Consider the following 125,441-nt stretch of genomic DNA (forward strand, 5'->3'; position numbering starts at 1 on the left):
ACAATAACTTCTAAAAGCAATCAATTGATGGTTTCAGACTTCTTTTTTTTTTTTTTTTTTATTCAACAACAACTAATTGCACTTTCTGCTGTTAACAATGTACTTCACTAGTCCAGCATTCCAGTAAAGAGTCCCTGTTTGTTAATACCAGAAATCCAGGGTTGTTTCTGGTAAGCATCATTATATTAAATTAACATTAGTTTTAATTGAACAGTTAAATTATAAAATTATCAGCAATGAAATTAACAAGTATATATCAATGGTACTTATTTGTTTAACAATTTACTATATATATCATCTAGCAATAATTGATTTTTGGGTATTGTTTCCGGAAATTTTTCATATTTTCTCCGTAAACGTACGGGTGAATTGTTTTTCTATCAAACATCTTCCTGGTTTTGAAACAAATATTGTCACACCGGCCATGACTTAAAAAATAAAAAAATAAACAGATGTGATATAGCATATTCACAGGTATGTCTGAATTAAAAAATTTCTGTAGTATAAAGAAGATTAAGATTAAATAAATATTTCATTTTTTAATCTTCTTTTTGTAACGGTAAATAGTCTCGTTATCAATCATTTCAATCATCACATGTACATGTACAGTAGCGGTGAAAGGTAAAATTTATATTACTTGATCAGTTCCAGATGTGTAATTCGTAAAATTTATCTCTTTTATTAATTTATTCATCCATTTATTTTTGCTAGATCATATACTTCTCAAACAAAGAAATTATTTTAACAATTTGGCAGTTTTATCTAGAATACATTTATATTTTGTATTCTTACATTTTGCCTGCAGTTTGTAACTATACATAAATTCTGCTTTAAATACAGCATACACATTTATAGATTCTGTTTTCTGTTCAGACATGTAATTAGCTTTATATATACAAAACATTATTAATGTAATCAAATAATTGATTTCATAATATTGTTCATCATTAATTTTATAACCGAATACTAAATTCTTCAATGTTAGAATATTATTATCAATATTCAGTTTTTCAAGAAGATTTTTTATTTTACTTAAGAAGTCATCAAGAAAGTGACATTTCAAAAACATATGATCATAATCCTCAGTGGTATTGCAATAATGACAATTTGAAGTATTGCAGATATTCCACTGTTTTAATAAAGTTTTACAAGGTAGAATAAAGTGTAACAGTTTCCAACGAAACACTTTATACTTATTTTCTTTCAAATAATGATGAACAAATTTTAATATATTACATGTTGAACTATGAATATACTCAATTTTTAACACTGTTTTCCATCGGTTAAAACCAACAGGCATTTCAATCTCATTCTGAATAAATATATTATAAATTTTTTTAGTGTCTAAATTTTCTAATTTTTCTATATAATTACAATTATTCTTAATGTATAAAACATTATTTGTTTTTACTTTAGTTTTCTTTGAATTTTCTTGTTGTAAAATATTAAGCCATTCTTTTGGAAAGGCTTTCTTCAATTGAGAAAATTCTGACATCCAATTATATTTAATCCTGAGCTTTTGCAAAATATGTTTCTCCAATATGTTACCATTTTCATCTATAATGTCGTTTACATAGATGATATTGCTATTTATCCAGTTTTGAAATAAAAGACTTTTTTTTTTATCTTAATGAATTGATTTCCCCAAATTACTTGTTGACGAATAGATACAAAGTTTTTAGGCTGCTCTATTTTTTTGTTTTTTACCCATGCTTTTACTACATTCAAATAAAATTCTGGCAACTTATTTAAACCTGGAATTGAGTTAATACCATCAATGTTCATATGAAAGATAAGGAAGTTCTTGCCAAATTTATTAAAATAAAATAATGGTATAACTTTCCAGTTGGCTAAATCTCCATATATTAATCTTTTAATCCATCCAATTTTGATGGATTCTATGTATTTATCTATGTTAATCATTTTTAGACCACCATCTAGCAATTCATAGCTTAATACTTTACGTTTAACTTTATCTATTTTGCTTTTCCATAAAAATTGATAAATAATTTTTTTAAATTTATCAATATATTCTTTTTCTATGTGTGAAACAGATGCTAAAAAAGTAATATTGGGTAGAATCAGTGATTTGATAACTGTTATTTTTCCCAATAATGTTAGATTTCTTTTCTCCCAGTTTTTAATTATTTTCTCAGATTTTTCTAATTGTTTTTCAGCATTGAGTTTTTGACACACATTTTTATTACAACCAAAAAAAACTCCTAAACATTTCACTGGTTTGTCTGTAAAGTTGATGTTTTCGTATTTTTCTTTACAGTGTTTATGTTTTCCCAACCAAATGCCTTATGTTTTTAATCTGTTTAATTTAAGCCCTGATAATGTGCCAAAGATTTCAATCATATTTAAAACTTTTGAAATGTCTTTTTGTGTTTTTAGAAAAAGTGTCGTGTCATCTGCAAGTTGGCTGATTTTTAATGAATGTGTTTTCCCATCTATCTTAATTTCAAAGCCTTTAATATTATGGTCTTGCCTTATCTTACAGGCTAATATCTCTACTGCTATAACAAAAATTATCGCACTGCACGGACATCCTTGTCGGATTCCACGTTGAATGTTAATGGGTTCAGATATCCATCCATTATTTATTACTGCGCTTTTAATATCTGTGTATAAAGTCTTAATCCATTTAAGCATAGAATTTTGAAATCCAAATTTTTTAGAGCTGAAATCATAAAATCCCATTCTAAAGAGTCAAATGCTTTTGAGAAATCTAAAAATAGTAGTGCCCCCTCTATATTAAATCTTTCTGCATAATCAATTATATCCTGGATTTGTCTAATATTATAACCTATATATCTATTTTTAACATAGCCATTTTGATCTTTGTGAATAATTTTTGGTAGGATATTTTTAATGCGCTGAGCCAATGAATATGCAATTAATTTTGTATCAATATTTAATAAAGTTATGGGTCTATAATTATTTAAACAAAGCGGATCATTCTTTTTATGTATAAGAAAAATAACTCCTAATTTTTGAGAACTCGTTAACTCCCCTTTTTTATATGAATAATTAAATGTAGATACAGCAAATTCTTTTAATTCATCCCAAAAGGTTCTATAGAACTCAACACTTATTCCATCAATTCCTGGTGATTTGTTCAATTTCATCTTGAATAATGAATTCGTGCATTCTTCAATGGTTAAAGTACCTTCCATTATCTCACTTTCTTGTGTATTTAATTTATGATCAATATTTGTATCATTAATATAATTATCTATGGATTTCACATCTGGATTTGTACTATTATAAATATTTTGATAGAATTCTTTTTCTATTTGTAAAATTTTAGAAGATTCTGTCTGTACAACTCCTTTGTCATCTTTCAAGGCAGTTATAGTCTTTCTAGTTTGTCTAGCTTTTTCTAACCCCAAAAAAAATTTAGTATTTTTCTCTCCTTCTTCTACCCATTGTATCCTTGACCTTATTTGAGCTCCTTTACTTTTTATTTCATAAAGTTTTCTTAGTTTACATTCATTATAAATTAATTCTTCTTGAAAATGTTTAATAACATCATCTTTACAATTTTTGTTTATACTTTCATTTAATTTTTTAATCTTATTTTCCAATATGTGTATTTCACTTATATTTTGATTTGCTTTTCTTTTACAGTATGCAACAGTTTGTTCTCGAACTTCAATTTTGAACAGATCCCATTGTAGTCCTATATTATCAGTAAGTTTTGTTTTATTTGTATATTTCACAATAAGACCTTTTATTATTTTTTTGTATTCTATATTATCCAAGATACTATTATTAATTTTAAAATATCCTTTCCCTTTTGATTGTGATCTCCCTTTTACCTTTAGCGATATAGCTTGGTGATCTGTATGCGAAATAAGTGCAGGTCTTATATCTGCTGAATATATATGTGACCTTATTTCTGAACAAACAAGAAAGTAATCTATGCGTGAAGCTTCATTTATCTTATTTTTCCGTCTCCATGTAAATTGTATATTAGTACTATGTATATCTCTCCAAATGTCTATCAACTTATGTGTTTTGATTAACCCTTTTAAACTGTTGACTGGTTTTTGTTTTTTTTTATTTCTGCTATTTTTTTTGCTGTCAATATTAGATAGTGTATCATTCATATCTCCCCCAACTATGACCATCCCTAAACTGTTTTTCTGTATCATGTCATTTACTTTTTTGAAAAAGGCATTTCTATTTTTGGGAAGATTTGGTGCATAAATATTAACTAAAGTATATATACTTTCTGAAATTTCTATGTTGATCAAAATTATTCGCCCCTCCTCATCCTGAAATTTATCAATTAATTGATAATCCGTGTGATTGCTAATATAAATTGATACTCCTCTTGATTGTGAATTTCCATAACTGTGATATATATCACCTTTGAATTCATTTTTAAATTGTTTCTCTAAAGTAGAAGTGAAATGACTTTCTTGTACAAATAAAATATTACAGTGTTGATACTTCATCCACATATGAAGCCTTTGTCTTTTATCTTTTGAACCTAGACCTTGACAATTTAATGAACATATATGTATGTTTTCACTCATTGTTTGTCATAAATATCAAATTAAAAATGTAAAAGTTTTCTCATACATAATATAAACAGCATTTGTGTTTACAGCATGCACATACAGTTTGTATTAATATTAATATACACATTGTACATAACTTTGTCAATATTTTTACAATATTGTTGTAAGTAATCATTTTAACATGTTTAATATGAAAACTACACATTGTTTTGATATTATTTCATTATCTATTTTCAGACCGCATTTGGCCTTGACTTCCGTCAGACAATGACCCAGATTCGGATTAGCAAGTTGAAGTGATATGTCCGAACACCAGACGTTATCTAAAGAAAACAATTTCAATGATGGCTTTGTGATATACCGTATTCCAAGTATTAACCGAGAATGAAAAGTACTATTATTGGATTTACATACGGATATTAAGAAAACACGGATTGCTATAAATTGTGGTTCGTGTTCTAAAAATAGAATTGGGTTTTCCTTTTCTATACATTGCGAAGAAGTTTGAAATATATTACCACTCTGGATTATAAACGTGGCATATGTGACTGATGGATTTCTTTTCACATGGAATAATAATTGTTGGATATAGAAATTTCTTACAATATTAATATCAATGATGTTGTTTTTACCAAATATACATTCACAAATTGTAATGTTCTATTTATAGCGTACCATACTAACAGGTGATTGTTTGGAACATAAATCTTTTTTATGACATACATATGTTTGACATTCAAATAGTCATTATCTTTTGAATGTATGCAATCTGGCATTGCATCACATTCATTTTTTTTTGTTTTTTTTAATTAATAAAATAAAAATAATAAATGCTATGTACATATATTTATATTTGAACATTGTACTGTTTTAACTATTTAACACTTGTTTTGTAATAGATTTACATATGGTACTGGTCCTACGTTTTACTTGTCTTTTGTGCAGGACCTGTACGTTCTTGATACTCTTCTGTTGGGGTTGTTGCATTTCTCTTATCAGTTTTATTTCTTGGAGTTTGGTTCGTTCCTTGGAAATATTGGCTTATATCTCCTTGTGCCTTTTTTTGGTTATTAGTCAGTTTTTTTTTCTTTTTTTTTTTCTGTGAGCCATCGGTGGAAGTGTTAATATTTATATCTTCCAATACTGGGTCATGATTGTACGTATCATCTTTGTCTGTATTTGTATTGGTAGAAGTGGCAGTTTGATCTTTATTAAGTGGAGCGATAGTAGGTGATCTTGGTTTAGTTCCTTTTGGGGTTGGTTGCAGTATTGATTGTGATATCTGCACCGGATTTTCTGTTTCCGATTTATCCTCATCTGAATTATCGTCTTCTGTGTCGTCACTTTCACTTAGGTGCGAATCACACTCTGCTTGTCTGTGTCCTTGTTTGTTACAATGAAGACAAACCCAGTCATTTGGACACTGCGAAAATTTATGACCTTTCTGTAGACATTTATTGCATGAGATTTCAGCATGATTATGATTTTCTTGTCCTTGGTGAATAACTGTTGCTCTGTATTTACCAATAATTACAGATCTTGGTAAAGCTTTACTTAGAGGAGCTACCATTGCGATTCGGTCACCGGTTTGGCAATTTGATAACAGACCATCTACCCTCAACCGTTCTCTATACATATTAAAAACCTCACATCCGTGAAATTCTAAGCTTCGCTCAATCTGTCCATCCTCGGCGGAACAAGGAACATTTTTAACCCGTATTTTCAGGTAAGTTGGTCTTTCATTAACAATTATCCTTGGGTTTCTAGTGTAAACCTGGATATATTTGTTTCGAATTGTTATGCCTGATGTAATGAGGGATTCTCTATCGATCTCAGAATCAAAATAGATTCTCCATAAACCTCGAACACGCTGTAACCCTTTTAGATGGCTGGCTGGGCAGATTGTAGCATCGATGGTTTTGTATAGTTACCAAACAGGTCGCTTTCTAATATGAAAACTGGTTTTACATCTTCAACATCATAATTGTTTTTGGTGTTTTGTATTTGTAAGATAGAAGAATAGGTCTCACCCTTTTCAATGGTGTCCGCCATATTGTTTTTGTCTTGGTTTACCTCTGAGTTTTCACTTGATTTATTTGCAGTATTTGCAGAATTTGACATCTTACGATTGTAAAAAGTTTCCAACTTCTTAAACAAATTCGTCTGAACAAAAATCAATTATCTAATGACATCTGATACACATTAAATCGTACTTTTTGTGGGAGCCGTGACATAAACCGCCTTAGCAATTAAGCCCCTTACGACCTCATTATAATTATATCTAATCAATATTCTAAATTACAATCAACAGTAAATAATAAAAATAAACAAATGTAACAATGAAACCATTCATTGCTTGAACACAAGAAATTAATTTTGAATTATTTCCAAGATTTTTCATGAATTTTAAGATAGTTATATGTATTTTCTTTAAAATTAACCAAATAGATATCTGGATAGGTATAATCTTGATACCATAAATTTTTTTTAGGGCAATCAGACTCTATGGGCAAACGAACCTAGGGCGAACATGTAATTAGGGCGAACGGATCTGATTCCGTAAAATCCTAATTTACCGGAGTAACCAATGAAACCACCTCTTGAGTTTCTCTTGGATAAGGAAGACCTTCATAACCAGGTATTATCCCCCTTGTATTATCTCCATTTATGGGTATTATACGTCAAAACAGGTATCAATTTACAGTGAAATAAACAGGATTTCAGGTTCCTGTTTTGGCACAAACATTCATGTAAAAGGCAATAATTTGATCCAAGACACTATGATTGAAATGTCATCTGGTTTATTAAAACGTTGTCCTCCCCAATATAAAATTTATTGTAGGCCATTAACTTTTATTCAGTACTCATGTGAACAATGGTTTCAACATGGAAAATGTTGCCATTTACCTGCATGAATGTGTGCACCTTTAAAATGAAATGCAAAATTCTATTTTTTATTACTGTAAATTGGTCCCTTCTTTGGGTTTAATACTCATAAATTAGGATAATGACCGTTTATGAGGATCTTCCCCAACCTGTTGAATTATTTCAAATGTTGTCATCATGGGACCTTTTATAGTCTACTCTACAGTATTGGCTTTTGCTCATTGTTGAAGGCTGTAAGGTGACCTGTAAGTAAATGTTAATATCTTCATGGATTTGTAATGTCATCTCATTCTTGGTATTTCCAGACAATGCATATTTTTTTGAAGTTCAGTTCTTTTTTTATATGTGTCATTATTGGGTCCAGTTTTTACAAAATTGACATTTTTTGACAGTTGTAAATGCTGACTGAGGATACTTTTTAAAATTTCTATGTTCTACTGTTTATTTTGATTAATTTAGTTATATTTACTACAATTGAAACAAGTTTTGCAAATCTCTTAAAAAATGTTAAAGTGGTAAATCTTCACCTTTAACCAATTAATCCCATAACACTGTACTTTATTGGGCAGACTGTGATTTTAGTTGCCTGGTTGTTAACATTCATCTTCAGAGAAATACCAACAGTTCAGACGTGCTTAGCACTATATTGAACTTATTAATAGCACATTTGCAAATGAAGGATAAGATATTTTTTGTGTTTTTAGGAAAGACTGAAGATGTATAGTCTAGTCGTTGTAATGGTTTTAACAGGTGAGTTAATGATTAAGTTAATAACATTAACAGTACTATTTTTTCTGTAAGTAACCTGTTGTTGGGTTGCTGTCACTAAATTGGTAATTTTAAGAAAATTTTGCAGTTTTTGGTTATTATTTTGAATATTATTATAGATAGAGATAAACTGTAAACAGCAATAATGTTCAGCAAAGTAAGATCTACAATCAAGTCAACTTGACCAAAATGGTCAGTTGACCCCTTAAGGAGTTATTGCCGTTTATAGTTAATTTTTAACCATTTTTCGTAAATTTATGTAATTTTTTACAAAAATCTTCTCCTCTGAAACTACTAAGACAAATTTAACCAAACTTGTCCACAATCATCATTAGGGTATCTAGTTTAAAAAATGTGTCCGATGACCCCGCCCACGAACCAAGATGGCCGACATGGCTAAAAAATAGTACATAGAGTAGAATGCAGTTTTTGGCTCATATCTCTGAAACCAAAGCATTTAGAGCAGTGACAAGTAGAAAATTGTTCATTAGGTCAAGATCTATCTGCCCTGAAATTTTCAGACCAATCAGGCAACACGTTGTTGGGTTGTGCCCCTGAATTGGTAATTTTAAGAAAATTTTGCAGCTTTTGGTTATTATCTTGAATATTATTATAGATAGAGATAAACTGTAAACAGCAATAATGTTCAGCAAAGTAAGATCTACAATCAAGTCAACTTGACCAAAATTGTCAATTGACCCCTTAAGGAGTTATTGCCCTTTATAGTCAATTTTTTACAATTTTCATAATTTTTGTAAATTTTTGTAAATTTTTACAAAATATTTTCCACTGTATCTACTGGGCCAAGTTCATTATAGATAGAGATATTTGTAAGCAGCAAGAATGTTTAGTAAAGTAAGATCTACAAACACATCACCATCACCAAAACACAATTTTGTCATGAATCCATCTGTGTCCTTTGTTTAATATGCACATAGACCAAGGTGAGCGACACAGGCTCTTTAGAGCCTCTAGTTATGTAGTTAGCCACAAAATCTACATGGTAGCTTATCTTGGCTGTGTGCGTTATAGTGGAGAATAATTGAGGACACTCACCATGTATGTAGAAAAATACATGAGAATATTATAAATAGTAGAAATAGTATTTCTAATTGATGATAAAGCCATCTTGAAATATGTATATATATATTTCATAGATAAATAGTTCAAATAAGCTCTTTCTTGTTTGTCTTATGCACATAGCATGCACTCAAGACTGGCCAGTAAAATCCAAATGAAATTTGCCCATTGGATATTGGGCAATTTAATGTTTTAGCTGAGTTATGAGTTAGTGTAAATTAGCTTATAATGAAATAAAGATTGAATGTAATTGTGTCTGCATGTAATAAACAAAACATTTTCATTTAGCCAAACTTGGTTGCATAATGTCCCATGAGGTGAAGAAAACTTGACTGATCTTGTGGTGATTTGGTTAAAAGTCAAGATAGACTTCATCTGAAAATAGAGTGGGAATTGCCAAAAATACCACAGACCACTTCAACCATCAATCCCTGACTCCTACAAAAAAAAACAGACAAACAAACAAAAACAAATTTTCAGTAAACACTAGAACCAGTACCAAGTCTTAATAATTTATTTTATTGTAGCACCTGTGTTTGATGCAAACAATGATGGTGACTTAAGGAGCCGTCTGAGTCAGGGGATCGTTGAGGGAACAACAGTTGGTATGTAATAATATTATACTGGATTAAATATCCCTGTAAATCCTGCAATTCAATTGGTTACCTGTGAAGGAATACAAAGATAAAAATGATAATTAGTGATGAAATCAGGACATTCCAGTATAATATAATTGTTATTGGGGCTTCACAGAGATTATGGGCTCATATTCCCTGTGAAGTTTCCAAACAACATATAGTATTCCAATAGTACTACGGCAATTCTCACTCAGAGCATTGTTAAACAGACAACAGTTGTTAGTTACAATAGTCAGAATCATGTCATAACGTATGAGTGAAGATATTGTTTCAGTATAAAATTTATAATAATTCAGTCATTAATGTAAAAACAAGAGTCAGTATGTAACAATAGTCCAATTATAATAATTATATGTCATGGTTGAAGGAATATCAATAGGTATATTATATTAATGAAATAAAAATGATTCTGAGTCAAGACATGATGGCAGAAACACTTAAGTGAGTGTGTTATAATAATTAATTTATTTTGATTGATTGTTGGTTGCTTAACATAGTGGCAAATATTTCATGCATGTTCAGGACGAGAACAAATTAGCAATAAATGCAATAGGTAGGTTCGGTAATACAGGCTGTCAAGGATGAAGGTTGGGAAATATGGACTGCTACTGGAAATGAGGGTATATTGGATAGGAACAGAAATTTTGCTTTACAACAGGCCACCTATGGATCCCTCAAAGGGTTATTGCAAGGGTTCTTTAACATGCAGAGTGCATGGCACCCTCTTAACCCAAGGCATCAGATTTAACGTCCCCATTCTAACTGGACATTGCTGCCTATTTGTACATCCTGCACAGCCAAACGGACACCCCACTTTGGCAAAGGTTTAACTACCATTCAGAAGAAGACCAAATATCCATATTTCTGTTCCCCAGTAACCCTTGGAGATGATTTTTTTTGTGTCGCCTTGACGGAGTCCAAAAAGCGATACATAGGTATGCTGTTTCCGGCGTCGGTGACGGCGGCGGCGGCATCAACAATGTATAAGTTTGTGATTAGGTCCAGTTCATGGTGAACCACTAGTGGTAGGTCAATGATATTTGGTATGCAGTTGTATTAGCATTGGCACATCTCATTACCATGGAGATTATTTGGCCTCACCCCCTCAGTCAAGGTCTATTGACTTTGAAACTTTTCATAGTTTACATGTATTAGTTTGTGATTAGGTCAATTTATGGGGAACCACTAGTGGTAGGTCAATGATATTTGGTATGCAGTTGTATAAGCATTGGCATATCTCATTTCCATGGAGTTTATTTGGCTCCACCTCCTTAGTCATGGTCTATAGACTTTGAAAATTTTGCTAAGTTAACATGTATTAGTTTGTGATTTGGTCAGTTCAAGGGGAACCATTAGTGGTAGGCCAATGTTAATTGGTGTTCAGTTGTATAAGCATTAGCACATCTCATTTCCATGGAGAATATTTGGCCCTGCCCCCTCAGTCATGGTCTATTTACTTTGAAACGTTTGCTTAGTTTACATGTATTAGTTTGTGATTAGATCAGTTAAGATGAACTGCTAATGTTAAGTCAATGATATTTGGTATGCAAATTTATTGGCATTTGCAAGTATCGTTCCCATGGAGATCATATAGCCCCACCCCTGATCATGGTTCATTGACTTTGAAACTTTTACATAGTTTACAAGTTAATGTTTGTGTTTAGGTTTGTTTAAAGGAAACGACTTATAATAAGTCAATGGTATTTGGTATGCAGTTGTATTAGTATTGGCCCATCTCATTCCATGGAGATTGTTTAGCCATGTACCTTCAGTCATGGTTCATCGACTTTGAATATTTGCATAACTTACATGTTAAAGTATTGCTATTTTAATTTCAACATTTGCATTATCAAAATTACAAAAAGGCGAGACATATCTCTGTGATAACAGTTTATTTGTGTTGTGGCATTGGTAATGATACCATAAGTATGTCATATTTGTTTCTTCAATGTTATAGTTATGCCTTACTTGAAACAGGTTACAATAAATACATGAAATAAGGATGAAATTCATCATTTATCTTTATTATTTCAGGGACATACATAGGTCGCCTGAAGGCTTTTGTTCCTGGCAGTCCTAATACAGTGGTACAGTTTAGAGGTATCAGTACAACTTTAGCTGTCACATTGGATGGCAATGTCACTCTCAGTAGAGAACTGGACAGAGAGGTACATTATTGTCCAGAATTAAAAATGATTCCAGAATCAAATAATTCCTTGTTTATACATGATAATGTGATTTTTCACCAATCCACGAACATTGATACCCACGAAAAAATAAATGAATCCACACAAATTAGAAATGATTGGAGTGGCTGCTCATTTGATTTAAGTACTGGTGATAAAGAAATTGATACACAAGTTGTCATAGATTTAATGAATTATGCCTCTTAAACAACATTGAAAGTAGAAAAATGAATGTTGAAACATATATCTTATCTTCAGTTACATGCTATATAGTTCAGTGTTCCTCTTTGTTAAATCATTTTAGAGTTCAGTTGATATTTTCCGGTAGGTTTAATGGCTGCATCATATTGATGCCAAGTTTATATATTTACCTACTAGATGGAGTTTTGTTATGTTTTATTCATGTCAAGTTTGTATTTTCCAGGAAACCTCCCAGGGAGGTAATGATTTACAAGCAAAATGGTCGGCATATTATACAAACAATAATGTAAGTGATTTATTGTAAATAGATTTATATTTACCTGTATTTTATAAATATAACAGCCTTAAACTGTTTAAATAGAACATTTCATTGTAAAATTTGGATAAATTTAGATAAATTTACAAATAATTGATTTAGACATAACTCATTTCGCACAAAACGTTCTAGAGAAAAAAAACCACTTAAATCATGAACATTTCATTATAACTTTCGATCAATTTTTTTCTCGCCTTGACGGAGTCAAAAAGCGAGACATAGGTATGCTGTAACCGGCGGCGGCATCGGTGTCAACAATGTATTAGTTTGTGATTAGGTCTAGTTCATGGTGAACCACTAGTGGTAGGTCAATGATATTTGGTATGCAGTTGTATTAGCATTCGCACATCTCATTACCATAGAGATTATTTGGCCCCACCCCCTCAGTCAAGGTCTATTGACTTTGAAACTTTTCATAGTTTACATGCATTAGTTTGTGATTAGGTCAATTTATGGGGAACCACTAGTGGTAGGTCAATGATATTTGGTTTGCAGTTGTATAAGCATTGGCATATCTCATTTCCATGGAGATTATTTGGCTCCGCTCCCTTAATCATGGTCTATAGACTTTGAAAATTTTGCTAAGTTAACATGTATTAGTTTGTGATTTGGTCAGTTCAAGGGGAACCATTAGTGGTAGGCCAATGTTAATTGGTGTTCAGTTGTATAAGCATTAGCACATCTCATTTCCATGGAGAATATTTGGCCCTGCCCGCTCAGTCATGGTCTATTTACTTTGAAACTTTTGCTTAGTTTACATGTATTAGTTTGTGATTAGATCAGTTTAAGATGAACTGCTAATGTTAAGTCAGTGATATTTGGTATGCAAATTTATTGGCATTTGCAAGTATCGTTTCCATGGAGATCATATAGCCCCACCCCTGATCATGGTTCATTGACTTTGAAACTTTTACATATATTTTACAAGTTAATGTTTGTGTTTAGATTTATTTAAAGGGAACAACTTGTATTAGCATTAGCACATCTCATTCCATGGAGATTGTTTAGCCATGTACCTTCAGTTATGGTTCATCGACTTTGAATATTTGAATAACTTACATGTTTAAGTATTACAATTTTAATTTCAACATTTGCATTATCAAAATTACAAAAAGGCGAGACATATCTCTGTGTTAACAGTTTATTATCCTAATTTTTTTGTGAAAATAGCACCAGAATTGCAATTACTTTGTTATATCTCAGTCATTTTTGTCGAGCCTTCGACTTTTGTCGAAAAAGCGAGACATAGTGATCCTACATTCCGTCGGCGGCGGCGGCGTCCACAAATATTCACTCTGTGGTTAAAGTTTTTGAAATTTTAATAACTTTCTTAAACTATCCTGAATTTCTACCAAACTTGGACAGAAGCTTGTTTAAGGTCATAAGATAGTATCCAGAAGTAAATTTTGTAAAAAAAAAATCCTTTTTTTCCGTATTTTACTTATAAATGGACTTAGTTTTTCTGCCAGGAAACATTACATTCACTCTGTGGTTGAAGTTTTTGAAATTTTAATAACTTTCTTAAACTATCCCGGATTTCTACCAAACTTGGAAAGAAGCTTGTTTATGATCATAAGATAGTATCCAGAAGTAAATTTTGTAAAAAAAAAATCCATTTTTTCTGTATTTTACTTATAAATGGACTTAGTTTTTCTGCCAGTTAACATTACATTCACTCTGTGGTTAAAGTTTTCAAAATTTTAACAACTTTCTTAAACTATCCTGGATTTGTACCAAACTTGGACAGAAGCTTGTTTATGATCATAAGATGGTATCCAGAAGTAAAATTTGTAAAAAAAATCCAGTTTATCTGTATTTAACTTATAAATGGACTTAGTTTTTCTGCCAATTTACATTACATTCACTCTGTGGTTAAAGTTTTTTTTAAATTTTAACAACTTTCTTAAACTATCCTGGATTTGTACCAAACTTGGACAGAAGCTTGTTTATGATTAAAAGCTAGTATCTAGAAGGAAATGTTGTTAAAATTTTGTTCCATTTTTTCCGTTTTTTACTTATAAATGGACTTTGTTTTTCTTCCAGTTAACATTACATACAGTCTGCAGTTTAAGTTTTTAAAACATTTATTAGATTCATAAACTATCCTGGATTTTTACCAAACTTGGACAGAAGCTACTTACAATCAAAAGATAGTATAGAGAGGAATATTTTTATTAAGTTTTTTCCTTATTTTTGTTGAGCCTGCGATTAACAGCAAAAGTAGGCGAGACACTGGGTTCCGCGGAACCCTTACGAATTTTTCTAAGAACTAAGTCAGGGTAAATTAGTTAAAACAGTCAAATTCATACAGGGTAAATTAGTTAAAACAGTCAAATTCATACAAGCAGTACGGACAGAAAGGGAACATATATCAAGTTTTGCATAGCATGAGCTACATGAAATTTCTTTCCCTTTTAAGTTAAAGCTTTAGAGAACTATTAAGGTAATGTAATGATTTGAAATAGAATTGATTTTAATGACATACTATTTCAAATTCCCAAGGAATCATTTATGCTTTTGTTAATTCTGAGAAAAGAACTGTGAACCCAGAAGTAGCATGTTCATTATTAATTATGAATGAAACTGGATTTACAATTATTATTTTTTGGGGCTGATATCAAATGACAGTTAATCATTGTATTTGTAAAAGTTATGATTATAACTGATAACTGTCCAGCTCTTGTATTTGCATGTTATTGTGTTTTCTCATACAATATGGAGTGGCACTTTAATGTCATGAAAATCATTGCAATCAAGATTATTTAAGGAATGACTGTAATATTTTTTCTGTCTATGAAGAAATAACATCAAAAATGTGGTGCACACTGAATAACCCGCGTAGCGGGTTATTTTAAAGTGTGCACCACATTTTTTATGTTACTTCGAATAGACAGAAAAAATATTACAGTCATTTCTTATAATTTAATTCTAAATTCTATTTTAAACCGGAGTAAACCATGAAAAAACGTTGATGACGTCACGGTCACATGACAAAATTATGTCTAAGAGCTGATAAACAAAACAACGTCAGCCAATCAGAAGACGCGTTACATCCAAAATTAAATTATAAAGAGATAAAAACATAAAAATGCAATTTTATGACAAAAAGTCTTTAAAAATCTCTAGCTTATCTTCATGTTGTTTGTAAACTTAAATTATTCAGATTTTCTATCTGTAAGTTAGTCACATATAAATGTTTTCTAAACCCTTGATGAGAGTTAAAAAACAGAAAATGTATAATTTGTCATCCATTCATATAAAACCCAATCTGATAACATTAATATGGGTACTTTGAAAGAAATCTAAAGTTCTGACATATATGTAAGGAGATATGGGTTAAACCTCAATAAGACCATCAGCGGTTATGTATCATATTAATTGATTGATTGTCCTTTGCTTTATGACATGTCTTGTGGGAAATGTGGTTGAATATTTGTTCCACTAGTATCATATATGTACATTATCAGCAAGTACATAATCTGCCCTAAATATTATTATTTTTGGAAAAGTATAATAGATAAAAACTTTTGATATTGAAATATGATAAGCAATAAAAAATCATGCAATAATGACCAAGGACAGACATGCCCATCATATATTCCATCTTCATCCTGCGGGTTCATTCATTAAACAATGCTGGTGAAGTATTCACAAGTATATAAACAAATGTACACCACTTCAGACAATATTTACAAAGCCTGCTAAGGTTTTCTTTATCAACTTAAAACATAAGTTCTAAAAAATCTTAACATATTTCAAGACTTCAAAAATTAACATGCAATGCACATCCTGACAGTATCATAATCTTTTGACCTTTAATGGAAAGGTGTAACTTCCTTCACTGCATAACAAGAAAGCATCACTGAAATTATTACGTACTCTCAAAGACATTGATTGATTTTTGGTGTTAGACGCTACTTTCAGCACTATCCTCTATTTCTTGGCGGCCTGTTTTTATTGGAGGAATCCGGAGTACCATGAGAAAACCAAAACCTTTGTCAGGAAAACTAACAGTCCTAGTGTATTAAGATTTGGGTCAAATACACCTGCCATGTGGAGGTTTTAACTCACAACCTCAGTGTAGACAGGCTAATGATACAGTAGTTGAACTTAACTTACGCCACTCAGCCACTCGGTCACCAATGCCCTTCAAATACATCAATATGTATGTAACATTTAACTGTTCAATTTTAAAAAATGTCAATTGGTTCCATTTTGCAGTCATTAACTATTTATACATAACACACAAACTTATAGTCATATCAATTTATGACCTCTTTTTTTTGGACAATTTATATAACGGGGAAAAACAAAAGATAGAATAAGGCACATCCTTTCATTCCCTAAACCAAAACTTACAAGGTGTTGACCTTTCTAGAATTTCAAACAATAAGCTATAAAAACTTTATGTATTGGTTATATTTAATGACAAGTAAGTGTCTATTTCATTTATCCTGTATCTACTCTTTAAATCAAAGCACCAAGGGCACTATAGGCAGTTAATTTAAAAACCAAAGGCAAACTTGGCAGAAGTTCAGATGAATATTGTGGAAGAATTAGTGGAAATATTTATCTCAGGCATTATTCTCAGCTATTTCTGATGTATCAAATAATGTTTGTACAGAAATGTGTACGCTATCCAATCCTACCACTTTCAAAAGTTATTTCCAATTTACATTTTTAAAGATTCAGTCTGAGATAATGTACATACACTTTCCCATGTTAGGGGAGAGTTTTGTGCCAGCTTACATGTTTAAGCCGCCACATTCTGCATGTACCTGTCCATAGTGAGGACCCACTAATTTGGTGATTGTTGCTGTATATCATATTTATTTTTCATAATTGTTTTGTACATAAATCAGGATGCTTCAGTTTTATTTTTTTACATTTGTCAATTCATGGTCGTTTATAGCTTACTATGCAGTATAGGTTTAGCTAATTGTTGCAGGCTGCATGGAGGAATATTCTTATCAGAATAATAATTTCAATAATGGTGTCCAACAGTGGTGTATATATGGTTTAATTCCACTATGTACTAGAGTTTGAATATGCCATATTAGCAGTTTTAGTTGGATCAGCTGGTGCCACTAGTACTATGCACAATTATCAAATCATACCTGAAACTATCTGAAGTGGTGTAATTTTCTTGTATATTATATTACAATACATGCTTATGTTGTTAAAATGGCCTAGCAATGATGCAACATATGTTTTGGAAGGCTGTACGGTTGCCTATAATTGCTTACATCCACTTCATTTGAATTTTTGTGGATGGTTGTCTCATTGGCAATCATTCCACATCTTCTTATTTTTATAATAATTGTTCATGTCTAATCTATAATAAGCTGTTCACAGAGAGACATGTTTTGCCTATTTGTTATTTTGATAATGCAAATGTTACAATTAAAAAAGGAATACTTTAACATGTAAAATATATTCAAAGACAATGAACCATTACTGATGGTATAGGGCTGAACAATCTCCATGGAAATGAGATGTGCCAATGCTTATACAACTGCTTACCAAATACCGTTGACTTTTCATAAGTCGTTCCCTTTAAACAAACCTTAACACAAATTCAATTTCTAAGTCAATGAACCATAATGAGGAGGTATGGATTAAATAATATCCATGGAAATGAACCTTTTAAATACCAATACGTTTGCATACCAAATAGCTTTGACTTAAGATTACTGGTTATATTAAACTGACATCATCATGATAATCACAAACTAATTCATGTAAACTAAGTAAAAGTTTCAAAGTCAATAGATCATGCATATGACTGAGGGGTAAGGACCAAATATCCGCTATGGAAATGAGACATACTAATGCTTCTACACCTGCATGCCAATTATTATTGACCTACCACTATTGGTTTCCCTAATACTAACCTAATCAAAAGCTAATAAATGAATTTTCAAAGTAACATAAGGTTCCAAGTAAAAATTGCATGATTGAGGGGGCGGGCCAAATAATCTCAATGGAAATTAGAAATGACAAAGTTTATACAACTGCACACCAAATAGCATTGACCTAATACTATTGGTTCCCCCTAAAATGACCTAATCACAAACTTATACATATGTAAACTATGCAAAGTTTCAAAGTCAATAGACCATGACTAAGGGGGTGGGGCCAAATATTCTCCATGGTAATGAAATGTGCCTATGCTTACACAACTGCTTACCAAATATCATTGACCTACCATAACCTAGACCTTATCACAAAATCACAAACTAATACATTGTTGTTGGTGCCAAAACAGCATGCCTATATATATATAGATGTCTCTCTTTTCGACTCTGTCAAGGCAAGACAAAAATTGCAACAAAATTAATACAAGTATTTGGCCATCTTTTTTTAATAATTTTATATTCCTCATTTCTTTGATATAATAATGCTGTGTTCACACCCTTAATTCGAATTCGATTCGCATTAACTGATTTGAATTTATAGTTTAATACCCATTCGAAAAGTTTAACATGTTTAATGTCCAAATGTACATGTAAATTCTACTTCAAATTGCAATACGCGTCAAAATCGCTTTATTGTCAAAATGACGTTAACTTTTAATTCAATTTATCAATTAATCTATCATAGTTTAATTTGAATTACAATTTAGAAAGTGTTCACACCAAAGTTTAATCGAATTAACCCAAAAAGGTATTGCATTCAATTCAAATTAAACTTACGTTTGAACAAGACATTAAACAAGTGACAAATATGCATTCAGTAAATAATAAAATTGAAAAGAATCCACAATCAAAATACTGCTGCGTAATTATTGTAATAAGTAATTCTCCTTGGTACAATTTAACCTTACTCTTGGATTGTTAAGAATACAAACTAAAATATTTCATGTTTCTGCACAATGCATCAATATCATGAATTCCAACTATCTTTATATAACTTCATGCAAAAAGTTTTGGATTACTAGGCATACTTCTTAGTGCACAATAATAAAAATTGCAAGACCGATAGGCGCACTTAATAATAACTAATATTCATCTGTTGTTACTGCTGGCAAGTTTATAATTATTCCTGTCAGAAAGCTTGTTGACAACGTTAACGTTACCTTCTTTTCGTATCATGCGATTTCTTTTTGCAGTATTTTCATGGAAAAGTCGTTTACCAGCACCAAGTTGCTGAAGGAAACGCATAGAAATGATTCTAGAACACTTCACGAGTGTTTAAATATGAAAAATTCATAAAAAGAAATATCGAAAAAATAGTATTTTTCAATACGGAAATTGAAAAGTCCTTGTAAATCAAAAACAATTACGGTGTGAGACGCGTCACAAATTCGGACTTAATATTTTACAAAAATATGCGATTTTGGAAGTTAAATAATGCCGTCCTTTAGAAAATAATTTTTAAAGTTTTAATCTCAATATTATTTGAAGCACATTGAGCTAAATCAAAGCACATGTAGCAGTCTGTAACACCAAACAAAGCCTGAACTAAAAACACAAAGGAAACCATCTTGAAATGACCTTGACATCGACCAATCAGATCTCTAGTTTTATTTCATTCAATAACAACAACTTGATTTGACAAGCATGAAGCTCATTTACGAGATAAACGGAATAGTGTTAACAAGAAAACAAATGAGCATACATTTAATTAAGATGATTTAAATAATCACAAGCATATCAGACAAAAACGAATAAAATGATTAATAATAATTACCTTTGTATTATCAGAATCCACCAAATTTAGAACGTCCTTGATTTACGTTTTGTCGACGAAGTTAAAATTACCGCTAACTGAGACTTAACACCGTGTCATATTAGCCACAGCCGTTATACAATATTCCTGCGCTTTTTTCCACTTAGCAAATGTAAACGACTTGAAATTAGAGATTTTCGGCGATTAAATATTTCATACAATTGTTCTTTGACATCTTAGTCAAAAGCACAGGGGATAATAATCTACATAAGGATTTCAAGCGAGCACTACTTTCTATGTGCAACTTCAAAACTTTTGGGTGGTTCGACGATCATTTAAGGTTTTTCTGGTCATATTTTTTGTATTCCAGAATAAAAAGTATGAAAAAAGTGTTCAATTAGTTATAAATAACATAATAGCCAGTCAGATAATAACAATGGCACATATTTCAGCATTTATTGGGTAGAACACAAATCTAGGGTGCTCGCATAAAGCAGCTTAACTGCTTAAAAATAGAATTGATAATTCCTGGTTTGATTTGATGTCTCATATGCACAAACCCAAACTTCAATTCTTAAACACAGATGACAGCAGTTATCTATCATGTCTATAAACTAAGGGAGACAAGAATCCTACTGAAATAATACAAAAACAAAGTACTAAACTATTATTTATTAAAAGAATATAAACATATAAATTTATGTACAATATGGCAACTGGCTACTTATACAACTGCACAGTAAAAACTAATAATATATTATGTACCAAAATTGACATCAGTAGAATAGCTAAATTTATCTTAAGGTCCAATTTGCCTGAGGGAGTTGGAACCTTAGTTTCTCAATAATTTCTACGTTTATCATCTGAGAAGTTAATGAAAGTATCTTATAAATTATGTCAGGACCAAATCACCGACTACTCAGCTGACTATAGTAACCAGAGGTTATATATTTACAAAACATAGAATTATTACATTAAAGCTGTGAAATTTGTTTTTTTTTCGACTAACAAACTTCTCCACCTTGTCAGACAGAACCTTTTAGCTGATAGAAAACAAAAATTGAACATTTTTAGAATAATTGTAAACCTGGTACTAGAACACGTAATTGAAGTCTTAACTAATTATATAGTACTACAGTATCATTTATTAATTATTATAATTAAGGTAATAAAAAAAAACTGGATACCAAGTGAATTCTTAAAAAAAACTGTAACGATAAGGTCAAGAAATGCTTGACACCATCAACAAATAAAATGACTGGCATGTTTTACTGTATCGCAGCAGTTTGACAGTGATGATTTTAAATGTGTATGCGCTTTTTAAAACTTTTTGACATCTACTTTTTCAATTTTCTATACTGTTTGGGGGTGTCAACATTTTTTTTATTTTGCCTGGTTTTGTACCATTCAATATCGTGCTACACCATCTTTTACCCAACTTTGGGCACATCTATTTTGAATTTGTGATCATATATATTTAACACATCGCCTCAAAGTAGAATTTAGCTTTTTATTGTCTGAAAGAAAATTGCATTTTCGTGGATGAATGCACCTATGATGCTTCAACATCAATATCTTTAATGGTTTGTACTTAAACTAATGGTTTTCATTTTAATGATATAATAGATGATGAACAAGTTTACAAAATCTATGTATGTTGAAGACCGTTTGGTGACCTATATTTGTTAATTAATACTGTGTCTTTTGGTCTCTTGAAGAGAGTTGTCTCATTGGCAATCATACCACATCTGCTTATTTTTATACGGCCGCAAAAAAATTTTGCGATCGTATATTGGTATTAGTACTGCAACTGACCTCGAAAAAGACGCTTAGTTAACGAGTTTTATGTTCCGGAATAACACACGGCTAAAAAATGTTTTAAATGATAGAATTATATCTATATTATAATTTCTGTCTGGTCGTAAAAAGTTTCTTTGGTCACATTTTTGTATTTTAGCCCTTTAATGGGGCACCACTCAATTTACGGTTTTGGGTAGTCACCTTAAAATCCAAAAACAAAACGTTTTTGGTAAATTTCTGGCTCTTTTCGTAAATATTTTCGATGCACATATCATCAAGGATCATCGGAATGATAGAGACATAAATATAATACCATCCCCGAGTAAAACTTTAAAACTTAAAGTTAGCAGTTTTATAGATGGAAATTTAACGCATTTTTCTTTGAAAACTAGAAAACATATGATTCAAAAACAGTACTTGACATTTGAGAGGACAAAATATATTATTGCGATACTGCATGCAAATTTTGTTGGGCAAATTCCAATTAATTTTGTCAAAAACTCAAAAATAAAAACATCATTTATACCTTTTTTTATTACGGAAATTTCATATCCGTCAATCAGCTCCATCATTTATTTTTTTCTTCACAATGAATTTGATAGTTTCGATGTGATGATGTACATTTTCTTGGATAAGTTAATTAATTTGGAGATTTTGAAGTGTGATTTGATTATATATAGTAGTTCTTTCGTGTATTTTCTGTAAATAAGTTATATTTTTGTTAATAGAATTTTGACTTTTTATAAAAGTTAACCAAATCCTTCGGATAAGATGCTTTTCCGGATAATGACTAGTTGTGGAAGTCCTAAAATGTTTACTCATACAAGTCCCAAAAGGAGAAGGCTTGATAGTGTGTGGAAAAAATGCATTGTCAAAGTTCAACCTCAGAGCAACTAATATGCATGCAAGCGGTCTAGAACAAAAGTACTATTGAAGTTTCGCAGAGATTTGGTGTGTGACAAGGTGATGTTACAACTAACTTCTCTTGATCGTCTGCTTTCTTTGGACGAAAGAGTTGTGAATCATTAGTGATGTTATAAGACTTACACCAGAAGGCAAAATTGTAGCGTCTTCAAATTATAACAACAGAAAGCCAAATATGTGATCAATCTGATCCACATGTATCCTCACAACCTGACACTTTTATACGATCTCGCGCTCAGTTTCCTCCTTGTAGTTTGGATATGAAAACATGGTTTTTTTGTGTAAAAGCGAAACTTTTAAAAAGTACAGAAAACAACACAAAATTGAGTCGCCTGAACGTTTTGACAGTCTTTTGAGGTGTGCTTATGTGAGTAATCATATATCCATGGTAAAGATAATCGCGAGTACAGATTTATTTTCGAATGCAGTCTACCTTTCAGCATGCATTACCAAGTACTTATTGAAGTCAACACCTGTGCAATCAGGTATAACAGTTACTGAAGAATTAGAATATGAACTTGCTTTCAATTCATTGATAACGATTGTTAATGATGATATTATGTTCATCCAGAAAAAAGGCCTTTCTCCTGTAGCACATCCTCGACATATACCGATTACTTTTACCCAAGAATGTCTCTGATGCTTACCCAACTGCCAAACTCAAGAAAAACTAATAAGTAACTAGTTATTATGACACCTTACAATTCAGACACAGCGGGGACAAGGAATTTCAAATATATAGTTTAGCTCTGAGCTCACTATAGGGGATGCCATATCTGCTGCAGAAAAAAATGAAGTTTATCTTAAGACTTCAAGAATTACACCAAGATGTGTCTGTAGATATCAAAGATACATTAAAAGAGGAACAATTACTTCACTCTGCCGCTAGCTCTCTAAGGAGCTCTGTCCTAGTCGGGTCCTTCCATGGAAAAGATGCCCGCATGTATGGATATTACAAAATCAATCGTTTTTGTAGCAAAATCAACATTCGCCTCATTACATTTGGGATTGACCGTGCAGTTATATAATGAATATGGGAATATGGGTCACAAACATTGATAGAAACTTTGTCCTTTTGTGTTTCCTATGCAGAGGTAAGACTATACCTGACAAGCATTGCCATGCATGAGTTTGACCGAATCAAGACGGTATTTACGCTCTAAATGGCATTGTTTCAAAACACCAAGGGGAGTGTTTGATACCAATGGATGCTGACAATATAGGCCTCAACACGGAGTCAATTGATAGTAAGGAACGTTTCATTCCATGGCACGAGCAAACTTTCAGGTTTGTCATTCCACAATTGATTCCAGTTTGCGTCAGAAAGTGAAGAGAGGTCAAGATAACACTTTTCAACTGACTGACAGTGCATCATCGTTGGCGACTGTTTCATTATACCAAAGGTAAGAGAGGTCCTGTTCGCGTTCCGAATGCTTTCAAAAACATTTCAAATTGTGCTGAAAAAATTGAAAACACATCAGAGATTCCATTGGAAATTTTGTGGTCCATGTCAAAATATATCGGAAATTTTCATGTTTAGTCGGAAACGTTTGACCAGCAATTTATTCCATTTTAGACCGGATATAGCAACTCTTTCTGAACTCAGGGTTAGATTTTTGGCCTGGAAGACAAAACAGGATAAACCCCAACATTTTTCAAGGGATACATGACATCAGATTACTTACAAGATTATCTTTGTACTTGCAAAGGTAAATCTTTGTGCTCAAAAGCTGTGTTTGCTTTGAACAAACTCTGTCCTGCACCGAACATGTTTGTGTCAAGAAAGGGAAGTATGTTATAATGCTAATACGCGTACTGAATCCGCATACGATGACGAAGATATTGATTCATATCCCTATTTAATGAAGACTAGAGCTATTGCATGTAGCTTTAAAAAGACAAGTTATATAAGGGTCTTGACAGATTTTAAATTACAACATTAGCAAATTGGCATTACATTGTATTTTCCATTACTTCCATAAAAAATTGATGAGTCTACATGTTTTTACCAGGATAATCCCACTAAGATGTTCATGCACCAAACCGAGTTTGTTTAACCAACCGCTAAATTAATGCAAGTCACACTTATGATTTTTTTAAAACCTCGCATTTGCCTCGGTTGACTATGATATTTTTGGTGTTATAACTGATATGTCCGGACTTTGCAAATACACAATAATTATTTATGTATAAATAGATACTAATTTTCCCAAATTTACACAACCTTTTAGATGCAAAATTAAAAACACTGTTTCATCGCTTGAATTTTGTTTTTTTCAAAGATAGAAAAAATATTGAAATAATTTGATAAACTGTTGTTTTATAGTTCAGAAAATAATTCTTTAATATACTGTAGTGAAAAATTATAAGCAGTATGAAAGTTAATGGATGTGAAAAGGTCAAGGCCACTTCTACTTTTGCTATGTCAGAAATGGAAAAAAATCAGAAGGATCCAGATCAACGCCATTTTGTAATGGCAGCTCTTCAAATAAATAGTCAAATTTGTCGTTTTAACATACTTCGCAGCATATGCTTATGATTGAACCGTTTTTGTAGCATTCTAATGAATAAGTATAAGAAAATTTCTCATTTTTGTCCTTGTGGTTGAAATATTGATATTTTTAGGCCTGACCTTTGACCCAAATTTCACAAAAATGTGACCACTCTGGATTTTTACGACCAAACTTTTCTTATTGTACACTTTTTCCTCTTTCCATCGATATATAATTTAGGTGTGTGTTCTTCCGGAACATAAAAGTTTTTAAAAATGAACTCTGGTTGCAGTACTATATGATGTTGGCGTCGTCGTCGTCGCCGTCTTTGTAGTCTGAAGACACATTGGTTTTCGCACTCTAACTTTAGTTTAAGTGAATGGATCTCTATGAAATTTTACCATAAGGTTCAATACCACAAAAGGAAGGTTGGGATTGATTTTGGGGGTTATGGTACCAACAGTTAAGGAATTAGGGGCCAAAAATTAGCATTTTTGTAACTTCCAGACATAACGTGTGTGTTAGTGTATGGATCTCTCTGACATTGTACCACAGGGTTCCATATCACAAAGGGAATGCTGGGATTGAATTTGGGGGTAATTGCCTCAAAATTTTAGGAATTAGGTGCCAAAAAAGGCAAAAAACAAGCATTTTTCTAGTTTCATGACAATAACTTGTGTATAAGTGTATGGATCTTTCTGAAATTGTACTACAAGGTTCCATATCACAAAGGGAAAGCTGGAATTGAGTTTGGGGGTAATTGCCCAAAACGTTTAGGAATTAGGGGCCAAAAATTAGCATTTTTCTAGTTTCCAGACAATAACTTGTGTTCAAGTGTATGGATCTCTCTGAAATTGTACTGCAAGGTACCATACCACAAAGGGAAGGCTGGGATTGATTTTGGGGGTAATTGCTTCAAACTTTTAGGAATTAGGGGCCAAAAAGGGGCAAAAAACAAGCATTTTTCTAGTTTCAGGACAATAACTTGTGTGTAAGTGTATGGATCTTTATGAAATTGTACTACAAGGTTCCATATTACAAAGGGAAAGCTGGGTTTGAGTTTGGGGGTAATTGCCCAAAATGTTTAGGAATTTGGGGCCAAAATAAAAGAAATTTTTCTAGTTTCCAGACAATAACTTGTGTTCAAGTGTATGGATCTCTCTGAAATTGTACTGCAAGGTACCATACCACAAAGGGAAGGCTGGGATTGAGTTAGGGGGTGATGAATCATAAGGAGGTTCAAAAAATTTGGGGGGGGGATTTTTTTTCCCCTTTTTTCCCTTTTTATTTCTTTAAAATTTTCCATTTTAAATTGGTTATTTCTGATTTATATATAAAAGCAAATAATAATGATATGGTTTGAATAGGTAAATTAAAAAAAATTAAGTTCTTAGACCACAGTCATTCTGTGTCAGAAACCTATGCTGTGTCAAATATTTAATCACTGTATCAAGCTTGAATGTTGTGTCCATACATGCCCCAACTGTTCAGGGTTCGACCTCTGCGGTCGTATCAAGCTGCGCCCAGCGGAGCATTTTATTATATTAGTGATCAAGGATGACTCAAGTGGGTATATTGATTGGTAATCTGATTTTCTGATTCCTGTTTGTCAACTTTGCAAATACCATTTCAACTAACTTGTTTTTGAATTGTCTTAGAAACAAGATACAATGAACTGTTGACACTGAAATCGGACAGATGTAAGATATAGGGAATGGGAATAAGCCTATTGTTATGGGGTCATGGTCAATTCATAAAAAAAATGTTTAATAAAAGTTGGTTTAAGAATGGTATCACACAATGATTTACAACACGTTTAAACATAAACTAGACATTAAACTAACAACACAGTTAAAATGTACATCTATATACTTGTCTACATTACCTCTCACATTCAAACTTCACACAGAATATCATACTTAGCAATGCTTAGCAATATAAGGATATGTGATGTGGACATTAATTAAGCAGTAACCCAACAACACTATTAAAATCATACATCTACACACATGTTTACATTACCTCTCACATTAAAACTTCACACCAAATATCACCACTTAGGAATATTAGGATATGTGATGTGGACATTAATTAGACAGTAAACCAACAACACAATACAAACATACATTTGTCTACAGTATCTCTCACATTCACAACTTCATACTAAATATTTCCACTTGTTATATGTATATTATCTTCACAGTGTCATAGGAAAGCATTTAATTTGTCATGGTTTATGTTATCCACAAGATAAATTGAATTTTACTAAGAAGCTACTCTGGAAATCACAAATAAAACCTGAAGACTCATTATTTTTAAAACAAACACACCTCGGTAATATCAATCCATTCTCTCGACTCATCAGTACTTTACTATTCTGTCCATCTTTTGATATTACTATTATTCTGTTAGATTTACAGTCTGCTACAATAATGTTACCATGCCTATCTGTACAAAGTCCTGTCGGTCCTTGTAAATCCTGTTTATATTGCCAGATCTGTTTACCTGATCCATCCACACAGTATACTGCTTTACCATGATAGTCACTATAGATAACTCTGTCATTACAGTAAACAAGGTACTCCAGGTCTGATTTACTCTCAACTTTTATTGACTTCAGTGTATTTCCTTCCAAGTCTAAAATACGGATTTCATCTTCATTCAAACCTACAGCCAGAGAATTATTGTAGAATGATAAACCCCAGCATGGTTTGTTTAACGTGATAACTTTGGTAACTGTTTCATTCTCCATATTGAAGATCTTAATGGCTCTCTCACCAGGATAAGTTATGGCTATAGTGTTCTGATTGATCTGTGTAACACTGTAGGCTATACCAGGTATAGGTAGTTGTTTCTGTAGTTTGCCATCAGAAGTAAGTAGGTTAACTTTACCCCAGTGTTCCATAACTATAACTCTTCCATCCACCAGACAAATCATGTCTCTTATCACCTCCTTTATGTTGATCTCTATCTTTGTCTCAATATTCATGGTCATGTTGTTTATGTTTGTTTGTTCTCGTGATTTTACTTGTGCTTCCCTCTTCACACTTGTTTCTCTATTCATGACTACATCTGTCTTAACAACCATTACTTCTCCTAGTGATTCTAATGATTCTAATTTGCTTAGTATCTTTTCTATTTCATCATTTTGTTCCATTTTGATGTCAACTTCTTTGAAGCTCTCATCAATTTCCAGATCGTCAACATATCTTTGACATTGGTGTATTTTTTGTTCAATCTGATGTACACCAAGAAATGATTGTAGTTTAGAACTATGTGTTGTGACTGTTTGTAAATGTTCTTTCATTTTCTTCAAGCTTTTAGTTTTCCTGTCAATTTCAGAAATGAAATCAGTTGCATTTGATTTTTCCTGATTCCAAATACTATCTATTTCTTTGCATAACTTCTTCTCCAGGTGGTCTAAATGTTTATTTATTTCCTTTCTAATTTCTGTTATTGATTTCTTTATGCTTACACATTGATTTTCTCCCGTTTTGATGTTTTCTGATTTGTTGCTTATTAATTTGTTCAAAACATTTATGAGAGAACTTATGTCTGTCTCTACAGTTTCCTTTGATTTTGCAATTTTGGTTTTCTCTACGACACCTGCCAAACTTTTTATTCCCGTACATTTTGAATGACTGGTTGAAATACATTCATCACAGCAAGGCATTAAATGACTGGGACAGTACAAGTTGAGTCGTTGACTATGTTTGTTACATTCTGTTTTAATGGCTTGGATGGATGGTTTATAACTTTTAATATCAATTGTCTTATGATCACATGTTGCTTTGAATCTTTTGTGATGACTTAAACATGTTGAGCATAATCCTTCATCACAGTTGTAACACCAGACGTCAGCTTTCGTGTTTACTTCTCCTTTATGGCAAGGTCCACATAGTAAAGGTTTATTGGATGACATGACCTAAACATGTACAAATAAAAATGTTATTTAACTTAGCTTCATGAAATCTTGAAGTGTTGATACATCAAAAGTATAACCAAATCTGAAGAAGGAATAGGAGCTTTGCATCAGGTAAATAGATGTACATTCCTTTATTGAAAAATGATTCCTTTTTTTTCCCAATATTTTTTAAACACGAAATTGTATTAAAATGAGTAGGTTCGACAAGGACCTAAAATGGCCCCTTTTTTAGATTAAATTTCAAATCGGGATTTATTGACAATATCACAATGAATCATAGCTAATACAGTTACTAGATCTATAGGAAAAAAGCCTTCTGTTGAAAATTCACGTACCTGCGTTTTATTCATGACGTCACAAGTAGTACTCATTTTGTTTATATTTCCACAATGAAAATCAATGAAAATGGGTAAAATTCCATTGATTATTGGACAGGAATCATAGAGAGCATACGTCAACAAAAAAGATCTTTTAAAGTAATGTTTGTAAAGACCTTTCACATGTCTAACTTGAATATTTAGTTTGTCGACACCTGCACTCTATGTTTCCTGGTCCTAAATTTGGTTGAAATTTGGCCTATTTTGTCAAAATTCGCCAAAATCTCTTATCTTGACCTATTTTGGATGTACAAATCAATACTTTCGAAATAAATCTTGGACACAAAAAGTTCTATTTAACTTTCTCACATGTCTTTAAACAACTGAAAACATTTTTCATCTTGTAACATTGAACTTTATAATTGGGGCCAATTATGGCCCTTACTGAACTTACTCCTTTAAGGTCAATTTCCTCTGTATTTGTTTCACTAACAGGTTTAAAATATAAAAATTATAAAACTTGAGATTGTTCAAAAGTTTTTGAGGGAATGCTCACGAAAACATCATGGTCGGCACTCAAAATAGGGTTGTTCAGGCAAAGCTTAAAACATATCATGATCTTTTTTTCTTTTTTTGGCTTTACTGTATTTGATCAACAGAATCAATAAAGATAAGTATTTAACAATTTAAAAAAAAAAGTTGATATTCAGGGCCTTAAGTTTTTTGACACAGTTCAACCAGGTCTATATTTTAGCCTATGAACTCTTATTTGTCGATATTTATGTCTTTAATGTGATAACATATAAAAGTGATTACACATGTCTGTTGTTATTGTCCTCTTGAAGTCCAGATTGTATTTGAAGTTAGGTTTGCCATCTTCTTATACTCATATTCAAATATATATAAAAAATAAACTAAAAGATACATAAAACCAAATACAATCCATGTTTTACATTGTCAAAAAAGATATTGTTTTTTCAACCATATAGTTTACCTCTTTGATTTAGGGAATTGTCACATCATCTGTATTTTGTGTCTATCCCTTTTTTTTTTCTAAAATGTCAGTTACAAGGAAGTAAATTAGAACAGGTTTATACACGTCTCCATAATCAGTATGCATATTTAAAGGTCACACCTATATATAGATCGATCATACCTGTTCTACTTAACAGATAACATTTAAATGACACAAACATGAATATGATATAATAATAATTAATTTTCCTCTAAAGATAAATCTAAAACTTTTTTGTATAGAAATTTTTTCAAATATTTTTTTATTAAAGTGAAATATTTTTATTTTTTTGCTTTTATACTATAACAGATATGTCAAATTGTGCACTGCTAAAAGATCAACAATACAAGATCAACACAAATAACATAAGTGGTTGCATTACAGGTAAACAAAAATATCAAAATGTCATTTCTTCACCAGGTGAGTGATTCAGGCTCTTTGGAGCCGCTTGTTATTTTTTTTTATAATAAAACAAACTACATATTTATGTTGAGATAATTTTACAGCTGTTTTAATTTCTTGCATTTGTTGAAGAAAATTATTATTTCACTAAACTTATTTATTTTTTTATTTTTTTGAAAATAGGAAATCATAGAAACCCAATCCACGGTAACAGTCACAGTAATAGATACAAATGACAACAACCCAGAATTCCAGAATGTACCTTATTCAGCACAAATTCCTGAGGTAAGGTTTGAATTATATTGTATTGGCCAAACAATGTTTAAGAATGGAGTTATTTATAGCTGCAGTCCTGAATTGACAGCTAGAAGACAGCTAGAGTAAATCTTTTCCTGATTAAGACTGACATTATATGGTGGAAAAGAAAACAAATTCTTTGGAGCAAGATAATGAATATCCTACATTTCTATGTCTTTATATCATTTAACAACCATTAGGAATATATAAAGATGTGGGGAACATTTCAAAGAGAACAAAACCAGACAACACAAGTTAACTAAAATAGACATCCAAAGGGTTTTTGATAGGAATTAACTATTTACATAGCCTAAAAATTTGTTACCTCAACTGAATTTGAATTTTCAAGCAAACATTTAGATTTTCTATTCCTTTAAATTCAAAAGTTGGTCGATTAAATAATCAACTAAACAGTGAACAATCTCAAGTTTTTATATGAAAAAAAGAGATATGGGGTATATGTCAATGAGACAGCAAACTATTGAAAGTACTGTCTAGTTAAAGCCTTGGCAATTAAAATATCACTGCTACCTTGTGATGTTAAACAAAGAAGCTTTGGTATAATTCCAATGAAACAACTACCCACCATAGTCCAAATGACTGAGAAGGTTAGTAACTATAGGTCACCATACGGCCTTCAATAATGAGCAAAACCCATATAGCATAGCAAGCTATAAAAGGATGACATGATTAAATATGAGAAAACATGAAATTCAAATGAGTAATTAATACTAGAATAATAAAAGAGAAATAAATGTGATAGACAGCAATCAACAACAACCACTGACATGGGACAGACACATAGAAAATGTGGAAGAGTTAAACACTGTTTGTGAACAACAATACCATAAAGATTAGAATGTGATATTCCTTTGTAATAAGACTTCTACAAGTACGGCCAAATTTCCAAACCAAATCCTTGTATCTATGAAAGTTTGTTTTTTTCTATGCCTCGGTATACTTATTTGAGGAAAAATATTAAATGGACAAAATGGCGTATAGTTTAATGGCTGAGTAGGACAGCCATTCTGATCAAGACTAAGTTTAGTAGATACACAGTTCTATATAATCCATTTGTCACTTTATTTTTGCACTTGCTCATCTTGATCATATTTTTTTACCATGCAAGATATCTTTCAGAATTCCAGTTGCTGTCTATTTTAACAAATACCCAATCCCTCCTTTTTTGCTTGTCATCATTTCAACTGATTGATTAAAGTACAATGCTGTAAGAAACATTGTGGTGTATAATAGATTAGATATGCAGGAAATTTATTTGATACAATATATTAAGGGCACAACTAATGGGAACACACACTAAACATTCTGCAAAAAATATGCAGTTACCTTATTTGATCCAATCTATTTAGGTCACAGGTGTTGCAAATATTGTGTTGTACTAAAGATATGCAGTAACCTAATTTGATCAAATTTATTTAGGATACAGCTGTTGGGAACACAGTGTTCAGTGGAATTAGGATATTAGATAGTGATATCGGTATCCATGCTGAGGTTGAATTAACATGTTTTGTTGATCCTACCGATAGTCAGGTATGTATATGTTCCACATGGAAATTATTTTGTTCAAAGGTAAAAGATTCATGAATTGTATACCAAATATGATAAGTAGAACTACCATTAAAATTTTATCAGTTTTTGAGCTCGTCTTGTTACAACTATTGGTTTGTATAAAACATGCAGACTGACCGGGTAATCACTGTCAAATAGAAAGGCTGTCATTTTCTCTGATTTTCTCCAGAGACACTTAGGGTGTTGGGTTTCAAAATTATATTTTATGCATCTACAGATTAACTTACAAAACCAACATGGCTGTTGTTGTTAAAAATAAATAGTACATAGGGGTAAAAACCCTAAAAATTGATTTAAAAGTCTTACATGGTATTGATATATCACTTGTGATTCCTCTCAAGAAAAGTGATTAACAATTCAATCATTCCCAGACAAGGCTGTCAACATTACTTAAACGGATATAACAGAAATTCAATGAAATTTTTATCCTGGTGGTCCTTGAAGAAAATCTGTTGGTCCCCACTATTATTTCTATTACAAAATACCAAAACTTGTCAGACAAAACCTTGGACTACCACTTTTCGAGAACTCTGAAGATATCTCAATGATTTTCTTCAAAAAAAAAGGATTAAGGACTGAAACTGTCATTAAATACTTTGCATTCATTATTTAATAGTAAAATTTAATGTAGTTATTTATTAAAGCATTCTGAATAACCAAAGGATATAGGATTAGGAAGGTAACTTAAATAGAAAACCAAAGGCTATTGGATAAGGTAAATTAAATAATACAAAAACAAAGGATATGGGATATCTATCCATAACACAAAACCAGTACATGCACAGCAAAAAAACACAAAAAGTCTATAAACTTTGCCTATAAACTTTGAATGTCTGCTTTTTGTTTTAATTTGCCTATAAATATGAATGTCTGTCTGTTATTTAGATCTCATTATATTTCAGACTGTGGAAGCTTGTGAGTACTTTAATTTGACAACCCAGCAGCTTGGACAAGGTTTATATAGTGGAGCAGTCATTTTGAAGAAACCATTGGATTATGAATTCAGAAAGGGGTTCACAATGACTATACAAGCTAAAGTAAGTGGTCAAGACAAGGTTATCTTTAAAAAAAAAATTCTGTAAAATAACAAATATTTTGCACAGTTCTCTGGCTTCCATCATATTTAATCATTCAATTAACATTTTAAAAGGTTCATACACATTTCACAAACTTATAGATCTTGAATTCTTGTCTTAGCGAACTAATTGACTTTTATTTTGTTGATTCTTGTTATCAACTTTTCTGGTATAATATACATTAAATGGTATTACAGATAATGTTTCTTTTACCTTAATTATTGTCCACACAGCTACATCCAATCTAAACATCTGAATCTTTTTATTTTTTTACAGGACAATTATAAACAGATAGGAGGGGCTCCATCTTTGATGACAACTGTCAATGTTTTGTTGGAGATAGAAGATCAACAGGACACGCCCCCTCTCTTTATGGAAACACCCATTACAATATTTGTAATAGAAAATCTAAGTGTTGTAAGTATATTTTGCTTAAAAATTGAGTTTTTTAAATGCTCTGTTGAAGATATTCCATTTACTCCCAAGATTTAGAACTGCAATAAAACTATTTTTCTGAGTAAAACATGGGATCATGTTTATTTTCATCCTTTCATATTCCTCTGTTTTTTAATGTACATCTTTCTTTGAAATGATTTTCATGTATATTTTTTCAGTATCCTGACTTTAAATTTTTTACTCTAATTAGGAAAGCTATATGAAGGATTCTACTGAGGAACAACTAGATATTTCAAAATAAGATTATTCTCCAAAGGGATATGATTCTAAACTTTTTATCCTGAGGTAGAAATGTGAAAAAATGAAACTAAAAAGGGTGTAAGAATTACATGACATGTCTGTTTTTCAGGGTACACCTGTTGCAACTGTGACTGCTAAAGATGGAGATGAAGGATCTCCTAGACCAATCAAAATCGTTAACAAAGGTAAACTTATGAATGTTCATAATAATAGATAGATATATTTGAAATATTTTGATAAACAGTTCATTTTAGAAATTCAATTTCAAGTTCAATTACTGGACTTAAAAAAAAACAACGTATAATTAAACACTTAGACCGTGTGATTTTTATGTGTGTTTTAGTGAGAAGTGTTAGTGTGTAATAATCATGTAATGACTTAGATTTATTTGTTTGTTTCAACCTGATTTTTTTATCGGCATATATGCATTATAATAGAAGTCAAAAATGGAAAAAAAATATCAAGGACAATTAGTAAATGTCAGTTACGACATACCATCTGTTCCAGACCATCTAAAAATTAATTACATGGGTATGAGTGACCTATGACAACTGATCATATCTCTTTCATTAACACATTTATTTTAATTTAAATGGTTAAAATTATATTAATTAGGGAATTAGTTTTCAAGGAATATTTACCAACATTCATTGAAGTTAAGACGGTTTAATTAAATGTTCTATTCATCACCCATCCAGTTGTTTATCTTTTCACACTTTGCATCCCATTTATTTCATTCGTACTTTCAGAATGTAAAATAACTAATGAAATTCCTGTTTAATTTTCATGATAATTAGTGTAAATTCAGAAATTATTGCAATGTTTTTATCATTGCGTAAAATGTGTCAGTATCAGGATCACAATATTAAAAACTTAAGCATTCATTATTTCACTGTAGTGATTTTCCTTCCTGCATTGGTATTAATTAGATTTCAAAATTTTGTCAGAGGTCAAGGATTTGCAATAATAAATGCAGCTTTAATTTCTGAATTTACAGTATATTATTTTGACAAGTTCAAATAACTGGTGTGTGATGACTAGCAAATGACATGCAGGTAATAAATGCATGAGATTTAGTAATAAACTTGGATAGTTGTTCTATATTTCCATACATGCATGGCTTTTATTGATTCAAGAAAATACAGATGAATTTTATGTAAAAAAAATTTTTTTTTAGTAAGTTATGACAGTTGTTGGTCAAACAATTGAATTTCAACCAGGTATTTCCAACAGCAATTTATTATCTGTTCACCATAACTACCTGTTGATGATAAAGAATTGTTTTTACTTTTTGTTATGTCAGGGCTTTTTATAGCTTGCTCTAGTTGTATTGGTTTTGAAGATCCAAAGGGACTTATACATGTAGTTGCTTACATCTAAGTTATTTGGTCTCTGGTGGATAGTTGTCTCATTTGCAATCATACCACATCTCCTTATATTATACTGTGAGAGCATCCATGATTATGGTATTATGATTGAGGTTGAGATCACACCAAAATGAGCTGTTGATCTTTCACAGAGAACATATGGGTTATGTCACACAATAAAATGTTCTTTAGGTTTACATACTTTTATGACACAATTAAGCAGTTTGACTGCTGTGTCCCTGCTTTCTATAAAAATGAAGGAAGCCAAGGCTTTATTTATACAGAAGAGACCCTAACCATTCCATAGGCAGTTACCTTCATATGTCCATTTATTGACCATGCCAAAAACTTGTTTATTAAAAGTTTGATTTTGACAACAAAGATTTCAGAGTGACTGTAGTTTGAGGTTTTGAATTATAACCAAGTTTTAGATATAAAAAGGACTTGTAACGAATTGACTTTAAGTGAGTTCTGCAATGAATTTGGGACAGTAAATTAGAGTTTTACTGTATATAAAATTCAACTAAACAAGGAAAGAATTTAAAACTTTTACAGAATAATACAATTTTTACACCTTCTATTTTATTTTGGGAGTTTCTTCAACAAAAATTTAGACTTTGATATTGGTGGAAGTGAGAACAGACATCCAGTACTTAAAATTTTTAAATGATTGAATGGATTATAGTGAAAGTTTAACAGAAGATGCATAGCTTGACTTGTTTGATATTCAATCAAAGTGACTTTTGGACATTATCATGTTGTTAGAAACTTGTCTATTGTTTAAGGATGTATATTAATCTAGATGTCTTTTGGTTATTATTGTCACTGGATTAACTAAGTCTCATTAAGGTATATACCCAATATCTACTTTTATTCATTTCATAACAAAACATCAGACTTTAGAGTTAAATTGGCAAAAAGATTTTAACAAAAAAAATGTCAAACGATCATAATACAGTAATAAAAAAATAAAAAAATATCAAATAGTTCTCCAAATGAAAATGTTAGTACAGAATTTACCTTCAAAGTTCATTTAAGGTTTCTGTACCATAAGATATTTTATTGTAATATTATAGGGTCTGTAATACTGGACATTACTGTTATACAACCACAGATACACATCTAGAAATTATACAGTCGTGTACTAATCATTGATTATGTGTCTCTTACTAATCATTTGATTCTGTATTTCTCAAGAAAGAAATTAAGTATTTGAAAAACATCTCGAAATATTATTTTATTGTTTTGATTGATTTGTATTATTGTTTGATATTAATTGAATAACTGTTGTGTTTTAAGCGTACGGTAAGTGTAATTGTTGCTAACCAACTCTATAATGTTATGGTACACCCAGAGTGGCAAAACAATCTTCTAAGGTCAAATGTACTTTAAAACATGATTCAAGATTTCCAGACATTTTTATAATATTCTGATTTGATGAAGGATGTATTTCTTATGTTTAAAGTATCTGAAAAATTTGACAAGAAAATAATATAAAAGAAGAAATTGTAGAGTACATGTGACCTTACTCTCAGCTACTGACAAAGTGTGCTTTATACTCATTTTGTAAGAACTTTACAAGGATTATGTAGGGGGACAGATCCTTTCATAACTTTGGATGATGGTTATATATTAGTTGCCATGACAACTGTTTTGTTGTTGACACTTTATATTGGCATGATATAGAATGATAGATGTGAGTACAGTTGTTATGGCAACCTATTTTTCTTGACTCTAAATCACTGGAAACTTTTTGGTTTAAACCCTTTGATCCTTAGACCACACCTGTTTTTGAAAATCCTTAATTTACCCCCAAAATCAGTTTGAAATGGTATATTTAATCATCCCGTCTTTATGAATTAATGTTTTGTTTGTATTAAATAAGATACTTCAACTTATGATGGTAATCAGCTATAGGTTTGAAATTCAATTTACTCATAGCATTAGATAAATTTATGGCCATGATACCCTATGGTACTTATGGCTTTTATTTAGCTTACAGATTTTACTTTTATACCATAATTTCATCACATTGTCAATGAGTCTTTTAAAGATAATATATTAATGAGAGACATTGATATTAAGGGTGCTGCAGATTATTTTTTTTTATCTCAGTGCCAATCTTTAAAATAATTTACGTACATTCTTCAAACTTGTTGTGGTTCAGTGAAGTTTTTACATAATTCAGATGGGAAGTTTTTATTTATATTTCATTTATTAATGTATACAAACTCAATTAATTTAAGCTAGTTGCAAAATGCTGTTAGATTTTGTTTAAGGACATTTCTTTCATAGTATTTTAATTCCACAGTTTAAGATGTCAATCTAATAATATTTGGCTTACATTTTAAATTCTTCTGACATTTATCAACTTCACCATACGTAGCTTTGTGTTTTTTCGTTTGGTTAAGGTCATAAGATTAACCATCTGTACTTGATCACCCCCGTAGGGTAAAGGTTACGGGATATAGCACATTGTTGGGTAAGGTAACATTCCTTGGGTGGTGTTCTTTTGCTTTTAACAAACTTTTTTTATATTTTATTTATGTCAAATTTATATTTCAGTTGTTTGTATATGAACAACTAAAAATAAAAACATTACATAAGTCAGGCTTTAGAAATAAAATTACTATAAAATGCTAAATGATAATGCTTTTATAAAACTGTTAATGAAGTTATGCGCTGCGTAAAGAAAGTCTAATGCATGTTATAATTCTTATCTTGTAAATGCTTTTTATAAAGTATTTTATATTTCAGCATGGTGTGTTTGCATGTCACATGTCAAGCATTATTCAGATCTACTTTTGAGTGATTTTATTATGCATGCATTTTGTAAATTATAACTATAGTACAATATCTGTTTGATCATATGACATCATAGGACTTTCATTTTTCTTTATTGGTTATAAATATTCCCAAAAGCTAAGTTTATTGAAATTTTCTTGACAAAAGTTACACAATGTCGTACATTTTAGCTTTGGATGTTTAAATATATGAACTAGTCTGTATGCTTGTCAAATTTTTTCAGTGAAACTAGCAAAATGAAATTTTTCTGTTTCCGTCTGATGTTCATTGTCCTTGACCTCATTTTCTTGGTTCAGTTACTACTTAAAGAAACTGAATGTTTTTTTTATCTTTTTTTTGTTATGTGAATTTCTCACTTATCATTATGAGTAATAAGATAACTATATTTGGTATATGGGTTTCTTACAAGGTCTACATGTCAGACAGGGTTCCCCCCTTCATTTTATGAATCTGTGATCAAGGGTAACTTTTCGTGGTCAAGTCTGTAACTCAGATACTTTAAGCTGAAGGTCAACCATATTTGGTATATGGAATGATTGTAAGATGTAAATGACAATTCTGGCAGGTTTCATCTGACCTTGATCTCATTTTTATGGTTAATTGGACAATGTTAATTTTTTTTTGTATTTGAGTCTGTTTCTCAGATTCTCTAAGAAATAGGTCAACTATATGTAGTGTATGGTTTTAAGATGGACATGTCTGTCTGGCATTTTTCATCTGACCATGACCTTATTTTCATGGTTCATTGGTCAGTGTTAAGTTTTCATTTTAAAAATTGGTTGAAAAGATACTGAAAGCAATAGGTCCACTATATTTGTGTATGGAATTTTTGTATGGTATACATGTCTTTCTGACAAGTTCATCTGTCCTGGACCTCATGGGTCAAAGATCAGAGTTTTGCTTTTGTGGTTAGGTCTGTTTCTCAGAAACTTAATAAGCAATAGGTTGACTATATTTGGTGTACAAATGTATTAAATGATTTTTAGACTTACATGTTGGAATTACAGGGTTCATCTGACTTTGACTTCCATTAACATAGATCATTGATAATGTTAATTTAATTTAATATTTGTAGCATAATTGTTTTCTTTAAAGCCTGTTAGACATTTCAGTGTGTGGACTCTTGTTATTCAAAGTAAACATTCAGATTCATTGCATTTCAATTGAGAAATTCTATTTACAATTCAAAAGACAACAAACCTTAAAAACTTTTATACAGCAGCATGTACAGTACATGTATGGTGACTTTAAATATTTCAATAATGAAAACATGCTGAGATTGAAAAATCAAATTTCAGAATGTGTAGCGACAGTTAAAGGTATTATAGTGGAAACATACTTGTAGACAATTAAAGATACAGTACAACTGTCTACTCCTGATTGTTGTTAGTACAGAAATTGTTATGAAAAGCCACATTTCAAATCATTGAGAAACATAAATTAGTGTTTCATATTATGTGTTTTAAAAAACAGATTTGATGAAATTATTGTAAATTATCAAATTTCAGATCCAAATCAGTTGTTTAAAGTAGGTGATGCTGTGAAAAAAGCTGAAAACACCTGGGTGTCTCAAGTATTAATAAACAATCCTATCGACAGAGAAGTTCTACAGGCTCGGTACCAGTTTGATATTCAGGTAAGATAACCTAGATAATTCCTGTATTAATAAACAATCATATTGCTATTTTCATATATTTTGCTTTGATCTTTTTATACGACCGCAACAACCGCAAAAAAATTTTGCGGTCGTATATTTGGTATGACGTTGGCGTCGTCGTCGTCATCGTCCGAAGACACAATGGTTTTCGCACTCTAACTTTAGTTTAGGTGAATGGATCTCTATGAAATTTTACCATAAGGTTCCATACCACAAAAGGAAGGTGGGGATTGATTTTGGGGGTTATGGTACCAACAGTTAAGGAATTAGGGGCCAAAAAGTGGAAAAAAATAAGCATTTTTGTAACTTCCAGACATGGATCTCTGTGACATTGTACCACAAGGTTCCATATCACAAAGGGAATGCTGGGATTGATTTTGGGGGTAATTGCCTCCAAATTTTAGGAATTAGGGGCCAAAAAGGGGCAAAAAACAATCATTTTTCTAGTTTCATGACAATAACTTGTGTGTAAGTGTATGGATCTTTATGAAATTGTACTACAAGGTTCCATATTACAAAGGGAAAGCTGGAATTGAGTTTGGGGGTAATTGCCTAAACCGTTTAGGAATAAGGGTCCAAAAAGGGGCCAAAAATAAGCATTTTTCTAGTTTCCAGACAATTACTTGTGTTCAAGTGTATGGATCTCTCTGAAATTGTACTGCAAGGTACCATACCACAAAGGGAAGGCTGGGATTGATTTTGGGGGTAATTGCCTTCAAATTTTAGGAATTAGGGGCCAAAAAGGGGCAAAAAACAATCATTTTTCTAGTTTCAGGACAATAACTTGTGTGTAAGTGTATGGATCTCTCTGACATTGTACCACAAGGTTCCATATCACAAAGGGAATGCTGGGATTGATTTTGGGGGTAATTGCCTCCAAATTTTGGGAATTAGGCATTTTTCTAGTTTCATGACAATAACTTGTGTGTAAGTGTATGGATCTTTATGAAATTGTACTACAAGGTTCCATATTACAAAGGGAAAGCTGGAATTGAGTTTGGGGGTAATTGCCTCAAAATTTTAGGAATTAGGGGCCATAAAGGGGCAAAAAAAACAAGCATTTTTCTAGTTTCAGGACAATAACTTGTGTGTAAGTGTATTGATCTTTATGAAATTGTACTACAAGGTTCAATATCACAAAGGGAAAGCTGGGTTTAAGTTTGGGGGTAATTGCCCTAAACGTTTAGGAATTTGGGGCCAAAAAGGGGCCAAAAAACAAGCATTTTTCTAGTTTCCAGACAATAACTTGTGTTAAAGTGTATGGATCTCTCTGAAATTGTACTGCAAGGTACCATACTACAAAGGGAAGGCTGGGATTGAGTTTGGGGGTGATGAATCATAAGGGGGTTCAAAAAATTGGGGGGGGGGGATTTTTTTTTCTTTAAAATTTTCCATTTTAAATTGGTTATTTCTGATTTATATATAAAAGCAAATAATAATGATATGGTTTGAATAGGTAAATTAAAAATTTTTTTAGTTCTTAGACCACATTCATTCTGTGTCAGAAACCTATGCTGTGTCAGATATTTAATTACAATCCAAATTCAGTGCTGTATCAAGCTTGAATTTTGTGTCCATACTTGCCCCAACTGTTCAGGGTTCGAACTCTGCGGTCGTATCAAGCTGCGCCCCAGCATGACAATTTATTGTGTGATGATTTTCAATATCAAGCTAGTCTTGACTGAGAATAGTTTTTCTCCATTCAAGTAGAGTATGTGAGAACGTGATGATGTCATAAGCCTTTACTATTGACATTGCCTAGGAACAGACTGTCTATGGTCTTTCAACTCTAGTTTCCAGGCTACATCTCATCTCAGGGCTATCCCCCTTCGATGAGTTTGTTACTATATAGCCTAGAAACTCTTGTTTTCAAAACCATAAATAATCTATAAATATCGACAAAGTTCTACAGCTTGATATTAGTTTGATGTAATGTAAATGTAAAGCAAAAAAATCACCCTGTTCTCTCCTGTATTGATGAACAATCCCCATCAACGAAGAATTTCTACAGGCTCGGTATCAGTTTAATGTTCAGGTAGTGTGAAGCATAAAATCACCCTGTTATCTTCTGTATTGATGAACAAGTCCTAACAACAGACAAGTGTTACAAGCTTGATATTAGGTTGATTTTCTGGTAATTTTAGATAAGATAAGAACTGCATCAGTAACATACAAAACTGTATCTGAGGAGCATACAATTTCCTACAAAATTGTATATCTGATTACCAAAAATAATGATGGTAATTATTAAAAACAAACATGCACTAACTTTTTGGAGCTCACTTACAGGGTTACACATACTCATAATGTCTGTTTTATGGCAGCTATGATTAAAATAAATAGATTCTAATAAATGATATGTCATTGTTTGGCATGGTTTGATTTTTGTATCTATCTGTTTATAGGCAATAGAAATAGAATTAAACGGTACAGAAACCAATCAGCGAACAGATACCACCATCACTGTCAATATACAAGATATGGACGACAACCAACCAGAGTTTGAATTCTCCAGTTATACTGTTAATGTCACTGAAATGGGTTCACAGACATCAGGGGCATCAACTCTTCCTGGACTGACAATGAAAGTTACTGACCCTGATGATGTAAGTACAGGTTTTAATGAGTGTAAGTCAACATATATTTGTTTCTGCCTCACAAAAGTTCCACTGGAATCATGTTATAAACAATGCCATAATATCTGTTCCTATTGGAACAAATATTCTATACTCTTTATTCCATAAGGAACGAATTCTGTAATATTTTTTCCACTGGAACAAATACTACAGAATATTTCTTCCAATTAGAACTTCTATTTCATGACATTGTGATTCCATTTTAACACCACAAGATTTTGTCTATTTCCCCTTGAAATCTCACATTTTCAACTTTGTCATTTTAAAATACATAACTTCTAGTGTAAATATTTATTAGTTTTTATGTTCTTTTTTAAGTTACTGTTGCCTGAAAATTATCTGATTTACCAATAATTTGATTAACAGCAGATTAAAGCTGTAGGTATTGTACAAAGTAACCCCAAAGGTTGCTATTCAGGTGAGATAAAGGTGTATACAATATAAATAGGGGTACAGAAATATTAATCTGTCCAGCAGTCAGACAGTGACTATTGCAAACAGGTCCTATTACTTTTCAATCGAGATTCCCTACCGTTTTTTGTCGACCCTGCGACTTCTTTCACAGAAAGCTCGACATAGGGATAGTGATGTGGCGGCAGTGTCTGCAGCAGTGTTAACTAACTTCTTAAAAGCTTAATATTTCAGAAGGTAGAAGACCTGGATGCTTCATACTTTGTATATAGATGCCTTATGATATGCAGTTTCCTTCTGTCTTGTGTCCATTGTCCTTGACCTCTTTTTCAGGGTTCAGTGATTACTTGAAAAAAAAGTTCAGATTTTTTGTAATGTAAATTTCTCTCTTGTTATGAGTAATAGGATAACTATATTTGGTATGTGCGTACCTTGCAAGATTCTCATGCCGGTCAGAAAGTTTTCACTTGACCTCGACCTCATTTCATGGATAAGTGAACAAGGTTAAGTTTTCGTGGTCAAGTCCATATCTCAGATACTGTAAGCAATAGGTCTACTATAGGTGTACATGTCCAACTGGCAGGTGTCATCTGACCTTGACCTCATTTTCATGGTTCAGTGGTCAAAGTTAAGTTTTTGTGTTTTGGTCTGTTTTTCTAATACTGAATGCAATAGGTCAACTATATTTGGTGTATGGAAATATTTAACGATGTACATGTCAGTCTGGCAAGTTTTATTGAACCTTGACCCCATTTTCACGGTTCATTGCTCTATGTTGATTTTTTTGTGTTTTGGTCTGTTTTTTTAATACTGTATACAATAGGTCAACTATATTTGGTGTATGCAAATTTTTTAGGATGTACATGTCAGTCTGGCAAGTTTTATTTGGCCTTGACCTCATTTTCACAGTTCATTGCTCGATGTTAGATTTTTGTGTTTTGGTCTGTTTTTCTAATACTGTATGCAATAGGTCAACTTTATTTGGTGTATGGAAATATTTTCTGTATGAGGTCATGTAACATAAAAAAAACCCATCTACGTGAGGTATATAATAAAGTGTTTATGATATGGCTTTTTCAATATCACACACCGTATCAACCCTCAACCAATATAATCCCTTGAGCAGAGTTCTTGGGATTATATTGGTGTCTTGGGTTGATAAGGATGTGATTATTGTGATATTGAAAAAGCCATATGATATTCTCTATTTATTCTCATCCTGTATACATGTATGGAATATTTGCCTCTGGAATTAAAGCAAACAACAGTTAATCTTTAGTCTTTCAGAAGGACATGCTTCACATCAGTGTTACTATATATATTGAAATGAGACCTAAATTTGACATCTAACCTTTTTAACCTTTTTCTTTTTCAGGCAAGCTTTGCAGGATTTAATATCACGATTACAAACGCTTTTCCGTTTAAAAACAACTTTTTGGTATCACCTGACAATGGAGTAGGGTCAGCCTTGATAAGTTTGACGATAGTAAATCCTTCTTTACTAGATTATGAGGTAGTAGACAACCGTATACAGACAGTTACGGTAAGACTAGGTTATTGAATAAACTTGGAAATCTTATATGTCTCTTTTGTTGTTCTGCTGATTGAAATAAAAATAGGATTGAGTTACTGGAATAACTAGTGTTACCCTCTTCACATATTTATATGCCTGTCTTGGGTCAGAAACCACACTAATTTTGTTTTTATTTTTCTCTTATTATTTTTCTATATCTTTAAAGAATTAGTTGGTGGTGGCAGCTTTAGTAGTCTATCTAATGTATTCACATCTTATTTAGACTTAGACACTTGTCTATATTTTAGTTCCAAGAATTAGTAGTCTGTTTTTTCGTTTTCCTATTTCAATTTTGAACACAGCAGTCAAATGATAATGTTAATAATCATTGTCTGCATGAAAATGTCAACTTATTTGTATTGTCACCAAGGATTCGGAAATTTTTTCCCACAATTTCGATAATTTCGAGATGACTTAAAAGTGGGTGCCCTTTTTTCAAATTGTCGATATCAGACTGTCACTACTAGTAGTGTCACTATATTCATAGAATCAACGAACTTGTATTGACTGTTTCATCGCATTTACTTCGTGATTTTTCTTACCAATTTTCTAAAAACTTTCAAGAACAGTTTAGGGAAGGCAACAATTTAAAATTGAATTGATGTTAATGACTCAAAATGGTAAATTTCTCAGACATTGCTAACGTTTCTATCGATTTTGGAGACCAAATTAAAACTGGAAGTTTTGCGAATACTAAAGTACGAGACATTCCGGATTCATTTCCGGGATTCGTTTTGTTTATCAAATTGACAGGAAATTACCGGCCTTTTAATTTTATTACCTTTAGAAATGTTTGAGTATAACAGATAATAGTTGTACTTGTTTGATTTAGCATGAAATCGTTTTGCATTTTACGATTAAATGTCCAATCTGCTGAAGACAATTTCATGCATGCGTATTACATAGTAAAGAAAGCATGTGTTACTCGTGAAAAAATACTTACTTCTACTCTTCTACGTAAATTAAATTAAGTTTAAATTTTTAAATCAGAATTGAAGATTGGCTTTGCTGAAAAGTAATAAAAAAAAAGAATACAGTTGTCATGGAAAATTTTACTTCTTTATGTCAGGTGTTAATTAAAACACAGATAAAAAGTGATTAGCGATCATTGGTCAATATTTCCCGGAGGCATTAATCTAGTTATTAGGAGGGCCCTCGTGATTATCAAACTATACTGGAGTGCCAGTTTTATTACAGGAAAGGGAATAAGTGCAAAATGGCGATTAAGAAACCAGATCTCAAAGAATTGACCTACATTATTTCTGTAAAAAAATAAAATTTGTCCTAAATCCCAATTTTTCGTTTAGGGCAAATAGCTTCCAGCTTAGGACATGACTATCAAATATGACCGTTTCCGGACCCTTGATTGTCACCTTATCATAGGTTGCAATCAGGGTGAGATGTCAAAATTTATAACCTTTAGGAATTTTGGGTCAATGCTCTTCAACCTTGTACTTTAGTGAGTCTTTTTTAGACGAAACAGATGTTTGGCTTACATAATTTTAATCCATATTGATTTTATGTAAGTGTTGTAAACAAATTTAAAGTGGATATTTATTTAGTAAGATAACAAAAATACCGAACTCCAAGGAAAATTCAAAGAATGGTACAGGCATTTCCTTATGTAGAAAATAGTGGATTAAACATGGTTTTATAGCTAGCTAAACCTCTCACTTGTATAACAGTTGCATAGAGTTCCATTATATTGACAACAATGTGTGAGCAAAACAAACAGTCATAATAGGTAAAAATGTCAAAAATTGGGGTACAGAAGTCGACATTGTGTTATAATCTTAATCACTAAAAAAACAACTATGTCAACAAAGAAAAACAAAATAGCATATAGACACTCTATAGACAAAGCACATAAGCAAAAATGAAAGACAAGAATACAAAAAATGTCCATAGCACAATAACACAATGGCGGGATATATAAATTCAGAGCCACAACAAAGAATATAACCAAAAATGAACTAAACAGTAAAGGTTACAAAGACAAATAAATTTATATTATTGTTTAATTATCTAACTTTTGTATTAAGGTTGTTGCCATGGATAAAAACAATGCCACAAGATTTAGCATAACCGTGGTAACCATTAATATACTTGATGCCAATGATAACTATCCAGAGTTCTCACAAGCAGGTTACTTTTTCTCGGCCAGAGAAGATTTGGCAGTTGGCCAGCCTATAGGTAGTGTAACAGTAAGTATATTTACCTGCTAAGGTAATTTTAACAAATACCGAGAGGCCTTTTATATTCTCTGCAAAATTTGGCATTTTCTATTGTAATCATATCTTGATAGGCTTATGTATTGTTTAACTTTACCTCATAGGCTTATTTATTGTTTAACTTTACCTCATATCCATAGGAGTGGGCTATACTGTTTTACACTTTTCTGTCCTCATGTAACTTCCATTGCTCTTTCCTTAGGAACTACAAATCACAGCTGCCTGAAATTTGTTTTCAGGCTATATGTTTGCAAGTCAAACTGTGGGATGAGTTTTCACATTTATTGCTCATCAACTTTTTGTTTACCAAATACTTGTATATATTCTAACACATATGTGTCCATGACTGAAATTTTCGTCCCATTTTTCTCAGGAACTAGGAATCAGAACAATTGGAAATTTGGTATCAGGTTTTAAGTGAGCATGCTCTACTGCGTCATGTATTTTCACATCCAGTGCTCATCAATTTTCTATTGACAGAATACTTAAAACAGCCTAGAAGGGTATCATTATTGAGTCAGATCTCACAGTTCATCTTATTCTCCAATAATTTATAAATATTGACAAGGATAGCAATACAGTCCTGATAGCCTATAGCTTGTATAGACCAATCTTGAGTTTGTCCACCATTGAAGGAAATGAAATGTTTACCCATAACAGAAATTGATTTATGTCATAGACCAAAAGTGATTGTTTTGCAAACATCATCACCTAATGAGGCATATACATGAGGGCGGTCAGAGAAAAATAATGGATCTCTACAATTGGTATCTCACTAGCATCAAAATTCTCAGAATCATATTTTTAGGTAATTTGTACATTTTCCCTTTAATCCTTCTGCCTAATATTTTTTAAGAACAAGGACTGGATGTGAAAATTTGAAATATTAAGCAATGTCTTACTTTCATGTCAATCAATGTTAATTAATCAATGAAATGCACACGTCACTCATACAACCAAACAACTATTACGATGCTTTGTATGCATACAAATAGTTTTTGTAACTTCTTCATGTAATTTCCTGTTCTAAACACTAAAAAACAAATAGTTACGGTGAATTGCTGATAAAAAGAATAATGGCATTCTTTTTTTTTTTTTTTTGGCAATGGCTATTTTGCTGGCTCCAGCAAAATATCAAAATATATAGAGTCGTGCTATTTTGCCGGTCTTATTTCAGTTTTTATTAGACTATATGAAATTAAATTGTTATTGAAACTAAAGTCAGCAGTTGATGACTGTCTGGTGATAGAGGAGGAACACGTAGAAACCCGCCCTGAAATGGTTTCAAATTCATGTCCAGACAAACTAGTGATTATAATGTCACAGTACCCAAATTGCACCTATTCAACAATAATAGCTGCGGAAATCCTGAGGGGAAAACAATTTGTAATTTTATGATTTGACATTTTAAACGTCTTTCAACATAAGTAAATATATTTAAATATACACAAAACGTTCACAGTATATATCAACAGATGAAGCATTCACTGGAAAAAGTCAAATCTACAAAAAGTCATATTTTAAAAATGAGCAAATAAAATATGTAACAAGCATCCATTTCTTAAAAAAATGAAAAGTCAGCATGGAATAATGTCAAATTGTTCTAAATATTTGAAGAAAAAGAAAAAATCATCTGTTATTTGATTTTTAAGGATGTGATTTTTAGCATGGGTGCAATTTGGGTACTCCTCATTACATAATCATGGATTGTTTGAAGGTCAGTTGAAGCCCATTTTTCTATGATTTAATATGGATTCAAAATTAAATTGGTGTAACTATATAGTAAATAAGGATACGTCTACAAAATAAACACAGAATGGAAAATTTTGTCTGGATAAAAAAACTGTCAAAATAGGTGCAATTTGGGTACCCTCACGTTAAAATTAATAAAGAAATACCGGTATTGTACAGACGATGCATGGAAATCTATTTACAGCATTTATTCTATGAAAGTTGAATTTAATGTGCAATATAATGTGAAATCTGCAATTTCTGCAAAAGTGATGCAGACACAAAAAAAAACCATACCTCATCTCTGTATTTTTATGTGTTATGTGCAGTTCATGTCTGCATTGGCAGCATCTTCCTTGTGCAAGACCAAAGAATGCACCAAAAGAAAGGCACTGGTTATTTAACACTTTTAAAGCATTTTGAGGTTGTTGAATGTTACTTTTGATTTAAGGATATTTTCATTGAATTGTAGTTATAATATCGATTTTAATATGCATGCTTTGCTTAATGTGTATTAAATTCTTAAAAAAGACATATTGTTTTTAGAGACTTCTTGTAAAAGTAAAGAATATCAATTTTAATATTCATGCTTTACTTATGTATAAAATAAGAAAAGAAGGCATATTTTTAGAGATTTTTTATAAAACTGTATGTTTCTATATTTTTTCTTTTCTTAATTAATATACTGAAAATCTGAATTAAGACCGGCAATATAGCAAAACTCTATATAAATCGCTATTTTGCCGTCTCCTGCAAAATAGCGCTAAGGAGGCTATTTTGCAGGAGCCGGTAAAATAGCACCTTTTTTTTATACTGACGTTAAGAAATACTTGGTCTGTAGAATCATTGTGAGGTATACTTGTCACTTTTAAATGATTCTCTTGACCTTGATATGAATGTAAACATACTTTAAGAAAATGAGATATTTTAGCATGTCAACTGTATATTTAGGGAACAGATCGAGACAGTGGTTTGAATGCAGCATTGAGATACAGTTTATCAGGCACTGGAGCTGATGTGTAAGTTTATTAGATTGTTAGAATATAGATTATATGACAACAGAGCGGATGAATAGGTAGTGGTTGTTTAGATACAGTTTATCTGGTTCCACAACTGTTAAGGAAATAGATACAAGAAATAGTTTACAGAAACTCTAGATCAGGTACCAGAAGTAATGTGTAAATGAAAGGTAGAATTGGAATAAAGTTTATTTGTATCAAAAGTGATGTGTAAAAAGAGTGGATAATTCGTACAGAGCTTATTTTGGTATCAAAAGTGATTAAAAATAATAATAATGGAAAATTGTAATATATATTGGTATAGAGTTTATTGGTACTAGAAGTGATGTTAAAGGAGAACAAAGAGGTGGTTTTCCAATTGTATTTGACAGTTTCAATTATTGCTGTCGATTTGGTTTTAAAATTCATATTTCTATATGTGGCAAAAAAAGGATAGTGCTAATTTAACTAATATATATCATAAATATTAATATTACTGTTTTATCATTTTAGCTTTAATGTAAATGCTACCACTGGAAGCATTACTTTGGCCAAACCACTAGATTTTGAAGTGACACCTCGATATGAACTACTATATATAGCAGTCGATCAAGGAGCCTCACCACGACAGAAAAGTGTACCATTATCTATACAGATCATTAACTATAATGACTTTGGACCCGTGTTTAATCCGCCCACTTACACAACATCTATCAGAGAAACAGACTTATCACTTTTAATACCGGTCACTGTCCAGGTAAGAAACAGACTTGTCACTTCTAATACTGGTCACTGTCCAGGTAAGAAACAGACTTGTCACTTCTAATACTGGTCACTGTCCAGTTAAGTAACAGATTTGTCACTTCTAATACCTGTCACTGTCCAGGTCAGTTTATTTATCGTTATTCTTCCAAGACCTGTTTGTTTACCTATGTATATGAAGGAAAGTAGACTTCTTATTCCTGTGGATTCATTATTATACATCAGATACCTATTTCCATGGATATTTACAGATATAGGTAAACCAAGAATAAACATTTTTGATGAATTCCAAATTTTCTATAATAGTCTTGTATGTAGACTATGGCAAAATCATGAATTCAAATTATATCCTAGAAGATTGGTATCCACGAAAAATAAAGGAATCCAAAGTACATGTAATTATCCAAACTCAGTTTATGTAATGCTATGGGCCTAGTTAACTTTCTTCAAAAGTTTATTACTTACAGTAAATGCTAATAATACAAGTACAGGAAATACTTAATTCTTCAATGCTTATATAGGCTGTAAAGATAATAAATTCAGTGAATATTCACACTAATATTGAGCACTGGATGCTAAATTATTCAGTCTTGTAATATGTCAATTTCTGCATGCAAACCATACTGTAACGGATTTATTTGAAAAGAAAACGCACAATGTTTTATTTTGTCATGCTCTCTGTCAAGTGTACATTCATTGGAAACTGTGTAACCATTACTGTATATTTTATTTAGGCCACGGACAAAGAATCATTAAACAATATAACATACAGAATCATAGCTGGGAACACGCCACCACCGGCAGCCTTTATACTGGGACTGAACTCGGGTGTTTTGTCTGTCACTAGAACTATCAACTATAATGAAACTCCTAACAACCAAGGATTGTAAGTTTATGTTAAGTCTCATTGGTTCTACTGTAAATTAATGCATGTATTTATTATTGCAAATCCTTAACCTCTGGCAAAAATGTGTTTGCAAATATTTGATGAAAGAAAATCACTGCTGAAATAATGAATGCTAGTTTTTATTATTGTGAACTGATACCGTCGCTTTTTTCGCATTTATAAAGACATCGCAATAATTTCTAATTTTACTGTAATTAGAAAAAAGTAAAAGGGTAGTTTGTATAAAAGTTACTCTCCTACATTTAAAGTGTGACATTACAACAGAAGAACAATTTTACAAATAAGACATCATTTATCAATTTTGTAATATAGTGCTCTTAACAGAGAATTGAAATATCCTAGTTTTTGATATTTTAGCTAAACATTTGTTAAAATAAGAAAATAAATGATTAATCAGAATGCCATCTTGAATGAATGATATGTGAATAATCATGATAATAGTCCATATGATTTTGTTCAATAAAAGTTTCCAGTTTCTGAGTACTTGTGTCTGTTTCAGCTTTGTACTAACAGTAGAAGCCACTGATGCTGATCAACCTCCACAGAAGACTAATACAACAATTACAGTATCAATTATAGTAAGTTGTTTGTTAAGTACTGTACCCAAGAGCAATCTGGTCCGAGTACACAGTTATCGTCCTTTGATTTTCGTTGTCCACAAATATAGTCCCTAGTGTGGACAGTGTGTTACTTGCCATTTTTTTTTATACCCCTTCGAAATTTATTTCTTCATGTTTTATGCCTCAAATAGCAAGTAGGGGGATGAAATTACACTGTAAAAAAAATTGGGTCATGAATTTTAAAGTAAAGTAGTGATTTGGTCCAGCTGAAAAAGGTTAAAAATAAGCACTTCGGAAGCTGTCAAAAGATTTCAAGACCCCCTTAACATAAAATTGTCCATATTTTGAGTTAGAGCCGATGACGTTTTCTATAATTTTGATATAATTTGTCCCAAAAGTAGTACAACACACTGTAAAAATATTATTGAGAAAGCGCAGGTGGGATTTTTTTAATTTTCATTTATTGTCTAAAAGAAATGCACTACGAAATAACTGTGTACTCGGACCATCTATACACATTATTTTCCCTCTAGGTTGTTATAATCGATTTTTTTTTAAATGGTTTTAATTGATTTCTGATCCATTTTATATTTTCCATTATCTTAAAATATAAAATTTTCTAAATTAACTAATTGCATAATTAATAATTAAAGTGTTACAGGAACTGTTCAAATGAAAAACAGCAATTAGAGTGCCGTCCCTTTGGAATGGTACTTATTTTCTAGATTGCATGTCGCTTGTTGGTCTTGTGTCCACATCATACTTATCCTTTCTTCTCCAATTCTCCATTGAAAATCACTTTAGTCGGTAAATTAAAAGTAATATAGTTAAATTGTATATAAAAATTATATTAAAAAAGATATCATGTGATGGAAATGTATTTCAGATTTTACACTTATGCAGATTTTCTTTGCTTGTTTTATAATAGATGAATACTTTTATTTGATAAAAATTTCTTCATGAATAATTTTATTCATAAGTATACACAAAATTATATGTCATACAAGATACAGTTGTTTAGATTGGAGTAAGAGATAATGCCTCTCCGTAATATATCCTTAAAAACAACCTTTCCTGAAATCTATGCTTGATAAATATGTATACTAAATACTTTTTTGATAGGATGAAAACAACCATGATCCTATATTTGCACCAACAGTCTACAGCGGTTCTATAAGTGAAATAGCTCCCAGAGGTAAGAATATCAATAGTCTACAGTGGTTCTATAAGTAAAATAGCTCCCAGAGATAAGAATATCAGTAGTCTACAGGGGTTCTATAAGGGTAAAAGGTCCCAGAGGTAAGAATATCAATAGTCTACAGTGGTTCTATAAGTGAAATAGCTCCCAGAGGTAAGAATATCAACAGCCTACAGTGGTTCTATAAGTGAAATAGCTGCCAGAGGTAAGAATATCAACAGTCTACAGTGGTTCTATAAGTGAAATAGCTCCCAGAGGTAAGGATATTAACAGTCTACAGTGGTTCTATAAGTGAAATAGCTCCCAGAGGTAAGAATATCAAAAGTCTACAGAAGTTCTATAAGTGAAATAGCTCCCAGAGGTAGGAATATCAATAGTCTAAAGTGGTTCTATAAGTGAAATAGCTCCCAGAGGTAAGAATATCAATAGTCTAAAGTGGTTTTATAAGGGTAAAAGGTCCCAGAGGTAAGAATATCAATAGTCTACAGTGGTTCTATTAGTGAAATAGCTCCCAGAGGTAAGAATATCAACAGCCTACAGTGGTTCTATAAGTGAAATAGCTCCCAGAGGTAAGGATATCAACAGTCTACATTGGTTCTATAAGTGAAATGGCTCCCTCTGATAAAGGTTACTAAAAGTCCAGAGTGGTAATATAAATGAAATAGCTCCCTCTTGAAAGTATCACCAACAAACCTCTCTTTAGTATTTTGTTTAAAAATGTTGTGGTATTGCTGTGTCAGAACATCTTTGATCATCTCTGTTTTAATGATATAAAAATTATTTGGATAGCTGCCCTTTAATTTGGTTAACTGTATCCTTGTGTTTTTCTGAGAACTACTAAATGATTTAAGATATTATATTTAATTTGTTAACCTTTCTTACATGTCGGAGAAACTTACACAATTTTATTGTCTGTCAGAAATAAAAATGAGTTTTTGTTTTGTATATTTTTAGACACACCCATCACGACTGTGTCGGCAACTGATGCTGATTTTGGATCTAATGGTAATATTAAGTATTACATCTGGAGTGGAGGACAAGATAACTTTGCTATTAATACAGATAATGGTGCTATCACTGTCAGCGGCAGGAAAAATCTGGATTACGACAATATTAAATTATACAATGTTACTGTAAGTTGGCACGAAGACTCTTGGCTATTATTATGATAAAAGTAACTTATATATCTTATATGATATGTTGAATTCATTTTGTAAGCAGATATATTCTCAGTATCATACAAGAGATGTTTACTCCATATTGTCAAACTGCCGGTACTGTTATTAAAGTTTGGAGATGTTATGCAAGTCATTTTAACATGTTATTGTCTTCAAAAATGACCACTATTTATTTTTACTGAGGTAAAGGTATTCCATTTTATTACTATAAGGTGGATATGAATAGAGGAAGGAGACTAAATTTCAATACTTTTTAGGCTTGTATAAAAAGTGAAGTTTTATATATTCCTTCATACAATTTTGTTATTAGTATTAGGTGTCTTTCAGATGCATATATTACAGTGCATAAGATCTTAATATGTACCAGAATGGATAAAACTTGAAACAAACATATTAATGTATGTTTTTTGGATCGTCACAAGTTATGACTTAAGTCACGTCTACTTCTTGTCAGATGAATTTGTCATAACTAACGAAGGAATTTAAGTATGATGGTTGAATCACAAAAAGTCGTAATAACGACTCTCAATAAAAATGCCAAAAGTTATCCAACCTATTGTATTTGTTTGGTGACAGGGAGGATGAAAGTCATATTGCAAATGAACCTTTGAGGGTGGGGGGGGGGGGATGATAGTAGAATAAAGTTTTTATTGTCAAATAATATTTTATAGATCCATGCAAGAGATGAAGGTGGTCCTCCCAGGACAGGGACAGCATCAGTTTTGGTCACAATAACAGATGCTAACAACAAATTACCAGTATTTCCAAAACAGGTCTACACAACTAACATTCAAGAAAGTATGTGGTCTGATATTTCAAAGCTAGTCATGTATAAATCATGTTGATTTCAACAATAGACTTACAGGTTTACTGTTACTATTACAATTTAAATTGATAACAAAAAGTAAACGTAGGTTGATGTAAGCATATCAGATTTAATTATTGTAGTGGTTATAATCAATACATTGTACTTAGGGCTGTTCCATAAAAGCATACATGGGACCCAGGGAAGGCACTTCCAAATCTCAACTATGGTTGGGTGTAATCTATGTTTTTGCATAGTGGAAATGTAAGTAAAATTCTAATTTGCCTCTATAGGTGGTTACTCCATTTTTTTGGTACCCTGGGTACCATGTATGTTTTAATGGAACAGCCCTTATATAGCTTAATCTAAATCAATCTTCATAGACTAAACAATAAATAAGGAAAACTTGTTCAGTCTTACAGTCAATTTTCTGAAGTATGTACTGTAAAAAATTCACGTTGCTTGCAATCAGTGGAGATATATTCAATCTATTTTCAGATATATCCTCTGGGATAAATTCAGTACGGTTTGGACACATTGCCTGCAATCAGTTGACATATGTTCAGTCTTTTTTTAGACATGTCCACTTCAATAAATTCAGAACTATTTATACTTGTGGTTTGCCATCATTTGAGATCATTTGAGATCTATTCGGGTTATTTTTAGACTATGCAGTAGCTGTTATTAATTTGTGCAAAACAATGAATACTTAATTATTTGAAAAACAACTAAACAGCAAGGAAAATGTCTGAGCTGTACTTGATATACCACCGGGAAAATATCTTAAATATATATCCTTAACAGGACAAAACATCAAAATTGTTGTTTAAGTGTCTTCCACCATCTTGGATTGTAAAAAAGCAGAAAACAATTAGTCTAGATCTTTAATGAACTGTGCTAATTTTGAGAGAAGATTATAATTAATTTGCAAGACTTTTCATTAATTTAAGGAAATAGTTTGTTTTATGTTATCAATATTACTGATTTTTACAAATTCAGAATTTTTGTTTTTTTATTCAATTTTTTTTAACTTTGCCAAATAAGGGTAGATAACTGTGATAATGTAAATTTGATATAGGAATGTTTAAGGAATTTACCTATTTTATTTTGTAGCAAGCAAATGAGTCTCTTGCCCCCATTTTTACTTTTTACTTTCAGAAATCACTTTATAAGAGCTATCTTCACATATTTTATCTTAAAATTCTATCATTGAGTTTTCTTTTTATCATACAAATTTGGGTTTTCATGTCCAATTGCAATCTATACAAAATCTGACAATTTTGCACAACCTATAACTTGAAAAAAAGCCCTGTGACCCATACATTTTATTATATTTTTGAAAAGAGCATGATATACACTACACTTTGAAAAATTAAAAAAAAATCTATCAATTTTGATCTAGACCCCCATCTACCTTAAGACTAAAACTTGTATACAATTGCAACAACTATAGCATACTCTGATCACTATGTAAAATATATTGAATGCATGTGCATTATAATAATTTATTTCGGAAATTTTCCTCTGTATCAGACTTATGTTTTGATTGGTTTACATTTAAATAAAACCCTTTTACATTACTAGGTGTTAGTATTGGAGCTATAGTTGACACAGTGATAGCCACGGATCCAGATTCTACTAGTAGTCTTGTGTACTCTATCCTCAGAAGTTCTATAGTAGCCAGAGACAGTAATGGTGCTGTCATTAATTCTGTCTTCCCATTTGATTACAGGGTGAGTAGAAGCATATTCATAAAAACCTACAAGGGGCCTCAGTGGCCGAGTGGTCTAAGTAGTTGAACTACTGTATCACTAGCCTGTCAACACTGAAGTTGTGAGTTCGAATAGATTTCGAATAACTTTACTCAGGAAAAGACAACAAAAAAGACAAAGCATCAACATAGACACTGAAACAGTTACTTGTATAATGTGCTTATGCAAGAGGCTTTACCCTTTCATAATACCTAGGGGCCAACAAAATTTGAAGTGGCAGTTTGGAATCTTCTCTTCAAGCTGATAACGGGTGAAATTTTAGTCTGTTTTTTGTGAAAGGATGTTAGTATGAAGCAAGTGCAGTGTAACAAAAATATTCTCATTATCTAATTCTGGTGATTGACTTTCTGATCATAAGATATTTGGAATAATCAAAACATCTAATATTCAGGCACACTTGTATAAAAAAGTTGATGGCTGTTAGAACTGTCACAATGACATTTTATAAATAATTAGAAAAATTCTAAATTTGGTTTTCTTGAGCAATGCATTATTTCTTACTTTTCTAACAAAAAATTCATTGCATACCTGCAATTTAAATTCCTACAATAGTTACTTAATTACGTATACTGATATGGAAGGGCAGTAACTTTCAAGCAAAATCAAAGATATTATATGGTGTACCAACATTAATTTGGGCCTGATCAGGAAGAACATACTAGAAAGTAGTACATATTTTTGTAATTTTGGTATCAAATGAAGCTGAATGACTGTTGATCATTGTAGAATATTTTTGACTGCTAATTTTGAATAATAAAAATTTTACATGAAGTTTTAAAAAAGGAGGGTATATTTTGCCTGTTTCTCAGATCTGAAATACCTATTTTGGTACTTCCTAAATTCTGGGAACCAGTACGTTCTTATATGCAATAACAGGAATGTTGATTTTTCAGCTCAAGACAAGTTAAGATAGTGCTCTGACATGAAACGGCTGTCACTTTATTTGATGTTAAGACAAAAGCACTATAAAGGCTTGAAATTGAAGAATTTAACATAGGAAGCAATTGGGCCAAAAATTAGTGGTGTCCCTCCTTATCATGATTTTAAGTAATAAACACAGTTATCTCCCTTTCTTGTTATGTATTCAACACTTTTCACAAAACTACACACATTTACAAATATATGTTCAGCTTTTTTTTTCAGAGTATCAAACATTACAATATATGCAGAGTACTTTATTTACTGTATAATGAACTTTTTGTGTTTGTATTTAAAATAGTGATATTCCTTTAGAAGTTGCTAAGACCCTCTAGGAAAATAGATGTGTGAGTTGATAAAGATTGTTATAACAAAAGGTCATTTTTTTTTTAAAAACAGGATGCTTTTACCATTAATAATATAACTGGATTGATCACAACTGCTTTGAAGTTAAGTCGTGATGCAGCAGCTACTATTGACTTCAATGTGCAGGCACAGGATATAAATGCACAGGAGCCTTCACCTCAAACAACCACAGGTAATGAATATATTGAATGGTTAGTTCAGAATCGGACAGAAAAGTGTGGTTAACACAAGAAATTAAGACATGCCATGTTCCATTGATTACCAGTTTTGTGTCCCTGGTTTGAGGTATTTAGTCAAATCTTACCACTACGAGAGGGTAAATCTTTAACTAGGCTGAAATTTCTTTTAACAAGGTCTTGCTAGGTAATTTACTTCAACTTTACACACACTAAAGTACAAAATCATTTTTGGTTCAGAACATTTTAATATCTTGTGGAATATAAAATATATTTGATAGTTATCAGTCACCTATGTGCCTGTTTCACCTCAGCTCAGCTCTTCATAAAATTTGCATATGATGGCTTTGTGATGTCAAATATACTTGAAATTGCTGTAATAAATTTGACCAAGACTTATCACCAACATCATGTATAAGAACTGATGTTTAAAGGTTTGACCTCAACTTATCAAGTCTTCTTCCAGTTTGCTGATAAATCAAAGAAAAATGAAGCCATAAATCTACATCCTAGGAAAATAACTATTAGGTTCAGTTTAGCTGTTTCAAATCTTGTATTTACCTCTCTTGATTTTCCCGCTGTGACTATAATGATTTATCAAGGAAGATTACCTTTGCTTTAAGCCAATGAGAAAAGAGAAATTATATAGTCATATAATAATGTAAAATATCAGCTGCTGGTCACAATACCATCTTGAAGCCTTTTTGAACTTATTTGCTCACTTGACTTCATATTAGGATTCACAACTGATATTTTACTGAATCGGTATGCAGAAAACCTGATTATTATACCCCCATTTTAGGTGTTGGGTTTTGTAACATTTGTGGGGCTAAGTTACAATCCCCTAGTCTGTCTGTCTGTTTGTATATCTATTCGTATGTCTGTCTGTTTGTGCAACAAATAATTTTGGTCAAACTTTTCTCAGAAAAACTACTTCACAGAATGACTTCATATTTGTTTAACAGCTTGACAGTGATGAGTTGTAATCAGTGAGCACTTATACCTACTTCATGTTTGCCAATACTTTGAATTTTTCAATATGTTGAATAAACTCGAAATTTTAATCACAAATTTTTCCAATACTACTGCACAGAATATAAGGTCAGCAGCTCAACAGTGATGAGTTGTAATGAATGAGCAGTTTTTGGATGTGTCAGATACCTACTTCTTTTTTTCTGATATTTTGAATCATGAGTGGAGGTATATATGTCTTTTGTCGCATATCAATGTCTCATTCAGAGTTGTTGAATTCCTTGGTTGTTATTAATGCTGCTTTGTGTTGTTGTTGTCTGCTTGCTTGAAAAGTCCTAGGTAAGGTTGGAATGTTGTCTGCTTACTTGAAAAGTCCTAGGTAAGGTTGGAATGTTGTCTGCTTACTTGAAAAGTCCTAGGTAAGGTTGGAATAGTTTTTGTGACATCATTTAGGTCACAAACAACATGTTTATTTTCTAGATTTATGTTAAGATAATTACATGAGAATCTCTGTTTGAGTTTTGCCTGCTATATCCGTGTGCTGGATTTTCTCACTGTAATAATAATAATAATAATAATAATAAATTCTTTATTTAACGAAGGTAACTCATTTACCATACAATTGTTAATCTCACACGAGGCCTTCACACATTAAAATGAACAATTAATACATAATTAATACTGTGTCAAAGACCCATTGTATTCTGCTCTTTGGTTGGGTAGTTGTTTCTTTGACACATTCCATGTTTCCATTCTCAATTTCATTATTAAGTAACTTTTTATTTCAGCTGATGTTTTGATCACAATACTTGCTGATGCTTCTGTTGATCCATACTTTGCTCCACCATGGACAGTAAGCAATCCTAACTACAACTTCAGGATATCTGAGGAAACCAATGTACAGACGATGTTAACAACATTGATTGCTACAGATCCTGCCATTACTGAAAATGTTCAGAACTTTGAGGAAGTACCAGGATCAGATATAGGAGATTATTTCAGTGTTGACAGAACTACAGGTAAGAATAGGTTGAAAAGCTTTTAAAGATTTTGAAGTATTTGTCTATTCTTTCCAGAGTAACTGATGGGTAGAAATATAGAAATTGGACTGAATATTGGTTTGTTTCTTTGAAATTGTTATGAATTGACACTTATCAGATTCTTTGTTACTTGCACTGATATTGATTTATTTCTAGTTTCAATCATTACATTAATTATACCCCACGCAACGAGTTGCGGAGGGTATTTTTTTTTTACCCGTCCGTCCGTCCATCTGTCCGTCTGTCCGTCCGTCAGTCCGTCAGTCCGTCAGTCCGTCAGTCCGTCAGTCCTGTTTCTTGTCATCGCAACTCCTCTCAAACCACACAACAGAATTTCACGAAATCTTTTTAGATAATAAGGACATACTATGTAGTTGTGCATATCGACAGGAAATTGCTATTTAATTTTTTTTCTAGGAGTTACGCCCTTTTGAACTTATTTACTTTAATGTACTACTGCAACAGTTTGTCATCGCAACTCCTCTGATACCACACAACAGAATTTCATGAAACCTTTTTAGATAATAAGGACATACTATGTAGATGTGCATATCGACAGGAAATTACGGTTCAATTTTTTTCTAGGAGTTACGCCCCTTTGAACTTATTTGCTTCAATGTACTATGCAACAGTTTGTCATCACAACTCCTCTGATACCACATAACAGAATTTCATGAAACCTTTTTAGATAATAAGGACATACTATGTAGATGTGCATATCGACAGGAAATTACGGTTCAATTTTTTTCTAGGAGTTAAGCCCCTTTGAACTTATTTGCTTCAATGTACTATGCAACAGTTTGTCATCACAACTCCTCTGATACCACATAACAGAATTTCATGAAACCTTTTTAGATAATAAGGACATACTATGTAGATGTGCATATCGACAGGAAATTACGGTTCAATTTTTTTTCTAGGAGTTACGCCCCTTTGAACTTATTTACTTTAATGTACTACTGCAACAGTTTGTCATCGCAACTCCTCTGATACCACACAACAGAATTTTATGAAACCTTTTTAGATAATAAGGACATACTATGTAGATGTGCATATCGACAGGAAATTACGGTTCAATTTTTTTTCTAGGAGTTACACCCCTTTGAACTTATTTGCTTCAATGTACTACTGCAACAGTTTGTCATCACAACTCCTCTGAAACCACACAACAGAATTTCATGAAACTTTGTAGATAATAAGGTCATACTATGTAGATGTGCATATCGACAGGAAATTATGATTCAATATTTTTTCTAGGAGTTACGCCCCTTTGAACTTATTTGCTTCAATGTCTTCTGCAACAGTTTTTCAACGCAACTCCTCTGAAACCACACAACATAATTGCATGAAACTTTGTAGATAATAAGGTCATACTAAGTAGATGTGCATATCGACAGGAAATTATGATTCAATATTTTTTCTAGGAGTTACGCCCCTTTGAACTTATTTGCTTCAATGTCTTCTGCAACAGTTTTTCATCGCAACTCCTCTGAAACCACACAACATAATTTCATGAAACTTTGTAGATAATAAGGACATACTATGTAGATGTGTATATTGACAGGAAATTATGTTCAATTTTTTTTTCTTACACATATTTTATTTCTCCAATGACAATGTGAGGACGTGGGGTATGTGAGCGAGCTCACTAAGGTTCTTTAATTATTATTATATTAACACTACATACATTTCAGGTGAGAGCCAGTATTATCTTCTGTCCCCATGATGGTAGCAACTCTACTATATATCTAATTATATCTTCCTTATATAAAAACACACATAATACTCAGTATGTAATTTACTTAAAAACTTACTTTATATTTACAATTCATTTTAATTGTAGGTCAGATTCGGATAAAGAAAAGATTAGATTACGAAAGCTTGAATAACAAATTTCTAGAATTAGGAGTGATTGCCATTGGTACCCAAGCTCAAGCTACAGCCTCAGTAACAATACAAGTTACAGATATCAATGATAATGCACCACAGTTTCTGACCAGTGTAAGTAACTTATCAATACTCATCCTCAGACTGATACCTCTGTGACTATACAAGTTACTGATATCAATGATAATGTTCCACAGTTTCTGGCTAGTGTAAGTAACTTATCAAAACTCAACCTCAGACTGAAACCTCAGTGACTATACAAGTTACAGATATCAAAGATAATGCTCCACAGTTTCTGGCTTGTGTAAGTAACTTATCAATACTCATCCTCAGACTGAAACCTCAGTGACTATACACGCTACAGATAGACAACTGTCTATATCATATGTCAATTTCTATATTGTTGAATACAAAAATAACAACGCTAGCAACCTTGTATCTCTCTTGTCTACCCTAGAAGGCAAGATAATTTTTGTTTTTATTGTGTTGTTGGAATACTGTCTCCACATCATTTATCCCACATCTACTTTTATTCACCTTTTTTTTACATGTAGGTGGTTTGTGTGCTTCAGACCAGGATGTCAATTGCTCTTTAACAAATGTTCCTTTGTTAACAAGGACTGATATGAATAGAAGGAGATGTGTGGTAAACATGTGTGGTTTTCAAAAAATGACAGGTTTCTATCCAATTTGTCAAGCTTGGAATCATCTTGAGTCCTTCAGTTTGTCTGTTCCAGATGAATAGGAATATATGCTTCCAAAAAGGGTACTAACTGTTAATTTGAAAAAATGTTTTATTTCAGTAGACATTCTTGATACAAAAATTAAATGAAAGCTTCAACTTTTTATTTTTCTGAATTCAACAGGAGTATTCTTTCTCAGTGGATGAAGATAGAGTATATCCCACCCAGGTTGGTAACATTTATGCTTCAGACTTGGACAGTGGAAGTTATGCCAGTGTTCAGTACTCACTAACAGGTCAGGGAGCTGGTGATTTCTTGATGTTTACCAGTAGTAAACAAGAGGTTAGTATACAATGTAATTATTTGTAATCATTGTAATTCTTTGTAATCAGTGTAATTCTTTGTAATCATTGTAATTCTTTGTTATCATTGTAATTCTTTGTAATCATTGTGATGCCACATGTTTAAAAAAAGAACTTTTCACAGTCAAATAAAGCTAATATTGTATAAAACAAAAACAAATGTTATAGCATTTAGCTTTTTAATAACTTTCAAAAGCAGCTGTAACTTAACAAAATTGCTGCAGGTAAATACATATCAATATTGAAAGTATACTAAACTTTTTAGTCATAATAAAACCAATACAGAATTATTTTAAATAGGATTGATATCCCCATCGTTGTCAAATAAATACATACCATGACAGAATTATATAGTTTCTCCTTATTCAGGAACAGTCATAGTTACAGGTCAAATATATCAATAAGTGCATTCTATATGTAGGGCTTAGTCTTCATCAGACAAGGTACAAAACTGGACCATGAAACAATCCCAGTCTATAATCTACAAGTTGTTGCTACTGATAATTACCAAGCTGACTCTACAGCAGAGGTCAAACAGACCAACACAGCTGAGGTAAGCAATATGGAACTCATTCAGATAGAGGTTGAATATAAAACAACACAACTGAGGTAAGAGACGGGGGATTTACATACAGAAGAGGTCACTGACCAAAACAGACAAGGTAAGGGAGTGGGATTTATCATAGCAAACAAAGATTATTTTGAAATGTATTAGAGAATACATGACAGCAAAGGTCAAATACCCTCTCAGCCAAGATCATTAAGAAGAGGTTTCTGGGATTAATGATAGCAGGTCAGAGGTTGAACAGACTAAAACAGATATGATATGATGCAGCATCTGAAACCAGTTAAAATTATGATGAAAATAAAGCAGTAGAGTTAATTAAAGATACATGACAGTATAATTTTCTAATGGCCTAATACCAAATAACATTGAAAATTAAAATGTTGTGATCTTTTTTGTTTTATTTCCAGTTGACAATAACTGTACGAGATGTAAATGATAACACTCCAGTTTTCAGTGGTAACTACTCGTTCTTCACAGTAGAGAGTTACGAGGTGGGACGAGTCATTGGTATGGTGACAGCTACTGATGGAGACCGTGGTCTCTTTGGAGAAATTCTATACACTTTAGAAGCAATGGATGAACCAGATGGTAATAAAGAAATTATGTTTTTCTTTTTGTAAACTTTGAGATCAAATTTCAAGAATTTCATATCGGGATTGTGTCACTATCCATTTCAAAGCATTGGGCCCAAATCATTCATTAATAGTATTTCTCTTATTGTGATATGGAATGTTTATCTTGTTTTGAACAGGCTTTTCTTTATGTTTCTATTGATATTTCATTTATTTTGGATTATAAAAGTCTTGTGACTTTCCTAACCATTTTCACTATAAATGGTTGTCAACACTGGTCAAAATCCCAGAATTTATAGTATATATTGACATTTGATTATAAAAGATTATATTTTTATGCCTTTCCTGTGTTTTTAATTTAGCAGAGGCGTATGTTAATTGTTATGGAATGATTTGGTATTTGGCCTGAAACTTTATAATGATGAGATGTACTATGAGAGCACTTTTTAAATTTGCCAGGCAGTCACTTCCTTTTTGATTATACTTTGAATTATTATTGGAATTTTTCGTTACATATTATTCATCTTCTGTATCAAGGAATAATTTTATAGATGGTCTTGAATTTTTATAATGATGAGTTGTACAATGTAAGTGACTTTCATACCTGATGGGCACCAGTCTTATTTTGTTCAACAATACTTTAAACCCTCTGAGCATGGAATTGTTTGTTAATCTTTAATAGGGAGTGGGGTATACTTTGCACTATAGACGACTTTCGAATTTGTGCATTTTCCTGTAAATTTCATATGTCAAAATGCTAATATTACTACGTCACAATATGAACCTATTATTCGATGACGTTGTTTACGCCGATTGACCTGAGGTCAACTGGTGTAACTCATTCTTAAAACACAACTAGAGATTGGTGTATAAAGCAAGCAACTCCTACTTTTCATTGGTTTACATAATGTGTTTATAAAATGCTGTACCTGACATACTCATAAAGTTGAAGAATAGCAACTGATACATTGCTTAATGCAAAATTACTTTCATAAAAAATGTAATGATTAAAAAAATATTTTTAATTTAGATTTACAGAGATTTAGTGTACATCCTGACAATGGAGCCTTCAGCAGTAAAGCATCTTTAGAAGGTTTGTCCAGGAGAAGTCCTATACATTTCAAAATAGCAGCTCAAGACCAGGGTTCACCTCCTAGAATTGGGGTCACCTATGTTGAAGTAAACATCACCAGTGGACAGTTGGATGATGGATTACCCCACTGGACTCGTCCAGCACCAGGCACAATACTCCAAATACAGGAGGCACGTTTATTTATATGTTTAGATTACTATTACCTTATCAACTTTACCTGATTAAGAATTAATAAGACATGATATCTATATCTGTGGCCATATTAGCACCTGCATGCATGTCCACGGCAATTTCTTACAATATGACATATAGCCATTTAACTTGGTGTGCTGGTACATCTTTTTTTTTCTTTTTCTTTTTTTTAGTCCCCTACTAGTCCCCTACCGATGAAGTCGAAGGGGACTTTAGGTTTGCACTCCGTCTGTCTGTCTGTCTGTCCATCCATCAGTCTGGCAAATCAGTTTTCCACACTTTTTTTCTTCATGCTTGAAGATATTGATTTGATATTTGGTGTATTGTTTTATCATGACAAGTTACAGATCAATTTCGAATTTTGTTCCGGTCTGATGATTATGTGGAGAGTTATGGTCCTTGGACTTAAAAAATTCACTCAAATAATCAGTTTTCAACACTTTTTTTCGTCATGCATGAAAATATTGATTTGAAAATTGGTATATAGATTTATCATGACAAGTAACCCGAATAATTCAGTCCCTCCCCGTGATCGACTCTCCTACTCTCGAGGGCCTGAATTCTTTATACAATAAAAACACATCACCAATCCAGGATTTTGATTGGTGCTCTCTGTGAGAGAGAGCCAATCAGCTAATAGTTCAATGTTATCGAGATAGGTAAATACCGAGCTAATTCTGATTGATTATTTGACAATTTTTTATTGACAAGGCCTTCAGGCGTTAATGTAGCCATCGTAGAGCAGTGGAATATAACGGCTGAATTATTCAGGTTACATGACAAGTTACAGATCAAGTTCGAATTTTGTTCCGGTCTGGTGATTTTGTGCAGAGTTATGGTCCTTGGAATTACAAAATTCCCTTAAATAATCAGTTTTCAACACTTTTTTTTGTCATGCTTGAAGATATTGACTTGATATTTGTTATATAGTTTACACCATGACAAGTTATAGATCAAGTTAGAAATTTGTTCCAATACAATGAATTTTTAGCCGGATGGGGACTATGTATTGCCATGCAATACTCACAGAATGCTTGTCTTATATCAAAATATCATTTATTGCACTTACTTTGCTGTTTTGGCAAATCACTTGACCTACAGCAGTTGACTCTGTGAATAAGTCACTGAATTTCCTGGCACATCTTGAAGAGTCTGTGAACATGTGTTGTAAGAGGATGATTGATTGATCCAAACTCTTTATTATATTAACTTATAGAGCAAAATGTTTGAACAAGACGGACCTGGTAATAACAAAGTTTTTTTAAGTTTGATTTATCTCACTAATGAAACCCTTGGAAAGCACATTCTTCAAAATTTCTTTTATATTGCTCGAAGTTCTAACAAGGGCACACAATTATCAAAGAACCTCCCCTGGATACTGTTTGTTTTTCAATGAAACAACTTGAAGTAATTTCTATTATACCGTATCACTATGAAAGGCATTTTAAGCATAATGTATATGGTTAAAACAAAATTAAAATGTATGAGTTTACTTAAAGTCTGTAAATTGTAATATACTAATTATTACATGATATTATTACAGGGTCAAGACAATGGAACAGTTATTTACACATGTAAAGCTACTGCGGTCACTAATGGAGCATCCATTGATTACAGTTTTGTGTCCAGTTCTGACCCAGCCATAGCTTCATTGTTCTCCATGAACAGACAAATTTGTGAAATCAAACTGGAAAAAATTCCTGATCGAGAATTCAGAGAGATCTATGATGTGAGTTTTGTAAAGGTTCCAAATCAAGAAATCCCAAAAATATTTGATATACTGGTACATGAAACTTATCAGATTTTTTGGGGGTAAATCCAGCTTGCTTTCTACCTTTCCATTTGTATGAATACACCCCTGCCCTCTTAAATAATGGATATTCAGTTTGACCACCGTTATTTATTGGACTAAGGTAGAAGGGGATGGGTCACAGGGCTTTTTTTCAAGCTACAGGTTGTGCAAAATTTTCAGATTTTTTATAGATTATTCATGGAAAACACAATTGCGTGTGATAAAAAAAAACTAAACAATAGAATTTTATGATAAAATATGAGATGATAGCTGTTATAATGTTTATCTTTCAAAATATAAAAAGAAAAAATAGGGTCAAGAGATCATTTTCTTGCTTCAAAACAAAATAGGTAAATTTATAACACATCCAGTATAAAAGTTACATTATCTGAGTTATTTCCCTTATATGGCAAAGTTGAAAAAATTGAATGAAACAAAAAATATTCTGTTTTTGTAAAACACAGTTGCAAAAATATGATAAAACACATAATTTTCTTCATTCAGATGAAATATATATCAAATGAATGACATTCTTCTCTCAAAATTTGCACATTTCATAAAAGATATAGACCAATTTTTTTCTGCTATTTTACAATCTGAATCTTTTGACAGTTGATTATTGTGGCTGAAGATACACTGAATTCTACATTGAGGAGTTCACGTAAACTGACCATAAGATTAACAGATGTGGATGACGAGAGTCCATCCTTTAAAAATTGTCCTGATAGACAGGTAAGATAAAAAAAAAAAAAACATTTACAACATTATCCTGGTTTAAAATTTTCTATCTTTTATCAGAAAACCTTCAGCAGAAAATCATGTTTATTTCCTAGCATGTAGCCACATATTTTTGGATCACCATTGACATATACGTGTTGTATTTAAAATTGCTGAATTTTCAGTAAGCTTAGATAGTATTGAATGATATCTATTATGACCCAGCCACTATGATTAAAAAAAGATAAAAATATGAATTATTTTCATTTCAGACAAATTTGAATACAAAAACAATATGAGTTATCTGTATTTATCATTTAAGGCTTGAATATTTAATTATTTCAGTATGCTGATCCCCCACCAGAACCGGCCACAGTTGTGGAACAGTCACCGCCAGGGACATTGGTGTTTACAGCTAAGGCCTGTGACAAGGACAGTAACCCACTATTCAATGCCTTTAGATACAAGTTTGATGTAAATCCACCTAACTTCACCCACTGTAAGTTTGATAGAGATTTGTAAAGGAGGCTATGTAAACCCGCCTTACAATGCCTTTAGATACAAGGTTGATGTTAATCCACCTAACTTCACCCACTGTTAAGTTTGATAGAGATTTGTAAAGGGGGCTATGTAAATTCACTATTCAATGCCTTTAGATACAAGGTTGATGTTAATCCACCTAACTTCACCCACTGTAAGTTTGATAGAGATTTGTAAAGGAGGCTATGTAAACCCGCCATACAATGCCTTTAGATACAAGGTTGATGTTAATCCACCTAACTTCACCCACTGTAAGTTTGATAGAGATTTGTAAAGGGGGCTATGTAAACCCACTATTAAATGCCTTCAGATACAAGTTTGATGTAAATCCATCTAACTTCACCCTCTGTAAGTAAGATAGAATAGAAAAAGGGTATGGGGTATCCATCCATGACAAAACTTCAGAACATGCACAGTGCTTTTATTGCTGTTTTTTGTTTCAAAATCACAGGGAGGCCTTCAAAATGCAGCAAAAACCCTCACTTCATTGCAAGTTTATATGTTAAATAACTTGACAGGAAATAGCGTATGTATAAGGCAAATAATTTGGGTAGCCTTTGTAAGATGTATTGCAGTTTCATTGGTAAATGAGGCTTTGTCAATGTATTAAAGGAGTAATCAATTCATGATGAATGTTAATTAATTTTAAGGCTTGAACAGTGCATTTTTGTCTATATTCTTGAAGGATGCATATGTGAGTAAAGACTCTCTGGCATAAAAACACATAAAAGAAAATTTAGAAAACATGTTACACAAAATTAACCTTTCACCGTATATTTTATGATTAGACCTGTTCCCACATTCTTATATTCTTCCTACGACTGTTACTCACTGTACAGTTCCTTCATATATAAATAAGATGCAAATACTCTCAACTTTACCTCTTGTTTAAAAGAAAACAATAAAAGCTTGGGAATGATAAGGACCTGTTTTCACCCATTTCTTATCTATGGAAAAAGAGGATTTTATTTTACAATACTTTAAATCTAAAAATTAATATATATATTTATTATTGTGATTGTTGATCAAAGGACACAAATATGAGCTTGTTCTTGTACCACAGACCTTGGTCTTAATCTAGTGCAGCCGCAACATGTAAAAGTGTGACATAGGTATTGTGCCTACAGACAGGGGCAATAAACCACCCTACAAATTCTTCAGATACAAATTTAATATAACTTCATACATAATGATTTACTATGTATATGATGTAGGTCCTCTGCTTTCACCTTTGATGTACATTATTACTTAAAATCAGGGCCTGAAAAGGTCATCAGTTCAACTTTTAAAAAGAGAGTCGAAAGATACCAAAGGGATATTCAAACTCATAAGTTGAAAATAAGCTGACAATGCCATGGCAAAAAAAGAAAAAGACAAACAGACAAACAAAAGTACACAAAACACAACATAGAAAACTAAAGACTGAGCAACACACAACCCACCAAAAACTGGGGATGATCTCAGGTGGTCCGGTATGGTAAGCAGATCCTGCTCCACATGTATTAAAGTATTGTATTTAATCATTCATCTTACTTGGAAGGAAATGTATATATAGATTATATTTGATGTGTAAATTTCAGGTTATCGAGATCCATCTTTGTATTTCCATGTTGATGAGCTATCAGGTCAGGTGACCACATACAACAACACAATTGACCGGGAGAGGAATTGGCCAACGATAATTGATCATTTCATTCTCTGTATCAAAGCTGAGCCATATTACAATGGTCGTAGGAAGAGACAGATAGAGAATGTGAACTGGAACTATGTAAATACAGACCAGTATCTTTACTTGAGGGTCACAGTACTGGATATCAATGACCAGGCACCTTATTTCACCAATACAGATACCATAACAACAGGTAGGTCATATGACAGCCATAGAGGTTATTTGAGGGTCACAGTACTGGATATCAATTACCAGGCTCCTTACTTTGCCAATACATAAAAAAGAAAACTTATAAAACATGGTCTGAACTTAAGGAGAAAACTCTTTTGAAACATAGTTGGAGCTTAAAAAAATAAAACTCCTTTGAAATATGGTCTAAGCTTAAAAAAATAAAACTCCTTTCAAACATGGTCTGAGCATAAAAAAATTAAACTCCTTTGAAATATGGTCTGAGCTTAAAAAAGAAAACTATAATAATGATGAACTTATAAAAAAATATATTTCATACATGATTTTCAACACTGAGTTCCAATCTTAATTGACTAGGATTGCCAGTTTACCTTCCAAAGGTCTGTGATTATCTCCTGGCACTCCAGCCTCCTCCACCAATAAAAACTAGCCACCACGATATAACCAATAGTATTGAAAGTAACAATCAATTATAAGTATTTCAATCATTGAACATTGATTCAAATTTTACATTTCAGCTGTTTTGAAGTTTCCTACACAAGATGATGTAATACATTTAGAAGCCAAAGATCGTGATTCTGACCTGTACAACAAAATACGCTTCACAGTCACTTCAACAATATTCCCCAGCTTGGGACGAATGTTACCAATAGATGGAGCTTTCAGTGTTAATCCAGAGACAGGCATGATCAGAGTTGGAATGCCAGCTTATATTGCTTTCACTGATGGTCATTTCTTGTTGAATGTCAAAGCTGAGGATCAGTTAGATTCTACAAAAATGAATTCTACTCAAATTAAGGTATTTAGTGTGCCATTATTGTTTGGAATTATTTCAAAATATTTGAATACAAAAAAGATGTGGAATGATTGTCAATGAGATTATTATCCACCAAAGACAAAGGATAAGGATGTAAAACAACTACACCTAAACTACAGGTTTTATAATAGAAAACATCAGTATAGTAGGCTACAGAAGTATTTTTTGTATTAGGATGATCTTATTTTATATGAAACAGTTTGTAAATACTAATAAGGGGTCGAAGTTCCCTATTACTGTAGAAAATTCAAAAAAAAAAAAATCCAAAAAATCAAGATTTTCGTTCTTCTAATGAACTCAAAATCGTTAACTTTTTTATTTTCAGACTTTTTTATTTTCCCGCATTTGCGCAGACATCTCTTTATTTCTTCCGGTCTCGTTTGTCACGAGACTTGTAAAATACTGAAAGGAACATCATATTGTTTCCTGTAAATTTGTTGTTTTTGATGATTCTTTGATATAAAAATTGTTACAGGATAAACTGGAATCCGCTTGTATTACGCTACACGTCTATGAACAAAGTGTAGTAGTCAGCCGAGAAGCAGCTTAGTTACAGGATAGCGTTTCTTTGTTTACATTCAGAAATGACGTCACAACTAAAATCCCTAACAACAGGACCAACGTTGGAAACATTTCCGTATTTCCGTTTCTTTTTTAACAGATTTTAAATCATATTAATTAAACCTTCTCTAGAGTAAAAATCTAAACTGAACTCTATATAATGCAAAAATTGTGGGATGTGAATTCTTAAATCAGGACTTTCTAAAAAGTTTGGCTTTTATAAGTTGTACACATCTTGTTAAGACTATCAACTTTATATATATTACATGAAACCATTTTTTAAATTTTTTATAGATTGTATGATTTTTAACTCACCTGACCTGAAAGGTCAAGTGAGCTTTTCTCATCACTTTGCGTCCGTCGTCCGTCGTCCGTCGTCCGTAAACTTTTACAAAAATCTTCTCCTCTGAAACTACTGGGCCAAATTTGACCAAACTTGGCCACAATCATCATTGGGGTATCTAGTTTTAAAAATGTGTCCGGTGACCCGGCCAACCAACCAAGATGGCCGCCATGGCTAAAAATAGAACATAGGGGTAAAATGTAGATTTTGGCATATATCTCTGAAACCAAAGCATTTAGAGCAAATCTGACATGGGGTAAAATTGTTTATCAGGTCAAGATCTATCTGCCCTAAAATTTTCAGATGAATTGGACAACCCGTTGTTGGGTTGCTGCCCCTGAATTGGTAATTTTAAGGAAATTTTGCCTTTTTGGTTATTATCTTGAATATTATTATAGATAGAGATAAACTGTAAACAGCAATAATGTTCAGCAAAGTAAGATCTACAAATAAGTCAACATGACCAAAATGGTCAGTTGACCCCTTAAGGAGTTATTGCCCTTTATAGTCAATTTTTAACCATTTTTCGTAAATTTTTGTAATCTTTTACAAAAATCTTCTCCTCTGAAACTACTAAGACAAATTTAACCAAACTTGTCCACAATCATCATTAGGGTATCTAGTTTAAAAAATGTGTCCGATGACCCTGCTCGCGAACCAAGATGGCTGACATGGCTAAAAAATAGTACATAGGGTAAAATGCATTTTTTGGCTCATATCTCTGAAACCAAAGCATTAAGGGCAAATCTGATGAGAATAAAATTGTTCATTAGGTCAAGATCTATCTGCCCTGAAATTTTCAGACCAATCAGGCAACACGTTGTTGGGTTGCTGCCCCTGAATTGGTAATTTTAAGAAAATTTTGCAGCTTTTGGTTATTATCTTGAATATTATTATAGATAGAGATAAACTGTAAACAGCAATAATGTACAGCAAAGTTAGATCTACAATTAAGGCAACATGACCAAAATTGTCAATTGACCCCTTAAGGAGTTATTGCCCTTTATAGTCAATTTTTTACAATTTTCATAAATTTTGTAATTTTTTGTAAATTTTTACAAAGTATTTTCCACTGTAATTACCGGGCCAAGTTCATTATAGATAGAGATAGTAGTAAGGAGTAAGAATGTTCAGTAAAGTAAGATCTACAAACACATGACCATCACCAAAACACAATTTTGTCATGAATCCATCTGTGTCCTTTGTTTAATATGCACATAGACCAAGGTGAGCGACACAGGCTCTTTAGAGCCTCTAGTTTTTGTGTAAGCAAAGCGTGATCAAAGAAAACATAAATACATATGGAAACAAGGTGTATTGACTTTTTAGGTTTGCCAACATTTTATAGTTATATTTGGAATCATATTTCAATGATTGGTTTTTGATTGACAAACTGATTCTTATTATTTACAGATATTTGTTGCTAATGAAGCCAGCCAAGTAAGATTGGTAGGACGAACCAATGATCTGTCAGACCCTAGTGCTACTGCTACAAGTCTTCTTGAGTATGTACACTAATATTTTTCTTAACATTTCATACATAAATCATAAACTGTTTTTATTTTCGTAGAAAATAATTTTCAATGTTAAAAAATTGTAGAAAAATGAAAATCCCATTTTTAAGCCACACTGAAGCAGAGGGGACTTTAAGTGTTACCCTTGTCAGTCCTTCTGTCCCGCCCGTTAGTTGCATACGTCCCCAAAATTTGTTTCCATTCGTTACTTTTAGTTTGCCTCAACCAAATGTTATGAAACTTATACACAATGCTTATTGTCTCAACTACATGAACCTGCTTCTGTATGCGGAAGTTGACTCATGCATATTTACAAGTGAGGGCATCTGTGGCTCATAAACACATTTTCCATTTATTTCTGTTAGATTTTACATGAAACAATTTGTACATTTTGAAAAAAGGTAGGAATGCATGGCTGTGATCATTTCATAATTAGATTAGAATTTTTTTCATTTTTAGGTATCATTTGAATTGTGTACCTAGTGTGCTCAGATATAAACCAGAAAGTTTCAGTGATAATTGTTAATATAATTTTTCATGAATATTGTCTTTTATGTTAAGAGTGATGACAGATTGCTAGATTGAAATAAACTTATTCATATATATTTTTCAGGGATTTAAGTGCAAGGGGTGGTAGTTCATTACATATTCAGAGAACTAAGATCCAGTATCACACCACATTATCTGGTGAGACAGTTCATGCACAGTAAGTACTCAACAGACTTTATATTGGAGTCTCATTCAATTAAATAAGATTGACAGTAAAGTGTCTGAACATTTTGACAAGTTCAGTCTGCACAAAAATCTTTTCAAACTTTCTAGTCCGAAAAACCAATATTCCAAAATTTTCCATATTGACTGAAACAAAGATTTGCAAAAACCTACTGGTCTAGATAAAAATTTACTCATCTGGTGCATGGGACTAGTAGCTAACGGTGCAGACTGCGAGTTTGAAGCAGATTTATACCACTTAAAGTAAATTTTAGAGACATTGAAGAGCTTATTTGAAGTGAATAACTTATTTTAACAATAAATAGTTCATTATATAACAGACAAGAGCATGTTACAGTCTCCTTAGATCATTTAAATCTGCTTTCATACATTTATTACCATGGTATTGGAATGTTTCAGGACAGATATATGTTTTGTGGTGATTAAGAATGACAGAGTATTAGACTCACAAAAGGGAACAGCTGAAATATCATCATCAGCATATACAGATATCTTATCTCAGTTTAAAGTGGGGGATGCAGGGGTGAGTTTACATTCTCTCATCTATCTATTCAATTCAGTGTACTCATATCCCCTTATGCACACATTTTACTGGTACCCACCTCTCAACTCACTGGCTGATCAAACCATTGATCCAATATACTGATTGATGGATGGTTCAGTGTCATTTATTTGTGTACCCATTTAACTTTGTAATGGTATCTTGACAATTTTTTATAAATTTATCCAGATGGTTCATTTATACCAAAGATGCTTTTTCAGTCATAGTGTTATGAATTATTTGTTATAATGTATCTAAATGAAAAATCCTTTCCTTACTTTTATATATCTTTTCTTCTTAAATAACTTTTTTTTTTATATATATACAGAGCGTGGCCATAAGTATTCGTCACTTGAGATTTTTCCCTATATATTTCATATAAAACTACATTTTTCAAAACAATATTTTGGGGTCATTTCTTGTCTGATTTTAAGCAACTTGGTACCAATAGAAGCAGAATTATCACAGGTTTATTTGTTTTGTTTGTTTGTATTTTCGTTGTGGATCATTTTCATTTTCTCACGAGATGTGTAACTTTTTTTAGTCGAAGGGGACTTTAGGTTTGCACTCCGTCCATCTGTTTGTCTGTCCGTCTGTCTGTCCTTCTGTCAGTCCGGCAAATCAGTTTTCCACACTTTTTTTCTTCATGCTTGAAGATATTGATTTGATATTTGGTATATTGTTTTATCATGACAAGTTACAGATCAAGTTCGAATTTTGTTCCAGTCTGATAATTTTGTGCAGAGTTATAGTCCTTGGACTTAGAAAATTCACTCAAATAATCAGTTTTCCGCACTTTTGTCCAGGAGAAGTCCTGTACATTTCAAAATAGCAGCTCAAGACCAGGGTTCACCTCCTAGAATTGGGGTCACCTATGTTGAAGTAAACATCACCAGTGGACAGTTGGATGATGGATTACCCTACTGGACTCGTCCAGCACCAGACACAATACTCCAAATACAGGAGGCACGTTTATTTATATGTTTAGATTACTATTACCTTATCAACTTTACCTGATTAAGAATTAATAAGACATGATATCTATATCTGTGGCCATATTAGCACCTGCATGCATGTCCACGGCAATTTCTTACAATATGACATATAGCCATTTAACTTGGTGTGCTGGTACATCTTTTTTTTTCTTTTTCTTTTTTTTAGTCCCCTACTAGTCCCCTACCGATGAAGTCGAAGGGGACTTTAGGTTTGCACTCCGTCTGTCTGTCTGTCTGTCCATCCGTCAGTCTGGCAAATCAGTTTTCCACACTTTTTTTCGTCATGCTTAAAGATATTGATTTGATAATTGGTATATAGTTTTATCATGACAAGTTACAGACCAAGTTTGAATTTTGTTTCGGTTTGATGATTTTTTGCAGAGTTATGGTCCTTAGACTTAGAAAATTCACTTAAATTATCAGTTTTCCGCACTTTTTTTCGTCATGCTTGATGATATGTATTGACTTGATATTTGTTATATAGTTTACACCATGACAAGTTATAGATCAAGTTAGCAGTTTGTTCTAGTACAATTAATTTTTAAAGGGGCACTAGCTATGAGATATATAAAAAATCTAAAGTACGATTTTTGTTTGTTCAATCATTAATGAAAGTGAAATAGTGAAATAATTATTCGCTTTTAGCAGCCAGTATGGTTCAATTTTGTCAAAATAAGCTAAGAAACGTTGATGATGAATTATTCACTTGCAAGTGAATAATTCGACCTCATTGAATCCGTATTCATGTGAACTTCAATATAACCCCTTAGCTAGAGATGGATAACGCATGAATTGTCCGTGTAAAGTTATTTAAAGGAAAAGAATGTCAACATTGAAAGTGAAACAAAGGTAAATCATTTGATCGACTGATTTGATCCACAAAAAAACATTTTTATACAGGTAAAAACGATGATAAACATATATTTTTAATCTAAAATATGAAATTAAACAGACCATGCAAAATCTAATTGCACGAGTTGCTTAATCTGTTTATATCTATATTTATGTTTAAATCGCTTATATGGTCATCGGAGGTGTTCGGGGGTCAACTCGATAGTTAATTAGATGGTGTCTAGACTAAAATACACTCGAAACGATACTACATATTATTGAGATCATGACCTGTAAACTGTTTATTTAAGACTTTCAATAGTTTGGACAGATGTTTTACATTGTTATTAATCAAATATGAGAATTTGAGTCAAATCAGTGAACATGAATTTGACAGCTAGTGCCCCTTTAACCGGTAGGGGACTATGTATTGCCATGCAATACTCTCAGAATGCTTGTTTTATCTGTGTTCACATCAAAAGAAAACAGAAACAACCTTAAATAAAACTATGGCCAAATAAACAAATATTCTTTAGACAATTCTTCGTCTTTTAATGTTTTGTTTATATCAATCCAACCATAAATGCTTTCAAAATATTTTTTGGAAAAAATGTGTTTTTATATGAAATATATAGCAAATAAATGCAGGTGAATACTTTTGGCCAGGCACTGTATTAGCCATATAACCTATGTCATGTTTAACAAATTTAAAGAATGGTGCAAGCGTCTTAACTGATGTTCGGTTTGACTTTTTTATTGTATAAATTTCAAGATTGTTATAGTTTAATCAAAGTAGACTGATATGATTCATTTAACATCATAATCATACTGATGAAGGATATCTGTTATCCGAAATATTTATAAATAATTACATTTATAGTTTCCTTTTTTTTGTTATTGGTGTTGATTTGTACACTTTTTAGGCGTTTATATATTTTATTTATTGTGTACATGTATCGTTACTCGATCTCGCGCCGTTGTGGGAATAATCGTTGACTATTATTCAGACGTTTTATATATATATATATATTCTAGGCACTTTATATATATATATATATATATAACCAGTCTAAAAGGGTACAACATCACCAAAAAATGACAATAAACGAACAAATGTAACTATAAATATTTCGGATAACAGATATCCTTCATCAGTATGAGCACGATGTAAAATGAATCAGATCAATCTATTCTGATTATTAAACTATAGCAATCTTGAATTCTATACAATAAAAAAAGTGAAACAGTTTCAACCGAACATCATATGTAGAGACGCTAATAAATTTTTAAAATTTCCAAAAAATGACTCACAGACATGCCTAAAATGAAAATAGTAATTAGAGATATGAACTGACACAACTCTAAAATTCCAAAATGACGTCAGTTAAGATGTTACAAAAACTGCGTGTAAATACATTCCCAAAAAAACAGCACTGATCGATATAAGCTGGTAAAATATGTCAAGCAGAGGCTGCGTATTTATCATCCCAAATAAATAGCAGTTTTATAATGAAAAGAAAAAATAATAGTAAATTTGGGCTAAGGTTAAAAAATTGGACGTGGATGCGTACTTGGACATCCCTACCAAATGAAAAGAACCCTGGTATTTAAACTAGTAAAATTAAAAAAATTCCAAAAGAATCCTTAAAACTGTAAGGGTCAAGTAAGGAGTAACTGGAAACAAATGATGTCAGGAAAATGAGTGATGGTAGGGAAAATGAGTGACTCATTCTATGTTTTCTCGTAGGAATTGAACAAGGATCTCTGATACAATACACAAAGTATTCTTTTAGTGTACAGAAATGTTCATCATCTCTTCAGTATAATTTCAGGATGCTAATCTATTTTTAGAAGCATACAATCACTGTAAATTAATATATGTATATATATATATTTAATTTGGATAAAGAATCTGTCTGGGTTAAATGTATTTGGAAGTGCTTAACCCTCCCCTAACCTGGGACAGCAGTGTTACAGCACAACATAACAACAAACTGAAAAAATCAGTTGCAAGTGATTGTTTTGTCCCTTTGTTTCACACACTTTGAAACATCATTCATCCATGATTCAAAGACTAATTGCAAATTACAAAGAAATTTAATTGTATGAATTCATGGATTGTCATATTATTATTTTTCAGCCCTGTGACCCTCCCACCAGGAAATCTACATATGATGCCTACTGGTGGATATTGGTAGCCTTTGCTATTTGTATGTTTATAATTGTCCTGGTCCTTATTGTGTTAGTGGCAATTTTCTATAGAAAGTAAGTATAAAATTGAGTGGTCAGGTTACATAATAATTTAAAAAGATGTAGAAACTCAAGTTCAAGACAATCATGTATCCATGTTATTTCAATTGTGAATTAAACAGAGGTGTTGATAAAGTTACTAATATTTAATTGTCATGAAAAAAAAACATGATAGGAAGAAAAGTGGGAATATCACTCTTTTTTCTTTATATATCAACAATCTGTAAGTCCTTGTTTTCCTCTCTTATCAATATCCTCTTTGATTATCTCCCCTTGGAAATATTTTTACACAATTTATGTTTTATACTTTACAAGACTATGTGGGTAAGATAAACGTATTTTTTTGTTTACAGTTACAGACAGTATATGGATACAAGAAAACAATGTAAGTATTAAATAAAGGCAACAGTAGTATACCGCTGTTCGAAATTCATAAATCGATTGAGAAAAAAAAAACAAATCCGGGTTACAAACTAAAACTGAGGGAAACACATCAAATATAAGAGGAGAACTACGACACAACAGAAACACAACATTAAAATGTAACACACACAGAAACGAACTATAATATAACAATGGCCATTTTCCTGACTTTGTACAGGACATTTTAAGAAAAAAATGGTGGGTTGAACCTGGTTTTGTGGCATGCCAAACCTCCCGCTTTTATGGCAATGTTAAATATAACATTAAAATGACAACATTACATGACAGGACTACAATACAAATAAATGGGAGAACATATAGGACATAGAAACAAATGAATAATAGCTAACAAAGGGTACCAGGTTTAAAATTTAATACGCCAGAAGCGCGTTTCGTCCACACAAGACTAACCAGTGACGCTCAGATGAAAAAAGTTTGAAAGCCAAAACAAGTACAAAGTTGAAGAGCATTGAGGACCAAAAGTTCCAAAAAGTTGTGCCTAATACGGCTAGGGTTTTCTGCCTGGGATAAGAACATCCTTGTTATTTAGAATAATTCATACTTTTGCAAACAGTAAATTTTTATAAAATGACTATATAATAGATATACGTGATAAAACCGAAGTGGTGACTAACTACAGAATAAAACCAGCACATAAAAATTCACAGCCGAGTTAGCCAAAGCGATAAACGCACAAAGTGACGTCACATTTGAATTTCAAAAAATTTCCCCAAAAAATAGGATAGAATTAGGATAGAATTCAAGATTAGATTTGTAATACTGATATAACATTTATTAATAACAATGAAAATTACAATACTAATTAATATCAAATTGTGGTAGTAATTAGATAATTAATTATTGTATTATCTAGCTATGTCGGTGTTTCTTCTAAATCAAACTGTAAACCAAATATATCGTATTAATTTATATTAGTTGATCCAAACTAAAATCTAATAAATGAACTGGGTGATTAATTATCTTTACCATAACACACGAATACAACAGAAAAAAAATAAGATTTACAACTACAAACAATAAGACATTTGACAAAATCTGATGAGAATAACAAATATAACATCAAAACTAAATACATGAATTTTGGATAGAAAAGTACCGTGACACGTCTTATAGCAATGCGAATTCACACTCAGCAAAACAGTCACAATCGGGAATAAGTCATGTTCGGTAATTAAAAGATCAAGAAGTAAAGACAAATTATTATTAAAAGATGTTTGTGTTGTCATCAAATTCAATTCCTTAGAATCAAATACAGTAAAATCTGCATATTATATCACCTCTATTAAGTGAAAACCTGTCATGACAGATCACCATCTTCTTGTCCTGCTATAGAAATACTTATGCATTTTGAACCTCAATTTAAATGTCATCTATTAATATTATGTCAGTTTTCTGTAATCCAGAGGTGACTTTTTTATGATAGTGCGGGTGGGGCAACCGTGTACTATGAACACATTCTTGTTCTGTATTAAGATAACATTTTAGTAATTGACACACAATTCAAAATAGTTGATATAACATTTCAAAACTTATTTTTTACCAAATTTTTGCTATTTTAGTTGAAAAAATGTATGTTTAGAAAGATAGGGCATATCATGATTTTGAACATGCTTTCTTTAATATACTGTTAATGTTTGAAACCTCTAGAAATGGAAAACTCAGACCATGAAATATAGTTTCATATGAGGGGGCAATTAGAAAAGTAATAGGTAGTAGTCTTTTGCATAATTAGACCAAAGTCTATTTGTTCATACTGTTAGTTGGTAAAATTTATATTTCTGGAAAAAAACAGCTTTTTTCAATGTGCAACAATATCTTATTATTTTCAGATTTAATACAAGATTGATAAATGAGAGAAGATTGTCTCAGGAATACTTGTCTATTTTATTGTGTAATTGAGTGCTACTTATTTGTGATACAGAACTCATTATAAACAACAAGGATTACTTTATTGAAAACAGTGCCATTAACACAACAGAAAGAAGAAGGTAGTCAATATTCAAAACAGCATTTTCAATTGATCAAAAACAATGGAGTGTCAGGGATCTCCTGCAATATCTACTGTGTGATTTCTGCTTTGTATTATGAGGTACACCCATTTTAGTTAGATCTTCATATATTTTCAATTTACAAAAGTTATATTGATGTCATTGTACTATATGGAAGGTGTCCCATTTATCTTGAGGACATTATGCAAGCAATAATCAAATAATTTTGATATTTTGATTATAAATTTGTTTTGTTTATAAACCTGAATGGTAAAATCTTGCCAAGTAACCCTATTACCATCCAGAACTAAGAATAAAAGAAAAATGCTGTAGAAAATACTTTATTTTCAGTTAGTTATAAATGTTGTCCTTAATTATAGATCTTGTTTGTGTGAGAGTGTAATATCTATAAGATTTACTAGCAATCCTTTTATTTTTACGATTTTGATATTTGATTTATTACTGTGATAAGTTATGTATCTGTTGAATGAAACTTGAAATTGTTACATTATGTCAAAACACAAATTCTTTTGTTGGTGATCAGAATTTAATTGTTTATAATTCTTATAACCCCGATAGCCATAGAAAGGGTATGTGTATTCTCTATGTTTAGTACACCTGTTCATTTATAAATTTTTCTTTGCTTCAATTGTCAGACTACATCTCCTAGAAAACTATTTTTCAGCCGAATTTAAAAAAAATAGCAACATTGCATGGTTGTATTTCTAGTGTTTGGTTTCATGTATTATGTTCAGGTGGTTTTGAAGTCAGATTTGTAAATTCTCCTGCACATTAAATTTTCTCCCTCCAAACTACAAAAAACTATAAAACAGCAGAACACCAAAACATGTGGAAAGTCTTTGGAAGGACAGCTTATTCCCTTTCTTTTTTGGTTGTGATTTGATAGTGTATATTTTGTCTTGAACGGTTTGTCTTTCATGTTAATTGAATATCAGTGTAGCATAATAATTTGAAGTTTTATATATACTTAAGAATTTTATGTATTATATTTGTACATATATGGCTGTAGATGATTATTGTTTTACATTATATTTATTGTATTTTGTATAGATGTTTTGTACAAACAAACATTCCAAATAAATTATATATTTTAGTATTTTCAAGTTGTTTTTATCTAGCCTGTTAATGTCCATTTTGTGATAAACTACACGCTCCTTCATCTTATAGAATGTATTAACTATTTGAATAAATCTATCAACATCAGAAGTAATAAAAGTTAGGCTTTCCAAATTGGCTTATTCTCTGACTGTCTTAAAATGGTCATTAATCAGACACAGTCAAATGTTTGGTTTAGCATAGCCACTTTTATAACTAAATCGTAGTTTATCTCAAATTAACTATGCTTACTCAGGGTTACCATATCTCAACCAGGGTCGTCTCTGCTTAAATTCAAATGGAAAAATATTTACAGTATTTTCTTAAAAAATATTGACATAATCCCTTTTGCGGTTTAATTTGTCAAATTTTAAGAACAAACTGATTTAGCTGAGATATTTCTGGTTTTACGGATGCTCTTGTACCAGGTTTATTTCAAATTTAAACTATGCAGAACTGTTTTAGTGGACTTCAAGCATATTTCTTCCTTTCATCAATAACATGTATAGCAGTAACTGTGGGAAAGGAAGGTGTCTTCATGGCATGCAAAACTATATATATATTTTTTAAATTTACATGTTCAATCAATCATTTAACCTTCAATGCAGAAGGTCAGAGGTCATACCGCCATCTTCAATGCCATTTGGCATTTCACTATGACATCCTGCCAAAAATCTATCAATATTTCAAAGGATAAAAAAGTTGTGTTCTTGACACTTAAATGTCCCCACAATTTACACCTGGAATTTAAGTTGAAGGAAAAGATCAAACGAAGGTCATGCTTATTTTCAACAAAAGGTTTTATCGAAATGCAACTTTATGTCAAAGGAAAAATGTCCTGGGTATGGTTGTATGAAAACCAGAAAAGATGAAGTTTTTAGTAAGAGTGGATAACGTTTGTTTCCCTTGCAAAGTCTGTGCATTTTGAATGGTCCATTCACCCTCATATTTGAAAGATTGGTAAATATCTTAGAAATGCTTCAGATCCCAACAATTAAACAATGCATCATATGTTTTGTGCTTGAAAGACATGCCCCTCTCTTATTTTTTTATATCGTAAATCTACTATATGTTTATATGATTATGTGTTTACAGTTTCAAAGATGATACAAAATTATAATGACTTAAATTCACATCTTATAAGTTACTCATATTGTATTTAAAGCACTTTAACGTTACTTTTAAGTAATATATGTTTTTCTAACGATTATAAAAGATGGGCGAAAGATACCAGAGGGACGTCATGGCTAAAAAAGAAAAAGACAAACAAACAATAGTACACAAAATACAACATAGAAAACTCAAGACTATATTATAAGCAACACGAACCCAACCAAAACTTGGGGGTGATCGCAGGTGCTCTGTAAGGGTAAGCAGACCCTGTACCACATGTGGCATCCGTCGTGTTGCTTATGTAAGTACGGACCGGTAAAAGGTCACACTCATAAAAAGGGGAAGCGTTTATAGTGACTACATTAATAGGAGCATATCTGCTATCTCTCATAAATTATGAGGCTGGTATCAGCGATGCTTATGATTCGTGCAAAGCTATTTCTCTTGTCTATATATACATCAGGTTTCATAAAATGTGAAAGTATCATGACATTCTGTCCTATGTTCATTGTACAGCCCACAATAAATTTCACTAGGGTTTGAAATATGTATGTTCCACAGCATGAATGTTTTTCGTCACATCTTTCTCAGGAACTACATCATAAGGATTTCTTAAATTTGTTTTCAGGATTTATATAAGTCAGCTAAACCGTACGATGCTTTTTCAGATTCATCCCTCAACAACTTCCTGTTAACCGAACACTAACATTGGGCGGCGAGGGTATCATTAGTGAGCAGTATCAGTTGCTCGCAGTTTATAACTTGTTTGTATAAGTGAATTTGAGTCGAATTTTTTACAAATTGTAATTCGTACAAAATTCGACTCAAATTCACTTATATCTTGTATAATAATTTATAGTAAGGATTTTGTTATTTCAAAATCATTGAAATAATTTTTATTCAATGACCACATAATAAACCTTATTTACAATATAAATTCCAGAAAACCCAGATAGAGATGGGAAATGTAATTGATACATGCATGCCAATTAATATTGTGATAGTACAGTAGAAATTGGCCCAAATGGCAATTCTGATAGAATAATTAAAAATTGGCCTCAGTAACAATTCTGATAGTGTAATAGAAATTGGACCCAGTGACAAATCTGATAGAATAGTAGAAATTGGTTCTAGTGGCAATTAGGACGTCACTGATTTTGAAACACCTATCATACTGTAAATTTAATAGGAAAAGATGAAGTGCAATTCCTAATGCCATAATTTATTACCATACTTAAACAAATGATACATAACTATTTTGTGAATCTAAGGTTTATTGTGGGGTAATTGAATAAAAATGCTATAGTGTGTATCAATACCCTTTTTTTATAACAAAATCCATATTTTAATCATTGTACAAGTCATAAGTGAATTTTAGTAAAATTCTGTACAAATTCCAATTTGTACAGGCACTTTTTGAACAAATTAAAATTTGTACAAAGACAAAATACAAATTGTAATTTCCAATATTGTATATTTTGCTGGTGTGTTTTGTACGTGTGACTTTTTGTGTTTCTTTGGTACATATGACGTGGCTCTGTACTTTTAAACATCCCACCATTATGTTATTAATCTATTATAATGCCATTATGTTATTGTTCTTTTATAATTTTAAAAATAGTTTGAACGACAAAATTATTTCATATCTCTTCCTGTGTGACGTTTACATTCTGACGTCAAACACACGACTCTACACTAGAGTTGGTGTGAACCTTGCCATTCAGTCACAGGACTTCAAATATTTCAATCCTTTATGGGTTGATTTAAAATACATATATAAGTAAGCAATGAATGTGGTTGTTAAATTTGATAGATGCTTTTTTGTGCTTTTTTGTTAAATATTTCTTTTTGTTCTAATTGAGATTGTGACATGTTGATGACTGCTGTATCCCTATTTTGACAATTTTACCTATTATGTCTGTTTTGTTCACGCATCGTTGTAAATATAATGGATTTTGATGCGACTGTCATACAAGTGAGAGGTTTAGCGCTATAAAATCAGGTTCAATCCACCATTTTCTATATTTGAAAATGCCTGTACCAAGTCAGGAATATGACAGTTGTTATCCATTCGTTTGATGTGTTTCATCATTTGATTTTACCGTTTGATTAAGGACTTTCCGTTTTGAATTTTCCTCGGAGTTCAGTATTTTTGTGATTTTACTTTTTAGCTCACCGGGGCCCGAAGGGCACCATGTGAGCTTATGCCATCACTTGGCGTCCGTCGTCTGTCGTCCGTCGTCTGTCGTCGTCGTCTGTTGTCGTCTGTCGTCGTAAACTATTTCAAAAATCTTCTCTGAAACTAATGGGCCAAAAACCTTCAAACTTTAGCTAAATGTTCCTTAGGGTATCTAGTTTATAAATTGTATCCGAAGTTTTGATCCATCGACAAACACGGCCGCCATGGCTAAAAATAGAACATAGGGGTCAAATGCAGTTTTTGGCTTATATCTAAAAACTAAAGCTTTTAGAGCAAATCTGACATGAGTAAAATTGTTCAATTGGTCAAGATTTATCAGCTCTGAAATTTTCAGACAAATCGAACAACCCATTGTTGGGTTGCTGCCACCGAATTGGTAGTTTTAACAAAATTTTGCAGTTTTTTGTTATTATTTTGAATATTATTATAGATATATATCAACTGTAAGCAGCAATAATGTTCAGCAAAGTAAGATCTACAAAAAAGTTAATATGACCATAATTGTCAATTGACCCCTAAAGGAGTTATTGCCCTTTAAAGACAATTTTACACAATTTTTTCATCAAGTTTGCTAACATTTAAAAATCTTCTCCTCTGAAACTACTGGGCCAATTACCTTCAAACTTTAACTAAATGTTCCTTAGGGTATCTTGTTTATAAATTGTATCCGAAGTTTGTATCCATCGACAAACATGGCCGCCATGGCTAAAAATAGAACATAAGGGTCAAATGCAGTTTTTGGCTTATATCTCAAAAACTAAATCTTTTAGAGCAAATGTGACATGGGGTAAAATTGTTTAATTGGTCAAGATCTATCGGCCCTGAAATTTTCAGACGAATCAAACAACCCATTGTTGGGTTGCTGCCACCGAATTGGTAGTTTTAACAAAATTTTGCAGTTTTTTGTTATTATTTTGAATATTATTATAGATATATATAAACTGTAAGCAGCAATAATGTTCAGCAAAGTAAGATCTACAAAAAAGTTAATATGACCAAAATTGTCAATCGACCCCTTAAGGAGTTATTGCCCTTTAAAGACAATTTTACACAATTTGTTCATCAAGTTTGCTAACATTTAAAAATCTTCTCCTCTGAAATACAGGTGAGCGATTCAGGCTCTTGAGAGCCTCTTGTTATCATACCTCCTTTTGGGAATAAAAAAGTATATACACATCATTTTTTATTAAAATAAATTATAAAGTCTTTCTTTCCAATGTTCCTTTAGTCCACGTCGAAAAAAGCACCAAATTCTGTACGTTCCACAGCAAAATGCTAGTAAAACATTGAAGATAAACAAATATTTTTCAGACAGCTTAGTTTAAACATAATTTATTTGCAAAGTAACAAAAGGTATTGAAACATACAGCTGCAAAATATGTGTGATACTTTCTATTTGTATCAGACAATCAGATATATTAGATTTACTTTTGTCAATATTGCATATGCCTCGAGTTCCAAAGGTATCAATATTATGTAAATTTAGATGACTTTGTTCCTTCTGGCAAATGTTTCAACTCATTGTTCTATAAACATCTAAGAATAGAATAACAATGTTGATGTGTATTTTACCTTTTGTATATGGTGTTCGTATACCATTGGCTTTTTCTATTTTTGTGCATGTGAACTTAATATATAATAAAAACCAAAGAAAATGACAATACAATATTTTAGAAGTTGCTCTCATTATTGTCTAAAAGGAGGACAGATTTATTCCTAAAATAAAATCTGTTCTAGCAATCATTTGAAGAAGAACAACTTAGATTATCTTGTCAGAACTTCTACGGTCACAACAAGGAATGAGTCGATCGCTTAATGCCTTGGTCTGTTTACTATATCTCTCGATTTATAAATGCCAATGTTCCACGATATAAATCTGGCATTATTACCGGTTTATTCGTGCTCCTTTTTTACAGCTACTACTGAATGTGACTGCAAACGATATATGCATAGCTGATAATATTCCGAGGCTTATCCTGTCAACAAACTTGTCACAGTCCGTTTTGAATTCATGTGATTTCATTTATTTTTAGCCCATTCAGTGAATTGCCATGTTATTGATAATTTTGACATTTTTTATTAGGATACACAATAAACCGGTACCTTATCATGGCCTCATTAAACATAAATAGTATATAAAAAATGTATTTGGTTAGTACTCATTTAATTATTTGATTCTGAAATATGTATACATTTCTAAATTAAAAAAAATTCATACAACTTCCATAGCAACTTTCAATAAAGAACGACCTATACTTTTGAGAAAAAAATCAGAAATCAGAACTTAAAATCAATAGATAAAACAATTTTGATGTTTGGCAGCATCTGAACATGCCCTAATTACATTATTCATTACAGCTCACAAAGATGGTTTCCTGATGTTTTATTTGTACAAATACAAAAATACAAATATCTATAAAAACAAGAATTGTTAAAAAAAACACACACAAAAAAAAATGAATAACAAAAGATTACATTTTTAAATACTTAGTACATAACATTCATGGTGAAGTGATTACGGTTCAAAAATGCATAGTAAGACTTTATTAGGGTACACGTATTTTTTATGATGAAGTCTTTCCAATATTGAAAAACAGGGGTCATTATTTATTGGATACATTAAGAGAATTGCTTTTTAAAACTATATCATTCTATAGAATTAGAAATTCTCATGTTTGCGTCTTAATTTTCTCAAAAGTTTTCTTTTATAAATATATGATTTTGTCAAGCGTATTACTACTTTGTTTAGCTACTTTTGGAGATCGGGTATTTTTTTTCAACTTGCTTTGTATTATTTAATTGGTTTATATGATTTGGTAATCAGTAAACTATTGTCGTCTCTAATTTGAACCTTTCAAACATTGTAACTACCATAATATTGTTGACAAATGAAGATAACACATAAGGAAATGTAAACTGTTTTACATTGAGAAGTTTTAGTATCCTTTTATGAATTTTACTTTATTTCCTTTTTAACAGTTTTTTAGCCGATTACAAACCATTGAGAATAGTGATAACGATCGATAAATATTATTACCTATTACTGTAAATTCCGTGTCTTGATTTTTTTTCGGGTAACTGAATATAACCAATAGGATTTTTATGAGTATTTAAATAACTTATTAGATAAATTATATCAAATCAAACACGAGAAATACTGTTAACCAACAATAATTTATTAGAATAAAATATATTTTTGAATTATGATCTCTATAAATCTCAAACGAGAAAGCTAAAAGGTAAAATACCAAAAATACCAAAAATTCAAAACGAAAAGTCCATTATCAAAATATCAAATCAAAAGATCAAAAACATTTAAAGGAATGGATATCAAGTGTCATATTCCTGACTTGGTACAGGCAGTTTCGTATAAAGAAAATAATATGAACCTTGTTTTATAGCTAGCTAAACCTCTCACCTGTGTGACAGTCTCATACAACTCCATTATTTTGAAAACAATGTGTAAATAAACGATGTCTTCCCGATTGTCCCACTTTTTGAAATTACAGGTTAAAAGGTTTTTTTTTTATTCCACAATATATTGCATGTTGTTAACAATTTACTTCACTAGTCCAGCATTCTAGTGAAGGGTCTCTTTATTTTTACAAGAAATCCAGGGTTTCTCTCTGGTTATCAATAATACATTACAATTCATCTAAACTAAATCATAATATTTCATTTTTAATTGTAAATAAATAAGTATGTATGAAATTCTTATTTATCGATATGTATTATCTAGCTTGTTTGGAAAGAAAATATTTTCGGAAATAGTTCGCACTTTCCGTTATCAATTTACTATTATTGTATTAATATCTTTTCCTGGTTTGGAAATTACCAGTTTAATAGTGATTTAAATATGATTAAAAGCTATTCACAGGTATGTATGAATGAACATTAATAAAAAAGGTTAAAAGGTAATGAAATTTTGTAGGAACAATCGGGAAGATGTTTGTGGGACAATTAGGAAATTTATTTGTTGGACAGTCGGGAATTATTTTGATAGTGATTAATTTGTTTGTATAGTGTGCAGCAGGTTATTGCAGGTAACTAATCATTGTAACATGCAAAATATGAAACAAACACAAACATAAAATAATATTTACATTTTTTTTCGCACATATAAAGTACAATTGAAGTACTCTTTTTTAATTGTTTGCATAATATAAAATTTTTTTTAAAATCTAAAAGAAAAACAAATAATCACACATGATGGTATTGGTTTTTTTTTTGTATAAATAAAAGTAACACTTTAGATATATTTTATGAATAAGAAATGTTGTATCATTTAATGAAAAGTGCATTAATCAGAGATGATTTTAAAACTCAGAAATGTTATATATCAGTGAAAAGTGCTTTAATTTGATGATTTAAGAAAAAACATATTTTAAACATAAATAAGATTTATATCAAATTATAGTTTGAACAGAAAATAATTACTTCTTGTTTTTTAACAAAACAAACATCAAGTCTCTTGTTTATTCAAGAACATTTCACATCATTAAATAATGTTGGACAATCATGAACTTTTCATGAAGCACAATCAGAACTTTAAAATTTTCTATTTTTAGTATGATTGTATTTTTGTTATAATATTTTAATAAAGTAGAATCCGTTCTATTAATTGTACTGATATTTTTGCAAGTTTATTTTAATCGTTAATTTTCAATACAATTATGTTGAAATAAAATTACATTTTCGTCTGCTAAATTTAGTTGAAGATAATGATATTTTACAGGCAGTATATTATAGCGTGACTCTTAACGGCATTCTTAAATTTTATGACGTCTTCAGTAGGCCAGTCTAGTTATTTAGAGTCCAAACTCTAGTTTAGCAGATAGTTCTCTGCAATGCAGCTGTGGTGATTTAATTACGTTGTTTTGATAATCTCTTGGAACCATGTCTAATGTTGCAGGAAATAGAGATGTATAAATAAAGGCCTCAATCGATTTAATTGAACAAAATACGGATCACAAACCACAAATCAACTATAAGAGGAAACAACAAACATTGAACTGCTACAAACACATATTTACAAACGCCAAAAAACACAGAAACAGCTATTTGATAACACCTGTCATATTTATGACTTGGTACAGGACATACCCACCGTTTTATATGGCAATAATTACTGCTAAAAGATAACATTACGTGACAGTACAAATAATATTCATTCCTAAATATACTGAATTACTGGGCAGAATTTTTTTGTTCTCCAAAGTGTATGGGAGTACACAGTTTTCTCGTTCCCCTCGAAAATCATAATTAAATGTTTTCCGGTTATCTGTTCACTGTTATAGCTGCCAAGATGCTTAAGCAGAAATGGCAACTCTTATTCTTATGTTGTACTGTTACACCATTGTCCCATGTTATGGAATGGTTGGGATCCCGCTAACATGTTTAATCCGCCACATTCTGTATGTATGTGCCCGTACCAAGTCAGGAGCCTGTAATTCAGTGGTTGACGTTTGTTGATGTGTTACATATTTGTTTTTTTTTTTCTTTCATTTTTTGTACATAAATTAGGCCGTTAGTTTTCTCGTTTGAATTGTTTTACATTTGTCATTTCAATGCCTTTGACTATGTACGGTATGGGCTTTGCTCATTGTTGAAGGCCGTACGGTGACCTATAGTTGTTAATTTCTGTGTCTTTTGGTCTCTTGTGGAGGAGAGTTGTCTCATTGGCAATCATACCACATCTTCATTTTTATGTCTTATATTCCCCAAGAGAATCTTATTCCCATGTTCATTATTCTGATATTTGCTTATGTTGTAATTACTTTGATGTCTACGTATACCATCATTCATAATGTCACGAAGAAAATCCTATGTCCATGTTCCTCAACTGGATATCTGCTTACTGTTATTGCTGACTAGATGACTAAGCAGATATACCGTCCTTTATTTTTCCCAAGAAAATCCTATTACCATGTTCGTCATTCGGAAATTCAATATATGTTTGTTTCTGAAGAACTTCATATAAAACCAAAGGTAACTCCTCTGGTAATAATTGTTCATAAAATACAAGAAAAAGAACATTTTTTCCATTTCTTGAGTGAATACTTTCCATTCTAGCCATGTTGTATTCAAACATACAGTAGTAAGACTGCAGAAAAGATCTTGTTATTATACAGATTGTCTTTCGGCTGCTTTCAATTGCATGTATAATGTTATCTGTTATATCTTCTCCTGGAACAAAATCACGGTGATGTAAACATAACTTTAGATTTCCTTTTTCTTCGAGATTTGTGATGCAATCATTCAAAACAAATGCTCGATCTTCATCAGAATATGACACAAAGCCATCATACATAAAGTCCATCTTGTTTTCTGAATGTTTTGTAGACCGAAACCGTTTCTTAAACTTTGTTTTATAATATAAGAAGTGAATTCTTCCTCTAAATGTGTAAAAAATGAAACGAAGTTTCTGTCTGTGTCTGTGAATAGAGATTGTAACTAATATTGCTATGAAGACAAATATTGCAGAACATGTGATAATTATTGACATTGAAAAATTCAAACAGTCACGCTGTAGATCGATTATAGTTCCTTTTTTAAGTGAATTTAATGCCAGAATGCTTCCATTGTCAAATCTGCATGTGTATGTATCAAAGTTTATGAAACGATGACTACGACTCCACGTCCAATTTAAAAATGGGATTCGGTAACAGTTACATCGAAATGTATTGTTGCTGAAGTCAACCTTTATACTTTTACTTATCTCGAGAAGTCTGTCAATGTTGTTCATTGATCCGTCATCCAAAAACCGGATGGTATTGCTTGACAAGTCTAAAATCTCTAAATCTACTAAATGAGATAAGTCAAAACTCACATCTGTCAGCTTATTATAACTTAAATCAATTATGCGCAGATACGGTTGGTCAACGAACAATTTGGAGTATAGATGCTGGATTGAATTCTTTGAGAGACAAACATACTGAAGTCTGCTTATTTCTGTTAGCATGTAGCTATTTTCCGCTAAGAACGGACCAAGTGCATTACCCTCTAAGTTCAGAAATGTAACAAACGTTAGATTAAGATAGATCTTATTTATCTGATTGTAACTTAAATCAAGACTTTGCAAACTGAGTGGTGCTGGTATAGAACTTTCTTTACGGAAAGAGCGCGTTCCAGCACAACGGTCATTGTTTGTAAGATGAAGTTCACGTATTGGAGTTTCAAACAGCATAACATTAATATCTTTCCAAGGCACCATTTCTCTTACAAGAACACTATTCATTTTCAGGACTTTAATTTGTGTCATGGAAAAGCTTGAAATGATATCAATCAATGTATAAGGCTTAGATAAAAGGTCATAGCAAACGAAGTCTAGTTGCACATATTCAAGCTTGGTTAAAATACGAAAAGTTCCAGTCTCTATGAACATAACATTGCAATCTATAATGCTTAAATTAGTCAAATTTGGCGTGTATTTGAATGTGTCATTATTTAAAGAAAAATTACAGACAACACTAAAAATAAGTGAAGAAAGATTATGTAAAGAAGAAAATCCAATCCCTAGTATTCTTTCCTTATCGGAATTAACATCTAATTTAAGCATATCCAACATTTTCAAATCTTTGACTGTTTCATCCGGAAGAATGAACGTACCAAGGACTTTCCGTTGAGGATTATTCTCTAGAACAGAAAGTTGTTTAAGTGACTCTAAAGGTTTAAAACACCCAGGTGGTAACTGTTTCGTATTATATCCTAGGTTATTATTTTCTAGTACTAGAACTTGAAGGTTATTAAGTCCTAAAAATGTCTTTTCATTTAGTGATTGCAACTCGTTAAATGATAGATCCAGTATGTTGAGATCACTTAAATCTTTAAAGGTATGATTTGCTATTTCTTTCATTTGATTAAACATTAAGTTCAGCTTACGCAACTTTGTAAAACCAGCGAACATTTGATGATTTACTGGCTGCAACGCATTCAATGATAAATCCAGATTACGCAAATTTGTAAGCCCAGCGAACATGTGATGATTTACTGACTGCAACCCATTAGATGATAAAGCCAGTACAGTCAGATTGAGTAACGATTGAAAAGCGTTGTTTTCAATATTTTCTATGAAATTATACTCGAGATTAAGCTCATGTAGGTTTCCAAGTGCAGTGAACATTCCTTTAGTTACTGACTCTAATGAATTATGATATAAATCAAGTTTGACAAGCTTTGGTGTGTATTGGAAGGTATCATTTAGTATTTCGTCGATTCCGTTAGTGCTTAATATGAGGTGCTGGAGGTTGACAAGTCCAAAAAATGTGAACTCATAAATTGGGTTTATATTATTGTAGGATAGATCCAACACAGTAAGACTGACTAGATGTTTAAATACATTTTTTGGCAATCTTAATATTTGATTCCTGCTGAGATAAAGAAACCGCAGGTTCTGGAGGCCTTTGAATGAATCTTCATCGATTTCAGTGATTTTGTTAAAAGATAGATCTAAGACAACCAACCTTTTCAAAAGGGAAAAGGTTCTATTGAATATGTGTCCGATTAAATTATGTTGTATATAGACGTAAACCGTGCCAGCTGGTGTATCTGGAACAACTGTCAGGTTTTTGTAAGAACAATCAACGTGTATCTCTTTATGTTGATTATAATGTTTACAGTGGAAATTTGTTGCCGTTTTTCCTGGTACTATGTTGTCTTTGTAACAGTCACCACTGAACAAGGAAGCCATCAATAATACCCTTAAAAACACAGCTTGCCTCATATTGCCCGGTGATTTCCTTTTTAGCTGAAAAATACAAAGACTCGTGTATTTGCTGAATAAGAAAGGACATTTCCTAGACTCATGTGAAACAATGTCGTGCAGAAAATGCGATTCAAATTATTTTTTCTACAATTCGAAATAAATTTTGTGAATTTACGGCCCAGATTTATGGGATAAATTATATAAACTAACAGAATACTGAGGAACTTGAAAACCTCTTTTTTTCTCTCTCATCAAATCACGATTTATCTTCAAATTATTTGTAGTCATGCTGTTATACTCCTCTTGACTAGATACACGAATAAACTGGTAATATGACATACCGCACTATAAATTGACGCGGCACGAATTTCTTGATTGGAGCCTTTGATATACCACTGAACAAAGAACTGGTCGACTTCTCATTTAGGCGATGGTTACCATCAGTGATTGCTTTCGATGGTGGACACACACATTATTAAAGACAAAACATGTTCTATAAAACCAGATATAATCCACCAAGTTCTATATTTGGAAATGCCTGTACTAATTCAGGAAAATGACAGCTGTGTTCTATTCGTTTGATGTATTTGAGATTTGATTTTGCCATTTTCTAAAGGACTTTCCGTATTGATTTTCCCTTGGAGTTCTATATTTTTATTTGTGTCACTTTTATCAGTACATGATTTGAACATTTAATATGACGTAACCAATTCATCTTTCGAACTATAAATAGAACCGAACAGCAAGCTATAAAATTCCCAAAAATAACTAGTGTAAAACAATTCTATTTTACAAGTATTGAATAATTGAAAATGAAAACAAATATTTATCTCTGCGTTTTTAAGGTCTGTATATTAGTGTTAATACCTTGTCTTATTATTTTTCATACCATTTAATTCCAACTACCAATTTTTACTAGCAATAGCTTTAAGAGTCAACTATTTATTTTTGGAGTATGATCTCAGTAGTTTTTAAGTAAGTAAACTAAAGTTCATGTTTAAATTTCTTCGATTCAAATTATGCTCATGACGTCACTATATCAAAGTAATTACAATTTTGCACCGAAAGAACCGAATCGGTTAACAGTTAACATTAATTTGAATAAATTTATACATTAAAGATTAGATGACTCGCCCCTTTCGCTTATACATCATATTTCGTAACGATGAAGTTTGTACAAATTTGTCTCTTTGATCCTGAATGACGTTATGTAAGGAAAGAATCAACTGTTCAGTATACCTGAGGTTTTTAATGAACACCTTAGCTCAGGTCAGAGAGTTTGTTAATGTCGTGTGTTTATTGAATATTGTGTAGACTAGATTATAATAATAATAATTATTATCCTACCAGTTTTATAACGAACAGCCACAGAGAATAAAAACAATGTTTGAATAGTCAATAAGGAAATTCAAATTTAAAAATACAAAACAAACCGTGTGAATCTTTTGGCGTAAGCATCCGTTATTGCACAGAGCAATGTAAAAGTGTTTTAGGAAATTGATACAAAGTCTTTTTTTGTAAATCGTTTAATTCAAATTGGTAACATACTTTGAATATATTGAATCGCTTGCAGTGAATATCTTTATAGACATTCAGTAAACCACAAAACCTATTACAATCGTTGTCTTTTGTATTTAGATTAGTTACACTGCATTTGTATCAAGCAAAGTGTTTATGTTGAGCCCCATTTTCATATAGTTAAAACAATGTCACCTAGAATGCAAACCATGTCATATGAGAAAAGGCATACTGTAAACCAACTTATTTTCGCGAGCGATTTATTTTCGCGGCTTTCGCGAGAAGAAAAATAACGCGAATATAAATCGTCGCGAATATGTAAAAAAAAATAGATCGTTCCTTATTCAAATACTTCAAGTAAATTTGAAAATCGCGAAATTAAATCGCCGCAAAAAGGGATAGAAAGGGCTTAACGCGAAATAAAATATCCGCGAAAATAAGTTGGTTTACAGTAACTCCTATCGTGCAACAAAATAAAATTCTTGCATTCGTTGTAACATATTTTGGTGTGACTTTCGGAAAAAGGGAGGCATATCTTACAGTTTACAAATGAGGTTGATATATCAATGTATCAAGGACAAGTGTGTAAACTTGTAGGGTACATAATTGTAACAAGAGGACAAGTTTGTTCCTGACCCAGGACAAATATGTAATAATACAAATTTGTACCAAGTGTATATATTTTAAATATAATAGTTATAAAAAGTTTATTAGAGAACGCAAAGAGCAGTTGTACATATTTTGGTTCATTGACGTTAATTTGTGAATAAAGTTAACTTGTTTAATATTTTGTAGTAGAACATTTTGAATCCAGTTTTAAACTGGAAACGAACTCATCCTACATAGAAAAACACACGCTTGGCACAACTTTTTGGAACTTTGGGTCCTCAATGCTCTTCAACTTTGTACTTGTTTTGCCTTATAACAATATTGATCTGAGCGTCACTGAGGAGTCTTATGTAGACGAAACGCGCGTCTGGCGTATTAAAAATTATAATCCTAGTACCTTTGATAACTATTTACCCTGTGTACACGTTACAAAAGTATACGAAAAACATTGGTGTTAATTCTTAATTCCCATTCAAGTTTTTTTTTTGGAGGGGGGGGGGGGGGGGGGGGGGAGCTTAAATTGTTGCAAAATAAACTTCATAAAAAAACCAAAAGAAACTCCTCAGTAAATAATTGTTTATAAAATACAAGAAAGACAACATTTTTTCCATGTATTGAGTGAATACTTTCCTTTCTAGCCATGTTGAATTCAAACATTCATTAATAAGACTGTAAAAAATACCTTGTAATTATACAGATGGTCTTTCGGCTGTTTTCTATTGCATGTATAATGTTATCTGTCATATCTTCTCCTGGAACAAAATCACGATGGTGTAAACATAACTTTCCTTTTTTCAGAAGATTTTTTATGCAATCATTAACAACAAATGCTCGATCCTCATCTGAATATGACAGAAAGGCATCATGAATATAATCCAACTTGTTTTCTGAATGTTTTATAGACCGAACACGCTTCGTTAACTTTATTTTATAATATAAGAAGTGAAGTCTACCTCTTAATGTATAAAACATAAAACGGAGTTTCCGTCTGTGTCTGTGAATAGCAGTTATAAGTAATATTGCTATGAAGATAAATACAGTGGAACACGTGATCATTATTGAAATAATATAGTTTCAAACAATTTTTCTGTAAAACAATTATTCTTTCTTCAAATGAATTGAATTTCGAACTACTTGTATGGTTAAAATTGCATTTGTACTGATCAAAATTAATGAAATGACGAGGACTTATTCTCCTCCAATTCAGAAAAGGAACATTGGAACAGTCGCAATGAAACATATTGTTGCTTAAGTCAACTTTTATTATTTTACTTTGTTTGAGAAGAATGTCGATATTTGTCATTGATTCGTCATCCAAAAACCGTATTGCATTACTTGACAAATTCAGAATCTCTAAATTTACCTAAAAAGACATATCAAAACTCACATCTGACAGCTTATTCCAACTTAAATCAATTATGCGCAGATACAGTTGGTCAACGAACAACCTGGAAAAAATAGATGATGCAATTCTTTGAGAGACAAACATACTCAAGTCTGCTTTTTTTTGTTAGCATGTAGCTATTTTTCGATAAGAACGGACCAAGTGCATTACCCGTAAAGTTAAAAAATGTAACAAAAGTTAGATTAAGATATATCTTATCTATCCAGTTGTCACTAAAATCAAGACTTTGCAAACTAACTGGTGCTGCTATAGAACTTTCTTTACGGCAAGAGCGTCTTCCAGCACAATGGTCATTGTTTGTTATATGAAGTTCACGTATTGGCGTTTCAAACAATAGAACAATTATATCTTTCCTAGGCACCATTTCTCGTTCAAGAACACTATTCATTTTGAGGACTTCAATTTGTGTTTTGGATAAACTTAAAATGATATCGATCAATGTATACGGCTTAGAGGAAAGGTCATAACACACAAAGTATAGTTGTACATATTCAAGCTTGGTTAAAAGCGAAAAAGTTCCTGTATCTATGAACAGAACATTGCAATGTATAATACTTAAATGAGACAAATTTGGTGTGTATTTGAATGTGTCATTATATAACGAAAAATTACAGAAACCACTAAAAATTAGTGAAGAAAGATTATGTAAGGAAGAAAATCCAATCCCTAGTATTCTTTCGTATTCGGAATTAACATCTTTTTCAAGCATTTCTAACACTTAAAATCTTTAACTGTTTCATCTGGAAGAATGATCGTACCACGGACTTTCCGTTGAGGATTATTCTCTAGAACAGAAAGTTGTTTAAGTGACCCTAAAGGTTCAAAACACCAAGGTGGTAACTGTTCCGCATTATATCTTAGGTTTTTATTGTCTAGTCTTAGAACTTGAAGGTTATTAAGTCCTAAAAAGTAAAATCGCAAAAATACTGAACTCCGAGGAAAATTCAAAAATGACAAAATCAAAAGTTCCAACACATCAAACGAACGGATGACAACTGTCATATTCCTGTCTTGGTACAGCCATTTTCTTAAGTAGAAAATGGTGGATTGAACCTGGTTTCATAGCTAGCTAAACCTCTCACTTGTATGACAGTCGCATCAAGTTCCATCATATTGACAACGATGCGTGAACAAAACAAACAGACACAATAGGTAAAAATGTCAAAAATGTCTTTTCATTTAGTGATTGCAACTTGTTAAATGATAGATCCAGTATGTTGAGATCACTTAAATCTTTAAAGGTATGATTTGATATTTCTTTCATTTGATTAAACATTAAGTTCAGATTACGCAACTTTGTAAAACCAGCGAACATTTGATGATTTACTGACTGCAACGCATTCAATGATAAATCCAGATTACGCAAATTTGTAAGCCCAGCGAACAGTTGATGATTTACTGACTGCAACGCATTCGATGATAAATCCAGTACAGTTAGATTGAGTAACGATTGAAAAGCGTTGTTTTCAATATTTTCTATGAAATTATACTCGAGATTAAGCTCATGTAGGTTTCCAAGTGCATTGAATATTCCTTTAGTTACTGACTCTAATGAATTATGATATAAATCAAGATTGACAAGCTTTGGTGTGTATTGGAAGGTATCATTTAGTATTTCGTCGATTCCGTTAGTGCTCAATATGAGGTGATGAAGGTTGACAAGTCCAAAAAATGTGTACTCATAAATTGGGTTTATATTAATATAGGATAGATTCAACACAGTAAGACTGACTAGATGTTTAAATACATTTTTTGGATCCGTTTTTATTCTGTAGTTAGTCACCACTTCGGTGTTATCATGTATATCTATTATATTGTCATTTTTATAAATTTACTGTTTACAAAAGTATGAATTATTCTAAATACTAAGGATTTTCTTATCCCAGACATATAACCTTAGCCGTATTTGGCAAAACCTTTTGGAACTTTTGATCCTCAGTGCTCTTCAGCTTTGTACTTGTTTTGGCTTTCGTACTTTTTTTATCTGGGCGTCGCTGGTTGGTCTTGTGTGGACGAAGCGCTCGTCTTGCGTATTAGATTTTAGACCTGGTACCTTTTGTTCGTATGTTTCTCTGTCCTATATGTTCTCCCATTTATTTGTATTGTAGTCCTGCCATGTAATTTTGTCATTTTAATGTTATATTTAACATTGCCATAAAAGCGGGAGGTATGGCTAGCCACAAAACCAGGTTCAACCTACCATTTTTTTCTTAAAATGTCCTGTTCCAAGTCAGGAAAATGGCCATTGTTATATTATAGTTCGTTTGTGTGTGTGTTACATTTTAATGTTGTGTTTCTGTTGTGTTGTAGTTCTCCTCTTATATTTGATGTGTTTCCCTCAGTTTTAGTTTGTAACCCGGATTTGTTTTTTCTCAATCGATTTATGAATTTCGAACAGTGGTATACTTCTGTTGCCTTTATTTGGCAAACTAAATATTTGATTACTACTGAGATAAAGAAACCGCAGGTTCTAGAGGCCTTTGAATAAATCTTCATCGATTTCAGTGATTTTGTTAAAAGATAGATCTAAGACAACCAACCTATTCAAAAGGGCAAAGGTTTTATTGAATATGTGTCCGATTGAATTATGTTGTAGATAGAGGTAAATCGTGTCAGCTGGTGTATCTGGAACAATTGTCAGGTTTTTGTAAGAACAATCAACGTGTAATTCTTTATGTTGATTATAATGTTGCCGTTTTTCCTGGTACTATGTTGTCTTTGTAACAGTCACCACTGAACAAGGAAGCCATCAATATTACCTTTAAAAACATTGCTTGCCTCATATTGCCTGGTGATTTACTTTTTGACTGAAAAATACAAAGACTCGTGTATTTGCTGAATAAGAAAGGACATTTCCTAGACTCATGTGAAACAATGTCGTGGTGAAAATACGATTCAAATTATTTTTTTCTAGAAATTAATGATTTGTAAACTAGGGCGAATTACTCACAAACTGAATAAAATTCGAAATAAATTTGTGAATTTGCGGCCCAGATATATGTGACAAATGATATAAACTAACATAATACTGAGGAACTTGAAAACCTCTTTTTTTCTCTCTCATCAAATCACGATTTATCTTCAAATTATTTGTAGTCATGTTGTTATACTCCTCTTGACTAGATACACGAATAAACTGGCAGTAAGACATACCGCACTATAAATTGACGCGGCACGAATTTCTTGATTGGAGCTTTTGATATACCACTGAACAAAGAACTGGTCGACTTCTCATTTAGGCGATGGTTACCATCAGTGATTGCTTTTGATGGTGGACACACACATTATTAAAGACAAAACATGTTCTATAGAACCAGATATAATCCACCAAGTTCTATATGAGAAAATGCCTGTACTAAGTCAGGAAAATGACAGCTGTGTTCTATTCGTTTGAGGTATTTGAGATTTGATTTTGCCATTTTATAAAGGACTTTCCGTATTGATTTTCCCTTGGAGTTCTATATTTTTGTTTGTGTCACTTTTATCAGAACATGATTTGAACATTTAATATGACGTAACCAATTCATTTTTCGATCTTTCGAACTATAAATAGAACTTAATATTTGGACGAGCAAATAATGAAAGACATTGATAGAAAAAGGAAGATGTGGTTTGCGTTCCAATGAGACAACACTCCATCCAAGTCACAATGAGACAAAATTAAACAATTATAGGTCAAAGGACGGCCTTCAACACGGAGCCTTGGCTCACACCGAACAGCAAGCTATAAAATCCCCCAAAATAATTAGTGTTAAACTATTCAGACAGGAAAACCAACGGTCTAATCTTTATTTTAATATATCTATTTCACAAGTATTGAATAATTGAAAATGAAAACAAATACTTATCTCTGCGTTTTTAAGGTCTGTATATTAGTGTTAATACCTTGTCTTATTATTTTTCATACTATTTAATTCCAACTACCAATTTTACTAGCAATAGCTTTAAGAGTCAACTACTAGTATTTATTTTTGGAGTATGATCTCAGTAGATTTTAAGTAAGTAAATCAAAGTTCATGTTTAAATTTCTATGTATTCAAATTATGCTCATGACGTCACTATATCAAAGTAATTACAATTTTGCACCGAGGGAACCGAATCGGTTAACAGTTAACATTAATTTGAATAAATTCATACATTAAAGATTAGATGATTCGTCCCTTTCGCTTATACATCATATTTCGTAACGATGAAGTTTGTACAAATTTGTCTCTTTGATCCTGAATGACGTTATGTAAGGAAAGAATCAACTGTTCAGTATACCTGAGGATTTTAATGAACACCTTAGCTCAGGTCAGAGAGTTTGTCAATGTCGTGTGTTTATTGAATATTGTGTAGACTAGATTATAATAATAATAATTATTATCCTACCAGTTTAATAACGAACAGCCACAGAGAATAAAAACAATGTTTGAATAGTCAATAAGGAAATTCAAATTTAAAAATACAAAACAAACCGTGTGAATCTTTTGGCGTAAGCATCCGTTATTGCACAGAGCAATGTAAAAGTGTTTTAGGAAATTGATACAAAGTCTTTTTTTGTAAATCGTTTAATTCAAATTGGTAACATACTTTGAATATATTGAATCGCTTGCAGTGAATATCTTTATAGACATTCAGTAAACCACAAAACCTATTACAATCGTTCTCTTTTGTATTTAGATTAGTTACACTGCATTTGTATCAAGCAAAGTGTTTATGTTGAGCCCCATTTTCATATAGTTAAAACAATGTCACCTAGAATGCAAACCATGTCATATGAGAACAGGCATACTGTAAACCAACTTATTTTCGCGGCTTTCGCGAGAAGAAAAATAACGCGAATATAAATCGTCGCGAATATGTAAAAAATAGATCGTTCCTTATTCAAATATTTCAAGAAAATTTGAAAATCGCGAAATTAAATCGTCGCAAAAAGGGATAGAAGGGCTTAACGCGAAATAAAATATCCGCGAATAAGTTGGTTTACAGTAACTCCTATCGTGCAACAAAATAAAATTCTTGCATTCGTTGTAACATATTTTGGTGTGACTTTCGGAAAAAGGGAGGCATATCTTACACTTTACAAATGAAGTTGATATATCAATGTATCAAGGACAAGTGTGTAAACTTGTAGGGTACATAATTGTAACAAGAGGACAAGTTTGTTCCTGACCCAGGACAAATATGTAATAATACAAATTTGTACCAAGTGTATATATTTTAAATATAATAGTTATAAAAAGTTTATTAGAGAACGCAAAGAGCAGTTGTACATATTTTGGTTCATTGACGTTAATTTGTGAATAAAGTTTTAAGAGCAATGAGGACCCAAAGTTCCAAAAAGACTAATATACAGACCTTAAAAACGCAGAGATAAATATTTGTTTTCATTTTCAATTATTCAAGACTTGTAAAATTGAATTGTTTTACACTAGTTATTTTGGGGAATTTTATAGCTTGCTGTTCGGTTCTATTCATAGTTCGAAAGATGAATTGGTTACGTCATATTAAAAGTTCAAATCATGTACTGATAAAAGTGACACAAATAAAAATATAGAACTCCAATCATGATCATTGATTAAAGTTTTTATGTTGAGCCCCATTTTCATATAGTTAAAACAATGTCACCTAGAATGCAAACCATGTTATATGAGAAAAGGCATAACTCCTATCGTGCAACAAAATAAAATTCGTGCATTCGTTGTAACATATTTTGGTGTGACTTTCGAAAAAGGGAGGCATATCTTACACTTTGCAAATGAGATTGATATATCAATGTACACAGATATATGTAATAATTGATTCAAACCAATAGAATGGGTGTTCCAAAGGAAACTGTAATACGAGTACGAGGCACTTTTGTAGAACACCCCTCATTAAAGAATGGTACGGCTACCATTGGAGTATAAAAGCAGGAGCAATATTTTGCTCAGGGTCGATTGTCATAAGTTTAGAAGACGAAGACCTGAAATTACGGTACGTTGATATTTGAGATCGTTGTCTCTTATAATAGTTACTATTACTTAAGTGTAATAAAGAACGGGTTGGTGCCTGTTAGAAATACGGACTTGTACAAATTGGAGTTTACAAGCTGAACCGTATAGTTGAACCGTATTGGACAAGTGTGATAACTTGTAGGGTACATAATTGTACCAAGAGATCAAGGACAAGTGTGTAAACTTGTAGGGTACATAATTGTAACAGGAGGACAAGTTTGTTCCTGACCCAGGACATATTCGTAATAGTACAAATTTGTACTAAGTGTATATATATTTTAAATAGAATAGTTATAAAAAATTTATTAGAGAACGCAAAGAGCAGTTGCACATATTTTGATTCATTGACGTTAATTTGTGAATAAAGTTTACTTGTCTAATATTTTGTAGTAGAACATTTTGAATCCAGTATCAAACTGGTAACGAACTCATCCTAAATAGAAATAGACACGCTTGGCACAACTTTTTGGAATTTTGGGTCCTCAATGCTCTTCAACTTTGTACTTGTTTTGCTTTCTAACTACTTTGATCTGAGCGTCACTGAGGAGTCTTATGTAGACGAAACGCGCTTCTGGCGTATTAAATTGTAATCCTGGTACCATTGATAACTATTTACCCTGTGTACACGTTACAAAAGTGTACGAAAAACATTGGTGATAATTCCTAATTCCCATTCAAGTTTCTTATTTGGGGGGGGGGGGGGGTACTCAAATTGTTGTAGTTAAAATAAACTTCATAAAAAAAACAAAGGAAACTCCTCAGTAAATAATTGTTCATAAAATACAAGAAAGACAAAGTTTTTTCCTTTTCTTGAGTGAACACTTTTCTTTCTAGCCATTTTAATTCAAACATACATTAAAAAGACTGTAGAAAATACCATGTAATTATACAGATGGTCTTTCGGCTGTTTTCTATTGCATGTGTAATGTTATCTGTTATATCCTCTCCTGGAACAAAATCACAATGATTAACGATAACTTTAAATTTCCTTCTTCTTTAAGATTTTTTATGCAATCATTTAAAACAAATGCTCGATCCTCATCTGAATATGACAGAAAGGCATCATAAATATAATCCAACTTGTTTTCTGAGTGTTTTGTAGACCGAAAACTTCGTTAACTTTATTTTTAGTATAGGAAGTGACATCTACCTCTTAATGTATAAAACATAAAACGGAGTTTCCGTCTGTTTCTGTGAATAGCAATTATAAGTAATATTGCTATGAAGATGACTACAGTGGAACACGTGATCATTATTGAAATAATATAGTTCAAACAATTTTTTTTGTAAAAAAAATATTCTTTCTTCAAATGAATTGAATTTTGAACTACTTGCATGGTTAGAATTGCATTTGTACTGATCAAAATTAATAAAATGACGACGACTAATTTTCACCTAATTCAGAAAAGGAACATTGGAACAGTCGCAATGGAATATATTGTTGCTAAAGTCAACTTTTATTATTTTACTTTGTTTGAGAAGTATGTCGATATTTGCCATTGATTCGTCATCCAAAAACCGTATTGCATTACTTGACAAATTCAGAATCTCTAAATTTACCAAAAAAGACATATCAAAACTCACATCTGACAGCTTATTCCAACTTGAATCAATTAGGCGCAGATACGGTTGGTCAACGAACAATTTGGAAAATAGATGCTTGATGGAATTCTTTGAGAGACAAACATACTCAAGTCTGCTTTTTTTGTAAGCATGTAGCTATTATCCGCTAAGAACGGACCAAGTGCATTTTCCGTTAAGTTAAAAAATGTAACAAAAGGTAGATTAAGATATATCTTATCTATCCAATTGTCACTAAAATCAAGACTTTGCAAACTAACTTGTGCTGCTATAGAACTTTCTTTACGGCAAGAGCGTCTTCAGCACAATGGTCATTGTTTGTTATATGAAGTTCACGTATTGGCGTTTCAAACAATAGAACAATTATATCTTTCCAAGGCACCATTTCTCATACAAGAACACTATTCATTTTGAGGACTTCAATTGTGTTTTGGATAAACTTAAAATGATATCAATCAATGTATACGGCTTAGAGGAAAGGTCATAGCACACAAAGTATAGTTATACATATTCAAGCTTGGTTAAAAGCGAAAAAGTTCCTGTATCTATGAACAGAACATTGCAATCTATAATGCTTAAATGAGACAAATTTGGCGTGTATTTGAAGGTTTCATTATATAAAGAAAAATTACGGAAACCACTAAAAATTAGTGAAGAAAGATTATGTAAGGAAGAAAATCCAATCCCTAGTATTCTTTCGTCTTCGGAATTAACATCTAATTCCAGCGTATCCAACATTTTCAAATCTTTAACTGTTTCATCCGGAAGAATGAACATAGAAAGTACTTTCCGTGGAGGATTATTCTTTTGAACATAAAGTTGTTTGAGTGACTCTTAAGGTTGAAAACACCCAGGTGCTAACTGTTCCGTATTATATTCAAGGTTATTAACGTTGAGTCTTAGAATTGAAGGTTCTTAAGTCCTAAAAATGTCTTTTCATTAAGTGATTGCAAGTCGTTATTTGATAGATCCAGTATGCTTAGATCCGTTAAATTTTAAAAGGTATGATTTGATATTTCTTTCAATTAATTGGTCATTTAGTTGAGATTTCGCAACTTTGGAAGCCCAGCGAACATTTGCTGATGGACTAAATGCAACGAATTGAATAATAAATTCAGTACAGTTAGATTGCGTAATGATTGAAACACATTGATTTGAATATGTTTTGTTTTTATGAAGTGAGCACCCAGATTAAGCTGATGCAGGCTTCCAAGTCCAGTGAACATTTCCCTTAGTTACTGAATATAATGAATCATAAAATAAATCAAGAATAACGAGCTTTGGTGTGTATTGGAAGGTGTCATTTGGTATTTCTTCGAACCCATTATTGCTCAGTTTAAGGTGCTGTATGTTAACAAGTCCACCAAGTGCATTCTCGTGAATTGAGTTTATGTTATTGTAGGATAGATCCAATACAGTGAGACTGACTAAATGTTTTAATACATTTTTGGCAAACTAAGTATCTGATTCCTACTAAGATAAAGAAACCGCAGATTATGAAGGCCTGTGAATGAATTTTCGGTGATTGCATTTATTTTGTTGAAAGATAGATCTAAGGCAACCAACCTATTCAAAGGAGCAAAGGATTTGTTGAATATTTGTTAGATTAAATCATTTTGTAGATAGAGGTAAACCGTGTCAGCTGGTGTATCTGAAACAACTGTCAAGTTTTTGTAAGAACAATCAACGTGTAATTCTTTATCTAGATTATAATGTTTACAGTGGAAATTTGTTGCCGTTTTTCCTGGTACAGTGGTGTCTTTGTAAAATTCACCACTGAACAAAGAAGCCATCACTAATACCTTTAAAACATAGCTTGCCTAATATTGCCTTGTGATTTAGTTTTTGCTGAAAAATACAAAGACTCTTGTATACTGTGGATTCATTAATATTCGTTGGATACCAATTTTCGTGGATTTCGTGGATACAATGGAACCACGAATTTAAATGTTCAACGAATTACAAATTTTCTAAAGGAATGTATGCAGACTTTGCCAAAACCACGAAATTAAATATCCACGAATATGCAAGTTTTTCTCAATCCACGAAAATTGGTACCCACGAAAATAAATGAATCCACAGTATTCTGAATAAGAAAGGAGATGTCCTTGATGCACGTAAAACAATGTCGTGAAAAAATACGATGCAAAGCATATTGTCTAGAAGTTATTGATTTGTAAACTGGGGTGAATTACTCACAGACTGAATACAAATCCGAAATACTTTTATGTAAAGTTTGTGAGTCAATGGCCCAAATATATGTGATAAATGTTATAAACTGACAGTATGCTAATAAACTTAAACACGCAAAACACTTTTTTTCTCATCAATTCACGAGTAATCTTCAAATTATTGGTATTCATGCTGCTACACTTCTTCTGACTAGATAAATGTAAACCATTGACATACCGCACTATTGACGTGGCACGAATTTCTTGTTGGGAGCTTTTGATATACAACTGAACAAAGAACTGGTCGACTTCTAATTTAGGCTATGGTTACCAGCAATGATTGCCTTAGATGGTGGACACACCCATTATTAAAGACAAAATGTATTCTATAAAACTAGATTTAATCCACAATGTTCTATATAAGGAAATGCCTGTACCAAGTGCGGAATATGACAACTGTTTTCGTCCTTTACTCTAATACATCACATTTCAAAACGATGAATTTTGTACTAAGTTGTGGATTGATCTATTATGACGTAATAGTAAGACAAAAATAAACTTTACAGTTAATTTGAGGTTTTAAATGTACAGATTAGCTCTGCCCAGAGAACTTTTTAATGTCGTGAGTTAATTAAATTATGTGTGGAGAAGATTATAAAAGAAATTATTATCCTACCAGTGTTATAACGAACAGCCACTGTGAATGAAAACAATGTTTAAATAGTCTATAAGGCAATTTGAATTTAAACATACAAAAGAAGTCATGTGATTCTATTGACGCAATCATTCGTTATTGTACAGAGCAATGTTAAAGTGTTTTAGGAAATTGATAACAAAATATTTTTTTGTTAATCGTTTAATTCAAATTGGTTTCAAAATTTGTATAAAATGAATCGCTTGCACTTAATATCATTATAGAAGAGGCACGAAATAAAGGCAACAGTAGTATACCTCTATTCGAAATTCATAAATCGATTGAGAAAATAACAAATCTGGGTTACAAACTAAAACTGAGGGAAACTCATCAAATATAAGAGGAGAACAACGAAACAACCGAAACTCAACACTAAAATGCAACACACACAGAAACGAACTATAATATAAAAATGGCCATTTTCCTGACTTGGTACAGGACATTTTAAGAAAAAAATGGTGGGTTGAACCTGGTTTTGTGGCTAGCTAAACCTCCCGCTTTTATGGCAATGTTAAATATAACATTAAAATGACAAGATTACATGACAGGACTACAATACAAATAAATGGAAGAACATACAGGACAGAGACACACACAAATAATAGCTATCAAAAGGTACCAGGCTTATAATTTAATACGCAAGACGCGCGTTTAGATTACATAAGACCCGTGAGTGACGCTTAGATAAAAAAAGTTCGAAAGCCAAAACAGGTTCAAAGCTGAAGAGCAAAGATACCAGAGGAACATTAAAACTCATATATCGAAAACAAACTGACAACGTCATGGCTAAAAAAGAAAAAAACAAACAGACAAATAATAGTACACAAGGCACAACATCGAAAACTAAAGACTAAGAAACACGAACCCCACCAAAAACTTGTGGGTGATCTAACGGTGACATGAAGCAGACATTCAGCAGACCAGGAAACAATTAGTGCAATCATGGTCTTTGGTATTCAGACTAGGTGTTTGCAACTTTTTACGTCGAGTCGAATATTCATTTAATACAAAAAATCACCTAGAGCGCACACCTTGTCATTTGTAAAAGGGCTTTGCATTGATCATTAATCCTATTGTCTAACACAATAACATTTCATTTATTCGTTGGATCATATTTTATGTGACTTTCGAAAAGGGAGGAATATCTTAGACTTTACGTAATATCAGCTTGATATATACACAGATCTATGTGACAAATGATACAAATAAAAAGAATTAAATAATTACTCATGATAAACACCACATCATGAACAACAAAATAATCAGTTAAAAAAGAACAACCCTATAATATGGACAAATGAATTGCATGCTAATTATTAAGGATAAAATAACATACAAAGTAGCCATCGCTCTTTTAGTTAATTGGCACTAGTTCTTAATATATTTTGCAATTTGGAAGTATTTTTAGTGTTAAAACTAACATATACCGTTATTGACCTGCCGATCTAAAACAAGTTATTCACAAAACGCTTTAACCTTTACCTATTAAAAGGTACCGAACATCTGCATACACATTGACCGAATTCATTTTTGCCATTTTCATTAATCTGCCACAAAAGCAAAAATAACCGGCTATTTGGTATAACGTTAATGATATCTATAGAATCACTTGAGACAATGGCATGGGGAACGTCGTGGGCTATATCAACACCGTAAGATGGAGCCAAAGGAACAAAAACAATTGTAAAAAAACCCATTTACAATAAGGAATCATTTCTTAAGCGTAAAATTTAGCATGGAGCTTCCATGTGAAAAGGAATTACCCAAATCTAGACAAGAGCAGCTATTGTTTTATTCAAAGAAATATCTTTTGGTTTAATGTGGGTAGTACATGTAGAGAATTCTTGATGAATTTAGCAAAAATTAAGAATGTCATCCAGGTTACGGTAGATATTGTTGAACTTTACTTTTTAACTTTATCGTGTCAATGAATTGGAACTTTATGCGACTGTCATACGAGTGGTATCTTTTCCTATCTATCAAACCAGATTAAATCCACATTTTTTTAATAAGACACTGCATTTACCAAGTCAAAAATATACCAGTTGTTAGTCATACGTTTGGTGTATTTGAGTTTTTATTTTACCAATTGCTTAGGGACTTTCCATTGAATTTCTTTCGGAGTTCGGTATTTTGGTTATTTCACTTTTTACTTAAAGTTTAGCAATACACTCTGATTCATAACACTTAAAGATTACATCTGCTATTGAAGCAGCTCAATTGCATAAAACTTTTTGACAAACTTCGATACCGACATGCACATAGATATTGTCAAGAAGAAAAGTTACAACTTTGTTCATCTCATCACACTTCCAGTAACTTTATCTCAGATATATATTTTTTTTCATTACAAAAGAAAGCTTTATGTTTGTTTCAGAAAATAAATATGCCATCAGATTTTTAAAAGGATCATGTTATTTAAAAAGACAACTTGTTGTTAAAAAGATTGTGTGGAAGTGTAGTATAGAGAGCCGGAAAGTGAAAACTCTCAACAAATTAAATAAATGACCACCAAAGCATGCAATTAATCATAAGAATATTTTACATTCCATTGATAATTAATACCATTATTTGTATATGCTTTATAAGAAAAATTGAACATCAGTTACATGAAAGAAGTAAAGGGGCTAGTAAAAACACACCAATATTGAATTACACGTACTAGAGGTTGCACTGTAAATATAGAAAATGAAATTTATACTTGGAGATTCTTTTACGGATTAAGTTGTCCCCTTTTAAATAATATCCTTGAAAGAAAAGAACACATGCATTACTATATTTTTTAAGGCCAACCATATTGCTATGTATATTTTCAACTTTATATGCTACGAACTTCTTAGATTTTAAGCTTACACTCACATTCTGCTCTTCCCCTTCCTCTACTTTGAGTCATCCTGAGATTTCAATCCGCTATCCAACTTCATTAACAATGCTAAAATTCCCTAGTTGTGTCTCAACAAGATGGAAAATGAAGATCATATCTGGGAACAAGTAGGCAAACAAAAAATATATGAGTATTAGATATTTCTCCAAAACTGGCTTGGTTTGTGAATTCAAACTTCAAATGTTCGCTGACGGACTTTACTTTTGATGTGACAATTATACGAATGTTTACTATTTGACTCTCTGTGAGATGCACAGACTTGAATCTATATGATTCTAAAATTTCATTGTTATGATCATCATTTTCGTCACACCACCACGGCATTAATGACTGTTTTGTCGTTCTGTACACACATAATTGATATGCGAGTAAATGAAATTTGTTGTATCTTCTAGAAAATACCTTTCAATATTTTTTTTAATTTTTTTCAGAGGCGATATTCGAATATCTACAATATTCGCACACTTATTCAAACTAGAATCAAGAGGTGTCTTCATTAGATTTCTACCGTTCACAAAAATTCGACAATGGGGTGAAAAAAGCATCTTAAACGACCTGATGACATTGTTTGCAATTAACAAAATAAGGTCGATATGTTGGTTCTTTTTCACTTGGGCATTTTACCGATACACTTTTTATTGCGCTTTTAATATATCAAGCTTTTCTTCTATTTTTTGGTATTTTTGTCATTTCTGTAATCTTTCCTATATACGACAAAGTACAGAGTTGATGCATTACTTCAATGACAGAAAAATGCTTCAACGAAATAAATTTGGTACCTTTGATTTTGATAATCATCATATGTATTAGTGGAACACATTAGATAAAAGCAAATACCAACTTACTGATGTCTTTATTTTTACCAGCTTCGATGAAAGCGTATGTCAACACATGAAGTAATGCGTGCACATGCCTTCACTCAAAGCACAACTTTATGTGTGTACATATCTACGAAAAAAGCGTATGTCAACACATACCGCTATGAAAGTTAATTGCACTTGTGCTTATGTCAACTTCAAAATTATGGACGTCCACGCGTATGCCTAATTATCTTATATCCTTATGCTATGGAAGAGCATGCTTTTAGAGATATTGTTTTAATAGTTACAAAAAAAAAACCAAGACATCATTACAGTATAACATGATATATCGTGTACATTGTGTATGATATAGGTGGAATAAATGATAAAAACAAAATTAATAATATAAAATAGTAGTCCAAGACACATAACTCATAATAGCGCAATGATTTTAAAAAAAAATTTCGGAACAGTTATAATTTACGTTGCCAACATAACAAGTTCTTGATAAACTGATATTTTCATAGTTGATTTGATCACTGCGCGTTCTACGAATAATGCAAGTTGGAAATATAATGTTTTTATAATGCGTATTGCTTAGTTCAATATGTTACTTATGCTCGAGGGAAAATAAAAAAAACATTCAAAATCACACATCATGTTATGAGTAGTATGGTAGACATATTTATTCTCAGTGGGAAACTTATATTTTTTACGAAAGATATTTTTGCAACGACATATTTCAAAAACATCGTTCCTTGCAAATTCTATTACCATGTTCCTTAAACGGATATCTCTGTATTAATATCTGATTACGGTTATTGCTGCTAAGATGCCAAAGCAAAGATGCCATCTGTTTTTTTCCCAGAAAGTTCTATTTTCATGTTCGTCATTCGAGGATTCAATATAAGTTTGTTTCTGGATTTCTTCATATAAAACCAAAGGTAACACCTCTGGTATCAATTGTTCATAGAAAAGAACATTTTTTTTCCATTTCTTGAGTGAAAACTTTCCATTCTAGCCATATTGTATTCAAACATACAGTAATAAGACTGTAGAAAAGATCTTGTAATTATACAGATGGTCTTTTTGATGTTTTCAATTGCATGTATAATGTTGTCTGTTATATTTTGTTCTGGAACAAAATCACGATGATGTAAACATTACTTTAAATTTCCTTCTTCTTCAAGATTTTTTATGCAATCATTTAAAACAAATGCTCGATCTTCATCTGAATGTGACAGAAAGCAATCATATATATAATCGTTTTCTGACTGTTTTGTAGACCGAATTCTGTTCTTAAACTTTGTTTTAAAATATAAGAAGTGAAGTCTACCTCTAAATGTATATAACATAAAACGGAGTTTCTGTTTGTGTCTCTTTAAAGCGATTATAACTAATATTGCTATGAAGACACATATTGCAGAACATGTGATAATTATTGAAATTGAATACTAAGTAGTTTAAACACTCTTGTTGTAGATCAATAACTCTTGCTTCAAATGAATTTGATTCCAAAATGCTTCCATTGTCAAACCTGCATTTGTATCTATCAAAGTTGATAAAACGATGACGACTACTTCACGTCCAATTTAAACATGGGATACTGTAACAGTTACATTGAAACTTGTTGTTGCTGAAGTCCACTTTTATACTTTTACTTATCTCGAGAAGTGTGTCAATGTTTCTCATTGATCCGTCATCCAAAAATTGTATGGCATTGTTTGACAAATTTAAAATCTCTAAATATACTAAATGAGATAAATCAAAACTCGCATCTTTCAGTCTATTAAAACTTAAGTTGATATTCCGTAAATACGGCTGGTTAACGAATAATTTATAAAACAGGCGCTCGATTGAATTCTTGGAGAGACAGATAAACTCAAGACTGCTTATTTCCTTCATCGCGTAGCTATGTTCCTCTAGAAACGGACCCAGGTGATAACCTGAAAAGTTCATGGATATGACAAAGGTCAACTTGAGACTGATGTTATCTATTCTATTGTTACTTAAATCAAGAAGTTGCAAACTGACTGGCGCTGGCATATATTTTTCTGTGAAAAATGAAATCCTCTTGTTAAAACATTTGTCATTGTTTGTTATATAAAGTTCACGTATTGACATATCAAGTTATCGTTTATTCACATTTTCCCACGAAGCAACTGAATAACCTAAACACACATTGTTCATTTTTAAGATTTCAATTGGTGTCTTCGAAAATGATGTCAATCGCTTTATGAAGTGTACCATTATAGACGCAAACGAAGTCTAGTTTCAGCTTGGTTAGAAACGAAAACGCATCACGGTCTATAATTATAATATTACAATCTATACTGCTAAAACGTGTCAAATATGGCGTATATATAAATGTGTCATTATGTAAAGAAAATTTACAGACACCACTGAAAGTAAGGGAAGAAAGATTATGTAAGCTTGTAAATCCTTCCCCTAAAACTCTTTCGTTATCAGCATAAACATCTAACTCAAGTTTTTCTAAACTTTTCAAATCTTTGATTGTCTCATCTAGAAAAATGAAAGTATCATTTGTATTGAATGGATTATTCATTTGAATAGAAAGTTGTTTGAGTGATTCTATAGGTTGAAAACATCCTGGAGGTAAGCGTTCCGTATTATACTTCAGACTATTAAAGTTGAGTCTGAGTACTTTTAGGTTTTTAAGTCCTATAAATGTCTTTTCATTAAGTGACTGTAGTAGGTTTTATGATAGATCAAGTAGACAAAGATCTTTTAAATGTTCAAATGATTTGATAATTGTTTTATAACATTGCAGTTTACGTACAGATGACGCAACATTGGAAGTCCAACAAATAATTGCTTATTGACTGAATATAAAAACGTATATGATAAATCCAGTAATGTTAGATTCTTTAACGATTGAAATGCATCGTTTTCAATATTTCCATAGGAATGACTGAGATTAAGATGATGCAGGTTTCCAAGTCCAGTGAACATTCCTTTAGTTACTGAATTCAATTTATTATACGATAAATCAAGAGTAATGAGCTTTGGTGTATGTTGAAATGTATCATTTGGTATTATCCGTAACCAGTTATTGTTGAATTTAAGTTGCTGTAGGTTCACAAGTCCATTAAATGTATATTCATGAAGAAAGATGATGTTAATGAAGGAGAGATCAAAAACGGTAAGATTGACTAAATGTTTAAATACATTTTTTGGCAAACTTAAACTCTTAATAATAGGATAATGTGAATTACTACTGAGATTAAGAACCAACAGATTCTGAAGGCCTTCGAATGAATCTTCATTAAAGGTAGTGATTGTATTGAAAGATAGATCTAACAAAACAAGCTTCTTCAAATGGTCAAAGGTTTTATTGGGTACTTGTCCGATTAGATTATGTTGTAGATAGAGGTAAACCGTGTATCTGGGACAGCTCCAAAATTTTTATAAGAACAGTTAACGTGTAGTTCTTTATGTTGATAAAACTGTGTACAGGGGGAAATAGTTTCCATTTTTGCTGGTTCAACGTCGTTCCTGTTACAGTCAAAACTCAATAAGGAAAGCATCAGTAATACCTTTATAAATAAAACGTGTGTCATATTGCCTGGTTAGTTATTCTTTTGCTGAAAATTATAAAGACTTATGTATTTGCTGAAAAAGAAAGGATATAACTTAAATGCACACGAGACTACCTCGTGAAATAATACTGGGAAATAAATCATATTTATAATTACATCTTAACAAGAATCCTGGATTTTAATTGGTTAACAGAGAGTTTATTGTTCATATATTTTCTCTTATTGGATGAACTTGGTTCATTTGATCCACCCGAAGTAATTGTATTTGGACGTTAATCAATCAACAATTTATTAGTCATAATTCACCGTCACATGTATATGCATACAAATGTATATCTGCGTATAATTTAATAACTCTGCCCCTGTATGACCTTTTAACATTTACTAAGACGCTTGTCCATTTAATTTATTCGGTGTGATTAAACATAAACACCGTATCCAAGAGTTTTTTTGCGAAAAATTGCAGTTTTGAAAAGAATTTTACTCCGTTAAGCGGTTGTCGGATGTTTAGCTTCTCACTATTATGATATTGTTTTGCAAATACCCCGCCTGAATTGAAATATTTAATGAACAGTTATGTTTACTTTTATAACCAGGGAGTTTATGGTTCTGTTCTATGGTACTTTTTTGATTCCATCTCAGTTTTCTGGAAATGATAACACGATGTCAGCAACATAATCCTTATGCTTCCAGAGATTCTATTGGGAATCGTTCTTGCAGTGAATGTCATTGTAGAGGTTCAGTAAAAATATATTTTATTACTGCAATTTTTGAAGAACTGCATTGTACAAAAAATGAGAAATGCACTATTAAGATTTCAGGAATAGCTGCAGAGAGATGATTATAAGTATCAACAAAAATACCGAACTCAAAGTAAAATTCGAAAAAGGGGAAGTTCATAAAAAACTGACCAAATCAAACGTCAGATCAACGGAACGAACTGCCACAACTGTCACATTTCTGACTAAGTACAGGATTTTTTTGAAGAACATGGCTGGTGAAACCTGGTTTAAAAGATAGCTAAACCTCCTACTTGTATGACAGTTGTTTATCGTTCAGTATATCGACTTTGTATTGCAGTTGATAATCCCACTTTTCATGTCGAATGGAACATTTATATTTTACATTTTCTATAAAAAATAAAACTAAATGAAACAAAAGTTGAGTAAATTTCAAACAAAACGTTGAGCGTCACTGATATATTTCTGAACAGATTTAAAAATAGCAATTTTTCATATCATATGAAAATAATCTGTTTCCAAAAAATAATAATTCAATATTTATGTCAACCTTATCAGCAATGGAGAAAATGGAATCAAGTAGGATCTGTCTTACATCATTGTACTTAGGGCAAATAAAAAAGAAATGTTGGTTATCCTCAATAGGGTGATAACAGTTTGCACAAAAAGTGTTCTCGGATAAGAACTGATTAAACAAATGAGATTTTAGGTTGCTAGCATTATTTCTGAGTTGACAATGACTTATATTAAGTTTCTAGTAACTAGTATATTTATTTGTTTAGGGGCCAGCTGAAGGACGCCTCCGGGTGCGGGAATTTCTCGCTGCATTGAAGACCTGTTGGTGACCTTCTGCTGTTGTCTGTTCTATGGTCGGGTTGTTGTCTCTTTGACACATTCCACATTTCCATTCTCAATTTTATCCTTATCCTATAGTTGAAAGGTGTAAATATATCATCAGTCCTATAAAACTTATCCAGCCCACTTCTAAATATACCTAAACTTGCGGATTTTTGTAAACTCAAAGGAAGACTATTCCAAAGTCTTAAAGTGGAAGGAATGAAACTATTAAAATAAAAGCTAGTTCTAGCAAGAGACGGGTGAAAAGTGTTATTTTCATTCCTCAAAGTTTAAGGGGTTTGTCTGGGAAGATATGGCTGGACTAACTCATATAAGTATGCAGGTGTCATCCCATCTAATATTTTATAGAATAGTATAAGTTTATGTTTATTACGTCTATTCTCCAGAGTTTCTAAACCTAATTCAATATACAGTTTTTGTCTTGAGGAATTACGTCGTAATCCTGTAATAATTCTAGCAGCTTCTATTTGGATATTTTTTAGAAGCTCAGACTCGTGCTGGGAGCAATTGCCCCAAACAACATCACCATACTCTAATATAGGTCTAATAAAAGCATAATAAATACGTATAAGTGAACTATCTAGTAAATGTTTAACATGACGAAGCACAGATAGATGCTTTTTTAATAAATAATATCAATATGTGTGTTCAATGAAGCTGATGACTGAAATGTTATCCCAAGATGACAGTGAATATTTATTTTCTCAACCTCTTCGCCATTTATCCCAAAAATACAGGTGGATGTTTCTTTTCTCTTCTAGTAAATACAATATTTTTAGTTTTCTTAGTGTTGAATTGAAAAGCCCATGCTTTTGCCCAATTTGAGAAAACATCCAAGTCATCAGTCACAGACGCAGCTGCTACAGCATGATCATCATCTACTATAACAAATAAAGAGGTGTCATCTGCAAAAAATCTAGTATCATTAGCAATGTCATTTACTATATCATTTATATAATTAGAAACAGAAAGGGTCCCAAAACTGATCCTTGAGGGACACCTGCATGTATACTTCTTAGAGTTGACGAAAAGCCTTCTGAAACTACCTTTTGTTGACGATCTGAAAGATAACTTTCTATCCAAGATAAGAGCTGATCATTTAAGCCAGATTGGTTAAGTTTAAATAAAAGTCCTTTATGCCAAACTTTATCAAAGCTCTAGATACATAAAAAAATACAAACCTTACATCCCTCCCACTATCCATATTACTAATAATTTTATGATATATTTCAATTAACTGATTAACAGTAGAGTCACCTGGCTGGAATCCAGATTGAAACTTTGACAAAAGGTTATTACTCCTCATATAATTATACAAATGTTTAAATAGAACTTTTTCCATAATCTTACAAACAATACTAGTAACAGATATTGGACGATAGTTTAGAGCTGAATGTGGACTACCTTTCCCTTTAAAAATAGGATTAACATGTGCAATTTTCCATAACAGTGGAACCTGTTTAACTGATAGAGACATATCAAATAACTTAGTTAATGGTTTAGAAATAAAGCTAACAACCTCTTTTAAAATTCTAGTACTGATACCGTCAGGTCTAGCTGGTTTGTTAACATTCAAGATTTTTAACTGGTCCAGAATGTTTTTCTCAGTGATGACAAATTTGTTTAAATGACATGGAGGAGGCTCATTATTATCAGGAATTTCTGGTTCCGTATCAATATTAGCTATATTAGCAAGATGATTGTTTAGGATCTCTGATTTGTCCAAAGGATGAATAAAAATTTGGCCATTTAGGAAACAGTTGCGTCCTTGACACGTTAATGTCCCCACAATTTACATCTGGAAGTCGGGTTAAAGGGAAATCACACTATTGTTTATACGCATTGCTATCGGCGCCGCTAAAGTGTCGTAACCGTATTATAACGTCGCCGTTTTTGAGTTCGTCGTAAAGGTCGCCGATTTTCTAAAATGGCAGCCCGCTCGAAGGAACTTTTCACTTGAGCTGGACACTTATAGATAGAAGGGTAACAACGATTTTTTTTATTAAAAATGTTAGCGATTGTAGTATTTCTTAGATAAGGGATTCTGAAGTGTAAATACCCTTTGACCTAGTTTAGTTATTAATATTTTTCCATTTCGAAGTTTCATTATTTGTTATCCGTATTTCTAATTGAAAGGTGCAAAGGATGGCGTCCAAAATATGAACCATCAGACAGGAATAGAATAAAGTTAAATAGTTAAAACTGTCCGGTTAAAGACGTAAAACGCTATCCGTCATTAATTACCCGACAAAATACGTTAACAACAAAACCTGAAGACAAAAATCAAAAGACATGGTATATCAGGGTAGCGCCTGACGTCTGACTAAATAGTAGAATGGGGCTGAATAGTGAAATCTGTGTTTTAATTCTAAATCTTTTTTTGTCAGCTAATTCTATAATGGTTTGAAGTCTTTCGTCAGTTACTATGTGTCGTAACTGTATGTCACGCTTGTATGATTTGTGCTTGCAAAAAATGCAAGCAGTCCAGTCAAAGGGCGTAGATAAAGGCAACAGTAGTATACCGCTGTTTGAAACTCATAAATCGATAGAGATAAAAACAAATCTGGGTTACAAACTAAAACTGAGGGAAACGCATCAAATATAAGAGGAGAACAACGACACAACAAAAACACAACATAAAAATGTAACACACACAGAAACGAACTATAATATAACAATGGCAATTTTCCTGACTTGGTACAGGACATTTTAAGAAAAAAATGGTGGGTTGAACCTGGTTTTGTGGCATGCCAAACCTCCCGCTTTTATGGCAACGTCAAACATAACACCAAAACGACAACATCACATGACAGGACCACAATACAAATAAATGGGAGAACATATAGGACAAAGAAACACACGAATAATAGCTAACAAAAGGTACTAGGCTTAAAATTCAATACGCCAGACGTGCGTCTCGTCCACACAAGACCAACCAGTGACGCTCAGATGAAAAAAGTTTCAAAGCCAAAACAAGTACAAAGCTGAAGAGCACCGAGGACCAAAACTTCCAAAAACGGCCAGGGTTTTTTCTGCCTGGGACAAGAGCATCCTTATTGTTTAGAATAATTCATAATTTTGCAAACAGTAAATTTTATAAAATGACTATATAATAGATATACATGATAAAACCGAAGTGGGGACTAACTACAGAATAAAAACGGATACATTACATAAAACAACTTAATCCAACACATAAAAATACACAGCCGAGTTAGCCAAAGCCTCAACGAACAAAGTGACGTCACATTTGAAATTCTAAAAAAACACACAAAGTGACGTCACATTTGAATTTGTAAAAATATTTCCCAAAAATAAGATAGGATTAGGATTGATTCAAGATTAGATTTGTAATACTGACATTACATTTATTAATAACAATGAAAATTACAATACTTATTAATATCAAATTGTGGTAGTAATTAGATAATTAGTTGTATTATCTAGCTATGTCGGTGTTTCTTCTGAATCAAACAGTAAACCAAATATATCGTATAAATTTCGTTGAACCAAACTAAAATCTAATAAATGAAGGGGGTGATTAATTATCTTTACCATAACACACGAATATAACAGAAAAGACGTTAAGACATTTGACAAAATCCGACGAGAATAACAAATATAACATCAAAATTAAATACATGAATTTGGGATAGAACAGTACCGTGACACGTCTTATAGCAATGCGGTTTCATACTCAGCAAAACGGTCACAATCGGGAATAAGTCACGTTCGGTAATTAAAAGATCAGAAGACGTAATGACAAACCACAATCTAACACGTGGTAAAAATGTCCTTAGTTAGTTTTGACAAAGACACATCGTATGGACTAACCAATTCGTGATGGTGTCCGTAAAATTTACGGAGTGTCATTTTTAATCTGTCCTCCTCATAACTTTGTTGGAGCCGTTTCTGCGTAAGGAGCACACTCTTGTATATGAAGTCCGTATAGTGTGAACAAGCACGAGAATAACTATCAATTGAGATATGTAAACACCATACGAAGGGGCAGATGGTATGTTACTGCTGAAAAATGGGAAATTGATAATTGGGAAGTTTAAATCGTCCGTTTATCATAGATTTTCGTGTGAAGTCGTCCATCTGTGTCAATATTGAGGAAAAGTTCAAGGTATGAAGCAGTCCTTTTAGTATAAGTAGTATCCTTAATTTCAAGTTCACTGGGATATATGAGATGTAAGTATTGGCAAAAATATGGGTTATTCAATGATAGAATATCATCAATATATCAGAAAGTAAAATTAAAGAATTTCGCAAGGTGCTTTTTTCTTTTTGTCTTTTAGAAGGTTCTGAATGAATTCTGCCTCATAGGAGTACAAAAACAAATCGGCCAGTAGGGGTGCACAATAAGTTCCCATTGGAATACCGACTGTCTGTTGAAATATATTGACATTGATCTTGTCTGAATCGACTGGGAACAGCATGGCTGATCATCTTCATGGAAAGTTTCCGTATGAGCACCTAGAATATCAGATTGTCGAAACTTTTCTAAATTTACCCTGCTAGTGTAAGATTTGTAACAGGATTTATGATAATTTCACTTTTCTATATTATCAACATTATCAATTGAACTATACTCATCATGGAGTCTGCGGTACACATTATCTTTCCTTGTATTTACAGCATTGATAAGGGTTTGCTTTCCTTTTGCAGTTAGAGAGGACAGTTTTCCACTTCTTGAAATCTCACATATAATGCAAAAACTCCAGTTGTTTGAACAACGGCTAATTTTTGCTCGCGAATGAGTAAGCTTCAGTGGACTACTAAAAGTCGACATATTCCGGGAATAAACCCTATCCGGTCCAACTTGATTTTTTAGTTAGTAAAGATTTTTAACTAAAGTAAAAAAAACACGGTAAAATAACTATTTAACGCAAAATTAATAAGTCATAAACTTGTATAAACAATGTACAATAAACTTCTGATGCAAAAGTATCAATAAAACAATAATTAAACTACGAACAATACTATGATGAACTATTGAAGCGATTTGTCAACAAAAAAGCAATTTTACTTCGTATCGGATAGGAATTTAAATCCGGAAATTCATTGAACTATAATGCAAAGTTAAAAATCCTCATAAAAGTTAATTTATTAAAAATACTGAGTTTGAGTGGCTTTAAAACTTTACAAAAGGAAGTTTTATAACATTTTAAATCGGAAAATCATGAAATTATCGATGCAATTTAAATTTACAAATATTGTAACCACTTCGTTAAAATAATACAGAGTGCGCATTCGTCAAACTGAGTAAAAATGGACAAAATTAAGGATAATTATGAGGAATTCAAGTTTTACAATATGAATAAACACTTAAACACTTTATTAAATGCAAAATCATATGCCAAAAGACCAAATTGTTTCTAATGTTGAAATTTGAAAAAAAAATCCAAATGTCCATTTTCTTTCCATTTTATAAAAAAAAATGCACCGCAGAAAAAGGCTTCGACCGGGCATAAAAGTTAGATTAAGGTATTGGCTGTGCAAAAAAAATCGTTTTTAGCCTGCAGTCATGCTGGTCCATTAAAGTCGTAAACTAAACACCTTTTTCTTGATTTGTCAGTCCACTATAAGATGAAAAAGAAAACAAGAAAGAAGATTTATATGAATAAATGGTTTATGGTACACACATTTTAAATAAAAACAGAATATTGAAATTATTAACAACAGTGCAAACCTGTATTGTATATGAAGTCTTTTAAACAGTAAATTTCAGTGATCTTTATGAACTGTTGGTACACTATTTTGTTTGAGTAGTTATACTTATTTCGAGAAAAAATGATCGTGAAAGAATACCTAACGGTGGTCAAGTATTGCGATTGGATCATGAGCTCTGGTATAGGATCGTGAATGAAATGTGATCGAGAAGACATATGCAAGGTCAATTACTTATCTAATGTAATGAATTATACGGACAAATTTACAAAACAAAATAAAACTGTCTGTCAAAATGGCTCAACATTATGATCTGTATGTGAGAAAAATCAAGGTTTAAAAGTACACCGTTTTTACAAAACTACAAAAGGCAGATTGCTCCTCGACATTCCAATTACATTAAATATGTAAACAAACAAGATGTTTTTCATAATTCGAATGACTAAACATCTTTTCTTCGTAAAATATCTTTCCAGTTTAATGATTCAAATGGTTCTTAAAGTTACTTTGTACTTTGCATAATCAGAAATTTGGCACAAAATGAAATATTTACAAAAAATAGATTTTTCGGATCGTGAAAGATCTGATGCTACGAAAACGTTCAAATCATTTATTTAGATATCAGTATAGGATCATTTAAATTCTTAATTGGTTTAGCAAATACTGGATTTGCATGACTCATTCCGGTTCTCTTTTGTTGGTGAATAGGGTTATTATCGTTCATTGTCATTGGATCTGATTATCTTATAATACCACACCGACTAGGTGCCTTACAGCAATATCAGTCTATTTGTCCGTTCTTTATAAGTTTTGATTTCTTATACAAATCTAAGATTGAAAATAAAACTTTAAAAGAGCAAACGATACAGAAAAAAGTAATAAAAATATATACCTTTATGTGCTACTTTTAGAGATAAATGAAGTCGAAATTTTAGACGTTTACTGGAAATTTTGGTTTCTTTGACATTTCTATCCTTTGAAAAGACATACCCAACTATTTTGTTTCAAAACATAAACGCAAGCCGATTTCTGTGAAAGCATCTGGAATATCTTTTCTTCATGAGTGTGCTTTGAATTTGTGTAACAATTCTTTGAATAGTAAAAATTTTTATCACATTTTCATAAATTTTGTCAACGAACTGCATTTTTTGCTGAATATCTATCTAATCTAAAAAAAAATCATCGTTGATTTTTTCATAAAAATCGGCACAAATAATCTTCATACGTAATCAAGCCAAATATCATTTTTAAAAAGAGGGGTCCATGAACTCGTTTTCAAGTTAAATCAGTCAGAATGGTAAAATCAATCGAAAATGCACCTTTTCTCGATTTGTCAGTTTGACGTCGCCAAAAGTAACATTTTACTTTAGCAACGTCATTACCTCCCTGTAACTGTATCGTATGCCCTTAATCGGCTAAATTACAGTTCAAGCTGGGCATCATGCAGTATCGAGGTACGTTGATTGGTTATTTCCCCACTAAGCTGGGTACAATGACGTATAGCTATTGTGAAGACAGATCAAACAATCAAGTAAATATAACGTTATCTTGGTAACTTTTTGTTAGCGCATCCAAGAAATAAACAATATATTAACAAATTTTGTCATACTATCCTCACGAACGACACTCCATATAACTGAAAATAACCATCCTTACACAAAAAAAATATGTACACATGCATA

General features: G+C 31.9%; 4 protein-coding genes and 1 long non-coding RNA gene across 5 annotated transcripts; 2 read left to right on the plus strand and 3 right to left on the minus strand.

Moving 5' to 3' along the window:
- Positions 1-219: 219 nt before the first annotated feature.
- LOC127710051 (uncharacterized) lies at positions 220-5,450 on the plus strand. The gene is made up of 3 exons (XR_007985910.1): positions 220-474; positions 3,634-3,696; positions 4,770-5,450. It is a non-coding gene; the product is annotated as an uncharacterized LOC127710051 (long non-coding RNA).
- A 2,705-nt stretch (positions 5,451-8,155) lies between these two features.
- LOC127709630 (protocadherin Fat 4-like) lies at positions 8,156-83,272 on the plus strand. The gene is made up of 39 exons (XM_052215235.1): positions 8,156-8,168; positions 9,794-9,871; positions 11,939-12,072; positions 12,515-12,577; positions 31,337-31,438; positions 32,891-33,001; positions 33,943-34,077; positions 34,393-34,533; positions 34,922-35,017; positions 40,429-40,620; positions 43,047-43,247; positions 45,064-45,231; positions 47,304-47,465; positions 50,175-50,242; positions 50,735-50,978; positions 51,718-51,869; positions 52,390-52,468; positions 53,573-53,645; positions 54,603-54,781; positions 55,498-55,624; positions 57,216-57,364; positions 58,721-58,859; positions 60,624-60,854; positions 62,719-62,876; positions 63,629-63,787; positions 64,229-64,360; positions 64,783-64,963; positions 65,978-66,210; positions 67,776-67,961; positions 68,637-68,756; positions 69,087-69,240; positions 70,862-71,143; positions 71,658-71,938; positions 74,274-74,365; positions 74,988-75,080; positions 75,506-75,629; positions 79,614-79,738; positions 80,077-80,108; positions 81,997-83,272. Exons 1-39 carry the CDS (start codon positions 8,156-8,158, stop codon positions 82,011-82,013), a joined length of 5,406 nt encoding a protein of 1,801 aa, XP_052071195.1. The 3' UTR covers positions 82,014-83,272.
- LOC127710037 (uncharacterized) lies at positions 27,245-30,845 on the minus strand. The gene is made up of 2 exons (XM_052215760.1): positions 30,731-30,845; positions 27,245-29,419 (listed from the first exon to the last, which is right to left on the minus strand). The coding sequence occupies exon 2, from the start codon at positions 29,414-29,416 to the stop codon at positions 27,734-27,736; it is 1,683 nt and encodes a 560-aa protein (XP_052071720.1). The 5' UTR covers positions 29,417-29,419; positions 30,731-30,845; the 3' UTR covers positions 27,245-27,733.
- Positions 83,273-92,462: 9,190 nt separating the features above from the next.
- Positions 92,463-93,089, minus strand: LOC127709631 (toll-like receptor 4). Its single transcript, XM_052215236.1, has one exon. The coding sequence runs from the start codon at positions 93,087-93,089 to the stop codon at positions 92,463-92,465; it is 627 nt and encodes a 208-aa protein (XP_052071196.1).
- Positions 93,090-94,710: 1,621 nt separating this feature from the next.
- Positions 94,711-119,290, minus strand: LOC127709632 (leucine-rich repeat transmembrane neuronal protein 4-like). Its single transcript, XM_052215237.1, is given in 4 exon segments — positions 94,711-94,723; positions 94,855-95,032; positions 101,227-101,360; positions 119,268-119,290. Coding segments are annotated over 4 exon segments (348 nt in total).
- Positions 119,291-125,441: the final 6,151 nt, after the last annotated feature.

This window comes from Mytilus californianus, unplaced genomic scaffold (assembly GCF_021869535.1).
Source record: "Mytilus californianus isolate M0D057914Y unplaced genomic scaffold, xbMytCali1.0.p SCAF_7, whole genome shotgun sequence".
In the NCBI taxonomy this organism is placed as follows: domain Eukaryota; kingdom Metazoa; phylum Mollusca; class Bivalvia; order Mytilida; family Mytilidae; genus Mytilus; species Mytilus californianus.

What these genes read in the sequence shown, in the direction of transcription:
- LOC127709630 (XM_052215235.1), top strand. An exon ending in CATATTATACAAACAATAAT is followed by an intron (nt 12,578 to 31,336) that starts GTAAGTGATTTA and finishes TTTTGAAAATAG; the next exon opens with GAAATCATAGAAACCCAATC. An exon ending in CAATTACAGTATCAATTATA is followed by an intron (nt 52,469 to 53,572) that starts GTAAGTTGTTTG and finishes CTTTTTTGATAG; the next exon opens with GATGAAAACAACCATGATCC.
- LOC127709631 (XM_052215236.1), bottom strand. Translation starts at nt 93,089, where the DNA reads ATGTCAATAATTATCACATGTTCTGCAATATTTGTCTTCATAGCAATA.
- LOC127710037 (XM_052215760.1), bottom strand. Translation starts at nt 29,416, where the DNA reads ATGTCATCCAATAAACCTTTACTATGTGGACCTTGCCATAAAGGAGAA.